This window comes from Pelodiscus sinensis, chromosome 1, assembly GCF_052426305.1.
Source record: "Pelodiscus sinensis isolate ZL-2025 chromosome 1, ASM5242630v1, whole genome shotgun sequence".
In the NCBI taxonomy this organism is placed as follows: Eukaryota; Metazoa; Chordata; order Testudines; family Trionychidae; genus Pelodiscus; species Pelodiscus sinensis.
Window position 1 is genome coordinate 69333671 of NC_143052.1, and position 144179 is coordinate 69477849.

The following is a 144179-nucleotide window of genomic DNA, read 5'->3' on the forward strand; positions in this document are numbered from 1 at the left end:
TAGTAAGCATCTTTGTAAGATGCTAACTACCTTACCCATTCCAAAGATAGCTTCTTTGTAAGACGCTAACTACCTTACTCATTACAAAGATAGCTTCCCCAATTATCACCCCTAATATCATTATCTCATAGACACTAACCTTCCCCCCCACCACCACATCCCCTCCTCTGTTCTAAACTCTGATTTGTCAATTTTATATGTGTTCGCTTTTTTTTTTATTGTATCCCTTTGGCATATATGGTCATGCCAATTTTCATCCACAATTTGATCTGAGGAAGTGGGTCTGGCCCATGAAAGCTCATCACCTAATAAACCATCTTGTTAGTCTTTAAAGTGCTGCATAGTCCTGTTTTTTGTTGCTGAAGAAAGTTGTACATGGATGCTATCAAACTATAGTGACAACAACTAAAGGTTGGAACATTTGGGGAATACTATGGAATACCAGGTAAGCGGCTGTCAGTCTGGGTGTCATGACCCTCAGGAGGGTTTTGAACAGATGTCAGGGAGTTGTGACTACTCAGACCCTCCCATATTGCTAAATTCCAACAAAAGAAGAAATTGCAGTATTTAATAATAGGCATGTCCTTGAATTGAAAGAACATACATACCTGCTTTTCAAGAACAAGTCTGATAACATCGCCCACACCATTACTAGCGTTTTAGTGGTGCAGCCTCATTTGTTTGAGGTAAAAATGATATGTTGTGAGGGTCTCGTCATTTTAATGCAGCTTTACATAGTGTAGCACAAATTCCTTCTCACCGTGAATAACCAATTTCTGTTCTCCCTCTTACATGCACATCTTTCTGAAAATTAGAGAAACCTGCACCATTTTTTCAATACAAAAGACTGAAATGTTCAGTTAATTTCCATATGTATTCCTCAGTTCATTCCTGCTGTAAAGTGTTTTCTGTTTACTGAAATGTCAATATGTGCTGGTCTGAAAGACATGGATATAATCTCCTTTCAGAAGATCACTTGAAGAGCAGGATTAATTCTCCTCAGTGATACCAACCATGGACAATCTTCTAGAGTGCTGATGTTTCCAGTGAAACCATTTAATTAGCAGACTTACGTCTGAAAAATACTGGGGATCTATTAATCCACCCCATCCCTTGAATCTGCTGTTGCTGCTGAGGGTGATGCACATCTATTATAGAATTCATATCTGGCTCATTGATGGCACTTTTCAGATGTAAATCTTTTTTTGGGGGGGGGGGGGGCTGAAATTTGTCCTTGCTCACAAGTCCAGTACAAGGTTGAGGCACCACTTATGTCCTACTCTGAAGACTTACAAAGTTCACAACAGGGTAGGGGTGTCTCTGAGCAGAAGCGAATTTCACACAAAATTCTTTTCAAAAGCAGACAAGTGAGGTGGGTGTCTGTTATTGTTCCCCAAGCTAGGCCCTCTACCTCCTTGGCACCTCATTCCTGAGAATGCAGCTTCAGGGATCATTGTGGGAGCCTGGTGTGGGGAACCAGCAGCAGTCCAGTCCTCTCTCTCTCTCCCCCCATCCCCTTGGTGGAAAGAACTGCAGGTAAACAGAGTGCAGCGTAGAGGCGTCCAACCACCTCTGCCGCACTAGGCCTCCCCTCCACCTGGTAATCCCTGAAGCTGAATCCTTGAGGGATGGGGTGCCATGGTGAGGAGATGGCAGGCTGATGGTGGGGTGGGAAGGGAAGCAGCTTAGCAAAAAAGTAGCAAACAAAACCCACCGCACCCTGGCAGGATTCTTGGACTGGATTGTGCAATTGCTCCAGCCAGGGGTGTTCTGTGGGCTGAGAGTTTGAGACCCGGCCTCTTGTGAATGGTGCCTAACACTAAAAGGCTATGTCTAGACTGGCATGATTTTCCGCAAATGCTTTTAACGGAAAAGTTTTTCCATTAAAAGCATTTGTGGAAAAGAGCGTCTAGATTGGCACGGACGCTTTTGCGCAAAAGCAGTTTTTGTGGAAAAGCGTCTGTGCCAATCTAGACACGGTTTTGCGCAAGAAAGCCCCGATCACCATTTTCGCCATCGGGGCTTTTTCCCGAACGGGAGAGTCATTGTATTTGCGGAAGAACACTGACAATCTTACATTAGATCGTCAGTGTTCTTGCGCAAATTCAAAGCAGTCAGTGTAGACAGCTGGCAAGTTTTTCGACAAAAGCAGCTGCTTTTGCGGAAAACTTGCCAGTCTAGACACAGTAAAAGTGTCTTGTTTTTGCCAAATCACATCCTACTCTGTGGATATATTGTTCTTAAAACAGAAGAAATGCTGAGTCAGCCTCAAATACTGTTTGGGAAAAGAGGCAAACCCATGGCTCACCACTTAAATGTGTGACAAAACAACCCAATAATCCATCCTTTGTCAGTGACTCCCCTTCTCTGAGTTCTATGGCATGGAAAAGATGATGGAATTTAATGCTCAGTTGTTTTCATTTGATTTTGGGGGAGAGATTGATGCATTATTTAAAATGTCCTTATTTTAAACTGAAATGTACATGCCTCTGAAGTAATATAAAATGAATCTGATGGTCTGGATAATTCTTAAACCAACATGCACCACTTAGACTGCATACCAGCACTTGTGCTTTGGCCTTAGCTGCTGCTGCTTTTGATGTCCCTTGGAACAGCGTGCGCTATAGTTGATCTTGAAATTAAACAGTTCTATGTAGAATGGAAAAAAGATGTTTCGATTTGACTGAATAGCAGGGAGTGGGGTAAGAAGGGGACTCCTATCATCTGAAATGTATTTTTCCTCAAGAGTGGCACCTCTGCAAGTACATTCATTCCATAATAACATCAGAGACTCAAGCTGATGCACATGCGACAAAAAGTAATCTAATTTTTCCAGGGTCTAGGACAGGGATGGGGAACCTCTGGTCTGGCGGTTGGATGTGGCCCCTGGCTTGTCTGACTCTGGGCCCCAATGCTTAAGGCTCTGCCCAGCATTGGGAAGGCTGTGCTGGTACTGTAGCTCCCCTCCAACCTCATTACTGCAGGGCTGGAATACAATATCTATCTGGCTGGGCCCCCCTAAGATCTAGTGTGCAAGGGGAATGTGAGGAGTGTCTTTCTCCTTCTGTCAGGGGCCATGTCAGTAAAGGGTGGGAGAGGGAGATTATTGTTATTGTTTGCTTCTCACTTGTGTGTGGCCCCCAATTAATTTTTCTGAGGATCAGCGGTCCCTGACCCAAAAAAGATTCCCCACCCCTGGTTTAGGATGGTCAGGTCTTCTGACCCCATCTAGTTTTTGTATTCATGGTCAATAATCTATTATGTATTGCATTGTTATAAGAGAGGGCCAAAATGTGCTAGGTACTATAAATAGATAGCGTGGCAGTCTATACACTCCGAAGAGCATGCAGTCTAATAAGCGCATGTCAACACTGCAGCTGGTGATGTGACTTACAGCTTGTGTCAATTTACCTGTGCTGGCTTTAACCCAATTGCTGAAAACAGCAGTGAAGACACGACAGCACAGGCTGCACAGGGGAGCATGTTTTCTGGGGAAAGGCAGGCAAGCTTGCATAATCCATGCTGAAGCCCACATTTCTGTGCCCCTTAGAAGCCCCTTAGAATTGCCAGGCCCTGAGGCAATTGCCTTCTCTCCCCTTCCTTTGTCAGGCCTTTTCTACTTTAAAACAAAATGAAATCAATGTTTATAAAACATTGTCTGGGAAAACAGGGCTTGCCCATGTTTCTACAATACCATATGGGCTTATATATGTGAGGGTACGTCTACACTACAACGTTAATTCGAACTAACTTAGTTCAAATTAGTTAATTCGAACTAAGCTAATTCGAACTAACGGATCCAGATTAAAAAACTAGTTCGAATTAGCGTTTTGCTAATTCGAACTAGCATGTCCACATTAAGTGGACCCTGAACCGGGCTTAAGGATGGCCGGAAGCAGTGCCGGCAGGGCATCAGAGGAGGACTTAGAGCGTGGAACTGCTGTCTCAGGCTAGCCGAAGGCTGTGCTTAAAGGGTCCCGACCCCCACCCCGGACAGACAGTTCTCAGGGGTGCCCCGCTTTCAAAGCAGTCCTGGCTTGGAGTGCCCGGAGTACCCACACTGGGCACATCACACCACTCGGCCATCAGACCAGTTGCACTTGCCGCCGGCTGCCATCTGGGGAGAGGGGGCAATTGGGGGGCTGCAGGAGAGCTTCCACCCCCAGAAGCCCGTAGAGCCAGCCCAGTCCTCCCCATTGGGGGCGCGTACCCCATTCCTCCCTCACCTCCTTCCACTTACCCTTCCCTAGCCCCTCTTCTTGATGTACAAAATAAAGGACAATTATGTTCAAAAATGGAATCTGTCTTTATTAAACAAAACTGGGAGAGACTGGGAAAAGGAGGTGGGAGAGGGGAAGAGAGAGGCTGGGAGAGGGGAGGGCAACAAAAATGATCAGGGGTTGGGAACAGGTCCCATATGAAGAGAGGAGTTTTCAGCTTAGAAAAGAGGAGACGGAGGGGGGACAGGATAGAGGTCACTAAAAGCAGGGGTTGGGTGGAGAGGGTACATAAAGAAAAGTTCTTCATTAGTTCCCATAAAGAAGGACTAGAGGACACCAAAGGAAAGGAATGGGTAACAGGCTTCAAACTAGTAAGAGAAAGTTGTTCTTCACAAAGCAAAGAGTCAACCTGTGGAACTCCTTGCTGCAGGAGGCTGTGAAGGCTACAACTAGAACAGAGTTTAAAGGGAAGTGAGAACAAGTCATGGAGGTTGGGTCCATTGAGTGCTATTAGCCAGGGGGTAGGAGTGGTGTCCCTGGCCAAGGTTTGTGGAAGGCTGGAGAGGGATGGCACGAGACAAATGGCTTGGTCACTTTCTTCGGTCCATCCCCTCCAGGGTCCCTAGGGTTGGCCGCTGTCGGCAGACAGGCTACTGGGCTAGATGGACCTTTGGTCTGACCCAGTACGGCCATTGTAAGCTCAGGGCTCAGGGTCGGGGGTCTCAGTGGACCACCTTGATTTTCATGCACACCTGCTCCTGGGTGGCCAGGCTGGCAGCTCTCCTGCCCTAGCCAGCCACTTTCCTGTGCCTAGTGCAGAGGTCGTGGACGAGGTCCACAATGTCCGCACTGGCCCAGGCGGGTGCCCGCCTCTTGCAGTCCCTGGCAAGCTCCCAGGAGCCGCCAGCCTGGTCCCGGGAAGAGGGGAAGGGCTGGGGGGCATCGGGTGGGTGGCTTGATCCGTGCCAGGTGCAGGGTCTGCTGGCTGGGTGCTGGCAGGCTTGCACCTGGCACGGGCACTGTAGCCAGCCTGTGCCCCTTTAAGGGCTCCGGGGCCGGGAAGGGGGCAGACGAGTTTCCCTGGTGTTGGCCAGAGTGGCCACCAGGGAAAGCTGGGGAGGGCTAGCCTCCCACTAGTTCGAATTAAGGGGCTACACACCCCTTAATTCGAACTAGCTAGTTCGAACTAGGCTTAATCCTCGTAAAATGAGGTTTTCCTAGTTCGAACTAAGCGCTCCGCTAGTTCGAATTTAATTCGAACTAGCGGAGCGCTAGTGTAGCGCCTATGAAAGTTAGTTCGAACTAACATCCGTTAGTTCGAACTAACTCTGTAGTGTAGACATACCCTGAGGGAGGAGATCAGCCTCTGTAGCTCTGAACTCTGACAGAAGTGCTCTAATGCTGACCAAGGACCAGAAACATCAAAATGTTGGCTCTATACCACCAAAAAAATGTCAAGACCCTTCCAGACATTTCCTCTTAGATGGAAACTTAATTCTACCATTCTCTTTCTCCAGCCTGAGAGCTGGAGAACCTTTAGATTCTTTCTCCCTTCATCTTCCTTCTCCCCACTCTCCTCTGGGGTTCTCCTTTGAGCCCAGCTCCTCTTCTTTCACAGACCCCTTGCACTCTGGGGGCTCCTTTCTGTGAACACCTCTAAGTAGCCCTTTCCTCTTGTAAAGCCACATTTCTGATCCAAACTCTCCTACTCCCTTCTGTCATGGGCTTTGCCTTTTCACTCCAGAGATCCCTCCCTTACCCAGAATGTCCTTCCTTCTCCAAAGCACCGATGGAGGAGGGATAACACATTTCAAAAAATTCAGACTTACCATTGATAAGCTGCTCTTGTTTCATGCTGTTCTCTCCTCCTCCAGATCTCTCTGGTTTCTCAGGCAGCAGGCAGCAACAGCATGTGAATGTAGGACTCAGTAAGCATTTGTTTGTTGCCTGCTGTTGTTTGCCATCCCTCAGGTCAGCCTGACCATGGTATTTTGTCCCTTCAAGACAACCCTAACCCTTAAAACAGTTGTCTTAGAGTTTTAGCCCACCTCCCACAAGTTCAATAGCGCCAATGAGATGTATGCCAGACCTTCACACACACACAGGGTGCATGCTTTGTGTTGTGCTTTACAGTATACTGTTCACAGCATTCAATGTACTTGTCACTGGAAAAAGAGAGAACCAGTGTAATTTTAAGATGAGTACTTCTGTAAGGCTGTGTCTACACTACATGTCTCTGTCGGCAGAGGCATGTAGATTTGGGTTGTAGGCAAAGGTAAATGAAGCCGCGATTTAAATGATCACGGCTTCATTTACATTTACATGGCTGCTGCGCTGAGCCGACAAACAGCTGATCAGCTGTTTGTCGGCTCGCCGCTAGTCTGGATGTTCCCGCTGTCGACATCAAAGCCCTTTGTCGGCAGCCCCGTTATTCCTCATGGAATGAGGTTTACCGGGGCTGCCGACAAAGGGCTTTGATGTCGACAGGGGGAACATCCAGACTAGCGGCGAGCCGACAAACAGCTGATCAGCTGTTTGTCGGCTCAGCACGGCAGCCATGTAAATGTCAATGAAGCCACGATCATTTAAATCGCGGCTTCATTTACCTTTGCCGAACAAACAAATCTACATGCCTCTGCCGACAGAGGCATGTAGTGTAGACGTACCCTAAAAGTACAACCCATTATGCAAGGCACTGGGAGAGAGAGAGAATATTGATGCATGAAAGTGTAACAAAGGGCTCCATTAAAGTAAAATTCACTGAACAGTAGCAGAATTAATTTAATTTAATTTGAAGGAGAAAACAAATAATTCCCATGGCAGAAATATATTGCTAACTCTGTGATAGATGAGCTTATCGTATAACATTGTTTCTTGTATGGACAAAAGAGTCTTTAGTGAGATCCACCTGGTTTACTGAAACCTATTTTGGGTATCACACAAATCAATATTCAGCTGTGAGTGTTGTCACACTTGTCATGTGCACCAGCTCTGGGCCTCAAAGCAAGTAACAGACAAGTGACATGATCCTAGGGATACGCAAGTATGACTCATGTGTGTCCCAGTACATGACCCAGTCTTTTATGCGATACATTTATTATTTAAATATAAGATAGCCAAATATCACACTGGAGCTTTGAATTAAAGTAAAAAAGTTAATTATATACAATCTATAATCTTCCAATACAATACAGAGTAGAATGTAGTTCAGAAGAACACAGTACCTCCTGCAAGTAACAATATACTAGACTTAACTATTAAAAAACTACTTTTGTCCAAGACCCATATCCCAGAATGTTTCTTAAAATTAAATTGTTATGGTTACCTAGAGGAAATGGTTTTCCTTTCACATTTAATTAATACCCTCATACCTAATTTGCTGTATTTATTTTAGAATTACAAAATTAACTCAGTATTGCAATCTGGTCAAAAATAAATTGGGCAAAACAATAGGTCCCTTTTTCCATATTTGTCTCACACCAGTGTTTTTTGGACTCAAACCTCTCTACCGAGAGGAGGAGTCATGGAGTTGGCATAGAATGGAGGCAGGGGAGAGATGGCATGGAAGATGCATTCTGGGAAATCATCTAATGTGTGTGTGTGTGCATATATGCGCACGCATGCATGCGCGCACAAACCTAGCTTGGATGTGTCTACATTTGCTGTAGTCAAACTCTTATTGCAGTGTAAACATAGTTACAGAGGAAAGCAAAAAAAGACAAACACTTAATATTTTCCATTTGAATAAAGCCACTTCAAGGAGTGTTTTAGAAGCAACTATCAACTGGGAAGCCCTAACCATCTGGCTTCAATAGAATTACACTGCCAGAAAAGCTAGGAAAGCAATAGGAGGCCCAAGAACAAGTACAGAAATATTGTGCTTTCTAGTAACTGACTCTGTCTCCAATGGATTATGGAGCCTCTGAAGGATTTTAAGGGACAGGTTCTCCTTTTTCCACTGGGGTTGAGAAAAGCCTCCTCTTCATTTAAAAATGCAGTGGAAACTCCAAGAGATCGTTTGGCATTTCTGCGGGAGGGAAGAGAGGTGACCAGTGAAATTAAAAATTTAGGAAACAAACATTACTTATCAAAACACACAACAAGCTGGAAATAATGAGGTTTATTTTTATTCATCATATTATCTATACAAATATATATTTATGTATATATTCACATTCACTTCTCCTAAATACATTCTAAAGGCACTATTCTTCTTCTGTGCGCGTTGTGGTTTGCCTTACAAATGCTAAAGAGGGCTGGGGACCGGTCTAAAAAAATAATGCACCGTTCTGTTTCTTGTTCAAGTCAAAAACATCTAAGTTAGAAAACATCTTAACAGCTGAACATTTGCAAAAAATACTCTGCTCACACAGCCTAACCAACTGTTTCATAGCAGCTGATGTAAAGTCTTCTGTACCAGAGGAATTGCCTAATTTCTGTGTACTAAAATTTCTTACTTTTCTTTCATATTTTACAAAACAGATCCATCAAAGTCTCTGACTCATATATTATATAATACAACGCATCCTTCTTTTTAACTGGACAACATTTATATACAAACATTGACAAATCCAGTAAGATTGGGATGCTTTTCTTTGAAATTTAGTATTACATACTATTTCTGGGTCTGTCATGTAATGATGTGGCTCATAGCCACTGTTTATTTGTTAACATTTTTCTTAGCTCTATTAACCTAAAGCTTTAAAATAGAAAAAATGATGTTTCCTTTCTAGTTTTTCTGTACATCCAGCTTCCCTCCAGTTTTAGAGTCTGAGATCAGGCCTGATTCTGTTTGATTTCACTTTGCATTTGTTTGACTGTTTGAGAGCCCAATTAAATATTGGCCTGAGCTAGACAGAGGTTGTTTCCCAAGACTGGGAGGGGAGTAATATTAGTGAAATCCTTTCTTTTATTTAAGCAAATAGAGTTTTGCTTTTGACTTGCGTATGGCCACGGTTTCACCCTGGGACCATAGTTCAGTAACACCCTGGTCTAAAAATGTATAATAGAGATAACTTATATACCTAATGTTAAAGCATATGTTTAAGTGCTTGCGTGAGTTGGGTTTAAAATTGTTAGCATCTGTATCTCTCCAATCCTCATAAATCAAAAGCAAAGATACCAATTGTTAAGTAGAGATTCAAAAGAGCACTTACTAAATTCCTCCTGTTGCCTATCAACTCTGATAAAAATTATTTGGCGTGGTTTGTAAACAGAACAGACTAAGATAATGAAAAGGCTTTGCTTGGAGAAAAGTTGTACAATTTAACCTTTCCATCATTGGAATCACAGGAGTGCTTCTCAGATTATTAAATTTTCCACCTGACTAGATGATCCACAGCTCAAGAGTACATTAGTAAGCTAACAGCAGATTTGCCAAGAGTTAGAGAGCTGTGATTTCCAGTCTTTCCCATCTGTGCTGCCTCCTATTAACAATTCAGTTCATGAGCAGCCCTACCTGATTTCTTCATGCAAGCAGAATATGGAAAAATGTAAGTTGCCAATTCACTAGTTTATGTTCACCTTCAAAATGCCAAATGCTGCATTAACATTATCAGAAAGCCATGTATATCCATGAAAAGAAAGTGTTGAGATCTTCATAAAACCTTTCTACTGTATTTTTCATAAAGAAAAAAACTCTTTATAGGAAACAGAATCCATCTATTTTTAGTATCAGCATAATAGGATAATAGGGCATGTCTATTATTAGTCAGACAGATGGAACTTTGTATTGTTTCATTTTAAAGAGAAGACACTTAACAAAAAAAGTCTGAGCTTGCTGGTTTTTCAGATAAGCTGTCTAAAGGCAAAAGACAACTTCCAAGTTATTATTTTAACAGCTTCTCATACCTGCAGGCCTGGGCCAGCTCTAAATAGGCTGTCAGAAATGCTCCCCTTTTTGTTCTCCAAGGATATGTCTACACTACAGCGTTATTTCAAAATACCGCGTCTAGGCAAAATGCATTTTGAAATAGCATTTTGCTATTTCGAAATAGTGCATCCAAACTGATTGGACGCTGAATCACATTTAAGGCCATCCGGAACCGGTTCTGGCAGGGCATCAGGTCAGGAGTTACCTTGTGTGGCTGCTGCCTGAGGCTGTCTCAGACCTGTGCTTAAAGAGACCCCCATGGACAGCCGATTCTAAGGTTTCCCTGCTTGCTTGTCTACCTCGCTGAGGGACAGCAAAGCATTTTCCCTGGTGTGCTCCACTGGGGGCTTGTGCCTCATTCCTCCCTCACGTCCTTCCACTTACCCTTCCCTAACCCCCCTTCCTGCTGTACAATAAAAGACACATGTGTTCATTACCATAGAGCCTCTTTATTGTACAAAACTGGGGTGGGGGAGGGAATGAAACTGAGGTGAGACTGGGGAAAGAAGGTAGAAGGGGGGAGGACGGAGGGTGGGAGAGGAGAGGGGGGAACCTGGGAGGAGGGAGCTGGCAGGGAGAGGCAAGGGGAGGAGAAACTCAGGTCTCAGGGTTGGGGGTCTCACCAGCCCGTCCTGCCCCCCAGGATGTGGTCCACGGCATCAAAATAGGGGCAGGGATCTGGGTCTGTCCCAGGTTGGGAGCTACCCCCTGTGGCCCTGGCATATTACTGCTGCAGCTCCTTTATTTTCATGCGAAGCTGCTCCTAGGTTCACATGTGTCCTTTGGTGGCCAGGCTGGCAGCCATCCGTCTGTAGACAGTTGCATTCCTCCATTTAGTGCAGAGATCATGGACGTTGGAGTCAACCCCCCAAACTTGAATTAGGCCCCTGATTTCTGCACTGGACCAGGCAGGCACCTGCCTTTTCTGGCCCCTGGCAGGCTCCTGGGAGCTGGCAGACTGGTCCTGGGGATCGTTGGAGGGCTGGCTGGCATTGGCTGCCTGGCTCATGCTGGGGCCACTAGGTCAGGTGCAGCGACTGCTGGATCAGGGCATACAGGCTTGGAGCTGGCACAGGCACTGTGGCCAGAGTCTACCCCTTCAATGGCTCTGGGGGGGGGGGGGGAGGAGTTTTCTTAGTTGTGCCGAGAGTGGCCACCAGGGCACCCTGGGAAGAGCTGGAGGCCCCCTATTTCAAAATAAGTGTATACACTACACTTATTTCGAAATAGTAATTTCAAAATTGGTGCTATTCCTCGTGGAATAAGGTTTACCAATTTTGAAATAAGCCCTCTGCTATTTTGAATTAATTTTGAAATAGCAGTTTGGCTGTGTAGACTCTAGTAAAGTTATTTTGAAATAACGGCTGTTATTTCGAAATAACTTTGCTGTGTAGACATACCCTAAGATACATCTACACTGCATGGCTATTTTGGGATACCAGCTACCCCGTGTCTACACAAGCCACGCGTTATTTCAAAATATTTTTCAAAATAACAGGCGTGCTGTTTCGCCATCCCAGTAAACCTTATTGCATGAAGGTTAAGGGACGGTTCGAAATAGCACATTATTTCAAAATTTGGCACTGTGTAGACTCACCAAATTTCAAAATAAGCTATTTTGAAAAGATTTGAAATAAGATACGCAATTTGCATAGCACAAATTGCATATCTTATTTCAAGTTTAGGGTGCTGTGTAGATGCACTCTAAGAAAGGGTGCCTATGCCATACTGCAGTTTTACCATTGTCTGTCTACTCAAAACATTTCATAGACATTGAGAATTTTTTGCTCAAATTGTGCTAAAGGTTTAGAGAATTCAGGTTTGAGAGAAGACGGAGGCCTTGTGAACTCTTAAAAAATGCAAGTAAGTTATAACCAGGTTGGAATATGTTATAACTGGGTTCCTTCACATAGTAACATATTATAGTGTTTACAGGCCCCGTAAAATTAGATGCAATCTATTCAGGGCCCAGTTTTTAAATTAATTCTCTCTTCTTGCATCAGCCAACAATTGGAGGAGCAACTCTGTGGGTTCAATTAAATCTGAGCACAAGTTATTGTGGATATGTAACAATTTTTGGGAAAGTAGTCTCCATTTTTTCACATGCTGAAATCTCTGCATCTGTGAATCTATCAATTGTGCAACGGTCAATCCTGCACATGGGTGTTTTTGATCAAAAAGTGCAAGCAACAGTGTTTGTTGAAAGTTACACTCTCAAAAATATAGGCAGAGATGTAGCTCCTTTAACAAAAAAATCTCAGCTTTTTTACCTGCTTGAGCAAGGTAATTAGATGGCTACATGCTTAACTATTTGCATAGGCAAAAATATGCCAATTTTTAAACATTTTAAACACTAAAAAGAAAAATTAACAAGGAAGGTATTGTTGATCAGAGGACACAACGGACACAAGTGTCAAGCAGAAGAGCATATACAATAATAAGTTTTCAGTATTAAGACGTATGTCATCTCTGATGCATATGGTAGTTTCAAATAACTAGTTCCTAGGCTAAAAAGTTTTTTTTAAATCATTAGAAAGTCAAAAGAAGGAATTGCCAAATAATGCTAATATTTTGATAACTTTCACTTAATAGTAATCTCTGCTTTTTCAGAATTTCTTCTAGCTCTGTTAGTCTTCAAGATATTTATTATGGATTCACTCATATCACTGGCTTGTAATAAGGCCTATTAATATATTCATTTTCTCCTCTTAGTATTACTTTTTTATTCCCATTTTCTTTATCTGACTTTCTGCATGATGTACTTCGATGATAAATGAATGTCTTTCTTTTTCAGATAGTTTAATTCATTCATGACTTTTTAATTCATATCTTCATATTAAAATATGAGGCTGATTATGTTCATGTCAAATTGATTTCCCTTCCCTACTCGTTTTATAGTAGCCATATAGCATGGTGCCATTACTACAATCTCTGTGCATTTACATTTCTCCTCCTGTGGGTCCTAATACCATCTTTACCAGCAATAACTCTTTTCACTTAGGCTGTGTCTAGTCTGCTTCCTTTACCATAAAAGGGATGCAAATTAGACACATCGCAATTGCAAATGAAGTGGGGATTTAAATCCCCCCGCTTCATTTGCATAAAAATGGGTGCTGCTTTTTTCCGGGTCAGAGCTTTGCCGGAAAAAAGCGCCAGTCTAGACGCAGATATTTCGGAAAATAAAGCCTTTTCCGAAAGATCCCTTATTCCTCTTAAAATAAGGAATAAGGGATTTTTCGGAAAAGGCTTTATTTTCCGAAAGATCTGCGTCTAGATTGGTGCTTTTTTCCGGCAAAGCTCCGAGCCAGAAAAAGCGGCAGCCATGTTTATGCAAATGAAGTGGGGGGATTTAAATCCCCGCTTCATTTGCAATTGCGATGTGTCTAATTTGCATCCCTTTTCCGTAAAAGGGATGCAGTCTAGACACAGCCATAGAGTGTGTCTATGCAGCAAAGTTATTTTGGAATAACAGCTGGGGATCAGGAAGTAACAGGAAGGAAACAAGATTCCAGGAGAAAGATTTCTAGACTGATTCCAACAGTTCTTACAAGTTCATTGAATGAGCTCCTTGTATGTGACCCTGGAGACTGGTCTGGGGAATGATATGACTCGTGAGAATAGCCAAAGGCCATTAATCTAAAGAAAACACATGAGCCACATTGTAAGGTATTTTCCAAGCTCTTCCCCTTATCATTTGCCTTTTATTCTCCATTTCAGTTAGTTACATTTCACAAGGGGCAGTGGAGACAGCTGCTTCTTGTGCAAGAGCCTCTTCCGCAAAAATGGTGGCTCATTAGATATGCAAATGAGGCTCTGCGATATTCCACGCTTAGCCTCATTTGCATAGCTCTAGCACAGTGGAGACATAGCCTTTGAAAATAATTATTCCAGAATAGCTTATTCCGAAATAACTGTGCAGTGTAGACATAGCCCTAGGGTACATTTACACAGCACCCTTAGCTACACAAATTAAGTAGCTTATTTTGAGTGTATTTCAAAATAGTTTATTTTGTAATTTGTCACAGTCTATACGGCAACAAATTTTGAAATAACTTACTATTCCGAAATGCCCCTTAACCATCGTGAAATAAGGGTTACTGAGACTTCGGAATAAGCTGCCCATTATTTTGAAATCTATTTAAAAATAATAGGCTTGTTTAATGGGTGCAGAATAGCTATTTCAAAATATTTCTGGTATCCCGAAATAGCTCCACAGTGTAGATGCACCCATTTAGAAAAAGTCCCATGGCGTATTGCTTGCTATTTAATTTTTTACTCTGTGATCCTTAAGAATTCTAATCACCATTTGCATAGAGCTCTTGTGGTACATGGCTATTACAATCAGACTATTTATAAGTGTTAAATTTACCCAGTTATCCTCGTGCTGAATGTAACCTTATAAAAATATAGGGAAATGTATTTATAATATCATTATGGTCATGTACTCTGACTCCCTGCATAACTCACGTCAAATAACCATTACCAGCCATTTCTGAATCAAAACCATAATTTTTACTTGCTTTTAGAAAGACATCCATTTTAGTTTTAAAGACTTCAAGCAATGCAGAACACACATCCCTACGTAAATTGTTGTGATGATTAGTTATCCTTTCTCTTCGAATTTTGCTCTTTACTTCAGAGCTGAATTTGTGTAGCTTCGGCTTCCAGCTCTTGGACACCATTATGCCTTTTCATGCTAGTTTAAAGAAGCCTCTTCTATCAAAAAATCTCTTTGTGTAGGGACTTGTAGACTATCATCAAGTCATCTCTTAGGCCATGTCTTCACTCTACAGAAAATCGCTGCTGCCATGATCGATCTTCAGAGTTTGATTTAGCAGTCTAGCTAAGACTTACTAAATTGAACTCAGAGGGCATCAGGAGTAAGTGAAGCCCATGGAAGCATTTGCTCTTGTTGGCCTCCCACTGGGGGAATGCCTCCAAACTTGGCTTAAGGTAAGCCGACTCCACCTATGTATTCTAAGTAGCTGGAGTTGCATACCGTAAGCCAACCTTCCAGGTTTAATTTAGATCTGGCCTTAATCTCTGGAAAAACTAAATAGTTTGAGTTTCTTAAGTCTCTTACCATAAGGCAAGTTCCTAGACTTTGAATCATTCTTGAACATCTCTCCTGAAACCTTTCTAATTGTTTCAACATCCCTTTGAAGTGGGGAACCAGATCTGGGCAAAGTATTCCAGGACAGAAATCTCTAATATAGCATAGAGAGACAGTAACACTTCTGTGCTCCTGCTTGATAATCCTCTGATTTTATGACCAAAGATTACATTTGCCTTTATATCTGCTGTATGCCATTGGAAGCTCTTGTTCAGTGGGTTACCTACCATGACCCTTATATTACTTTAGTGTCACTGCACTCCAGGATACAGTGATGTGTTAGTTAATCTAAAATTAACTAGCCCAATGATTATTTCCACGCAAGACCTGGGATCAGGAAGTAACAGGAAGGAAACAAGATTCCTGGAGAAAGATTTCTAGACTGATTCCAACAGTTCTTACAAGTTCATTGAATGAGCTCCTAGTATGTGACCCTGGAGACTGGTCTGGGGAATGATACGACTCCTGAGAATGGCCAAAGGCCATTAATCTAAAGAAAACACATGAGCCACATTGTAAGGTATTTTCCAAGCTCTTCCCCTTATCATTTGCCTTTTATTCTCCATTTCAGTTAGTTACATTTCTACTAGTTTCCATCAGGATTGTGCATGCACCTTGACATGTTCACAAAGTTCCACAATACAAAGTTTCACAACTGGGATAATCCCTACATTCAGGGTACCAGGGTGACAAACAGATTCTGGAGAAATTCTCAATAAATAGGATGGGGAGAACATAATTCACACTCCGTACCAACTACAGTTATTCATATAGACATAGAATAGACTAGATCAATTTACCACAAAACTCACAAAAAATAATTGATCAAAGAATATCTCTCTTATGCAAAATATACATTTTAAGATATAATTTTAATACATATTTTATATTTATTGATGTTGCTTCTGTGATACTTTGAATAAAAAAATCCCCAAATACTCTTGCTGCCAGAATTTTATTTCTTATAATATAGTCTGAGGTAACAATGAAAAAAAACTGTGTACTGTGAACCAAGTCTGTGATGTTTGTTTGCAGTCACATTTCTCTTAGCAAGGTGGAAAGTAAACAAAAATTGGCATGTACACTAGAGTTCATTAAAATATAGATACGGCAAATTGGGAAAGCAAGGACTTGTAGCAAAACCCACACTGTCCATGGTCATGATCTTTGCAAAAAATATTTTTGTTATGAGGGAAGTGAAGACAGTTGTAGTTTACATCACTATCATTACAAGTGTGTCCCTTTGCATGATCCACAGCACGACCATTACTTGCAGGAACCAGAAGAATATACAGAGAGAGGCACATGGGCCTTTGCATGGAGTCTAAGATCTGATGACTTTGAATTCAGCTTCCCTTAACATAGATGGCAAAAGCTGATGTTCCATGCACATACATTGTATTTACAGTGGACTCATCAACAGTGACTAGTCACCTCTTCCACTGGCAGCAGCAATGAAATCAGTCCTTCATCTTCATAACAATCTCTACTTCCCAGGTGGCAGCTCAGTGACCTGTCCAATGCACGAGTTGTTTATCATGGCCCATTCAGCAGCAGTAGCCTCTTTCCAGTACAGTCCTTGGTATGGCTAAATTCCATTGTCCCTTTTTCAGCAGTCAAAAATCCATGATAAATTCTGTACAACACTGTAGTCAATATAACAGCAGCACCAGATATTATATTAATTCCTTTGCTAAAAACCTGTTTGCAATTATCTCTTTCTATTGGCAATGATTTACCAAATCTAAATCAACGTACATCTCTAAATATCAGAAATGTATACTTTGATAAACACATTATAGTACAAGAAGTCTGACATGCAGGTCATGCTGTAGGGCTAGACTATATACAGAAGGACATGTTACATGATCAACAATAAAAATTATTTTTCGTCCTAACAAAAATAAATTAATATATGACAGTCAGGGATTATTCAACACTCTCATGGATCTCTTAAAACTTGGTTTTGGTGGGGGGAGGCTATTCCCTTAAGACTATATTATTAGGTGTTTTTTCCTCACAAGCTCAAAATATCAAATATGATATTGCATTCGTACTGTTGCGTAAATAACTTCTTGCTTTTTAAATTGAAAGAAAAAGTCACCAGAGGAGATACACTTTGAATACAATGCTGGTTGCTAGGTAGCACTATTGATGTAGCTGCAGTAGACAACCAGTCAGAATAGCAAAATCATTGCTACAACCCACATTTCAAAGATCTTCAGAGTTCCCACATTAGATAGGCTAAAGGATATTAGCTTACACTTGTAATACACAGTCTGTACTAAAAAGGGGGAAAGGAGAAACTATACTCAATAGTTTATCTTAAAAGATGGGGACATGTTGAAGGTTCCTCTGTGCTTTATGGAGACAGATGAAGAATACAGCAGACATTAGCAAAACAGACAGACGAAACAACATATAGGACAAAGCACCTCAAAAAAACCACAAAAAACCCACCAACTTAAGACATTTATGAAGCTCGTGAATCATATTTAAGGCTGGTCAAACCCCTTTTGAGAACTACTGCCCTCCTGTATTTGTCCAGAAAAAAAGCAATAATCTTCTCGCTTTTACATGGCACTCTGCCTCTGAAAATGTTGAAGAACCCTGGAGTAGAAAAATGACTACAGTACCAAGCAGCACTTGCTAGATTAAAATTGCAAGCCTGGATGGTGTTTACCTTTCTTTCATGTTTTGTGCCTTCCCCATGCCATTAAGAAAGAGATCTGGCCTCAGCTTGCGTGTAACCAGTAATGACAACCTCTTTGCAGTTATCTGTGTGCAAACAACCGGAGACATTCAGAACTCTGGTACATCAATCTAGTTCCAAAGTAAGTTAATCAAGAAATAAAACCATTTAAAAAACAAATAATTTTTCAAAAAAATTAAAAAAGGTTAAACAACAAAAAACAATCCCACATACAGACCATTTCATCAGTGTTTTCATATCAGCAGGATGGTACAATGCGAGAATACACATCTAGAGCCATCTATGGTCCCAGTAATCGGCAACGTTGCTGTCAGGTGATGGAGACAGGATGATCCATGCAAATGATCAGACCCAAATCACATTGTGTGCAACAAAGACAAGATTCCAGACATCTTCAGAATGGGTTAGAGTCACAAGTAGTGAAGGTCCAATGGAGTGATTATCTTTTGGAAGCACATTGTTTTAAATATATCTCCCTGAAAATACACTTATTTATTGAATATACTGGCCAATGGAGTCTACTAGCTGTCCTTTTATTGCCATAGTAAAGTAGGACAATATAGTAGATTAAAGGAGAAGCACTACTTTAGACAATCTTAAAAGCCAAGATAAGAATCTTCAGCTATCCAAGTGACATTTCTTACTATTGACATTTATATCATGCAGAATTTATACTGTATTTATGGAGCCTACAGTTAATGCTACATTTATTTCCATTATGTGGTAAACAGTATTTGAATGAATGCTATGTAGCCGATTGATGCCATCTGGTTTACAAGATAGATGGGATGGGAGATCGAGAACGTCTCAGAGGACAAGGTGAGCTGTAGGGTGATGTTACTGGAGACAGTCTCAGAGCATTGCCTGCCAAGCCAGCTATGTTGTTTAAGCTTCGGGATTTTTCATATCCTTTTATGAGAAAATGCACAGACATCAGTTGAATTCAGCCAGAAAAAAGACAAAGACAAACAATACAATGCAATGTAATCAAATGTGCTATTTTGGGTTCAAAGGGATCTTGCCTGCAAAAAGCTCACTGCTGAGACAAAAGGGGGGAAAAGGAAAAAAAGGAATCTTAACGTAACTGTCCTTTCCAATGAGATAAAACAAAGCCATCACAAATCACAGGTACTACATACTTTTAGATTCCTTTTTCAGTACAATGCCACTGATTTTAGTAGGGTTCAACTGTGTGTAAATAAAGTAAATATTTAATCATTCATAGAGTGCTATTAATTGATCGCTGTAAATTGTGTCATCTGGGTAATATACTCAAGGTCTTTAAAAACATCAGATTGTAAAAAAGTATTAGAAAGATATAATCTGTGTTACACCCATTTCTTAATATGAGCAGATTTTCCTTAAAAACAGACAACTATATAAAGTTATTTTATAGTTACTCATATAGAGGATGAAATGATGTTATTGTAAAGAAGCTCTGTCTCCAGAAATGTTAAGGCTCGGACTTTGTTTCTAATATAAATGCATAATAAGATGGCTGAGTTTGCACATTTGCAGTTTCAGATTTGCAGAGGTAAATCACAATATTTGCAGTCTTTATTTAACTAATTCTAATGAAAAGCACAACATGACTGCTCAGAAGCCTAAAGTGATGAAAAGTTAATTATGAAATGGGATAGTCACAGCTAAAAGCTCTCACAATTTGGAAGGAACATTGCACTTGCAAACATTTCTGTTCACGAGTATTGTGAGCTGAATCTACCCCCTTTATGCTATGTATAGATTGTTCTGAATTTAGTAGAGGCTTTTAAAGCACCAGAAAAATATTGTCATTGTCTTACTGCCTTAGAACTCAAAGAGAGGGGGGCCACATTACTAATGTTACACAATAAAATCTGAATAATTGTCCCCATAATGAGTTAACCCCATTGGTTTGCACAGAAACGTTCAAAGATCGCATCCAGAAGAGTATCACAAAGTACAAACATTTCAGGATGTTTCCTCCCCCATTCACCTTCAAATGTTTACTTATACTAGAAGATGTGAGCCCTAAGCCTTCAAATACTTATGTGCAAATTAACTGTAAGCACAAATAGTCCTACTGACTCCATGATGCTACTTACTTAAAGCTAAGCATATATCTAAGCAGTTAGCAAGACTGGGGCATTTACATGTAAGGTATTTGGAATGAAATCATAAGATTCTTGCTGAAGAACATTAAACAGGCAGATGAATATACAGATGATCAGTTATTTGATCATCTTCTAGATAGTATAATTTTTGTGATATACTCTCAACTGATCATTTAAATGTATATCATATTAGGAACAGGTGATTAGCAGTTTTAGTAAAATCTGGTCTTATGTGCCGGGGTCTCCCCAAAATTCATGTTCTTTAAGGAAGAAACTTTGTCTTCTTTTGTGTTTGTACAGGAACTAGCACATTTTAAACCATATTGTACCCAAATCATATATAATAAAAATAGTAATATTCTTCCCTTTCTCAAAAATTTTTGACTGCTGTACTGAGAACATTTGCTAAAAGCAAAACTATAATCTAAAGTCTGCTAATACATTGTACAGTGTGATCTACAGATTGTAAAAGCAGGTTGGATTGTGATGCTTCACAAACCTCCAGTTCATTTCAAAATCATTTTCAGAGTTTCTACAGGTATTTGCACAGATTACAAAGAACTAAGCTTGAGAAAAAAGATCTATTTTTATTCATATTTGTCCAAATCACTTGGAAACATGTGTGACAACATGGGAATATGATAGTTCAAAAGAAATTAGGTGATATTTTTACCTCAACTTAGAAAGATAATATTTTGTCATGTTTTCTTTTCCTTTTTTTAAATGACAAAAGCAAAAGAGTTGGCAAGTAGGGAAAGTCAAATATACCGTATATTCCGGCGTACAAGATGACCTCTGAAGTTAAAAAACATCCCCCAAAAATCGGGGGTCGTCTTGTACGCCGGATGCCCCGCCGCCGGAGCCCCTCCGCGGCTTTGAAAGCTTCGGGGGAAGCCGGCGGGGGGGCATCCCAGGCGCGCATGGGCTGCCCCCCCGCCGGAGCCCCTCCGCGGCTTTGAAAGCCCCGGAGGGGCTCCGGCGGGGGGGGGGGCAGCCCAGGCGCTCCTGGCGGCTTTGCTCCCGGTGCCTCTGGTCTGCTGGGGACCATCTCCAGCAGACCAGGGACACTGGGAGCAAAGGAGGCGGAGGGGCGCTGGGGTATAAGATGAAACCCTATCTTTTAATTAAAAAGATGGGGGTCGTCTTATACGCCCAGTCGCCCTATACGCCGGAAAATACGGTACTATGATAAGAAGAATGAGATTTGAAGAACGAGAAAAAAATACACAGAATGGATGGAAGCTGGGAGTAAGGGTTTGATCCAAAACCCAGTAAAGTCAGTGAGAATTTGCAATGAAAGGGCAAAAGCTTGAAACTGAAAATAAAAAATGCATTTGATGTGTGAATTACATTTCAGATATTCAAATTGTTTTGATAATGTCCTGAGAAGGTGTGTCTAGACTACAGGGTTTTGTTGACAAAACTGTACCTGCGTCTATACTACCGCCACATTCTGTCGACAGTAAGTCACCTTTTTTCGATAGTACTCTGTTGAAAAAGGTGCTATTGCATGCAAACTGCTTTTTTGAAAGAGAGCGTCTAGACTCTCTTTTGAAAAAGTGGCTTGCTTTGTCGACAGTACTGGTTGTAGTCTAGATGCTCTTTTTCGACAGAGGCTTTTTCGACAGTATCTTTCGACAAAGCCTCAGTTGAAAAAAGCCTGTAGTCTAGATGTACCCAGAGTGTTTTCAGATTATGAAGTAACAATCTGTGTTGAATAAACTTTAGGGCCAATAATCAATGTACTTTGCTTATAGTTAAGATTATGGTTAGAGACAGTCAAAAATTTTCAGTCAGAAAATATTCCCAACAAATAATATAACTACATTGAAACCAAATATTTTCCATGAGAAAATGTCAATTTCAATAACATAATTCAGATTTCTTGGGGAAATTTTGAAACCTCTTTTTATCAGATATTAAATTTAAAATGTTGTTTTGGACTTTTTGTTTCAATGGATAGAATCTGTGAGCAAAACATATTTTTACAATTGATCAGGTACCCTTGCACATAATATTATTGCAATTGCCCTTGTTATTACCACATATTAATGGATAATCATATTCTTCTGCAGTTAGAGTAGTTATGCACAGATATGCAATGGTGCACACTTACATTCACATTTCTGCATAGAGGGGTTTGATTTTTTTTAAAGTGTACCATTGTGGCTAGAAGAATGACCAACAGAAGTTAGAACTAAACTCTTAGCTTCAGTTGGTTGGACAAATACATTTGTGGGGAAAAGAACTGGTAGAAAACTTGCAGCAAAAAAATGTGCTCGAGTTTCAAAAAATCAATTTTTAACTAGATCCAGTGTCAAACATACAGATGGTGAATTCTGATAGCTGTAGCACATAACGATTCAGAGATCTGCGTCTTTAGTCACATAGATGCAATTCACAAAGGGTCAAAACTACTTCCTACAGAAGTCAATCAAAAGAATCAAATTGACTTCTACGAGCATTGGCAAGATTTTCAGCAGTGATTAACACTGGCCTGGCTCTGCTCCCTTTTAAGTCAGTGGAAGTTGAGATTGGTCAATGCTGAAAACTTTTGAAAAACTCACTGAAGACCCCACAAGATGCTGAGAAATTAGACTGGAGCATGTTCAGTTTCTTATAGGTATTTAGCACCCTGCAGGACGAGACCCTAACTACACCACACCACAATTCTGGCTGGTGGAGACCATTCCATGCAATAACCTTCCAGCATTTAGTGCTATTGCTGTACTGATAAATTCCCTTGGGACATCATAAACTTGGCTTTCAATTCAAATATCTTCCGAATGGCTGGATAGAATGCCATTTAATAGGTTTGGCTGTGCTCAGTAGAAAAACCTTTGGGATCATTTAATTTGTCAGCCCCTTTAAATGGCACTAATGTGGATATCATTTTTTTAAGTATTAAATGCAAACTATTGCTATTATATAATTAATTTGTCTTTTAGGAGGATTTAGTTGCTTTTTAAAGTCCATGAGTGATTTAATGAGAAAGATCCACATTGCGGTCTTTTTAGGGTAAAGAAAAATGAAGGTGCAAGAATAATGATTGTCAGATCACCACAAAGCACTGTTGGAGAAGGGACTGGTGAAAATAAAGAATGTTTTCTAGAACAAAGGGCCAGAAAAGGAAAGGATAAAGCAAGAGAAAGAACAAAAAACCTCATTGAATCTAATACAGTCTTTCCTTACAGAGCAGTTGTTCACATCTTATTTTACTTGAAGTTTGCTTTTCACAAGTACATTGCTGAGTGACCTTTTAGGATCTAATGAAAGAAGTCCATACCTTTCCTGATCCCTCCATCAGTAGCACACGTGTAATCACCTGTTGTCAGTAGGAAACATGTTCCCCCTCTTCTGTTTTTGTCTCTGGTACTAGAACGTCTGATTGGTGGGTGCCTTTCCCCAGGTGAGTGTGGCTGCTCACTTCCTGCACTGTCTTCACCTGATAACACTGGTTAAAGCACCATGCCCATTTACAGACAATAATGAACGCGGAAATGAGACATCACAAAGAGCTTATGTCGAATGCCGGATATTCCCATTGCTCAAGTACAAAAAACAGTAATAATGTCATGATAAGAATAAAGAAAAAGATTGCAATTCATCATTAGTCACTCCAAAATGCAGTAAAAGGGCAAAAGTCCATGTTTTATTCAAGAACAAATCATCTTTTGAATATCCCAGCCCTATTTGAGATATCTCCTGATGTTTGGCTAGCTAATATAAAATAAAATGTCATCAGATAAAAGGCTATTTTACTGAATTACATGCCTTTATAGACTCTAACCTTTCCAACAGAAGTCAGTCTCAACTGTTTTAATATGGCGTTCCTTTCCTTGACTAACTTCTTTATTAAAAATTAAGTCATGTTAATCATTTTGCCATAGAATAGTTTTTAAAAAAAATAACATTTGATATAGGAATTAAATAATAAATGTTTAGAGCCAACGCCTGCCCTGAGATGCTCAATTAACATTAATTGCAATGGGAGTAACATTTAATCACATTTACCTGAGGGCTAAATGTGGTCCATAGTCAGTATGGTTACAATTTAGTACATAACAGAATCTCTGCATTGCCTACTTTTGTTTTCCCAAAAGAATAAGGATATAGTATTTCCGGGTCCAGCTCAAGAAACCATCCCTTTTAAGAAAAGCACTTAACCATGTATATAAATGTTTTCCTGAACTGAACAAATGGCTATATTCTGCCTTGAAATTATGCACAACCGTCCTTCTATCTACCCAAGAAATTAAATTAAAATATGGAGCACAAATGGTGGCACTATCAGAGAGAAAAAAACAGAAGTATATCACCTTAAGATTGCATGTTTTTTTCTCTCTAACTTCAAGGATTATAACACCTTGTAAATAAATCTGCAGACTCACTAGAACTATCTATTTGCTCTGTCACACAGAGCCTCCTCCCTTCTGGAATGTCTTTAGCAGGACTTGATGACATAGAAAATCTGTTGTCATTAACACTTTGAAGATGCTGTCTGAAAATGCATATCAGTCAAGCACCGTAAAACTAACTATATTCCACCCACATCACAACATCATCCAAAAGTTTTTCTCTCTTTCTTGATACCTTTAGAATTTTTAAAAAACTTGTTACCTTTGCTTGAGAACTCTCTTAAAGAGCTCTCTCTTTAATTGATCTTCTTTTCACCTAAGACTAAGCACTGGTATAGTGTCAGAACAGAATTAAGATACTTTTCACAATCACAAATTTTCAAAGATTCTTCCTTCTAAAGAATGAAGTCCAGCTACTGTAGCACTGAAAGGCATGTTTTGTGCTATTACTACTATTGAATTTAAAAAAGGAGCCTAATGGTTTATACGGAAACTTGAAGAGTTAACAGCTTGGGGGGGGGGGGGGGAAGCCTTGTGACTAGAAATGGTCCGAAATTTTCTGAGAATTTTGTTTTTCTGCCAGAAAATGCTGATTCATTGAAAACTTTTTCAGAAACTTGTTTAGAGTGGTACAAAATGGGGCCACAGCCCACTTTGAGAAAAACTGGTTTAGAGTGGTGCTGATGAATGCCATTTTTAGTTTTTCCCAAAAAGTTTTACTTCAACTTAATATCTGACATATCAGAATAACAGGGGGAAAATGTGATGTCCCATATAACACAGATGTGGGAAGTACTTCTAGACAGCAACTTGAAGTACTGAATGGAAAGATATCTGAAATCTAGAAGCCAGATTTCTATATTATTCCTTCTGCTGGCTTTTACAAGGTAATGCACTTGCTTCTTTTAAATTACTTCTTGTATTGCATCTTACATAATATGCCATTATGTGCCATAGGCAAAGCTGACACAAGAGACAAACACCAAGCAGAACAGCATGGAGTTCAACGGTGTGGAACACAGTAGCTGTTCACAGAGTCACAATCATGCAGGAAAACAAAAGAACATCAGTACAATGAAACAAACAACAGGCAAAATAAATGGTCGGTGTCATCAGCAGAAAAGCATTCACAACATAGCAAGCAAACTGTATAGACCAGCTATGCACAGACCTGGGAATGTCATTAGAACTGTTTTGCCCTCTACAAGGCTGAAACACGCAAACACTGGAGGAAAGGGAGAGGGGAAGGAACTACATTTTCTAGTTGTAGATTTAATTCTTTCTGACATCTACCAAACACACTGGTCTATAAAGTATTTAGAGGACATGCATTTGAGAGTCTGTCCTACCTGATCTGTTGTGTTCCATCAGCCGGTTGTCTTTGCCCAGGCAGACATCTCCCTGTGTGCTATTGCAGGCCATATTCAAGTCTGTCTTGCAAAATGTAGGGGAGCTCGCCTGAGGAGCAGGAGGGATGTGCTTCTTCCTCTTTCTTGGAAGTTTCTGTTTTGCCATTGCCAGAGAGTAGTACATTCCAAAATTGTTAACAATGACAGGCACAGGCATAGCTATGGTCAGCACGCCAGCGAGAGCACACAGAGCACCCACCAACATGCCAGACCAAGTCCGAGGATACATGTCCCCATACCCCAGGGTAGTCATGGTGACGACAGCCCACCAAAAGCCAATGGGGATATTTTTGAACTGTGTGTGCTCGCTAGCAGATGGATCATTGGGTTGGGCCCCTACTCGCTCAGCATAATAGATCATGGTGGCAAATATCAATACACCTAGTGCCAGGAATATTATCAGCAGCAAAAACTCATTGGTGCTAGCCCGGAGTGTGTGGCCCAGCACTCTGAGGCCTACAAAGTGCCGGGTGAGCTTGAAGATGCGCAGGATTCTCACAAATCTCACCACCCTGAGGAAACCAAGCACGTCTTTAGCAGCTTTGGAGGAGAGCCCACTAAGGCCAACCTCTAGGTAAAAGGGCAGGATGGCCACAAAGTCAATGATATTCAAGAGGTTTTTGATGAATTCAAGTTTATTAGGTGAAAAAACAACACGGACTAAAAATTCAAATGTAAACCACACCACGCAGACTCCTTCCACATACGTCAGAGCTGGATCTGTCTCAATTTCATACTGTAGAACCATCTCTGTGCTGTTGACAACATGCTCAGTTTTGTTTATAATAGTATTGAAAGCCTCATGGGTTTCCAAGCAAAAGGTAGTGATTGAAACTAGGATGAAGAATAAAGATGCAAATGCAATGAACTGTGAAGAAAAGGAAAGAAAAAGGAAATCAGAACCATAAAATAATTTACATTAATAGAGTAATCAGCATAATCAATCACACATTTTACATTGTACTTTTACATTGTATACCACAATTAACACAAAGGCTCCCAAAGTGATTCCAGACTTATTAAATCTAAACAATACCCAAGGTGAAGAATGACAGCCAACCCTTGCACTGCATGATTAACAAAAATATGGTGATAGGGGAACTGTTCACCAAGGCATCAAGGTAACCATGTTTCATACAAAAAGTGACACTGGATTTTTGATGTCCATACTCAGCAGGCATGACTCTAGTTTTCAAAGTTTAATGTAAAAGATACCTCCAGCCCCATGGTTCTTGGTCTCTGAAAGAGGTATGACAGGTTGAGTTGATCTAATGAGATTTGAGACTGTAGTTCACAAAATTGAGACATGTTTCTAAGAATATTGGCTATATCCTCTGAATAAGTCACCAACATGAAAAAGACAAGAAGCAATGGACTTAAATTGCAGAAATATCACTGGAGATATTTAAGAGCAGGTTAGATATACATCAATCAAGGATGATCTAGATGGTTCTTGGTCCTGCTGTGAGAGCAAGGGACTGGACTGGATGACATCTCGAGGTCCCTTCTAGTTCTAGGATACTATGACATTTGTTGTACAAAAAAATTGGATGTTAACAGCTGGTATTCATTTTGATTTTCATCAATTCATAGATGTAGCTCATCCATTTCAGAAACATTTCTGTTGTGTTACACATGGAACTGATACGGTAACTCTGTATAGTTGAATTTCCCCAAAACTTTCCATAATAGGACTATTTTCAATTGTTAGTAACTTTGCCAGATTTTTACTATCAAAGATGAAATGTCCTGTGCTGATTATCTGCCCTGGGTAGAATTTTTTTTAATGTATCCGCCCTTTGCAAAAGCAGTATTATGGGAAAAATATGTTTTTAGACCCTGTTACAAAAATCCATACAACTTTCTCATTGTAAACTGGTAGTACTCCCAGAAATTTGAAATCGGTGAGAGAATTTTCCTGGTGTCAGGGATGTTCCTTTTGCTATTCCTGAGAAGAACAGTACAAATTTGATCAAGTTATAAGCTTCTAAAAATGTCAATTCTCTCAAACATGGTAAGATTTGTTAATACTTGGCAGATACATTTTCCAAAGATTCCATCTGTACTGAGTATGCTTCAGCCTCAGGCTACAGTGCTTCAGCATGGCTGTTGCTGCAATCTCTCCTCTGGGCTGCTGTGAACCACTATGGTACCAGGCACCAGAAACTGAGAGTAGAGAAGCTGTTTCTCCTGTACTTTCAATAACCCCCTCTTTTGGCTCCCAAAACACTTGGACTTGAATACAGTGAAGATAATAGGGGAAAAGGAGCTGAAGGAGTAGAATGGAACAAGAAAATTGGAGGAGAAAATAGGATTGGAAGCTTGAGTGTGGGGGATATTGGGATTGACTAGGCAAGGAGTCTAGTGGAGTAACTGGGAATGGGGGTTGGAGCATGGGAATGGGGACTGCAGAAAAAACTGACATCAAATGAAGAGCCAGGGGAATTAGGGGGAGCAGACCCATGGAAAAAAAATTCTGAGATAATGTAATAAAGCATGGTATTGTAATGCATATAGGTTGGGGGGAGGGAGGGAAGGAATTAATTGCCCAGACAGGCTGAACTCAGATGTTTCCTAACCTTTAAGTTGTTTGACTTTGGAATCTTAACATTCTTTTAAAGTGGAGGCAGTTCGTGCATTATATTGTAGATTGCACTTTAAAGTGTATCTCTCTGTTCTTTTAAAAATGTTCAACACACAATATTTTCAAAGAGAAATTATGCTTGCTATCCACTTGAAAACAAACAAAAAAGGTGAGTAGATGGGGATTAATCTGTTATGAGTAGTTTATAATGGTCAGAAGAAAAAATTAATTTATATTCAGTTCTGAAACATGCCTATTTTATAGTTATATCTTATTCTCATGAAGGGTTAAATGTCTGCACACTGCATGGAGAATATTTTAAAACAACATAATAGAGGCTCTAACTAGATGTATATCCAAAATTTTAAAAAAATGAATAAGAGGAACAAAAAATGTCACCATGGCTAAATGACAGAGTAAAAGAGGCAGTTAAAGGCAAAAAGTGATCTTCAAAATATCTGAAGTCAAATTCAACTGAGGAAAATAGAAAACAGCATAAACTCTGGAAAATGGAAAATAAAAGTATAATTGGGCAGGCCAAGAAAAAAATTGAGGCGCAACTACCTATAAGACACAAATGAAGATCCATAGCAGAGGACTGATGGGAAGCCAGAGAAGGCTGGGGTAGCCTATGGGCAGGGCCATGCAAGGTTGTTTGTACCCACAACCCATGGTTATCAGGAATAAATAGTATTCACCCAAGAGTTCTGAAGGAATTCAAAGATGCAATTGAAGAACTATTAGCTGTGGTATATGACCTATCACTTAAATCAGACTCTGTAACAGATGACTGGAGGATAGCCAATGTAACAACAATTTTTGTAAAAGACTCCAGAGAAGACCTTGACAATTGTGGACCAGTAATTCTAACTTCAATACTAGGCAAATCAGTTGAAATTATAGCAAAGAACAGAATTATCAGACATAAAGATAAGCATTAGGTTGAGAGAGAAAAATAGCCTGAGACCATCTCAGACTGAGCTCAGGGGATCTGTATGAGCAATCTCCAAAGCCCTCATCTGCAAGGTCCCACTGGCTCAGTCTTCATCATATTTTTCAGTTTCAGGTGAAACCCTTGAGAGAGCTGGAGAGACAACACAAGCAGAAGGAGCAGCAAGCCGTTACTGACACCCAGCTGTTCATCTCCTTTACATGAAATGTAACCAGAATGAAATCCCATATTTCTTAATGCCCAGTTGAAATTATCCCCTCGATGAAGCACAGCTGGTGAAGGATGATCCCAGGCTAGACCAAGAAGATGCTGGTAGACAAAGAAAAACTCTTTGAAGTACTTGGTACCTGTATAACATTCCCCACTGTCAATGGCATTGCCCTCAGTCTTTTGCAAGACTGTTAGTTTAGGCTATGTCTACATAAGAGCATTATTTCAGAATAACTAATGTTATTGCAAAAAAACTTAGTCCATATCTACACACAAGCAGTTATTTCGACATCATGTTGAAAGTCCATCAGAGGACTTCTTACTCTGATTCCTGTAACTCTCATTTTGCGAGGAGTAAGGGACGTCGGTGGAAGAGTGCTCTTTCTCTGACCTCCTGCTGTGTAGACAATGTCAAAAGCTGAAATGAACTATTTTGACTTAAGCTATGCAGTTGATGTATCTTAATTCAACTTTTGCCCTGCTGTGCAGATGTGCCCTTAGGGTCTTTTGATTTCCTCAGTTTTAGAAGATATCACATAGCTATACCAGGAAAAGAGAAACATTTCCAGCTGTGACCAGCCAGACGACTGATCTTTTCCCCATTCTATCAGACACAGAGGTAGTTGTAGCACTCCATCCATTTTGATTTCTAGGCTTGATTATTGCATCTCATCCTATCTAAAACCATAAAACTTTAAAACTATAAAAACATGTTTCTTGCATAAGACACATTTTATTTTAATTATTCCACATGAAGACCTTTAATGATCTTGCTGTTACCACAAAAGGCACAGAGTAATAATCATCAGTATAAAATCCACAATGCTTTTTCAACCATCACACAAACCCCCTCTTTCCAGAAGTACTTCCAGCTTTAACACTCATATTAGCCTGTAATAAAAATTACAAATGCCACAAATGGAAATCAAAATACTAGCAAATAGCTGGAGTCAAAGGCTTTTTGCGATTCCATACCACACATCTGGAATTAATAAAAAACTTAAATGCTTGGTGCCTCTTGATCAGTGATTCTCTCTCACCATGATTCTTATGAAAAAAAAAACAAAAAAAAAAACCAGAACTTCCCTGGATGAGAGTCCATGAAAACTAACTTTGAAGTAAGCAGTCAAGAGGAGAGATAAATGGGTCATCCTCATATCCATTGCAATGGGCAGAATGAAAGGTGGTTTTAGAGATTTCTCTTTCAAATACAACAGTGGTTGGGGTTTCTCTTAATTGTTATATGTCAGTGGTGCATTAGCACTTCAAAAATGACTTTGTGGTAGATGGTGCATTGAATAGGGGATGTGCTTATGTGCTTTTCTGATTCAGGGCTTAACTATGGTGGGAATTTGATTGTTAGACTTAGGTGCAGATACTCAAAGAAAGTCTGTTACTTTAAGACAGACTTAACCTCATTGTAATTCAGTTTTGCACATTGAATAGATCAATTACTTATTTCAAATTGCTCTCTATGTGCAATAAGATCTCTTTTGCAATGGAGCAATAATACATGCTCTTTTTTTGCTAATATTAAAAGCTTTCTTTTTTCCTGCTGAGAAAATACTATATGCATGACTAATAGGGAAAAATCAAATTTATTCTAGAAAACTAGTTTAATTTTGTAATGTGATCTGATAATTATATTTGATTCACTGTATTAATTTGCAGCTTATTTATGATTGTCTTCCTTTTCTTCAATCAGTTGAATTGCATATTTCACCAAATCCTTCGATTACCAAACACTTTGAATCTGAAAATCTGTAACAAGGCTTCACCTTGATGAACCAACATGGATTCTGATCAGCTATTGTGACTTGTGTTTGAAAGTGAAGACACACAACACCATACAGCCTTCTTATCAACCTCTCTATCCTGGTCTTAACTACAGAATTACTACTGTTAGAACTTCCTTGTTCTTGTTAAATCAACTCCCATCCACACACAAGACCCCCTGACTTATATGTGGTGATGATATTTGTAAAATGAACTGGCCAGTATGACTAGAGATATAGGCCACTCTTCAAGTTAACCTACCTCATCAGCTACTGCAACTTTCCTGTAATGTTGATGTGGATTCTATCACTAATTAAGTGAATGGTGGTCAAAAGCTTGATCCACTGAACTCTGCCCGCACTTGGCTATCCTAATCTTTATACTACTGAATTTTATGGGTCTCCAAAATTTGGGATCCCCTATTTTAAGTACTCCACTTCTGTTAGTTATATACACTGCAACAATATGCAGGTTTTTTTTCTTAAAAGACAGGGGGTATGTCTACACTACCCCGCTAGTTCGAACTAGCGGGGTAATGTAGGCATACCGCACTTGCAAATGAAGCCCGGGATTTGAATTTCCCGGGCTTCATTTGCATAAGCGGGGAGCCACCATTTTTAAAACCCCGCTGGTTCGAATCCCGTGCAGCGCGGCTACACGGGGCACGAACTAGGTAGTTCGAACTAGGTTTCCTAGTTCGAACTACCGTTACTCCTCATTTCACGAGGAGTAACGGTAGTTCGAACTAGGAAGCCTAGTTCGAACTACCTAGTTCGTGCCCCGTGTAGCCGCGCTGCACGGGGTTCGAACCAGCGGGGTTTTAAAAATGGCGGCTCCCCGCTTATGCAAATGAAGCCCGGGAAATTCAAATCCCGGGCTTCATTTGCAAGTGCGGTATGCCTACATTACCCTCCTAGTTAGAACTAGGAGGGTAGTGTAGACATACCCAGGAACAGTAAGTTATTTCCAGCCTAGCCCAAAGGGAGCATGTTAAGATCTTAGACAAAATCCCACTGAAAAAATAAGAGTCAAATTACCATTCAACAGTGATCTGCATCTGCTAATAATCAAATTAGCAAATAATTAACACCTACTAAAGTCCCCACTTTCCGTAAGAGTATCTTCTTCAGCTCAAGAATGAAGATTCTTTGTTTTTAAAAAACCAGACAGGAAGGGGGTTTAGTAACAGGCAAGACTGTATTGCACTCTATTTATTGTTGTAATTTGTATTATGTTCACACTGAATGATCCCCCTGTGACTGTCACTGTCAAAATACAGAAAGAGCTTGGAATTTTTCCACAGACTTAAGTTTTTAAGAAGCGCAAACAACTGGTTTATCCCCAAGACTATTTTTCATTAATAAACTTTTGGAAACACCATTGGATGCTAGAGGTCACAGCTAGTATATGTTCAGGGAACTGTGGCTTGGGTCAAGAGGTGATGATGTATGTATGCACTGATTCCTGGGACAGCCTATTTCGGCATGAGCTTTTGTGGGTAAAAACTACTTTTTCCAGTCATGAAAAGCTTATGCCCAAAAAAATGTGTTAGTCTTTAAGGTGCCACAGGACTCCTCATTGTTTTTGAAGATACAGACTAACACAACTACCGCTTTAGGAATATGTGCTATTGTTTGTCTAGACTCTAGAGACTGGGATAGCCTTTCTGGTAGAAATTTCAGTTTTCACAAGGAAGCTACAGTTCCCCCACAGCAGGAAATGCAAGAAGAGGCAATCAGTTCACCTTAATACAAGGCTAAGCATGCTGTTCTGCGAGCTACAGCATGAGCATGACCAAGTGAAGTGGTTTTCAAACTTTTTTTTCTTGCAGCCCAGTTGAAGAAAATTGTTGATGCCCGCAACTCAATACAATTACATCTTTTGACAAGAGTGCAGGCCCGAGGGTGGGGCTGAGGATAAGGAGCATGAGGTGCAGGAGGAGTCTCTAGGTTTGGGAGCAGTTCAGGCTGAAGGCAGGGTATCAGGGGACAGGTTGGGGCTTGGACATCCCTCCAGCAGCTCCTGGTTAACTGCACAGCAGGGGGTATCTAAACTGTGCTGTGCCCTAAATGCAGTCAGCAGCAGATCTGACTCCTAGGTGGAGGCATGCAAGCAGCTCTGCACATTGCTCTCACCCATAGACACCGCCTTTCCCAGCTCCCACTGGCTGGTAATGGCCAGTGGCAGTACAGAGTCAGTGCTCAGGGTGGGACAACAGATGAAACCCCATAGTCCTCCCTTCCCAGAGGGTCTGTGGTGCTAGTACATGCAGGAAGCTTGCCTTAACATCCCCACTGGTCAGCCTACAGTAAGGCAACCCAGTGCCTGATCTTCTGTGACCCACTACTGGGTCATGATTTATACTTCAAAAATCATTGACATAGAGTACACAGCAGAGAAAGGCAGGGCATAGCTGTGATACACCTCTAGCACAGATTCATAGATCACCTTATGACCTCCATTTAGATTAGCATAGATTCAGGAGTAACACACACCATTCTCCATGCAGCTGGGCAAGGGAGAACATGATTTCAGTACTCCACCATCTCCCCCACACCTGATTGTTAGCTTTGCCCATTTGCTGTGCCTTGTAATTAAATTATAAACTTCTGGGGGCAAGGAATAATTAACTCTGTGTTTGTACTGCACCTACCACTCTAGTTAGGATCTGTAGCTGTTATTGGTGCCATCGTAATAATAAAAAAAAATCTCAGATAGCCACTTTACAGAAAAAAAAAATGTTTGTGGCATGAAAGAACATATTCTCCCAGAAAAATTTCCCTATGCATTTTATATTTCACATTTTTTTCCTCTGAAAAATACCATGCAACCTAAGGATACGTACGGAAACTGAGTTTATCAACCTTTTCTCAATATGTGTAATGGAAGGGATTGGTTTAGAAAATATGGGATATTTTCACACACTTATTTCTCTCCTGTTACTTATGAAGTATGATGTTACTGCTCTAATACCATCTGCTTTCATTCTGAAGTCAATGACCCTCTAAAATGAAATACCCATTTCTGTTTGTATGGTTAAATATCAATTTTCAGATGAAGTTAGCATAAGTTTCTAGCCCATTTTTCTGTCATTGAAGAAATTACCAACCCAAACTGTAGCACAGCCTACAAATAAATGATACTTATATAAATGATACCTTGTATCCTGATGGTTAACATAGCTCACCGTTCTAAACAAAGATGGGGCTGATCAAAATCCAAAGAATGCATGTGTGCTGCAGAAAGTGGGAGATATCAATTTGTATCTAAGTTATTATTTAATTATTGCTACATCAGGGTGGTAAGGAGGCAGTATCTTTCAGGAAGGTCTATGCAGCTAAGAGCCTTACTGCCTGTAAGGGAAATGCTCATTTGTTGTAAATCAGCATACCTCCATTGACTTCTTTTTGTTTGTTTTTATATCTTAGGATCTGGTCCCTGGCCATAAAATCTCATGGCTAGAACTTGATGAAAAAAAGATAAATATTTCATGAAAAAGGTGGGGGGGGAGGGGCAGGGGTCAATTTTAAAGTGATTCTAGGCTCCTATTGACTTTAAGTGAATAATCAGGTCTTAAATACCTCATTTGGATGCTTTAAAGCTAGTGGTCACTTTTTTAAAAAGTGGACCTAAGTGATTTGGCCAAGGTTACACAGTAAGTCAGTAACAGTACTGGAAACTGAACCTCAAACTCCTGATTCTCAGTTTCATACTCTAGTCGCAAGACATGTTTCTTCTCTATAACTACTTTGAAACCTTGTTACTACTTCAGACTATGTATTTTCAATGATGGGTTGGACCAAGTCAGTTCAATGGATATTGGATGAAATCCTAGATTACTGTTAACTCTGGTCAGCTTTCATGTTTGTTACATTATTTAATGCTGGGTAAAATCTTTGCCAACTTCTCAGTATCCTTCCAGAAAAACTTGGGCAAAATGCAGAATCATAATTACTCTAAGGCTGGATCCTATCTCTTCCTCTTCCAACTCCCCATGATAACAAGAGGACTCAGTAGACATACCTGAGATTCATTTAGTTCATGTTAGCTCTATTGAAGGTTTTACAAAATTTATCTTTGAAGCACTGACTCCAAAACAACAAAACAAACAAAAAAAACCCCAAGTGTTGAATATTTAATAAATCCTAGGAATACATTTCATATTCTCTAGTGCAACCTCAGCAGTGACTTAAAAGAAAACAAAAGCTTGAATGTAGTTTTATAAGCAGTGCAGCTGCTTTTCATAAAAGCATTTACTAATTTAGAAATTATTTTTTCCAGTCCTAGTCACACCCCTGTTTGTATTTGTTTTAAGTAATCAAGGCTTTACTCCTACAAATGCTTTCTTTGGGGAATAATTGAAATGAGACAGTAAATACATTGGCCAAAAGTTTTCAACCCAGGTGCTTAGAGCCAGGATTCTAAAATAGTGGCATGATTTTCAAATAATCTAAATAATTGCAGCTCCCATTGACTGACCATCCAAACACATTTGTTTAGGTACCTACATATAAATGTAGCTACCTAATTTTACATCTCCTGATTGAGAAATGTTGGCATAAAGGGAGGCTCACGCTGCAGGAACAGCTGTCTATATAACCTCCTTCTGGTAGGCAGAAACCAAATAGCTTACCTGAGCCTCATTCTCTGCCACTATCCTGCCAACCAGGTTAGGTAATATTTTCCACTCTCCCAACATCCAAAACAGAAGGAAACTCTTCATTGTACCACTCCACATTTTCCCCTTCACCAGTTAAAGCCCTCTGCCAATGAAATTGCATTACAGCTCCAAGAATGTCAAACCAGATTTTTTATAGTACTTACCAATTTCTTTATTTTTCATAATGTGAACAATGACTTCCCTTTAGCAATCATTGATAGAGTTCCCTCTCTCACTCTCTGAATTCAACATAATTTAGCACTCAACATCTGTAAAACTTGCTGTTATCATTCTATGCAGAGACACAAATTAAATGAAAAGCATGATACATTCTTCTGTTAATGGTGTTATAGTTGAGAGCTATGTGGGTGCACAGGAATATAGCATGCTAGAATAGAATACAAAGCTAGCAGTTTTAGCTATTCCCTCAATCACAGATCAGCTGCTATTTTATGAGAGACTGGAATCTCTCTCTTTCAAGTGTGGGCTCTTCAACTGTCCATATATGTTTCAATCTCACAAACCATTCTGATTTCAACACCCAGCTGAGGAACATTCACAATTATAAATTATTTATTACAGATTATAAATGTCCCTTCCCTTACTAGCAGTTCCAATTCTATAATGTGTCCCTCCAAATAACTCTTTGCCCTGGGTAATGCAATCATCCAGAACCTCAGAGTTGATTAGGTCAATAGAATGATGCCAGGTTATACCAGAGGAGTTATTGGCCCAATTGATCTATGGCACAGTGATTTATGAAAACTAGGGAATAAATACCAGCAGAAAAATATTATTCAGTAAAGTTGCATTTTATATTGCATGTAAATAGCACCTGCCATGCCAAAAACACTTTACGGCTTGTGTGTTAACTGTATTTCTGACTATAGTTAGAACTTTAACTCAGTTGCACATGTGGGCAAAGTATTTGACCCTACATTGCAGTGATGGGTGAACAACTTGTGTAATGCTGACAGACCTTGAGGAAACACATCCCAAGCTTCAGAGACTTCCTCATTGAAATTCCAGATAAGCCCCCACTTGTAATGCTGGCACATTTTGGTCATCTGTGGATAGAATTCAACCTGGGTTCTCTGGAGCATAGAACATGAGCTAAAGCCAGTTTGCTCTCTGCTAACTTGTAAGTGGTCCCAATTAGTGTTCCCTCTAAGCTGCACACCTGTTTACTAGAAATTTTAGGTGCACCCATGTCATTTTAAGAGCCATGCAGCAGCACTTCACTGCTCATCTTCCTGCTGGAATGGAAAGTGACTGGCGGTGGCGGCGGCCTGATGGGTTCCTGGAGTCAGGCGGCTGCCCTTTTGCTCTGCATAGAGCCAGGATATGTGAGGTGAGGCTGTTCCAGTGGAATGTGCCACGTGCAGCTGCCGCTTTATTCTGCGGTGCTATTTTTAGTACCAAGGTCTCACAGAGACCAGGCCCACGGTATTAAAAATAACACGGTGGGCAGCTTCTGGTCCAGTCCCAGCACACAGCCCCACCCTGGGAACAGCTGAGGCCAGGGCTGTGGGGCTTTGGGGGCTGGGGTCACAGTACTAAATATAGCACTGCGGCCCTGGCTCCAGACCCTGCAAACTACTTTCCACATCTAAGGCAGAAGGTGAGGGAAGGGGCAGGGGGGAGAACTAAGGAGAAGGTGGGTGAGGAGAGGAAGGAGCTTGTGGTGAGGGGGGAGGGCCAGAGAAGGAAAAGAAAGGGTCAGGCACCAAGGGGCAAGGTGGAGGAGAGACAAAGGCCAGGAGGCCAAAAGGAGACAATGAGGGGAAAGGGCAGGAGGAAGGAAAGGAGAGAAGGTATCAGTAAGGGTGGGAGAAGGGAGGGGACAGGGTGATGCTGGGAGAAGAAAGGAGAGGGACAATGGGGGCAAGAGGAAGGAAGAGGAGAGGGGAGGAGTGGGTGCTGGGAGAAGAGGGGTTGAAAGGAAGGGTGGGCATAAGGCAGAGAATGGAGCAAGTTGTGTGAGGGCACAGAAGGGCATGAGGAGAACTGGGACAGTGGGTGGTGAGGGGGTGCACCAGGGAGAAAGTGAGCAAGGAGGGAAGGGCAGTGAGGGAAGGGGAAGGCACCAGGAAAGTGCAGGGGTAAAGGAAAGTGCAGGTGCCAAGGGATAGTGGGGGTGAAGAAGAAGAGCAGGCATGTGGAGGGGAAGGATGGGCACCAGAGGAGAGAGGCAGGGCAGGTCGGTAGAGGGAAGTGTTAGGAGAGGGGATGTGAAGGGGTAGCTACAGATGATTAGAGTGGGGCTCGAGGAGGAATGGGCACAGGGAGAAGAGAAGGGTTGGTGCAGGGATCAAGAAGGATGGGGAGGGGGCAGGTCCCCAAAGGACTGAGGAGAGTGAGAAGGGCACAGCCAGGACAGCAGAGGAGGGTGAAGGGTGAGGGGCAGCAGGCACCAAGGGAACAGATGGGGTGAGAGGGAGGGTGGGAGACATGGCAGCAGAGAGAAAAGGGAGAAGTTTGTAAAATTTTTATTAATAACTTGGGTGCCACAGTGGCACATCCAAACAAGTACACATGAACTCAATACTGGTGCTCATGGGTGGAAAATTTTAGAGGAAACACTGGTCCCAATGCCAGTAGATGGGACAGTACACCACACCCAAAAGGTGTGCGTTGGCTACACTTGCTCATTGGAAAAGTCCATAGGGTACATAACAGAGGGGGCTCACATCCTTTTTCCTAAGCCATGAAGAAGTAATGGAAAACTCCATAGTTATTACAGTAGCAACTGTCCCCTACGTGAGAAAAGGGTTCAACTGTCAGAACTATGAAAATATTTGTTTGCTGCTGTTTTTCACATGTCTCACTCTCTCTCCCCAGACTGCCAGCAAAACACAGTTTCTATCCATCTCTACACTGTAAAATCGCACCAATTGCCTTCAGGGCCTTTCAGAATCATGCAGGAGCAAGCAAGATTTACTTACTGCTGAGACCAGTCTGATACATCTATTGCATTTGATTCCTGTATGGGATTATGATCTATCTTCAAAAGAAATTAGCTTTCCATTGCTCGCAGTGGTTTCTCATTCAGACAAATTGAAATGACCTGACTTTCTTCAATTATGTTGTTAGTTCAGAACCAAATATGCAGCGATCTTCCTAAAACATAAAATTAGAGGCTCATCACAAGTCTCAGGGACTCCCTAATTAAAAAGCTATTTTTTTCAGTGACTTCTATTTTCATTTATTTAAATGCATGGGGCTTATTTTAGTTATAGTTTGGCTGAGCTGTGCCTAACCAAACAACTCATTAGGCTTCGTTTTTTAAGGGGTGGGTTGTTTGTTTGTACTAGACTTAGCATTTTCACTTTAACAGTCACCATTTCAAATGGTATCAGTCAGTAAGGTTCACTTTGACCTCACAGTTTTGAAAATGCATGCATGGCTACATGGATTGATAAGCAAACCATTATCATTCATTTCAGACTGCTGTATAGCTTTCTGCTAAAAAAGAGATACCATTTCTAACAACCACAAAACATTCAGCACACACTGTTTCTGCACTTACAGTAGAAGGGGTGTATGTATGAGAAGGAGCAAAGACAATGTCTCTCTCAGTCTGAATCCTAAGCTCTGACACTAGAGGCTCAAAGGTTTCTTACTCCTGAGGAAGAGTGTGTCACATAATCCAGGATTCGCACTCACTCTCCCCAGCCAGCCAGCCAGCAAAACACTCTCCTGTCTTAGCAGCCAAGAACACTCCATGATGTTGTTCGATGTGGTGTACAGGGACTAAGGGAGAAAGCCATGTTCTCTTTCAACTTAAAGCTACCCAAATCCACATGGTGTGTTGAGTTACCTCTTTTGCAAGCTTAATTTCCTTGTCCTAGACTTCACTCTCTTCTGATCACTAGGGCAGAGTTTATGCTCTGGGACCTGACAAACATGATATCAAACACACTATTGTTCTCCACAGGACAGATTATGGCAATGTTTTACTTGGAACAATGGATCAAAACTGGAGTGACAGTTCAGCATAATATTTATTTCTCATTAACTTTCACAACCAGGCAGATAAATAGTCCAAAGAGAGATATACTTATGGAGAAGAAGGCTTTATGGAAATGCTATTGCATTTCTATTTGCCTATTACCTAAGTCTTATGGATATTAAAGTAACAGTTACCAAATTAATTTGAATCATACCACCTCTGCCTCATTTGAGCTACTTGTCTTCATTGTATCTTCTTTCTCTCTAATGCTCAGCCTGAAAACCTGGTTAGGATCAGACTTAGGTAAATGCAGGGCTTTGTTAAGAAAAACACTTGGGACTTGGGCATTTTCCATCATAAGAATTTTAATGGCACCATCTCTGGTTGCAGAGGAAACTCACTCCTGCCTGTTGACCTCAGGTAATCGTAACACAATAGCATTAGTTATTATATGAGATGAGGTCATAGTATTATACCCATTTTGCAGATGAGAAATTGAGGTACAGAGAGATTAAGGTAATCAGTGTCCAATTTTTGGTGTCCAGTTTGAGATGGGACCCCCACTTTTTGACTTCTTGTTAATGCTTCATATGTTCAAAGCAGATCTCCCATTAACTTCACTTGTGGCTATGAATCCTGAGCATGTCTACAAATCAGATTCAGGTTCTCAAGGCAGATACCCACAAAAGGAGGCACATGTAGTTAGTTGTCTTTCTGTGAAACGCTTGGTTTAAGTGACTTGCTTAGCATCACAGAGGAAACCCCTGGCAGAGATACAATCCAGTTCTCTCAGATATGGTTGAGATATGTGACTGCTAGCCTGAGCCCATCTTTTCTCCTCTGATATCTGCTGTGTCATTTACTAGACCTCTTCCAACTTCTGCCAGAAATGAAGCATGAGTCATACACAAAACAATCTCCTCTACACAGCTCTAATTTATTCTGAGAGCAGATCCATTCTGTATGCTAAGTGAGGTAGAGGTCCCCCCCCCCAAATAATTCAGATCCGTATAATTGCTTCACAACACACATTTGTTAAGATATTCAACCTGTCAAATTGCTAATTTCAGATACTGGACACATTCCACACAGGGGCCATCTGCAGGACACAGAAACACAGTGTTTTCTCTGCTGTTCTATGAAGCATTAGCACCCCCTCTATAAGACTCAGATTTATTCCAATGTACAGAATCTGGCAAATGGGAATGGGGGAGAAAGGGAGAATATGATACCTAACTAAACAAATACACTTCCTAATAAAACTAAAGTATTTTCAGCTGAGGATTTAGGTCTTCCTATGATGAAATAATAGTTGGATCTTTAAAATGAAAATAATACTTCATTTTAAGATTATTTCTTAGGCTGGAGAAGATACAACCTTGAGAATTCTTTTATGAATCAACAAGAGAACCTCAAAAGTCCTTGAAGAGAAGTGTGTTGATATAAATATCTAAATGGATGAACTGATAGGTTCTTCTGGCAACTCTACTGAAGTACTGAAATAGAAAGCTGTTTTTATTTGGTTATTTGCTTGTTTTCTTGTTTTAAAGCTGCCGTACAAGCTCCATGGGAATCTTTCCCAAACTCTCTATACAATTACATAGATCAAAGCTAAATTTAGGTGATCGTAAATAGACAACTAAATTTATATGAACTCTCTGGGGCTGCATAAATCAAATAACTTTATTTGATGCATGAATGTTGATTTCTAGGTATAGGAAATGGATGAAAGCACAAGTACTGTAGGTGCGTGCCTAGGGCCCAGTTCATAAGGGGGGTCCAATTAAATGGCTCTGTGACTCTGCCCATTGGGTTCCTATGCTACTCAAATTACCCCCCTCTCCCATCATGACTGAGGAATTGAAGGGACAAACCCTAGTGAGCAGTGGGGTGGCCACTGCTGCTGCCATGGGGCCAGCTTAGGCATCCGGGTTCTCTCTCTGCAGGTCTGCCTGATCTTGTCCTGCTTCCAGCAGCCCATTCTGCTCTGCCCACGGGACTCACCTCAGGGACAGTTTCAGAGGCCTACTCCAAATACAGGGACCTGAGGGAGAGCCAGACAGAAGAGTGATAGCAGGGAGACTTGGGGATAGACACAAGGGTGTTTTGCCTAGGGCCCAGTGGTGAGTGAGTCCAGTCTAGGTGTATTATATTGTATATTTATTGAGTGACCAGTTGTTCAGAGTAATGCCAAAGCACCTGGCATTGGCCACTGTCGACAGGCAGGACATTGGCCTAGATGGACCTTTGGTCTGAGCCACTATGGCTGTTGTTATGCTTTTCTGTAAAGAGAAGGTTAAAAATGATAATAAGCTACTTTCAAATCCTAATATAGATACTATCCACTAATCCTCACCCTATCCTCAGATAAAATAGTCGTGCTGGTGCTGAACTGGCAATGTAATTACACTGAGAAAGGCAAACAACTCCATACTCCACAGTTCAAAATTCAATTTACACATTGTATTTGCTGTATAAATTATGTTCTATGCTATCACCAATGCAAGTGCTAGCAAAGAAGCCATGAACCGTATCTCTTCAAATATATTCCCATTATGTAAAGGCTTCTGCATTTCAAAACATGGTTTAGCTTAGCCCTTCTCTTAAGGCTTTATCATCAGATTGTCCAAGGTTCTGACACTAATTCTTATACTCAAGATTGGACTAATTAGTGTAATGACTGATACTAGTGCTGTCATGCACAAGATATCAACTTTAATCTTTCTTTGCCCACGGAGAATATTGCTGCTGGGCATGAGCCTGCAAACAATTGAAGTGAATCAATACATTTCCCCAATGGTATTCTCGGGAGAGACAAGGAACGACTTCCTGTTTCAAATCTGTCAGTCCATTACATAATTTATTTGTACAGTCTTTAGTTTTCATGAGTCTCCTGAGACAGACAAGAATGATTTTCCCACTTCAGCATATTTAAGATGAACATTAAAATTACTTGAGCAAGGTATGGTCTCCGAGTACTACCGATGGTTAGCACAGTGTCTACATCTCACTTAAGACCCCTGGCAGTGGGGAAATAAACATCTTCATCCCCTCTCTGGTTTCCTTTTATTTCCCATTTATTTATGTACAGTATTTTGAAAAAATGAAGCTAGTAAATTAAATATGGACATGAATAATGGAATCAGTACAGTAGCTCCTTTCAGGATTTTGCTTGTTTGTTCACTTGCTTTGGGAGGTGGGAGGGAAAGGAAGTATATTTAAGTTCCTCACATGAAAAGGTATGGGAGGTAATTTACAGTTGGTATAAGCATTTGGATTTGCTATACACTTCGGCTACGTCTAGACTGGCATGATTTTCCGCAAATGCTTTTAACAGAAAAGTTTTTCCGTTAAAAGCATTTGCGGAAAAAAGCTTCTAGATTGGCACGGACGCTTTTCCGCAAAAGCACTTTCGCGATCGGGGCTTTTTGCGCAAAACAAATCTGAGCTGTCTACACTGGCCCTTTTGCGCAAAAGCTTTGAGCAAAAGGACTTTTGCCCAAATGGGAGCAGCATAGTTTTTCCGCAAGAAGCACTGATTTCAGACAGTAGGAAGTCAGTGTTCTTGTGGAAATTCAAGAGGCCAGTGTAGACAGTGTAGACAGTTGGTAAGTTTTTCCGCAAAAGCAGCTGCTTTTGCAGAAAAACTTGCAAGTCTAGACACAGCCTTCTTGTCAAAATGAACAGTAGTGATATAGAATTGACATTTAAATTGACAACTTTATGTTTCAGGGTTAACATGTCATTGAGATGTCTGAGACAGTTTGCATCTCTCAGAACTATCATTTCAGGCTGCCTGCAGGCTCAGGAACACAACACTGCATTGTAAAATGCTCAGTTCATATTTTCAAAGTTACCCGCACAGTAATGCAAGCTACCAATATTTATTTTAAATGTAAGTTGAACTCAGATGGGGCACAATTCTTTAGAGGTAGTGCCTGTAGCAAATTACACAAGCATAAAATTGTTCATTAAACGTGTTCCTTGTCATGAATGAAAATCTTGCTACTGTTCATGAAGCCAGAGAACCTGTGGAGAATGAGAGTGCTGCTCTTGTCAGTACCAGGCATACTACACTCATGGCAGTTGCTTTCACATACTCTGCAAAAGGAGCATTACATAATGTGAACAGAGGACTAAACAAAGCACGATCTGTTGTTTCTACTTCAGATATGATGTCTGCATGGTATATTTACTGGCAGTTGGATGTTATTTTCAAGAGTGGCTATACAGGCCTATTTTTACTTGGATAAGGACTAACTACTTGTAAATTTACAAGCATTGTCATACTGAAATGTCATGTGGCAAATCAATAGAGGATAGTGACTGACAGCTGTTATGGAATAGTGAACTAGGCCTTGAGGAATTCTAGATTTCATTTGGTGCTTCGTGATTTCAAATGAATTCCTTCTGTTTATTTACCATTGACCGTAAAACAATTTCCAGTGTCTTAACATCTTGAGAAAGCTACATGTTGGAAAAAATAACAGTATTTAACAACTAAAAAAGTGGCATATCTGCAATAGCCACTATTGCAACTAAAATAGTGGTAGCATCAACATCAGACTAAAATGACTGCACTCAAGATACATGAGTTAGTCCATTGGCAGGCACTCCATAGAGTGGAAATGAGGTGCATAGGAGATTAATGTTCTCCAGATCATGGATATCTTCAAGATTTGCATGTACTGGGTAAGGCTCCAAGAATGGGCTTAAACTGCAGCAAGAGAGGTTTAGGTTGGACATTAGGAAAAAGTTCCTAATTGTCAGGGTGGTTAAACACTGGAATAAATTGCCTAGGGAGGTTGTGGAATCTCCATCTGTGGAGATATTTAGGAGTAGGTTAGATAAATGTCTATCAGGGATGGTCTATAGACAGTATTTGGTCCTGCCATGGGGGCAGGGGTCTGGACTTGATGACCTCTCGAGGTCCCTTCCAGTCCTAGTATTCTGTGATTCTAAGACAGGGAAAAAATAGGGCATCTACAATGTGTTGCTGCTCTTCTGTGACATGCTACTGAGGGAAGAGCAGATTCCTGTGAGTTCCTGCTGAGGTATTTATGGATAGCACAGTCTACATGAATTACGTCATGACTTCCCTATGGAATGCATATCCCTGCTGCCTTCTCAGTGTTCATTCAATCAGAGGTTAAAATCTTCATCCTTATATCTGTCCTGGAGCATCCTGATTTATTCTTCTTTGAAATTCTGTCTCTTCAGCTCCCTTTCATCTGATCTGCCAGTCTATCTTCTGATTTTGCTCTGCAACTCTAGATGACATATACCCTAATTTTTCATTTTCACAATAGATTTGTCCTGTAAGGGTCTGGATCAGAGCTCATTATCCTAGATTGCAATACGATCTGCCCTAGTAATAGTAAAAAGGGAAAAACAAAGGTTTAGCAGAGCTGTTAGTGAACACTGAATTGACTGGCAGGAACATACTTCTTAATAACACCCATCAGATGTTTCTCTCCAAGAATCTTAACTTTCTCATTCTTCTGTCTCAGAGGACAATTAGGAATTGTCCCTGTTTCAAAATGGTAAGTAGCTACATCAAAATAGAACCTCTTAACTAAATGTTCACCTGTTGTTTTTGGAGTTGGGATGATTGGGGGCTGATATTCAATACACATAGTCAGTTATAAAACTCCTTCTTGCAGGATGCAAGGCTCAAAGAAGTGTTCCAGAACTGGTGTCTAAATAAATGGAAAGCGGAGAAAGCAGCATTTCTGCATAATTTAGTTGCCAAGCTAGAGCAATGACTTGCTGCAAGGTTGTTTTAAGTGATCCCTGAAGTCTAGGAAGATTAGGGCTAAAAAACAATTTCACTAGATTCCTGTCCCAATTAGATTAGCTGGAAACGGGGGAATGAACAGAGTCATGCTTTCAATGCCACCACCATCCCTTTGTCTTCGTTGGCTTCAAGGTAGATTCTTACTGTGAATGTCCTTTTCAACTGGCTCAGATGTTTAGTTTGTGGTTGATGTTTTATAAATCAAAATTCCAAATCGAGCTCCTAGTGGACAAGTGACCACATCAATGAAACTAACATAAAAATGGTGCGGAGTACTGCCCTGCTAGTCACAGAAGACAGGCTAAAAATTGAATGAGAATGGAGTCAGAGAGATTCTGTGCAGTGTGGAGAAATGTCCACAGTCACTGAGAGGGATTTAAATCACTTGCATTGTTAGTCCAAAACTTTCACAATCGCTGTCTATATACAAAACATAGGAGAGTTGATAATGTGTCATCGAGTGTGAATATATTCCATTTTGTTCCTTCACTGTTCTTTTACAACAGGTTTATTTTTAGGGATTTGTTAAGGAAATACCCCAATTTCAAGAGGAAATAGCAACACAACAATAATAAATTAATCACTCATTTTCAGATCCCATCCATTGCCAACCAAGTCACAGACTTTGCAGTGACTTAGAGTTAGAGCTGGCCAAAGAGATTCCAACAAACATTTTTTCATTGGAATTCACAGATTCATCAAAATTTAAACTGTTTTGCAGAGTAAGCTTTTGTGGGCAAAGACCCACTTTGTCAGATGCATCTGACAAAGTGGGACTTTGCCCATGAAAGCTTATGCTCCAATAAATCTGTTAGTCTACAAGGTGCCACAGGACTTCTCATTGTTTATGCAGATTCAGACTAACATAGTTACCCCTCTGATACTTGTTTTGCAGAGACAATTCAACTTCAGCAAAGGCTCTCTGCCAGATCACCTTCTTCTATGAAAACACATTACCTTTCTCCACACCCTCTTCGTACACACTTAGTTTCAAGGTTAATGCTTAAAGCAATTGAACCAACACATTATCCCCTTTCTACTACAGGCTGGACCTCTCTGGTCCAGTATCATCAGGACCTGACCGGTCCCAAACAAGAGAATTTGCTGAACCAGGGGAGCTCTCTTGCCACTGGCCCCTAACCCCATCACCTGCTTCTGGCAGGATGCCCCAATTGGCAAACCTGCCTTCCCCCGCTCCCCAGCCTGGCTGGGCTATTTCCCCAGCTACTGCTGGCTCCCTGGATGGCACAGACTCCAGCTCATGCTGTGGGGCTCCATTCCTGTGCAGCCAGGAGCAGCTGTGGGATTGGTGCTCTGACCCCGGACCAGTGCAACCCCAACCCTGGCCCCGCACAGCCGGGAGAAGCCACAGAGCTCCAACCCCAGCCCTGCACTCCTGAGGGCTGCTAGAGAGCTCCAGCTCCCATCCTGTGCTGCCCCCAGCTGCCAACTCTGATGTCTCCTGCCCTTAGATGCAGCTGGACCAGAGAATCCTTGGTTTGGGAGGTACAACCTGTACCAAACAAGATATATAGTTGATCACAATTAACGTAAGCTACCAGGATATAGTCTATTATTTAGCTGTCATGTAATTAATTTTTTTCTTGTATGGTTTCCAGCTGAAATTTCTCAGGCTTCATACCACACAGGATTATTGTGTGTGGTTCCTAGTTTAATACTTCAAATGGCAGAATCTCCTTTGTGCTCTCTCACTCTTCTCCTTTTATCGAGCAACAGCTAAACTGACAGGCAGGCAGTCAATGTATCAGCCTTTTCAAACTCTGCTAGGGACCACACTTAAAATAAAAGTATCAAAACCACCGAAAAATCACACAAAATAGAATGTCGTGTAATTAATTAACATGTTAAGAGAGAAGCAGACAGCATTGTTCTGATGAGCTTTCCAGATTGTGGGTGGTTTCCCCGTGCCAGGTGCAATTGCCCTGATAATAAGAAGGAAAGATTAAGAAATACTTCAGTGCAAACCCAGTACAAAAACTGGTCCAAAGACAAATTAGGTGTCCGTGCATAAAATGAACATGATGATTCCATCTCCCAGAGAAATCAAACATAAAATGAGGATGGAGAATGTTTTTCAGTTTAGAAAAACTAGCACCAATCAGAGCCTAATTTTGGGCAGAGGAATTATGGTGGAATCTTGTGACATTTGAGCACCTCCTGACATGAGAACAGGATATTGGATATGCTGACACAAGTGCTAAGCATGTTAGGGTATGTTTACACTACAAAGGAAGATCAAAATGTTTTTTGATCCGCCGCTGTTGATGTTCCGGGTTCAAATTAGCATTCTAGGTAAGGCCGCTAATTTGAACTGAGGGGGGCACTCTAGTCGATGCCGGTGGTCCTGCTTTCACAAGGAGTGAGGGAAGTCGAAGGAAGAATGTTCTCCCTTCAACTTCCTGCTGTGCAGACAGCACCAAAAGTCAAGTTAAGCTACTTTGAATTCAGCTACGCAATTAATGTAGCTGAAGTTGAATATCTTAATTGGACTTTGTCCCTTAGTGTAGACATACCCTCACAGAATTAAACTCAAAGACCTGGTCTACCCTAGGGAGTAGTACCCCTTCCTGTTGATAACTTCCAAGGCATGGTGGTCGGGCCAGGATGGGAATGTGTGTGCCATCTATGCGCCCCTCCCCCGCAGTTGGGGGAACCCATGGCAGCAAAGCCATTCATGATGGTGTCCACATTCCCCAGCGTGATGACCCTCAGTAGCATCTGCTTGATGGTCTTGGCTACCTGTAGGAACATGGCCCCAACTGTGGATTTCCCTGCACTGAACTCATTTTTGATGGAGCAGTAAATGTCCAGTATGGCCAGCTTCCAGAAGATCATGTCGATACGCTTCTGCACGAGGATGACGGGTCTCACTTGGGTGTCCTGTCAATCTGAAGGCTGGGACAAGCCACTCTCAGAGCTCCAGGAAGGTGGCCTTCTGCAGGCAGAAATTCTGCAGCCACTGCTGGTCGTCCCATCACTTCAGGACAATGTGATCCCACCAGTCCACACTGGTCTCCCACCACCAGAAACGGCGTTCCATGGTGTTCAGGTGATTCAGGGGCATTTCCAGCAGCAGGAGTGCTAGGACCTGGGTGTTCAGGGCCTGTGGTCCAGTCTGGTCCTCATCCTGCTGGAGCAGCATGCGGGCACAAGTACTGTGCCGTGAGGTACAGCATGAGGCCTGTGAGCCTGGCACTGCTTTGCAGCAACTCCAACTCCATGCTTTGAGTGCTGTGGCATCTGCAAGGGCAACCAGAGTACGCTGGGTCCATTTTGTGTCCTGCAAGGGGAGAGGCAATGGAGGAGTGGCCTGTGTGGTGCGGCCATACAGAGGAGCCCCTGAAAGCACGCGTCACAGCTTACCTGACCAAGCAGCCACAGGAAGTTGTCTGCCCTCCTAATGCCTTCTCCAGAGTGCCTCTTGGACTCTAAGTCTGAGGCAGGCTCCAATCAGTGTGGACGCACTATTTTGAAATAATTCGGACTAATTTTGATGTGCTCCCACAAGGTGGGGCCACACTATTTCAATTTTGTTATTTCGGGAATTATGATGTCAATTTAGTAATTTTGAAATAACTTCCTAGTGCAGACATGCCCTGATAGGATTACTGAAGATCTAGGAATAGCAATAATAACCTGGTCAAATGACGTAGCTAAATGCAACGGAAAAAAGTAAATGTATTCATTTTCAAGCCCTTGATGTCCTCATCCTGGAATTAACCAAGTGGATTAACAGATAGTACCAATGCTTCTGAATTAGTGGCATTCATTTCATTAGGCTCCACATTTTGATTTTTGGCTTGAGTTTACTCACAGCCTCTGGCTGTATTCAAGAACAAAATCTCTGTGACATCTCCTTACAGTATGTGCACTGAGTAAATCAGAGCACGGAGGCTGGAGGAATCCCCATGGTTAGAATAGTGTGCGTGACAAAGGCACTTACCTAGTTTCAAAGCACTGAAAAATGGATCGCTCAAAGCCAGTTTACTTGCGCTCTTACTGCAGATTTGATTGGGAAGTCTTTGCACATGTGGATGTTCACAGACTGTCGCTTGGTTTGAATTAATGGTTTTCAGCTCAATGTCTCGCTAAGTCCTGGACTACCCTAGGAAGTTATTTTGAAATAACCCCCCTTATTTTGAAATAAGTGGAGTGTCCACACTACTAAGCCTGTTATTTCAAATGGGCTGGTTATTTTTAAATATGTACTCCTGCTTTCCTCAGAATAATGCTTATTTCATTTCAAAATAGCAGTAGTCAGGACACTGTACTGCTGCTATTTTGAAATAAGTACTTCCCAGAGTCATTCCAAGTAATTACTCCCCAGTGCTTCCTGGGGCTCTAAGTCCAGGTAGCATGTTCACAATAATGGCACCTGCTTCAGACTAATTCTATGGCTCCCCCATAGTGGGGACATGCTATTTTGATTTTGTTATTTTGGGTGTTATTATTTCAGATTTAGTTATTTTGAAATAATTTCCTAGTGTAGATATGCCCTAAATGTTTGAACAAGTCAGTAGGTACGGTGCGCCATTTAGAGATTGTTCAGTCTGGTTCAGCAATCTGCAAGTATTTTACAGAACTTCCAGTGCTGGAGAGATTTAGAGACCCATATCTGAAACATATATTTTGTTATTGCCATTTTCTCTTTTAGATGCCTTGACTAATTTGAACTAGTCTAAATCTGACATGAGATTCAAACCCACCTTTACAAGTAACTTACACAGCTTTGACATTTCAGTTTCCTAAGTTTTGTTCCTTGTGTGTGCTATATTTCCTTATGGTCTTCTGTTCATAGCTCACAGATTTAATGATAAATCTGATAAAAATTACTAGCTACAACCAGTGCTCCTTGTAAATTGTGCATTTGTGGGGCTGCTCAGGAGAAATTCAAATGCCACCCAGCTGATTAGCAGAAGGTCCACAACTGGGTTTTATTTTTCTATCAGTGGTGCATGTGCACATGCCTCAGTGCACATAAAAAATTCATTCCGCACATGGATGGAAAAATTACAGGGAACATTGGCTACAACCAGTTCTCTGGATTACATTAACTCGTGTTTGGTTAGGAAACTTGTTAGACGATAAATCTCAGAACTTGAATGTTTATTTATTCAAACGTTGAGCAAGGAGAGGAGATAGAGGAAGAAGAATAGATTGTGAAGGCACTCCACATGCTACAATATACACCAAGGCTAAATCTAAACTGCACTGTAAAATCGAAAAAAGATATGCAATTTGCAATTTTTTCGATTTAATTTTGAAAGAGACTATTTTGAAATTTGGCGCATGTACATGGCGCCACATTTCAAAATACAGTGCTCTTTCGAGCCATCCCTTAATCCTTGTGGAATGGGGATTACAGGGATGGTGAAAGAGCGCATCTGCTATTTCAAAAATTTTTCCAAAATAGCGCTCTTTGGACGCGGCATTGCTATTTCGGGATACTTCCAGTATGCCAACATAGCAATGCAGTCTAGGCATAGCCTTAGTGCTGAAATAAAGGTATGGAATTTAGTTTATCCCTGGGTGCGCACAGGAATTTAAATTAGACCATTTTTAGAGAGGCACCTTCTGTGCTCCCTTTGAAGCTCTGAGACCAGAGGATTTCTGTGGTCTCACCAAAGCCCCATGGCTGGAGAAGTCTGTGCCACTGCCAGTTATTGATAGGGTGCACCTGCCTGCCCCGATTACCTGAAAATCTCACCAGGTTGGATTCTGTAGCTCACACTCTCAAGCCAAACAAGAGCAGTGCAAGACCAGAGTGTACAAAACTGACTGAGCCACTTTCACAGTCCCTGATCTTGGAGGCAGTTGTCTACATGGGGATTTCCCTGGCAATAGAGAGAATGGTTCCTATGCCATCTCCTCACTCACAGTGAGATACGGGACTTGGACAGAGCCCTACCACACTCAGCAATCCCTATTTCATATAATGAGCCCTGAAACTGCCTTGGTAATCCATGGAGCAAGGATCAAGGCAATGCTTTTCAATGCCTGTCACCACCACCCATTCTAGTCTTTTCTTTGTCAGAAGGACCAGAGCCAAGGAACTGACCTAATATGCACAGTTAAATAAGATGACACTCTCCATAAACATGCTGTTAGAAGCTTTTCACATTGTATAAACACAGTCACTGATGATATCCTAGATAATTGGGATGCCGAAAACACATGAAAGAGGACCCCACAATCAGACCTGCTACAGCCCATCGCCACTGGATGAACCGCAAATTAGTGAATTACTCGCCCTATCAGTGCTATTCCCTCCAACAAAGGAGCAAACAAAAGGAGATAAAAAATGCTGTTTACACAATAGAATCCCTATTGGCTAAACATCTACAATTGCATTTACTCCGCTGTCACTGATTCATCTATTGGCCATGTCAATTCCTCAGTTTAAGATGGTTTGGGACCACCCTCAAAGACCTTTTAACTATTACCTTTAGTTATTACCAGAACACTTAAGAAAGATACGGTTTGTTCAGGATCCTCTGTAATACCATACTTAATTTTTTAGCTTTCCTATACAAAAGGTAAATAATCTTGCATCATAAATGTTTATGTCCTATTTCACTCTTATCAGGTTGACCTGAGTCCTGCTATTGTACACAATGAACTGAATATGCTCCTACTTGCATCAGTCAAAATTTGAAGTAACACCCCTGAAGACAATGATCCAATTGCTCAGGTTTGCACTAACTTCCACCAGCTGGAATAACCCTCAAAGTCTGTTCTGCCAGCCCAGAATAATCAAAAACGGCAGTTTCTGACCAAAATCCCTCGTTTTCTTCATCCCATGAGGGATGAGGAACACATGGAGTAGAACAAATTACGTCAGCTTTATGTTTCTCTGAGATTCAACATCAAATGAGAATTCCCATCTGTCCTGTCACAGTAACTTTTCATCATACAAATGGATAGAGTGGGCGTGGCTTATTCTGGATTTACACTTTTGTACCGGAGACCAAAATTTGACTGAAAATTTTCCCATTATACTATTGTTTAATCCCTGCTAGTCTTTCAACAGACCTTCCTGCATTTTTTCTTCTAGCAATTACTCATTTCAACTTCCTGATTGTATTCTGCAGATGTTTATGCTATTCATCACTGAATCCATTTGCTGCATTTGACTTTTTGCTTAATATCCAGTTGACCTTGGTCAAATTCCAAATTATAGATTCTCCTCTCATCACCAAACTTGTTTACTTATCTGTCACTTTTCTTTTAGTACAGCAACACGTTAGGCAACCTGACATCAAACTGGCCATTAAAACAGGTTTCCCACACTGTGCTGAGATGTTTTTATGCACTTTTTTGATGGGCATCCACTCAGTGCCTGCATCTCTCAGAGCTGAACTCAGAATGCATTAAAGGATCAAAAGCATTAAAATGTTAACAAAACTACAGCAAACTGGAATGCAATTATGTAACCAAATTTTTATTATGGCATATATTGTCACCATCTACAAACCTGGGGGTATTAATATTCAAGTCACTATGCCCTTGAAAGGAATTGTAGGGACCACAGTGAAATATTCCCTCCATTAATATTATGCTAAGAAAGGAAATGTCCGTATAATTCAACTGTAGTACACCACATAGAATGGATTAAATCAACAGACAATCATCACATAAACATTTTATGCTGAATAGTAAGGTACTGTTGTTGCACTCAGGACATTCATCAAGTAAAACTGCAGCATTGTTACCACTCTTTTAGAAGAATATGAAATATGACCCTGTGACCAATCACTACATGTATCAACTCTGCCTTGAACAACTAACTTAATTATTGTTCAAATGGGATGGGGGCTTTGGCTGAATTTAAAACATTTGGATGCACATTATTAAGGAGGTAGGTTAGGGCAGCTGGAACATCACACATAGTGCTATGACAATTTACTGTCAATGTAAATGTCATGCACACATAATATTTTCTGATTGTGTTGAGTTTTGGAATATTTATATAGGATTGAATTTAATTCAAAAAGGTTTCATAAGGAGGAAGTGTCAGTGGATTAAACTGCCCCTTTAAGAAGGAGAAGGGCCAAAGCACGTATGCTGACCTCAATTTGATTTAAAAGAAGGCACTTGGACCTGGAGAAAGAGAGACAAGGTGAGTCAGAACAGGTAGCTCCAAGAACACCCTGGGAGAGGCTGCCAGAGTCCTCTAGGAGGGAGACAATGGAAACCTGGCAGGGGTTAGGAGGAGAGAATGAAAGATTCCTGCAAGAAGCATTGAGAGATTAGAGGGGAAATTCCCAGGGTGTGGGAAGCCCAGGTGTCACGTTACTGAATTTAAGGGAAGCAGCCAGATCACTGCTGCACCCACAGGTGGGGGTGTTGGCCCCAGAAATGGTATAAAAGGGGGCCATGTGGGGTGTTGAATAGAAGCTTACTGTCTGCTAATCCTATGTACGCTAGTCATGTGATTGTATAATGTCTGTGTGTGTAGTTAGGAATCTGTAATCTGTGTAGATACTGAATATTTCTCTGCATGTGGTTGAGCATTGGGCAGAGCCCGGCCTATGGATGTGCTAATTAGCGAGGCCCTGTGGAACAATGGCACTCAATGGGCCAAGGACACACCTAAAGACTGAAGGCTGCCAGCAGGGAGCACAGGGATAGACCGCTGGCCAGGTGACCTGCTGCAGCCAAGAAGAGACCAGGAAGAATGTATAAAGAGGCCATGTGGTGGACTCAATCTTGGTCTTCAGCTAAGCACTTCATCCCAGAGGCAGCAATGCAGGGATCGAAGAGCCAGAAAGAACTGTGGACTCATTCTGATCCTAGGATGCGAAACAAGAACTTTTAAACCAGCAGCTGTAACATCTCTGCTAGAGCCTGCATCGAGAACTGGGAGATTCGATGCATGTAATGTACTATCCTTTAACAACCTTATTCTCATGCTTTTCTTTATTGTAATAATAAACCTTTAGATGTTAGATGCTAAAGGATTGGCTCAGCATGATTTGTGGGTAAGGACCAGAGGGTAAATTGACCAGGGATCTGTGGCTGGTTTCTTGGAACTGGACAGAACTTGTTCAGGGTAGGTGGGATTGGGTGCTAGGACCCCCCACCTGTGTATGAGGCCCAGGGCCATCTGGGGCACAGATATTGCTGGGGTGTCGGAGGGGTTTTGCTCGTGAGGCTTCAGGCAGGTGGCTGAAGCGCTCTGTGGGACTGGTTTATGGCCTGGTTGGAGAGGTCACCAGTCTGGGGGCTGTAAGGAGCCCCGAATTTGAGCAATTCGCCCTGAGCGGACGCCCTCAGCTGTGCCCAGACACGGCCCGGTCCGTCACAGCAGAATAAAGAACTGATTTTTTTTTATTTGAATTATATAGGGAAAAATAATATATCCTGGAGAGAGACTTCAGTATAAGAGTTGGTCCTTTGTGAATTGGGGAGAAAGCCACCTTATCTCAGGACATTTTCTTAACTTCATAACTTCTTACTAAAGAAGGTCCTATAAGTCTCATGGAAATCAATAGGACTTAAGCACATGTTCAAAGTTAAATAGGTGCTTAAATGTTCTCCAAAACTAGGGGTTTTATGTTTTTCTTCCTAAAAACAGACCTTTCTCCTTGGCTGATAAATTATATTATGCCAAAACTTTGTTGGACTCAGACTTGTAAAGCCATGCTTCACAAAAGTTCTTTTCCCATAGTGAGAGAATCATTGGCTGAGAACTCTACAATTCTTGATTTCACAAAAAGCGGGGGAGATTTAAATCCCCGCTTCATTAGCAATTGCGATACATCTAATTTACATCCCTTTTACGAAAAAGGGATGTAGTCTAGACATAGCCCTACACTATAGTAATAACATATTAGTGACCAGCACTTCTCATTTTCATGCTGTTTTACAGACAAATGTTCGAAAAGGTTTCATATAAACAGGGGTTTTTTATGTAATTTGATTTCAAGTTTGTTTTTTACTTCCAGGACAAATAGTTTCTCCCATTGCATCAAGATACATTGATAGAAAAAAGGCTTACTTGTGTATGCATGCTCCTGCTCAGTCCACACATGTGGAAAGAGTTGAAGCCTAGTTTCAAAAGTAACGGATGATTCTGGGTGACTAACTTGGGATACCTTAAAGGAGCCTGATTTTCCAGAAGTGCAGATAAACCTCTCTAAAATCTGAAAGATGTCTCAGGCACTTGCAGATTGAGGTACACTGGAAAATCTTGGTATTGAGGGTGGGATTATCAATTTAAGTGACCTGAGAATAAATGTTAATGCAACTTGTGATCCTAAATTCATTAAGGACTTTTAAAAATTCCACCCAATGATTTTAAATACTATATTTGATTTGCAATCTGTTTTTATCTATTATGTTCTAAATTCTGAGTTATGATAGAGACAGTTTCCTTTTTCCAAAGATACATCTAGACAGTGCGCTATTTCAGGATATCGGACGTATCCCAAAATAACTAACCTGCGTCTTTTAAATGCACCCATTATTTCAAAATATTTTTCAAAGTAATGGGCACACTATTTTGGCATCTCTATGAACTTCTTTTCAAAAAGCTTAAGGGATGTGTTGAAATAGCTTATTATTTCAAAATGTGGTGCCGTGTAAATGCGCCAAATATTGAAATAAATTATTTCTAAAGATAATCGAAATAAGATACGTAATTTGTGTAGCGTAAATTACATATCTTTTCTCAAGTTTAGAGTGCTGTGTAGATGCAACCCAAGTGATTATCTGTTGAAGTTCAGTGTAGAAATGGATGTCATGAAACTCTGAGTGTAAATCCAGCCTTGTCTCTATTCATGAATGAAGACCACTCACTAAATGCAAATTTAAACAATATCTTGTGCTTAGGAAAGAGTCTCGCCAACTTAAATTGGATTGGATTAGATTTTCATATAGCAACTTTCTTCCAAGGGTACCAAAGCACGTTATAAACTTTAGTGAATCCTCACAAAACAAATCTTCATTGTTATACAAGTTTTACAGATGAGTGAAGAAAAACAAAGACAAGTGAAATGGTTTTGCTTCTAGAAGAACACTGTGCCTTGATAGCTGTAAGCATTTTCCTTTTCATAAGCATGTAATCAAGATCAGTATCTTGGCATGTCATTTTTTTATTTTATTTTATTTTTCTTAAAAGCTCTTCTAAAGGCCTGGCTCTGTCACCAAAGAATCTGGATAACATAAAACCAACTAATTTACATTCATTTAGAATTTGGGTGACTTCTTTGTGGCTTGGTTGCTGTCACCACTCAGCCCAATCCTGCAACTTGCATACACGTAAAAAGCCATTAAAAAGTTAGCGAGAAATGCAAATGACAGCATCTACATCGTTTAAGATTTTTAATACATTTATTTGTGTCTCTCTTCCATTATCAATGATTGTGCAGTGATGATGTAAAGTGCTACACTATTATATATCCTATGCTGTTAAAGGAGCACCACTTCAGTAAAGTGCATGAGCACATGTTTACATCCCATCAAAGTCAATGTTTAAAATTAAGTACATGCTTATGTGGTTTGCTGAGCTGGGGCCAGAGAACACACATAAAAACCTACCACACATAGACACATACTGTGGCAGTGCATTCACGTTTTCCCCTTAGTATTGGTTTATAAATTCACCACAATAATCCTATTTTCTAGGAGTGCTGTCATTCATGCCTTCTATGGAGTTCTGTACTTTTGGCTTTGTGGACTCTCTTAGCCTTCCTTGTTTGCACTTAAGTGAGTCTTTATATAGCACTGACAGTAGCAAAGGAATTCTATTAATAGAAAAAAGCTCTATGTATTCAATGTATGTGGAACAGCTGATTGATTATTGTATTAATGGGAAAAAAATGTTCCCTGTAAAGAACAACAGAACAACATATGCTAAAATGTGGAGGTTTTGTTCCTACCTTATGATTAATGCGTTCCTCATGACCTTCTGAATTCATGATTATTAATTTATGTATATGTGATCTGACACTTCCTGCTTTTCATTTGGGTCTTGCATCATTCAGATTTTTTTTTTTCCTGTTCGTTTTGGCAAGAATGAAAATACTTAATAATGAACATTTTTTTTAAAAGTAGGATGTTTATTGTGCTTTGAAGATGTAAAATGTTTCATAAATTGCTACATAATTAAGGACAATCATAGATCCATTGACACAACAAATTATTACTAAAAAAGCATGCATTTTAGACAAAGTCTTTAAAGACACTAGGCAACGTCCTCCTTCAAGAATTTACCAAGTGAACAACTAGGGATGTGTGGCTGAAAAGGATCCTAGTTGCTTTCCTCCTCATTTAAAATTTTCCCTGAACCTTTCTATTGACTTATCAAACAGACAGCAAGACAAAACACAAAGCAAAAAACCTTCCTTGCCTTGAAAAAACAAAACCAAAGCAAAATTCAGCACTTGATGAACTGCTTTACTGATCATTTCAAAAGTCAGATTCCCTGTGGAAGACAGCACTTTGTTTTCTTATTTAATTCAATCAGGGAGCCTCCCAAGGGGAAATGATGTCTGATTTATGAAGTACTGCCCCAGGAATTCTCAGGATTTTTACAGCACTTAGTTACTTTACTTTTCTTGTCTTTCATCTCCAAGCTGCATATAATAAGGTTAGAAAGCAGCTGGAAAGTCGTGACAAGCAGGTTTCTAGGAGAGTTACTCAGACAGACGTTTTGAGGCAGGCTTTCATTCCTTGGATTGCTCGTGGCTAATGGGGATTAATTGTCTGCATCTTTCGTGGTGACAACCTGAGATTAAGAATAATAATTGGAAGATCTGGCAGAAGACAACACCGGCAACAATGGTTCCATGCATTCTCCTGAGAACCTGCAGCCAAAGGAAGCCCAAAATCAGAGATCCCCACACACAGAATGCAAAGCAGGAACTCTCACTGCAATCCCTGGCCTGCTGGACTGCCAGGCAGAGGGCACCTGGCAGTGTTGTCTTCAAGTCGTCATTGTCAAGTCCAAGTTGAGTCTCAAGACACTACAGTTCAAGTCTCAGGTCAAGTCTCGAATCCCTAAAGTCACTTTCGAATCAAGTCCCAAGTCAAGTCTCAAGTCTTAATTTAAAAAGTGTCAAGTCACTTTTGTACAAGCCATCAATATCAGCATTTTTGAACAATTTTTCCACCAAGTCGATTTAACAAAATTAGCAAGTCTCAGGTCACGAACAATGAACCCGAGTTGAGTCTCAAGTCAAGTCACCTAGGCGACTTAAGTCGGACTCGAGTTTGAGTCATGGGACTCCAGTCAACAACTGTGGCACCTGGGGAGGTTGTTGATCATGTGCAGGAGAAAAAAGTTTGGTGACAGGACTAAGGAGAACTGCCTTATTCTGTAGCTACAGAGCAGCAGGCTGGCTGCAATGTGAGCCTATGCACAGCAAATAAAGCATTTGCATGGTTGGCCCAGCACTACAGGCATACAGGGGACTTCCTGGGAATGAGCCTGTGCTGCAGAGGAGCAAGAGACCTCCTCAAGAAGAAACTGACTGATGGATCATCTACTTTCAGACCAAGGAGTGGAATCTAGATATCTTGTGTCCTAAGTGAGTGCTATTGGCTAATCTAATCTAGGATCTACTCTTGGTTTTATACCACCCTAGAATGAAAGAAAAATACAGAAAATTCAAAAACATTTGTGAAAGAAAATTATTGTTTTCCAGCAGACCCAGTTTTACACACACATTTTAATCTTCCTTAGGCATTTGACTAGTGAGTTAGGAAATATTTAATTCTATTAAGGCCTAAAATAAACATTCACAGAAAGAAATTTGCCTGGGCTCTTTCAAATATCATTTTCTAAATGTGAATCAATGAAGTTTGGGAACCTGTGCTACAGCATACATAGGTCCCACATACTGAAAAGTGTTTAGATCCCCCTAGCCACAGGATTAGGAGGTTTATACTTTCCCCTCCTCCAGAAAAGATGAAGCCCTCTGATGCTCCTTGCCATAGTTGCTGCTAACTATTCCTCCCTTTAACCTAGGAAAAATAGGTTTGTTAACCCTCCGATTGTCCATGTCTGGCTAACACATTTATAAATAAACCTCATTTTCTCAGCCTAGTCTTTTCTGGCACCAGTGTGCTTCAGTGTGGCATCCCTTGATTGTTGTCAGAAGGTAGCAAAAGAAATGGAATAACCTCTGGCAGCAAATACCTCTCTCACAAACCATGCATTACTTTAACAGCCTCCTGCATCACCTCTCCTGCCAGCTTACAGCTGATCAGGGGAGCAGAAGGGAATCTATGCTTCACTGTGCAAAGCAACAAAGGGCTCAGAAGAGAGGCCATACTGAACCTCACCTCACCTTTCCTTTTCCTCTCTGAGAAGCAGGGATGCCACTTCAGGTTTTGATGGGGGGAGAGGACAACCTGTGCATTCTGCAATAGTGGGAGGTTGAGCAGGCCAGGCCAGAGTGAGGACTGCAGCTTCAGCAGCGTTGCTAATCATGCTCAGTACAAGCCAAGCAGGAAGCCATCGAGGACTGACCCTGCTTGCCCCCCCTACACACACACACACACACACACACACACACACACACACACACACACACACAACCTCTTTTCTGGGGCCACTAAGGCACTTGAAAATTCTAGGTTTTTGGCAGACAACTTAGCAGTTAGCTGACAGGAGCACTGTATCTAATTGCTGTACAAAAGAAATAAAATTCAATAAACAGGAGATGCATTCAGCTCTAATACTAACATACTCTGACATTTTATGGCAAATCAATGATGGGACATTGGTTAGGCTTAACATTTAAATGTATATTCTTATTTTCTTACTAACTCTGCTGAGAGAGTTAGTCTACACTACAGCGCTAATTCGAACTAACTTAGTTCGAATTAGTTAATTCGAACTAAGGTAATTCGAACTAACGCATCTAGAACTAAAAACTAGTTCGAATTAGCATTTTGCTAATTTGAACTAGCATGTCCACATTAAGTGGACCCTGAACCGGGGTTAAGGCTGGCCGGAAGCAGTGCTGGCAGGGCATCACATGAGGACTTAGAGCGTGGAGTTGCTGCCTCAGGCTAACCGAGGGCTGTGCTTAAAGGGACCCGACCCCCACCCCGGACAGACAGTTCTCAGGGGTGCCCTGCTTGCAAAGCAGTCCTGGCTTGGAGTGCCCTGAGTGCCCACACTGGGCACATCACAGGACTCGGCCATCAGACCGGCTGCACTTGCCGGCTGCCATCTGGGGAGAGGGGGCAATTGGGGGGCTGCAGGAGAGCTTCTACCTCCAGAAGCCCGCAGAGCCAGCCCAGTCCTCCCTATTGGGGGCTTGTACCCCATTCCTCCCTCACCTCCTTCCACTTACCCTTCCCTAGCCCCCTTCCTGATGTACAAAATAAAGAAAACGTGTGGTCAAAAATAGAATCTCGCTTTATTGAACAAAACTCAGGGAGACTGGGAAAAGGAGGTGGGAGAGGGGAAGAGAGAGGGTGGGAGAGGGGAGGGCAACTAAAATGATCAGAGGTTTGGAACAGGTCCCATATGAAGAGAGGCTAAAGAGACTGGGACTTTTCAGTTTAGAAAAGAGGAGACTGAGGGGGGATAGGATAGAGGTCTATAAAAGCATGAGTGGGGTGGAGAGAGTGCATCAAGAAAAGTTCTTCATTAGTTCCCATAAAAGAAGGACTAGAGGACACCAAAGGAAAGGAATGGGTAGCAGGCTTCAAACTAGTAACAGAAAGTTGTTCTTCACAAAGCAAAGAGTCAACCTGTGGAACTCCTTGCTGCAGGAAGCTGTGAAGGCTACAACTAGAACAGAGTTTAAAGAGAAGTGAGATAAAGTCATGGAGGTTGGGTCCATGGAGTGGTATTAGCCAGGGGGTAGGAGTGGTGTCCCTGCCCAAAGTTTGTGGAAGGCTGGAGAGGGATGGCACGAGGCAAATGGCTTGGTCACTGTCTTCGGTCCATCCCCTCCAGGGTCCCTAGTGTTGGCCGCTGTCGGCAGACAGGCTACTGGGTTAGATGGACCTTTGGTCCGACCCAGTACGGCCATTGTAAGCTCAGGGCTCAGGGTCGGGGGTCTCAGTGGACCACCTTGATTTTCATGCACACCTGCTCCTGGGTGGCCAGGCTGGCAGCTCTCCTGCCCTAGACGGCCACTTTCCTGTGCCTAGGGCAGAGGTCTTGGATAAGGTCCACGATGTCCGCACTAGACCAGGCGGGTGCCCTTCTCTTGCGGTCCCGGGCAAGCTCCCGGGAGGAGGGCTGGGGGGCAACAGGTGGGTGGCTCGATCCGTGCCAGGTGCAGGGTCTTCTAGCTGGGTGCTGGCAGGCTTGCACCTTGCACGGGCATCGTAGCCAGCTCGTGCCCCTTTAAGGGGTCCCGGGCTGGGAGGGGGGCATACGAGTTTCCCTGGTGTTGGCCAGAGTGGCCACCAGGGAAAGCTGGGGAGGGCTAGCCTCCCACTAGTTCGAATTAAGGGGCTACACACCCCTTAATTCGAACTAGTAAGTTCGAACTAGGCTTAGTCCTCGTAGAATGAGGTTAACCTAGTTCGAACTAAGCGCTCCGCTAGTTCGAATTAAGTTCGAACTAGCGGAGCACTAGTATGGTGCCTATCAAAGTTAATTCGAACTAACGTCCGTTAGTTCGAATTAACTTTGTAGTGTAGACATACCCAGAGAGAGATTGTCAGGACTCTTGGGCTCTGGAAGGAGAACGAATTCTAATGAGTGACAGTAGAGGGCAGATATATCTAGATTCTATATTAAAACATTAGAACTGCCAAACTGGGTCAGATCAGAGGTCCATCTAACCTAATATCCTTTCTTCCAACCGTGACCAATGCCAAATGCTTCTGAAGGAATGAACAGAAGAAGCAATGATCAAGTGATCAATCTTCAAAAGCTGGAAATGAGCAACAAACAAACAGAGGCTAGGATCATTATCCCTGTCCATCCTGGCAAGTAGCCATTGACAGACTTATCCTCCTTGAACTTATTTCATTCTTATGGGAATCCTGTTATAGTTTGAGTCTTTTCACCATCCCTGGAAAGGAGTTACACAGGTTGATCATGAAGAAGAAATTAATTTTGTTTATTTTAAATCTGCTGCCTATAAATGTAATTTGGTGATCTTCTTATGTTATGTTAGTGAAGGAGTAAATAACATTTCCTTATTCATTTTTCTATACCATTCATGATTTTATGAACTCTATCATATCCCGCCTACCCATTAATCATTTTTTTCCAAGCTGAAAAGGCACAGTCTTTTTCATTTCTCCTCATATGGAAGTTCTTCCTTACCCCAATCATTGTTGTTGCTTCTCTCTGTATGTATCTTTTCCAAATCCAATATTTTTTTTAGATGGGAAGACCAGATCTGTATGTAGTATTCAAGATATGAACATACCATTACTTTATATAGAGGCAATATGATTTATTTATTTTATTATCTATTTCTTTCCTAATTATTGTCAATATTTGGTTAGCTTTTTAAAATTACAACTGTAAACTGAGCTGATGTATTCCGGTAACTATCCACAATGATTCCAAGATCTCTTTCTTGAGTGGTAACAGTTAATTTAGATCCCATCATTTTGTATGTATAGCTGGGATTACATTTTTCAATGTACATTACTTTGCATTTCTCAGCATTGAATTCCATCTGCCATTGTGTTACCCAATCACCCAGTTTGGTGAGATCCCTTTGTATCTCCTTGCGGTAAGCCTCGGACTCAACTAATTGAGTCATTTAGTATCACATTTTGCCACCTTACTGTTTACTCCCTTCTTCCAGGTCATTTATGAATACGTTGAACAGCACTGGTCCCAGAACAGACATCATGATCTTACTCTCTCCAGTCACGTCATTTTTTCTACCCTTTGCTTCCTATCTTTTAAGTGGAGTACTCGACAATGTTTTCATGATCATCCAAAGATATTTCAGTTACTTGAATGACTTAATCACCTGCCTCCCTCTGTTTATAAACAAACTCCCTGCCCTAAAGGCAAAGCTGAGAGCAGCACAAGCTCTGTCACAATTAAGAACTGTGTCTGGAGCTAGGGCATGCACTTTAAGCAGACCTCAATTATGAAATTCAGGAGACTCAAGGGGGACTACAGTCCCCACCACCGACCTGGAAATGATGCAATTGCTAAAAAAGAAGGTCTATCTATTGTTGGCTCTGCTACCTCTCTTACAGTCTTCAGCTTCAGGCAAATCTCCCCTTAAATCCAGGGAGGGGAGGAGAAAAATAGACACTATTCAGTAGTTTACTATATTGCCTTTCTTGGTCCCCAACACCTGCCCTTTCCTAATCACCTTCCTCCTGCCAGTCTTTTCAACTATGCAGCAGTGTTTGTGAAACCAGGGGACTCAGCAGAGCACAGGAAGTCAAAATACAGCAAAGAGCAGAGGGGCTGGGTAGAAGGGACTGAAAAAGAATGCAACCGCCAATATTGTCTTCAAAAAGCAATGGTAAGTGGATTTCAGAAGTCTGAAGAGTAGTGAGGGTACATGGAGAGAGCAGCATGTGAGGGGAATTGAGGTACACAGAGTGAAAAGAAGGGCTGTGAGGGATAGAGCAACATGAGGACAGAAAAAGTGAGGAATGCCTTACATCTTTACGCATAAACAAACAAGGCAGGCTGCAATCTGAACCTAATAAAATATGACAAAGTGAGGTGAATCTAGAAGTTAAGCTTTTCCACTCAGTCTTGCCTCTACTACTTGTAAATAAATACAAATTGGGCTTTCTTGAAGAACTTAATATATAGCCAAGCATGCTAGGCACTACCCCATAATCCTTACTCACACGAGTAGCCCCAGAAGCAGACCATAAGCAAGGTGAAGAGAGTGTGCCATTCTGTAATGTTGTGTGAAAGAGTTTCCATCCAAGTTCCAAATGACAATTTTGGTTTAGACAGCATTAAAATTTTCTGAGTCGTTACAAACATACGTGCCATTTGGATTGTATAATGGGCATGGCGCACAATCAGCTGCAGTGTTGTCAGGGTTTAGAGCTGTAATGGGTTTCAATTGGCTTGAAAGACAGCTGTTCTCTTTTCAAGTGGCATCCAGAAGTATATGAAAAAGCCACAAGCAAACTATTTGCAACACTTACATATATAAAGGAAAACACGAATGAGATAGCATTGAAGGCTGTGAAATATTCGGGGAAATAATTTTTTGAACTACAGAGCAGAGAAAAATCTCTGTGAGGATTTAAAATGTGTACTAATATTAATTAATTCATCTTACTCCTAGTATTTTTAAGTTTTTTGTGCCAAATAAAATTGCAATTTCACATGATTTTATTTGGGGTACCATTGCAGAGGTATTTTTAAATGGGTTCTCAGAGGTCTGTCAGTTAATCTCTTTGGGTCAAAGAAAATACAGGTTGCACTGGTTTGTGTAGATTGTGTCCTAAATGTGAATATGTTTGAAATTCAAGTAAATATCCTGCTAATGTTTTGGTTTTGAGTACAGCTGAGTGTAGAATCATTACTGAAAATAAATGTGTGTGTGAAAATTGTGTGGGTTATTGCTTTTCTAGAAGTTCTACTTCCATTTAAAATATTATCTAGAGAAAGATTGTTTCTTACTGTTTATTTGTATTTGTGACACACAGAGACGCACAAATTAAAGAGTAATAGAGGGGAAAATTCATCTTGTATTGAACCCTAATGATCATTTTGGCTTCAATATTAGAGGGCTATGAAGAGGTGTAACCCACATACCTTCTAGGTGTGGCGGACTGTCCCAGGTAGTGGCACTTGGACCACTTACACAGAGAAAGAATGAGTGTGCTCTGCAGCCCTAGCTGAGACAGCTGGCTTTTAGCTTAAGCAGAAAAGGTTCATTCACGAAGCTCCAGAGAGTCCAGGTTTGGTTCTGCCTGTCAGCATTACAGAAGCATTAGTCAGTTCTTATTTTAACCAAACCAGTTTGTCTGACCCCAGTTATGGCTATTCTTCTACAAGGTTATCTACTAGTTTTGAGTGCATGTATGTGTGAGTAAAAGGGAGTGGGGGGATTTGATAGCAGCCTTCAGCCTCCTGAAGGGAGGTTCCAAAGAGAATGGAGAGAGGCTGTTCTCAGTAGGATAGATGGCAGAACAAAAAGCAATGGTCTCAAGTTACAGTGGGGGTGGGAGGAGCAGAGTCTAGGTTGGATATTAGGAAAAACTATTTCACTAGGAGGGTGGTGAAGCACTGGAATGGGTTACCTTGGAAGGTGATAGAATCTCCATCCCTAGAGGTTTTTAAGTCCCGGCTTGACAAGCCCTGTCTGATTTAGTTGGGGTTGATCCTGCTTGGGCAGGGGGTTGGACTTGATGACCTCCTGAGGTCTGTTCCAGCTCTATGATTCTATCAATCTATGATTCTATTATTTATGTGCTAGGAGCTCTACAAACATAGAACTATTCTTTGCTCAAAAGTTGATAAGCTAAGATGACAAAAATACCACAGATAAGCAGTGGAAGAAAAAGGTTAGGACATACAAGTAAAAGATGGCAAGCACAGATCACATTCGTTCAAAAATCTTGTTCAATTTGTTTAATATATTTAGGTTGAGTTTACTTTGGTGGCACACTTAAGGTCCATCTATACTACAGAGGAAGATCAAAACTGCTGCAGTCGATCTTCCAGTGTTCAAATTAGTAGTCTAGTTATGACAGCCAATTCGAAGTGAGCGGGGCACTTAAGTCAATGCCGGTAGCCCTGCTTTCACAAGGAGTAAGGGAAGTCAAGGAAGAGTGTTCTTCCTTCAACTACCTGCATTGCAGAGTGCCAAAAGCTGAGTTACGCTATTTCAACTTCAGCTATGTAATTAATGTAGCTGATGTTGCATATCTTAATTCAACTTTGTCCTATAGTGAGAACATACCCTTAGGGTTAAAGTGGAGGAGAGGAAGGGATCATTGCAGTGAGAAGGAAATATGCAAAGGGAAAGGGAAATAGGAATGAAAGGGAATGGAAAAAAGCAGGGTAAGGACAGGAAGGCTGTGTCCAGACTCAGGGGTTTTTTCGGGAAAAGTAGCCTTTTCCCGAAAAAACTTCCCCTGCGTCCAGACTCAAGCCGCGTTCTTTCGAAATTATTTCGAAAGAACGCGGCTTTTCTTTCGATGGCGGTAAACCTTGTTTCACGAGGAAGAACGCCTTCTTTCGAAAGTTCCTCTTTCGAAAGAAGGCGTTCTTCAATGTAAATAGGGCTTCCTCGAAAGAGAGCATCCAGACTCGCTGGGTGCTCTCTTTCGAAAAAGCAGATTGCTCTTTCGAAAGATCCGCCTGCAGTCTAGACGCGATCTTTCGAAAGAGGCTCTTTCGAAAGATGCTTTCGAAAGAGCCTCTTTCGAAAGAAGCCTGCAGTCTAGACATAGCCGAAGAGAGGGAAGAGCATCATGAGCAGGGAACTGAAGGTTAGACAGGTAAAGAATTACAGAGGTAAAACTGAGACTGGATGGAGGGGGACCAAAACCCCCATGTAGGATTACTACTACTATCTGCTGCTGATTGTAAAAAATATGTATAACATGACATGGTTAGCTGAGCTTTATTTGTATAGAGTTTTTTTCAAGTATTCAAGACCATCAGACTATATTCTTTCTCTGGAGATCCATCCTTTCTCTGCAATCATCACTGAAAGAATTCTAAAATACAACAAATGGGGCTATGAAATACTTGCACTACAAAATATTGCAAACATTTTTCCAGATATGTCCCTGGGTAATAGTCTGAATCCAAAAATAAAGGGAACAACAACATGTCATTGTGACACTTCGAAAACTTGTCTCTATAATTTATGAATACTGTGTGAGATTATGAACTCTATGTATCTTCTTTGCCAAGTGGCAAGCTCCATTTTGAATGGGCAGCCTTTTCCCTCCTCTGTTGTGTTTGCCTTTTGTTGGGCTGAACCTACAAAGTTTGGTGGCAAAAGAACAATGAAAGAGGGCCACTGATTTAAAATGCTCTGCCACTGAAATATAATAACTCTACACAGAACACAGGCTTATAAGCCGCAGAAATGGTTTAGCAAGGGAGAGGTTGCATTGACACTGAAGTCGCTTGTCAGAGGTTTGTGTTGGTGAAGAGAAGCTGGCAAGGATATCACCTGAGAGAGGGTGTTAAAATCTATAAAGAGGAAGGGTCAGATTTAACTAGGCATTGTGGACATTTTGTCTCTAGCTCAGGAGAAGAGAACAGCCACCAAGTATGCAGGGGCCTCCATGAGACCCTGCCTGCTTTTCTGAGCCCCAAAGACTCCCTATGGTTCAGTGAGCTAGCAACAGTCCTCCCCCACTTCCTCCCTCTCTCTCCTCCACCCACCTACCCCCCGCTTCTCCTCTCCTCTCTTCCCCCTCTCCTTTCCTGCTCCTGGCACCACTTTCTCTCACCCAAGCCCCAGTCTGGAAGACCTGGCCTGACATTAGTGGAGCCTGGGCACCATGGGCCCACAAAACTCAGGCTCCAGGGGCTTAACACACCTGGAGATCCATAAACTTGAACTCCCTCCCACCTTTCACAGAAATCTGATGGATGGCCAGCAGGGGCCACATGACCTGATCTGTCACAGTGAAACTAAAGAAATATTTGAATGGCGAACAATAGCATGTCCTTATGTGACTTCCTTTTCTTGTTAATTAGCTAAGCTGACATTTTATTTTATATCACCTCCTAAAAGAGTGGCAAATAACAAATTACTTTAAAAAATCAGCATTGAATAATTCAAAGGTTGTAATGATTCATTTTATGCACACTTATTCTTGCACACTTGCCAGATACTTTTCACTGTGATGCAATTTAACAGTAAGACCCTTTACAAATGATTCTAGAGGACAGTTTTATCTATGAGACTTTGAGATGACTATTTGACTTACAGCTGGCCAATGGCAGGATTCCATATTTTGTGCCTCAGAAGGTCATATGGAAATTTGTCTGACTTTGACTACACAGGTTACATATGAAATTTCATCTAAAGATATTCTGTCATGATGACAACTATATTTACATATAGTTGTAAACTATATTTACATTGTTTCAACCCTTTCTGACTTTTATGGATATATGACTTATTTAACTTTTGCTCTATTCACAACACAGAGAACAAAAGGACAAGCTTGGAACAACTCCTGGTGATAAATGTTATGTTTGGTGTTGAATTTGTCACTTTGCATAATGTACACAATTGCCTTATTTTAAGAATCTGAATTGGATGAACCATGTACACTCGTGCTACAATAACTCGAGACACTCATCTGAAGTTTAAACAGGATCTCTCTGTGCAGAAAGCTTTATAATGGAAAATTTACATGTTAAAGTACTAGTTTACTTGTTTATTTTAAAACATATGCATGTTTTAAGCATTCAGATCCTTGCAAATATGAGGCAAAGCATGTCAACATGACCAGATTCTAGCCACTGCAGTTGACAGAAGGTCATCACAGAGTATCAGACAATTCCTTCTTTAGATTCCCAGGACGGAGTCTATGCTTACAAGTGCGGAAGCAAAAAAAATAAATAAAAAAAGTGGCCAGTTGAGCTCATTGGGAGTTTTGCCATTGGTTTGAATGTGAATAGAATTACATTCTCCCCCAGTAGTTGTTAGGTAGTGTTGTGTACCATCTGCTATTCCTGCAACTAATCACTTTCTTTCTTCCTCAGAGGTGGGATCATACAATTTTAATGCAGTTAGTTAATACTGATTTTCTTTTGTAGGTTGGGACAGAGGGGACATCAAGAAAATACTAATAGTGCATAAGAATTACAACTCCACATCCTTTCAGAAGACATCGGAAGAGCTTCATTTTCTGGCTCTGAGGCATTGTGCTCTTGCTAAGGAAGTGCCTAGTGACAATCTGCCAACTTAAAGCCACAGCATAGTCCTGAATGTGTTTGATCTGATAATAAAACAGTAAACTGAGCTTCTCTGAACTGTACTCAGTGATTATATCTCAGGATATGTCTACCCTGTATTCCTCTTTCGAGAGAGGAATGCAAATGCAGAGGAACAAAATTGCAAATGGAGTGCTGATTTGAATTTCCCATGCTTCATTTGCATAATCGTGTCTGGGTGCTATTCTGAAATACCCTATTTCGAAAAAAGAAATGCTGTCTAGACGTGGTTATTTCAAAAGAAAACTCTTCTTTCGAAATTACCCTTAAACCTCATTTTATAAGGAGTAAGGGTAATTATGAAAGAACGGTTTTCTTTTGAAAACCGCATCTAGACACTGTTTCTTTTTTTGAAATAGGGTATTTCGAAATAGCACCCAGACACAATTATGCAAATTAAGAGCGGGAAATTCAAATCTGCACTTCATTTGCAATTTCATTCCTCTGCATTTGCATTCCTCTCTTGAAAGAGGAATGCAGTGTAGACATACCCTCACTGACCGACAGCCAAATATACACGTGCAACTTGTTAAAGTCAAGGACATTTTAGATAAACTTGATTAAAACAACACTCAGAGTTGGGAACACCATGAGGGCAACACTCTCCAGCACAGATTAAAATCTTTGTTGGAGGACCCTGAAGGGTGTTCTATCTAATTCCTTGCAATAAAAAGACAATGGTCAGATACCTGATCCGTGACTGCACATTGCATAAATCAGAACCACAACAAAACAAGTCGGGAGGAAGGGAATCTATGAATTCCAGTTCAGGCAGGAATAGGGGCTCCGTGTGCAGTATTCTACATCCAAGGTAAGAGCCCTAACCACATGGCTGTTGATCAGACTCTCTTGCACTCTCTCACACACCTTTTTCACAAAAATGTTTTGAAAGCTTCCAGGTTCATCCTAAAGCAGAACAGGAAATCGTTTGAGAATCTCAAACATTTTCATGGGATAGGAAAACAGTTTCTCTTCCAGCTCTAATTATTACTTCTGTTATTTGTTTTAAACAGTTCAGCATGTGATCACATTATTTATACTGACTGGGATGCTAAACAGTGTGCTTTCGCCTCCCCTACCACCTTTCAAAAAAACACAGTCAGTGCTGAATAATAGGAGTGTCATCAAGAATATGGGGGGGGGGGGGGGGAAGGTGAACAACACACGAGCCTTTTTCCTTTTAGGACCAGTCAGTTGTGACTGGGATCAGGAGTTAGAGGCCTTAGTCCTGATTTACTATGGGGACAAGCAGCATTAGGCAACTAAGTTCACAAATAGGTAAGAGAAAAGTGTACCACAAACAGAATGCCCTTGGAAACACAAGGCAAGGTGCCACATAATTACTGTATAACAAAAATGTACTTGTTAGGGACTAGCCTGCCCATGGACAGAGGAGCAAAATGGGACAGTTTCCCCAGGGCTCCCGGACATCACTACAGGCAGTCCCCGAGTTACGTGGATCCGACTTATATCGGATCCGCAGTTACGAACGGGGCCGTTCCTCTCCCTGGTCTCCAGCAGACCAGGGAGAGGAAGCAAAGCGGCGGAACACGTGGGCAGCGGACAGGGCTGTCAGCTGGCCGGGCGCTCCGAGGCTTGGCTCTGCTTTGCCCCCCCCCCCAACCCCTGGTCTGCAGACCAGGGGGACGGGGAGTGGGAGGGGGCAAAGCAGAGACAAGCCGCGGAGCGCCCGGCCAGCTGACAGCCAGACGCCAGCTGCAGACCAGGGGGATGGGGGGGGGGCAAAGCAGAGCAAAGCCGCAGAGCACGCGGGCAGCGGACAGCCCAGACGCGTCTGGGCTGTCCGCTGCCCGCGTGTTCCACCACTTTGTTCCCCATCCCCCTGGTCTGGGCTGTCCCGCTGCCCCCGTGCTCCATGACTTTGCTCCGGACACCTGTGGTACAGCAGCTGGGGCGCTGCCAGTTGGTCCCATAGCACCGCTCTGGGCGCTACTGGACCAACCGGGCAGCACCCCAGCTGTTCTGCCCCAGGCATCCTGATTCAGCCACTGCTGGTCAGATTCAGCAGCGGCTGAATCAGGACGCCTGGGGCAGAGCAGCTTGGGTGCTGCTGGGTTGGTCCAGTAGTGCCGAGGAACGGCGGCGCTACTGGACCAACCCAGCAGCACCCCAGCTGCTCTGCCCCAGGCGTCCCCAAGTCAGCCGCTGCTGAAACTGACCAGTGGCTGACTACAGGAAGCCCCTGCCCCGGGCTTCCTGGAATCAGCCGCTGATCAGTTTCAGCAGCAGCTGACTTGGGGATGCCTGGGGTTCTTAAGTTGAATCTGTATGTAAGTCAGAACTGGCGTCCAGATTCAGCCGCTGTTGAAACTGATCAGTTTCAGCAGCGGCTGAATCTGGACGCCAGTTCCGACTTACATACAGATTCAACTTAAGAACAAACCTACAGTCCCTATCTTGTACGTAACCCGGGGACTGCCTGTACTGCAGGAGCAGTGGCAATTGGAACCCTGGGCCCTTTATATCACTGCCAAAGCATTGCATAGCACACTCCGGGCAGTTCTGAAGGCTGGCCGCTTCCACCCTTTTTGCCTGAGGCCTTGCCACCATCAGCACGAAACCGAGCCCTCCTCCCCAACCTTACCCATTGCTCCAGTACTCTGTCTCTGATTAGGGCTGCTTCATGTACTACACCTTTCTTTGGGGCTGATCTGGACAGAGGATAAGCAGCCAGAATTGCTCTGGACATCAGAGGTAGCTGTCCACATTCAATTCCTTTCAGAAGCAGGCCCTACATTTGGAAACTAACAGGCATGGAAAGCAGAGCTCCATCTTCTCCACCTTAGTTTTTACTTAACTACCAATACATGTTAGAAACAGCCCTGTTAGAAGCAGCCCACAATGTTATTGGCTCCTCTGATTTTTGGAGTCGGAAATGGGGGGAAGATAGGAGAGAATCATATTTTATTTGCTGACCAAATTCAATAGGGCCTGAAATTGCATAAGAACAAATTTTCATTTAGGAAGAAAAGAAAGAATATTTAACACAAATAATTCAGCTCAAACTGCTTATTCCAGCAATGGAAAGTGACAGCATATGCACACACATCATCACATGGGAAATAATAATAGAACATCTCAATGCACTGAATAACACGAGGAAGCCAAATGCCCAAGGGATATGTCGAGAATGATTTATTTGTATACAGTGCTTTCTCTCAGTGTGTCACTGCCTGGTTTCATCAATGGGAATCGCTACTTTCTCTGCTGAAAATACAACTAGAGTTTATGGCCCCCCCCCCCCCCGTCCCTTACGTTTTCCCTTGGCATTTAAAAATACATTAAATAGGAGAGACTTTTTTTTCCAATAGGTATTTTTGAAAAATGTTAGGGGCAGATGTTTCAAAATTCTCAACACCCAACATCTCACATTAGCACACGTAAACCAGCCAAGTGTTTAGGCATCAAATATGTTCAGTATTTTGATTTGAAATGTGCTTTGCTAATTCAAACTGAGACTGAATGACACACTCGTCATTTTCTAGATCAGTACAACTGTATGCCAGATTTTCTCTTTCTATCTGTTAGCAACAGATCAAGAATCTAGACAATTATATCAATATGAAAGTATCTAGATTTATAGATGTTAAAAGGTCCAAGAGCAGGAACATTCACTCAGAATTTATTGACTGAATACTGCCCACTTTATTGCAATGCAATAATTTCCTTTTTTCCCCTTCAGAATGGATTTAATGAGTGATAGATCTCTTTCTTTATCAAATCCAGGGACATTCAGAAATCTTTTGAACTATAACAGGAACTCTTCTATTGATTTATGACATAATATTGACACTTCCTCCCATTTTGACTTACTGAATTGCACAGAGAAAGAGAGAGAATCACGATAAGTCTGAAAACTAACTAACTATTTATATCTATGTCTAAAGAAAAGCTTTACATCTAAAATTGCATGCCCCAATATAAAGGATTAACACAAGTTGCAAAGATAGTATTTCAAAAACACTGAATATTTTAATGGTGCATTGGCATAAAGCTTATTTAATATTTTCAAAGTAGTAGCCATTCACGGAGAAAAGTATTTAAAATTTTCCTTCAGTTGTTTTCTATTTCACGAATGTTTTTTAATTTCCCAAAGAGGCACATTTTGAATATATTCTGCACTTTTTTGTTATGAATATTCATCTTTGCATAGTTGCAATGTGTGGTATTTAAAAGCACATTACAACTATGCAAAGATGAATATTCATAACAAAAAAGTGGAGGGTGTCTGAAAAATGTGCCTCTTTGGGAAATTAAAAAAACATTTGTGAAATAGAAAACAATTGAAGGAAATTTTTAAATACTTTTCTCTGTGGAAGATGGCTACTACTTTGAAAGTATTTTGTGACAAATTTCAAATTGCTCAAAGGGCAAAATTAGGACTTTTTGAGCTAGAAGTAAATATCACAAACCAATTTGCAAATGTTTTGGGGGCCTTCAAAATATGTGAAAAGCAAAATTCCTGCAGAATTTAAAGTCACATAAAAACAAATTTGCAAATGCTTGAATTTAATGGGGATAAGGTGCTGCATAACCTTTTGCTAGCTATTTGTGGTTAAAGCATCTGCCTTAGTTACTGGATTCCTGGATCCAACTTTGCCAAGAACTTCTCTCACCCCGCAATGGGCTTAAACTGGATGCTCTTTCTCTTTGGCTCTCCAGTCTCTTCCTTGGAAATAAAACAAACACCATTTTCTAACCTGAATCATGTGCATGTGTTTTGTATTCTTTACATTCCTTAATCCCTTTTATCTCTCTGCCTCCCATTTTATTTCCTTGTCTTTTTTCTCATCACTCATTTTACCTTCCTATCTGTTTTTCCCTTTTTATTTTCTGGAGTTGCTCTTGCTCCTTTTTATTTCTCTGTCCCCTTGTTTATTCTCTGCCACACACACTCTTTACCATATCCTCCAATGCAAATTCTATGGAAATCTTAAAAAACAAAATCATTCCACCATTAGAAAAGAACATACCAATTATTTTATTTTATGGTTTACTGTCTCCGTCATTTTTAAATATTGTGATTTAATGGGAATTCTCCTTATGGCATAGATATTCTGGGATATTCAAAGCAATAAATAGCTTTTGATTGATGGCCAAAGTCTGTTTGGCTTCACATCACAAACCAGTTATTGCTTCTTATACTCTAATGCAGTGTTTCTCAGCCTTTTTTCATCTGTGGATCCCTAACAATTTTCAAATGAGGGTGTGGATGCCTTTGGAATTTTCAGATGGAAGTGCTTTTTCTATTGTTTGTATATATAGTTTAATTCTATTCAGTCAATTTTCAATCTAACTCTTTTTCTGGGTCTGTGGACCACAGATTAAGAACCACTGCTCTAATGCTGTAACTGTTATTCCTTCTGTGAGTTTTTGGCACATAGAATAAAATATACGTACTTCATCACACAAATGATAAAAATGTATATTTAAAATATCATTTACTTTTCCAGAACATAGAAAATAGTATTCACAGTTTTTTTCTTTATGTATAGGTACTTATTTGGTCTCCATCACCGGATGGAACTTCTCAAACATTAAAAAAATTGATGTTGGCATACTCTTTGTGAAGTAGTGAAGTATTATCTCCATTGGTCAGATGGGAAACTGAGGCACAAACAATAACTAAGCAACCTGCTCAAGTCCCGCAGTATATCAGTGGTTGGGCTGGGAGTTAAATGCAGATCCTCTGGGTGCTCATGCAGCACCTTAGTTCCAACATATGACAAAATCCTACACAGTTAAAAAAAAATAGTAGCTTTACTATAACACTATAACATTTAACATATGATTGTAGACATAGATATAGAGTTAATTCATGAAATCTATAGAAAATATATTACCAGTAAAACCCATGGTCTACATTTTAAGAAGAATCCATTAATTTGGGTGCCAGATTTGAGGCATCTAGAACCTCAGTATTTTGAAATGCTGAGTATTCACAAGAATTATGGCTGCAATGAATGGGCGGTCTGGAAGCACCTCTGGTAAAAACTCATTATTCATGCTGGGCCAATATGATTTTTAAACTAAATTCTCTGGACTGCTATTAAATTCTTTAAGACTTTTCTATAAGGAGGGTATGAAATTATATTTATATATTAATTATACATATTTTATAATGAATATGAATATGGGTTTAACTACAGGGCTAGATATTTGGTTCATATTTATGTCTATCTGCATATTTATACTGCACTTGGCACTATGATATCTGAGCACAGTACAAGAAAAAAAACCTTCCTCCAATAAAAGGTCTAAAAAAGGGTTTGGCACTGGTTACTCGTGATGTATTATTACTGGAAAGTAAAAGGTGAGGAGATTGGTCTTGAATTTCAGCTTGATGGCAGGAAGATGAAGGGTCATTCAAATATCCTAAAGTAATGAGTTACACAGCCATTGGCTAGGCACTGATAGCATCTTGACTCCAGCTCTCACACAGATAACTCTTGTCATGGATATCCCCATCTTTCCTGAGTGTAGCTGTCATGGCAGTTTCTGGTCATGGAGGTACATCAGATCCAACTCACTGAAAGCTGGATGGTGAGGGGGAGTTATGGTGTTAATACCATAATCTTGAAATGGAACTACAGGCAGTCCCCAGGTTACGTACAAGATAGGAACTGTAGGTTTGTTCTTAAGTTGAATCTGTATGTAAGTTGGAACTGGTGTCAGCCGCTGCTGAAACTGATCAGTTTCAACCACGGCTGAATCTGGATGCCAGTTCTGACTTACATACAGATTCAACTTAAGAACCCCAGGCGTCCCCAAGTCAGCTGCTGCTGAAACTGATCAGCAGCTGATTCCAGGAAGCCTGGGGCAGAGCAACTCTGCCTCGGGCTTCCTGTAGTCAGCGCTGGTCAGTATCAGCAGCGGCTGACTTGGGGACGCCTGGAGCAGAGCAGCTGGGGTGCTGCTGGGTTGCTCCAGTAGCGCGACTCCTCAGCGCTACTGGAGCAACCCAGCAGCACCCCAGCTGCTCTGCCCCAGGCGTCCTGATTCAGCCACTGCTGAAACTGACCAGCAGCGGCTGAATCAGGACGCCTGGGGCAGAGCAGCTGGGGTGCTGCCAGGTTGGTCCGGAGCGGCGCTGCGGGACCAACCCGGCAGCCCCCAGCTGCTCTACCCCAGGGGTAGGCAAGAAAAGCCTGGTCTGCTGGGGGGGGGCACTAACTGCACCTGCCCCCAGCAGACCAGGGAGACGGGGATGGCGGGACCGCCCAAGTCCTCCACGGCTTTGCTCCGTCTCCCTGGTCTGCTGACCTGGGAGACGCGGAGCAAAGCCGCAGAGCACGCGGGCAGCGGGACAGTCCAGGCACGTCACGGCTGTCCCACTGCTGGCGTGCTCCGAGGCTTTGCTCCCCATCTCCCTGGTCTGCTGGTTAGACCAGGGAGACGGGGAGCAAAGCCACGGAGCACGCCTGCAGCGGGACAGCCCAAGCGCGCCTGGGCTGTCCCGCTGCGGGCGTGCTCCAAGGCTTTGCTCCCCGTCTCCCTGCAGACCAGGGAGACAGGGAGCAGCTTTTCTCTCCCCGGAGGACGGGGGCGGCAGATCGCAGTGCATCTGAGCGTCCCGCCGCTCCCGTCCTCCGGGGCGAGAAAAACCCCATTCGTAACTGCGGATCCGACGTAAGTCGGATCTGCGTAACTTGGGGAGTGCCTGTAGTATTCATGTAGCACCATTATTATATAGCTTCATCTACCAGACTTGCTTGTAGCAGACATGTTATTGCATGATAGACTAATTGTAATCTTTCCAAAGGTATAACTAAGGTCATCCCTACCAGTGCTGGTGCCCTACACAACCCAGTACTGGCACCGCCCTCCTCTGCAGGCGGAGCAGCTGCTCTGCGAGAGAGGTGTGCAGGAACAGAAGTTAGGGTTGCCAACTCTCACAGACTAGACTGGGCGCCATTTGCTGCAATGGTATCTGGACTGTCCAGTCAAGGAGAGTTTACAACCCTAGCACAGGCCAGGCAAGGAGGTTCACCTGCAGCCTTTGTGCATCAGGCAGGAGGTAAATGCAGTGGTGAGCAATGCAAGCACAGGCTAGAGGTCTCAGGAAGAGCAGAGGGTGTTCATGCTGTCAGTCAGATAGAAGCGGCACTTGAAGGGGAAACCACTGCTTTTCTCCAGCTGCTGGCTGCACAGCCACACTCCCTGCTCCTCCGGTCCATGCTTTTGTGCCACTTGCCAGTGCCTGGTAATGGGGTCTGGGCACAGCCCACAGGGAGGATGGGAGATGGAGAGAGGGGCAGCTGGAGCCAGAGTGCTGAGCTCACACGGGGGAGGGGCAGGAGGACAGATAGGGGATGGGGATGGGGGCTGCCAGAGCCCTGGTGCTGAGTCCACAGGGGAGCAGTCAGAGGATGAGGATGGGGGCTACCAGAGTCCTAATGCTGAGCCCTGGGGAAGGGAGTGAGGGTGGCTGAAGAATGGGGCTGGGCACTGTTAGAACCCTGGCACTGAGCCTGCACAGGGGAGGGTGGCCACGGGATGGGTCCACCAGCGACTGCTTAATATCCTATTCCTAGGTGTATGCAGCATTGGGCACCGCTAAATTTGGAAACCAGTGTGGTGCCCCAAATTTAGTTGGGTCCTACACAGCTGCAGCTGCTGTGTATGCCTAAGGACAGCTCTGAGAATATAACCCAAAACTGTATTAAGTCTATTGTGATGAATAGTTTGGCAAAATATGAAGAGGCCCTAGATTCTATGCACCAGCTTAGAGCCAGTCTCACAGGTTACCTGCTTTTGTGTTTGAAATCATCAATAGTGTTAATGCCCACAAAAATCACGATTCCAGTGAAAGTGGAAATGTGCAATATTTTTAAAACTCTAGGCAAAATGCATCAGGAACTTTATCACTCTGCTTATTTTGCCTAATATTTAACTCCTCTAGTCCATCTGTCCTTACCTTCACCTTTGGGAGACCTCCCCTATGCTCTCCAAGGCTCCTGAGAATAAAACATTGTCTGTTCTCTCCACTTCTATTTACAGATAGTCCTAAAATACTGTTAAAAATGATGCTGTTATATTTGCTGCCTGATTGGAAACTTAATTAATGTAAACCTTGGCAAATTTCCATATGAATTTGATAGACCAGAGAATTTCAGATAAAGGTTAAGTAAGAAAAACTTAACCCAATCTCCAAATACTTTGAAATTTGCCTAGTTTCAGCTACAATATGAACATAATAAGATGGAAATAAAGAGATACTATCACTACGATCAGTTTATCTGCAGAGGATGGTCTGTCACAAGATGAAGCAGATTCTAAAATATTCAATTCACATGAGGCTTTCTGAAACTTACATCCATCAGAAGAAGCAAGCAGGGAAAGATGCCAGTGACAAATATGAACTAGAAAGCAATTTACTGTTACTGATTTCCCTTTTGCTACCAAGAGAAGAATATACCTGAGAACGGAAGAAGCTAGAAAGGTCTCATAAAAGAATCAAGGTCAGGGCATTATTTGAGTTTTAAACTCTGTCTATAGCAGAGGCCAACACTGATCTTCCATTGGAAGGTAAAACAAAAATACATTTTTATAGCTGTGACACTATACACTGGGGAAGGGAAGAAATAGGATTCTTTCCTGACTCCTGCAGATGATCAACTTACATTCTCTTCTCCTGAAGACAGGGTGCATATTAAAATACAATGTTATTACTCTACTGGAAGGCACTAAAAGCTGCCAGCAAGCAGATCATTGGTCTACAGACAATCACAGATCTGGTTAAAGCTGATAAGTGTGCTAAATACTTTTCTTTCAGACTAACTGCATGAAGCAATTAAGCCTTTTTAAAGTGAAATGGCTGCATGCCAAGGCCTGATCTGGAGCTAAGCAGGTGGACCAACTGCTTACCTGATTGTAAACACCAGGGGACTAGGTGTTAGTTTAGCCAACTATGGGTGTATACAGAACATCGAAAAAGGAGAAAAAAAAAGTCCCTCAGCTGTGTCCAGACTCAGGGGGTTTTTCGAAAAAAGTAGCCTTTTTTCGAAAAAACTTCCCCTGCGTCCAGACTCAAGCCGCGTTCTTTCGAAATTAATTCGAAAGAACGCGGCTTTTCTTTCGATGGCGGTAAACCTCAATTTACGAGGAAGAACGCCTTCTTTCGAAAGTTCCTCTTTCGAAAGAAGGCGTTCTTCAATGTAAATAGGGCTTCTTCGAAAGAGAGCATCCAGACTCACTGGATGCTTTCTTTCGAAAAAGCAAGCCGCTTTTTCGAAATTTCTCCGTGCAGTCTAGACGCTCTCTTTCGAAAGAGGCTCTTTCGAAAGATGCTTTCGAAAGAGCCTCTTTCGAAAGAGGCTTGCAGTCTAGACATAGCCTCAGAGAGGTGGAAGTTTTTTGTTGTTGAAACTGGGTGTTTTTCCTGACAAAAGTCACATTGCAGTGTGCATGGCCTCATTGTTTTGTTGCCAAACAGTAGTTTTTGTTGACAAAACTTAGTAGTGCAGACAAAGCCTGAGAGTTTCCCTTTCTTTACTTCTAGTTGATGAACTCATTTTAGAGAACCCGCCACCAAAAATCAGTATCTTAGTAAGAGAAAATCCTTTATTATTCCTGAAATCTTTGGAAACCTATTTTAACAGGAAATTGTATAATATTTTATAATATGGGAAAATTTCATAAACATGTATTTTGCTATGGAGATCATACAATATAAATAAGCATTCCCTTTTTCTTCAAGCAATGAATATTAATTTGAACACATTTAATCACTTTAATTTAAAATAATGTCTTTGTTTACACATTGTTAAATATGTAGTAGTCTAGAATGATTACTTTAGGAAGGCTTAAGAGTTTATTTAAAATATAAAATCAATTTAGAAATACCAGTTAAGAAAATATGAAATAGAAGAGCTGCATCATGTATTCCATAATATTTAATGTTGTACTCAGCAGAACAGCTGACTTGCCCTTAACTGCAAAGATTTTGCAAATAAATCTCTGACAAACTTCAGGGTATATCAAAAAACCTGTGACTGAAATTTTTGATACCCAAATTAGTGGTTTTAATTAAGTACCTTTTGCATGTCCAGTTTTCACAATCTAGTAATATAAAACATGCTTTATTTTCTTTAGAAAGAAATTTTAGAAGAATGGTTGTTTGCAAATATCATTTATTATATTAGGATTTAGGGATTTGGCTGGCAGGGGTGAGCAGGCATGAGGAGGGAGACAGTGGGAAGGAGACTGAAGTATTGATGGGGTTATAAGCTGAGGGACTTGCCATCCCAAGCGGCAGCTTCACCCACTACTCATGAGCAGCAGGTTGCTGCCTGCTTTCCTATTCAACAGGTGATAAAAGAAAGCAGAATAAATGACTCCAATAAAACTTTGCCAAGAATGTTTCAGAATAAATAAAGCTCATCACAAGAAAAGTCTCTTCAGGTTCTGGAAAGGATTTTTCATTTAAACTATGCATGAGCTCAGAAAATCCAAACTCCACCCAAATGGAATTGGTAATTCTAATATTACTTTAACAATGCCATTGATATAGTGTTATTAGGCAGTGATAGCTTTCTGTCAGCAGCAATAATTGAAGCGTCACTTCTATGCTACTCCACCAAAATCACTCTGAGTCATTAACATTCAATTACCTTTATTGTTAAAGCAGATTAATATGGGCAGGAGGAATAGTGGAAATCCCAGAAGGATTTTAGCTTCCTCACATTCTCCTGAAAACAGAAGCATGCCTTTATATGCATGCCCCAAAATTCTGCCAGCGTGCTGATATGAACCCATTGAAATGTTTGGGTAGTTTGTGCCAAACACACAGCACACTTGGAACCTGAAGAAAAATCACAATGTGCTTATTTCATATCCCTCAGTTTGCATAAAAAAACTACATAAACAATCAAGCAGTTTTCTTATCAAGATTTTGCAGCCACAAGGTTCTCCAAGAGATTTGACAGTCTGGGTGATTCTCCTCCTGTTTTGTAGGAACCAGGCAATGCTGGCAAATCACACATTCTTAGCTTAGTTGTGCTTTTAATCATAGACCAACACAGGATGAATCGCATCACTGTGGGGAACCATCAGGAGAGAGTTGGCCCCGGAGCTCCCCAGTTGTGCAGGGAAGATGGAGGAGCAATTTGCTATAGGCCATTCAAGCAGTGCTGCTTATGCTTGTAGCTATTTCATTTTTATTACTTTCCTGGATCATAGGGAGACCTACAACATCCAATCCTCCTTACACACCTGGCCAAATATAGATCCCCCTGACCAATCTTCCTGAACAAGCATAAACCTGGTGTAAGGATGATATACAATCTTCTGGGGCTCAGATAAATGCCAGACTACCAATATGTGTTCAGGAACAAGCCCCATATATCATGATGGGAATCACTCACGCCCCCAAGAAAAAACTAATCTAATCAAATGCTGACTGCTAGACAGATGTTATACAGCCTTCGTTATAGGGAACAAAGCACCCTTTCTGTAGCTGTTTTAGGGGAACCTCAGAGTGACGTCTACTCAGTTAGTCTCTGGTTGTTTTGGTGCTACTGCTAGGCAATGAGAGATCACAAGACAAGGGCTTATAAATATTGCAGTCCTCAATTCCCTAAAAACAGAATTACATATTACCTTTGATGGAATACTTACAGCTTCAGAAACTATTATTTAGCTCTCTCTCCGCGCTGCTAGTACTCAAGTACAAAGGCATGTACAACAAAATGTTTGTTTAAATAATTTCTCTGTTTTTATTCATTTTAATTTATTTGTTGTCATAACTAAAAGGGCATTTTTTCTACACATCACATTTAAAATATTTTAAATACTGAAAGAAAAGGGCAGCTGTGAGAAAATGACATTTCCACTTCAGTTGCTTTTATTCACAAATATATTGACTCATGATTCGTGAGCATTTGGAATGCTCTTATAAAGTACAGGACCATATAAACAAAGTAATATAATGTAATGGCACATTACTAATACAAGTGTTGCATCAGAGAGATGAAACTATAAGTTTTCATCATTCTGATGAAAAATGGATAATATCCAAGGAAACAAAGTAGTATTAATTTAAAATGCATAATGTACTTCCCAAAATAAATACATATGTGAATTTAATTTATTTATTTGATTCATTTATCCTCTGCTGTTATTAACTATATAGTGGTAGTATCTAAAGGCTTCATAAGTATTGGGGCAGCATTTTGCAAACACTATAAGCCATGTCTACACAAAACATTATTTTGAAATTACTAAAATTGCCTTAACTCCCAATTTTACAAAATCAAAATAGCATGTCCCCACTATGAAGAAGCATAAAAAGTAGTTGGAATTAGTCCAGAATAGCGAATCCACATTGAATGGAGCCTGCTGTGGACTTAGAGCCTCAGAAGCATTTGGGGAGGACACCAGGAGGACGGATACTTCCTGTGGCTGCTTGGTCAGACAAGCTGCAAAATGTGTTTTCAGGGACAGGGGCAGCAGATTTGTATAATTTTTAGTGGTGCCCCATTAGCCACACCCCCTGGCCCCTATTAACCAGGCCTCTGGAGGTAACACACTTGGGGCAAGATGGACACATGACCAGAAGTAAAAGGTGTCATGTCACCCCTCTCGAAGGACTTTTCCCACCATCCTACTACCAACAGGGATTAGTTTGGCCCCATCAAACCCCCCTGATGCAACTATCCTGCAATTGCATTAACCCAATGTGTGTGACATTAACTCGGGAGCAGAGAGGCTGGGGGAAGTGTTCCCTCTAAGGCTATGTCTACACTCGCGGCTACTTTTGCAAGTACAGCCGTTCTTGCGCAAGAACCCAGAACCCACAGAGCAGCCACACTGCCCACCTGTCCTTGCGCAACGAAATTTACAGTACGATGTGGTAAGAGAGGGCATCTTGTGCAAGAGCTACGCTCTTTTCTAACAGGTGTAAGCTCTCTTGCATAAGAGGGCAGTGTGGAAGCTTGGCAGGGATTTCTTGTGCAAGAAACCCCTATGGCTAAAATTGTGCAAAAGCACAGCTTGCACATGGCAGTATGGATGTGTTCTTGCGCAAGACTTCTTGCACAAGAACCCTTGTGCAAGATGTTCTTGCGCAAGAAGATGCCAGTGTAGACATAGCTTAAGAGTTTCCTCCCATGAGCAGAATGAATTTTGTGTTGTGCACCAGTACTGAGTTCATGTGGCTTGTTTGGATGTGCTACTGTGGCACCCAAGTTATTAATAAATATTTTATAAACCTTTACCTTTTCTCTCTGCTGCCATGTATCCTCCCCTTGCTGCATCAGCCCCCCTGGTGCTTGCTGCCCCCCAACTTCTTACCCTCCTGACTCCTGCCCTTCTCACTGCCCTCAGCCCTCCTGCGACCTGCACCCCGCCACCAGCCCTTCTCTGCCCCCTGTGCCCACTCCTCCAGTAGCACCACTGATCATGTGAGCTACCCCTCCTCATCCCCTCTCCTAACACCTCCCTCTACACACCTGCCCTGCCTCTCTCCTCTGGTGCTGGTCCCTCCCCTTCAGGTGTCTGCCCTTCTGCTTCACCCCCAGAATCCCCTGGCACCTGCACCTTTCCTTAGCCCTGCACCCTTCTGGTGTCTCCCCCTTTCCCTTTGCCCTCTTTTTCCCCTGATACCCACCCCCTCACCACTCTGCCCCATTCCCCTCTTGCCCCTCTGAGCCCTCACACATGACTTGCTCCATCCCCACCTTTCTCATGCCCATCCCTTCTTTCAAGCCTTCTCCCAGCACCTCTCCCTCCCCCTCTAGCCTCCAATGCCCTTACTCTCTCCTCTCTCAGCATCACCCTGTCCCCCCTCTCACAGACATCCCCCCTCCTGCCCTTTCCTTCATTGTCTGCACTTGGCCCCCTGGCATTTGTCTCTCCTCCACGCTGTCCCTTGGTGCCTTCCCCTTTCTTCCCTCTCGCCCTCGCCCTCCCCCTCCCTCTCCACACAAGCCCCTTCCTCTCCCACCCCTTCTCCTGCTTTTCCCCTCCCCCTCCACACAAGCCCCTTCCTCCCCCTCCCTTTACCTTTCCCCTTACCTTACCTTCTGCCTTCCACTTTGCGGGGCCGGAATCTGCACTTGGGTCCCAGAAGTCCCCGGATTCTGAACCCGAAGCTAGGCCATGCAGCGCAATGCCACACCGAGCAGTTTTAAAGTCCCAGGCCATGATGTCACATCACGCCCGGGCATCTCCCAGCTCACCTGTAAATGCCGCACATGGCAGCAGCAGCCGGCAGTGCACGCCGGTAAGGGGGAGCCGGACTGAAAGCTGTGCACGACAGGGCTGGGATGGGGCCAGGATGGAAGGACATGTAGGGGGGGGACTGGCAGGTGGGGCCCGGGGCCCACTCCAGGAAAATCTGGGGGAGAGACCTAGCTCCAAATATTGGTGGAGCAGGGCCCCCGGCTCTGAATGTTGCTGGATCATGGGCACCACGAGCCCATATAACTCGCCTCCTATGTTCACTACAGCTGCATCTCACAAGCCACTGCCTCCCCCCTCATGGGACACAAAAGAGACGCAGTGGGCATGTGCCTTCTTGTGCTCTTGTTGCCCTTGCAGACACCACAGCACTCACACCATGGAGCCAGAGCTGCTGCAAAGCAGTGCCAGGCTCACAGGCCTAGTGCTGCACCTCACGGTTCAGTGCTTCCAAACTGCCAGTATGCTGCTCCAGCTGGATGAGGTTGAGGATCTGCAGGACAAACCCCAGCGTGCTCACCCAGGTCCTGGTGCTTCTGCTGCTGTGCAAGCCCCTCAATCCCCTGGACACCGTGGAATGCTGCTTCTGGCAGTGAGAGAGGAGCTCAGACTGGTGGGACAACCAGCAGTGGCTGCAGAACTTCTATATGCAGAAGGCCACCTTATTTGAGCTCTGCTAGTGGCTCGCCCCTTCCCTTAGGCAATAGGACACCCACATGAGGCCCACCATTCCTGTGCAGAAGCACATGGCCATCCCCCTCCCTTCCCCTACCATCCCTCCCCACCTTCCCTCTCCCCGCACAGTGCAAACAAAAAGCCATCTTTTGTGAATAACAGGCTCTTTATTGGGGGACATGCAATAGAGGAGTACTGGGTAAAGAACCTGTAATGGGAGAGGAGAGAGGAGGGCTCAGGGATGGAGCTTGGAGTAGTGCCTGTCTCCGGGTGGTCAAGAGACTTTGGCTGCCCAAGAGGTCCCACTGCCCATGTTCTAGGGCCCCAGTGGCCCATCAGAAGCCTTGGAGTAAAAGCCATAGGGGCGCAGAGAGGTGGCTGGTGGCCTGCTCCATGCACAAAGCCATGCATTCTATCACTGAAGTGAACATGTCTTCTTGCTGGCATGCCAGCTTGTCCCAGGCAGCCTTCCTTAGATTCTGGTCAGCCTGGTGCTTCTCTCAGTGGGTAGCCCACTCCTTGCACTTGTTCTTGACTCCCTGGCCAAGGGACTGCAGAAAGGCAATGTACTCCCACATGAGCTCTTCCTGGCTGCCTGCGGGTCCCACTCAGTCAGGTGGAAGATGTGGCAGGTGCAGGATGTGCCAAGTTTGCAGCTGGCCCAGCTGTGAAGAAAAGTTACAAGGGCAGTCATCCCAGGAGACACTCTGTATGAAGCCTAGCCCTAATCTCTGAGCCAACACTGAAGGTCTGGATTCAGACAATGGTGAGGTGCTTCAAGCAAGGCCATGTTGCCTAGACAGTGAACACTTTCCAGCAGGAGCACAGATGTCCCAGAGGACCATCGCTACAGCCACGACCCAGGGACAAATGGGCATGGGAAGGTGCCAGCCAGGCCAGAAGCCTACAGGTGGGGGGGTAGAGGAGAATGGGGCAACTCAGCTTCCTCCTTTGTCCTGCACATGCCGGGTCCAGCATTGGCAGCGTCCCACAGAGAGAGAACTTCTATCCCTGCCCACTGGAGGAAGGGAAGAGAAGTTGGGGGAGGTGTACGTGTGTGAGTGGCAGATGCCACTTGCTGGAGAGAGTGCTAATGGGTTGTCCTCCTTTTCCTTCCCCTGGCAAGTTCTCATGCATGGGATCAGTCTACTCCGTATCACCATGCTTGATTGGGACCAGATGCTGACTGAATGTGGGCATGACCCTGTGCCATGTGTGGCACTGCTGTGTGGTTCCATGACCCCAGCCTCCTTAATGGTGGCTTGTCATGAGAAGGTGTCCCACCACAGAGGCCGGATAAAGGTGGGTCTCTCCAGGAACCTGGTGAGAAGGACTGAGGGGTTCCTATGTGAGAACGTCATGGTGTTGAGTGTTCCGGACTGGTGCTCCATGTGCACCCAAGTGCACAGGCTGTTGTGTGACCCCCAGGCTGAGTAGGCTGAGAGAAGAGTGTGCAGTCCCTCATTGCCCGTCATCTGTCCCCATGTGGAGATAGGGAAAGTTATAGAACTCACTTGAAGTATCCTCCCCAGGTTCCTCAGAAGCCTGGGAGACGTCCTGGGTGGAGGGACTGGCTCCAGAGTGAGCAGCAGGATCTGGCTGGCAGGCACGGTCACCTGGCTGACTGCCTCCTCCTCATCATCATCATCGTCATCATCTTCCACCACCCCGCCTTCCTGCAGATTGATGCCAGGCATGTCCTGGCCAGAGTCAATTATGACTACAGGTAAAGTGACTGGCTCCCTTCCCAGGATGGAATCCTGCTGCTCATAGTAGAAGCAGGTGTGCGGTGCCACCCTGGAGTATCTGCTCTGTTCCCCGGCCTTGTTGTAGGCCAGCTGCACCTCTTTAATTTTCATGCAGCACTGGTTGAAGGTTCTGGTGTACCCTCTCTCAGCCAGGCTGGTGGCGATGCGGCCGTAAATGTCTGCACTTCTTTTCCTGGTGCAGAGATCCTTGAGGTTGGTCTCCTCCCTGCAGACCTCGATGAGGTCCAGGATCTCTGCACTAGTCCAGGCTGGAGCACTCCTGCATCCTTGGGCAGTGGCTGCTGTAGGAACAGCAGAAATGTTGGCATCCATCAGAGTATCTGAGAGAGCATTCAGGTAGGTCCTCTCTGTATTGGGTTGTGGTCTCTCATACAGGGCTTGCAAAGGTGGCCATGTGCGAGAAGCTCTTCTCCTCTTGTCAGGTCTTTGAGAGCTCTGCAGAAGAAGGGAAGCAGTGGAGATGCCAGGTGTTGCCAGAGCAGTCAGAGCTACAGCTGCGAGAGGCCTCCAGAGACTAATTGTTTTTAAATAATGGCATACACACTACCGCTATTTTGAAATAACTATTTTGAAATTAGCGTTATTCCTGATGAAAAGCAGGAGTACAGATTTTGAATGAAGCAGCCCACTATTTCAAAATAAGAGACTTGGTAGCATGGACGCTCTCCTTATAAATTTTATCTTAGAGGGGTTATTTTGAAATAAAGTCCTAGTGTAGACCAGAGCATATTTACATGGTCCCGACCCCAAAGAATTTACAATCTAATATGAATTCATACAATCAGTAGTGTCTTATTGGATTTGAGGACTAATTCTCACGTGAAACCAGTGAAGACTTTTTGGAGCTGAATTGGGGTGCATTTAATGAAAATATTGTTTAACTGCTTAATGAAAAATTTTAGAGAACCATGCATAAGTGGTGGTTCTACTTCTACTTGAATCAACCTGGATAATTTAAATATGTCAATTTAGTCGTAATTTTGATATGCCTAACCTCGATGGGAGGCAATTGTATTAAGCTAGAATAGTTATTTGCCCAGGTCCTGTCATATATACTTAGTCATTAAACAATGTGGTACAAGTGCAAACAGATTAGATAATATGGATTTATAGATTATATCCATATTACTGTAATGCTGACTGGCACATTTTTTGAAAGCTTTTAGATGAATTATGGAATGGCATTGCTTTATAATTTTTGCAGAAACAGCTAACATTACTGATTTAATTGTGTTTGCTTATTTGCAATGCCTACTGTATAAATAGATTTGTGTCAAAATTATCTTTACTTATCTCAGGCAAAAATGCAACACGTTATATATTTAAAACTACAGTTGCAATTATAATTAACATTTCAGAAGTACTAACATGTATACAAACTCAACTTTGTAGTCAGTTGGAAGATGTTTAACCACAGCATTTCAATGAGGGAATTGTATGAAACAGTCACTTCCTTTTTGCCCTTTAATTTTACTGTTCAAGTGATGGGGGAGTAGTGTATCTGGGGCAAGGAATGCAATTTTCTCTCATCTCTGGGGCTGTTTTTCCTGTTTCACCAAATGATCAGTGTACTTTCTGCACAATTTGGAACCAGATGGAAGAAAGCCAATTTCATGTGTTGCATTATAGAATCAGAGAAATACAGGCTTCAGAGACTCCCAAGAAGTCATCTCCAGACAATTGTGTCAAGGTAGCACCAATTAAACCTAGACCCTCTCTGTCGAGTATGTTCTTAAAAACCTCCAATGATGGACATTCCACAACCTCCCTTGAAAGCCTATTGCAGAGTTGAACTACCTGCATAGTTAGAAAGTTTCCACTAATATTTAACCAAAATCTCCCCTACTGCAAATTAAACCCATTTCTTCTTGCCCTGCCTTCAATGAACATAGAGAACAACTAGTGATGATCTTCTTTATAATAGACCTTAACATATTTCAAGTCAGTTAACAGGTTCTTTCCCTCTCCCCCCAGTTCTTTTCTCAAGACAAACCATGCCCGGGTTCTTTTTAACCTTTCCTCATTGATTACATTTCACAACCTTTGATTACTTACATTGCTCTCCTCTGGACTTTTTTCCATTTATCCACACCTTTGCTAAGGTACAGCACCCAGAACTGGACACAGTACTTCAGTTGAGGCCTCACAAGTCCCAAAGAGATAAGGATAATTTCCACCCATGTCTCACATTGTTGGTTCAGATCTAATTTGTGATCCACAATAACAACCAGATTGTTTTCAGTGGTACTACTGCTTAGCCAGTGATTCCCAGTCTTCTTGTTCATTTGATTTTTATTTTCTCAGTGAAATAGTTTGTGCTTTCTTTACTAATATTCATCTTGATGTCAGACCCAGTCTCCAATTTGTCAAGGTCATTTTGAATTCTAATTCTCTCTTCCAATGTTTTTGCAACTCCTTCCAGCTTGTTGTCATTTTCATTAATAACCTACAGAATTTGAGAATATTTCATCAAAAAGATAGATGGTGATGGGATACCTAACATAGTGAATGCCAATGAAAAGGGGGGAGGTTTAGAAGATAAAATAAAAGAACAAGTTAAAAATTACTTAGAAAAGTTACATGTCTCCAAGTCACCAGGGCCTGATGAAATGCATCCTTGAATACTCAAGGAGCTGATAGAGGAGAAATCTGAGCTGTTAGTTATCATCTTTGAAATATCATGGAAGTTGAGAGAGACTCCAGTTGACTGGAAAGTGGCAAATATAGTGCCCATCTATAAAAAGGGAAATAAGAACCCAGGAAAATACAGATCAGACAGTTTAACTTCTGTTCCAGGGAAGATAATGGAGCAAGTAATTAAGGAATCCATCTGCAAACATCTGGAAGATAATAAGGAGATAGGTAACCACTAGCATGGATTTGTAAAGAACAAATCATGTCAACCCAATCTGATAGTTTTCTTTGATAGGATACCAAGCCATGTAGATAAAGGAGAAGCAGTGGACGTGATATATTTAGATTTTAATAAGGCATTTGACATGGTCTCACATGACTTTCTTATCAATAAACTAGGAAAATGCAACCTAGATGAGGCTACTATAAGGTGGGTGCATAACTGGCTGGACAACCATTCCCAGAGAGTACAGTAAACTTATGATAATCCAGGACTTTTAGGTGCCAGATTATTATATATGCTGGACTATCGGAAGGGGGGACTATGAGGGGTCTGGGGTGGGGTGGGAGAGGATGCCACCCCAGACACCTCATAGCCCCCCCCCTTCTGATAGTCCGTCTCTGCCCAGGTGTGTCTGATTCAGCTGCTGCTGGTCAGTTTCAGCAGCGGCTGAATCGGGGACTCCTGCGGCAGAGCAGCTGGGATGCTGCCGGGTTGGTCCTGCAGCGTCAAGTGGCAGCACTACGGGACCAACCCAGCAGCACCCCAACTGCTCTGCCCCAGGCGTCCCCAAGTCAGCCGCTGCTGAAATTGATCAGCGGCTGACTCCAGGAAGCGTCCCCAAGAGCGTCCCCAAGAGCAGCTGGGGTGCTGCCAGGTTGGTCCTGCAGCCCCAAGAGGCAGCGCTATGGGACCAACCCAGCAGCACCCCAGCTGCCCTGCCCCCGGCTTCCCCGATTCAGCTATTGGTCAGTTTCAGCAGCAGATGAACCGGGGAAGCCGGGCGCAGAGCAGCTCCAATTGTCTGGCTGCCCGGAGCACTTCCAGGTTCCCGATGGTACTGGACTATCAGGAGTGCTGGAGCATTGGATGCCGGACCAATGGAGTTTTACTGTAGTTATTAACAGTTCGCAATCATGCTGGGAGGGCATAAAATGTGGCATTCTGCAGGCATTTGTTTTGAGACCAGTTCTGTTCAATATCTTCATCAATGATTTAGATGATAGCATAGAGAGTGTGTGTATTAAGCTGGAAAGGGTTGCAAGTGATTTGGAGGAGAGGGTCAAAATTCAAAATGATCTGGACAAACTGGAGAAATGGTCTGAGGTTAACAGGATGAAGTTTAATAAAGACAAATGTAAAGTGCTCCCCTTAGGAAAGAACAATCAGTTTCACACATACAGAATGGGAAGTGATTGTCTAGGAAGGAGTATTGCAGAAAGGGATCTAGGGATCATAGTGGACCACAAGTTAAACATGAGTCAACACTGTGACACTGTAGCAAAAAGAAGCAAATACGATTCTGGGATGCTTTAACAGGAATGTTGTGAGCAAGACACAGGAAGCCATTCTTCTACTCTGTACTGATTAGGCCTCAGTTGGAGTATTGTGTCCAATTCGGGGCACCACATTTGAAGAAAGATGTGGAAAAATTGGAGAAGGTCCACAGAAGAGCAACAACACTGATTAAAGGTCTAGAAAACATGACCTATGTGGGAAGACTGAAAGAAATGGGCTTGTTTAGTTTAGAAAAGAGAAGACTAAGAGGGGACACGATAGCAGTTTTCAAGTATCTAAAAGGGTGTTACAAGGAGAAGGGAGAAAAATTGTTCTCCTTGGCCTCTGAGGATAGGACAAGAAGCAATGAGCTTAAATTGAAGCAAGGGAGGTTTAGGTTGGACATAAGAAAAAACTTCCTAATTGTCAGGGTGGTTAACACTGGAATAAATTGCCTATGGGGATTGTGGAATCCCCATCACTGGAGATATTTAAGAGCAGGTTAGATAGACCTCTATCAGGAATGATCCAGACAGTGCTTGGTCCTGCCATGAAGGCAGGGGACAGGACTCAATGATCTCTTGTGATCCCTTTCAGTTCTATGATTGTATAATTCTATGAATAGTATTGGAAGAATTAGTACTGAATCCAAAGTTAGGGTTGTCCTTTAAATTCAATATAAAGCATTTTTAAAAATCTCTCCCTCTTGTATTTTAATTATTAATCTCCAAATTTGGCAGAATAAATCTTCAAAAGACAATTAAACTTGATAATATTTTGTATAAAATATTCAGAAGAGTAAACATTTAAATGTTCCCTTTTGGGAATTTTGATTAATATTTCTTCACCCTTCTTAAAGTATAAATATTTCATAGTCTTCAAATTTCATCCCATCTCATACGTACAATCTCTTGAATAAACAAAATTATTGTAATTGAAAAATATTGCTGTAATTTGTCGTAACGAAACTGAGTTTTACGAAGGAATCCAAGAGAGGTGAGACATTTTGTCAGTGGCACAATCCTCTGTGGAAAAGTGTCGTTGGCCTGAGGGGTAGGAGAAAAATTAGGGAATGAGCTGGATCATTGGGACAGAGTAGTCAGAGTGGAAGCAAGACAGATCCTGAAAGGGACTGAAGATGCCACAAGAAGCAGTGTGTGAACTGGGTAATAGGAAAACACTGAGAATATGCACAGGGAAAAGGTGGTGGCATCATGAACGCCAGCACTGCCCTGTTTTCTTTGCCTGACAGAATTCCTGTAGAGAGAGGATTCTCTATGCTCTGAAAGAAATAGCAACATTTCTCTGTGCTGCAACACTTCTCTTTCTTGGCCTAATAAAGGAGATGTTCTGTGTGGTGAAGAGCAGGAGGTTCAACAAATACACACAGGCCTGTGTGGGAGGCACAGTGGAGAAGTTCAATCTTGGTTTGTTAGTACAATTCAGCAGCAAGTCACCCCTCTTTCTGATATCCCTTGTTTTTAAGGACCAAAGACATGTGGGAAGGAACAAAGAGAGAGTAGGGAAGCAGTCAAATTAGGCTGTCAAAGACAGTTGGCAACTCGACAATGGAAGAGGCACAATCTGCAGACAAGAAGTTTCCTGTGGTTTGTCTGCAGGAGAGCCAACTTCACAAGCCTTAGTACGGTCATCAAGGCAGCTCTCAAGGTCATCAGGGTCTGCTGCTTGCAAAAATTTTGTTAAGGAGCCACCTTGGTGGGGGTGGAAATGCTGGGGAATGAGCAGGAATGAGGGAAGGAGGACTGAGTGGGTCTGTGGAAGGGAAACACAGAGGCTACACGTCTACACTGGCCCCTCTTCCGGAAGGGGCATGTAAATTTCACGAGTCGTCGTAGGGAAATCCGCGGGGGATTTAAATATCCCCCGCGGCATTTAAATAAAAATGTCCGCCGCTTTTTTCCGGCTTTTAAAAAAGCCGGAAAAGAGCGTCTAGACTGGCCCCGATCCTCCGGAAAAAGTGCCCTTTTCCGGAGGCTCTTATTCTTACTTTGAAGTAAGAATAAGAGCCTCCGGAAAAGGGCACTTTTTCCGGAGGATCGGGGCCAGTCTAGACGCTCTTTTCCGGCTTTTTTAAAAGCCGGAAAAAAGCGGCGGACATTTTTATTTAAATGCCGCGGGGGATATTTAAATCCCCCGCGGATTTCCCTACGACGACTCGTGAAATTTACATGCCCCTTCCGGAAGAGGGGCCAGTGTAGACGTAGCCAGAGAGTAGGTGAAGAAGGAGAAACCAGTGATAAGCAGTTTTTTACCTGATGCTATGGTTCACTAGGAAAAGGGATCTCTTTGCTTCAGCCAAGGTCTATTTACTCTCCCAATTCCACTGCAATCTCACTCACTAACCTATTCTCTACCCCTCATCATATCTCTACTCATCCCCAGCCCCTTGCCATCCCTATTGTCCTGCTTGCTTCCCGTGCTATTTCTTGCTTATTGCTATGCCCCACACACACTTCTTCACACCTACATGCCTGCTTATGCCCCCTAGTGCCAAACATTACAGCACCCTACATAGTCACAGACTCTCCACCTGCACAACAAAAATACTTTTCCTTCCAACACACATTCAGTCACAATGCCCATATTCATTCAGTTCCTCCAAACCCCATGCAAATGCACAAGCTTACCCGCAGCCTTGGGGAGCTTAAGGTGTTTTGGCAAGAGACGTGCTTTCTTTGTGCTAACACTGTCACTTTTTTTTTTTCAGAAAAAAATATCCCATTAATCTCATATCTGAGTATGAGAGGAGGAACTGGATATGTGTGAACATGGAAAGTAAAAGCATGTCTGTTGTGAAAGTGAATACTGTGTGAATATGAGTATGGAGATATTTTCATGATTAGACATGTGAACTGAAGTTGCTGTGGAAATTGTTACCATTAACTGCTGATTTCCTTATTTGTATTGATTGTGCTCACAGGAATTGCACTTGTGCAGCTTTTACACTAAGTTAACAACTTTTTTATAGGAAGGAGGAATGTAATTTCTGCATCTTTGAGACAATTTTAATTAGCGATAGACCCTCATTACAAGGTCCAGCTCTAAATCTGAACTTCTCTGAAGTCTACAAAGTGTTTGGTTTTATTTGAGAACATCTCTGATAAGTTCTTTAACAATTTAATACAACCAGATTTTTAAAAGTAATTTAATTTAACTTTTAACTTAATTCAGTATGACACACATTAGACAGCAAGTCTTACAATTCAATATTAGCAATTCATTGTGCAAATGCAGAGTTATTTTCTCATCTATTGTTCCGTAAATAACTAACTACAGGCCAGCTTTTTCTTTTATGTGTGCGTCATGATGCAGAATGAGGGAACGAGAGCAGGGCTAACCATGTGATGCTATACTTTAGAGGTTAGGGGTGAAGGAGAATTAGTGGTCAGACACACTGTAATGCTGTTCCAATCAGGAGTATTGCATACTTATTGCTGACACATGAAGCAGTTAGTAGCATACCTGACGAATAGCTGGGTGGCTTACATTGGCAAATCAATTGAGACTATGGTATTGTAGCACACATGTTAACTAAGACCCCCTTGATGCCTGTTTTGTCACTGTATGGGTGTGCAGGATTAGAACACAACTTTATGCCCACTGCCTTGCTAGCATCCTTGTGCTAAACAGATGGTATTTTGTCTAATGTTAGGAGACACTCCTTCTAAACTCAACAAGAATTAGAATATTTCAGAATTAGTCAAACCACATCTATTCTCATTTATTTAATCATTATTTCGGTAAGTGGTCACAAACTTTTGACACACAGAAATCCTATACCACAGACATTAATGCTTCTTTCCAAAAGCATTGCTTAGCTTAACCTGACACAGAATCTTTGAGTGAAAGTCTGACCTAGCTACCAAAACCCATCATCACATTTTCTTCCCATGCTGGTTGTGTACATTCCAGCATTATCCCAGACCTTGTATGTCAGCATTTACCTTTCTTTTAGCCTTCTACTCCAAATCCATTACAACCTTCCAAAAAATCTTGTATGAACTTCTGTGCAGCTCCAGATATTATTGAATCCCTGATCAAATCAAGTTTAGGAATACAAGTTGGGCCTAAAAGCATCTTACTGGGTTACAGAAACAGCAAAGTAATTAACTATCAAGGTTGATATTCACAGATTTTAACCAGGTCCTTCAAACTTCACAGAAATGTATCAAACATACTAAACACAAACTCATGCCCCCTGATTTTCACCAGTCTGTGGTATTACATTAGATATGCTAGAAGTGGAGGAGTTGTGAAACTGGGAAAGCTGTAGAAGATATTTAGAGAAAGGTTAGAGAATTGATTGATTCAGTGGAAAGAAGAGACATGAGAGAACTGATTAATTTTGAGTGGAAGGAATCTAATTGTCAAGGGTGAATGATGGGTGACTGAATCAAGAGTTGAGCAGTCATTGGATGGGTGAAGGAATAACTGGGGATACGTTGGAGTGTGAACCTCTGAGTGGGGGAGTTGAGTGTCTGGTGAATGAGAAATAGGTGTGGAACGTAAGAGCAGGAAACGGTGTGTGTGAATGAGAGTGAAACTCCTCTTCTTTGCACGTTTTTGTCATTTACACCTGTGCAAAGTTAAGGTAAGGACAGCTTTACACTAGAAACTTGCACTGGTGCAGCTTGTATCTGGGAGAGATGTTCTAAGCTGATGGGAGAGAGGCTTTCCTATCACCTTAAAAAGTCCACCTGTATGAGGTGGTAGCTATATCAGCAGGAGAGCTTCTATATGGAGGAAATTAAGATTGTTATAACTACATCACTCAAGGTAGTGTATCCTTCTGTCAGGGGGTTCACACCCCAGTGCACCTCAGTGCCCCCTGACTGTCTTCATATAGCCCATCTCAGGGCAGAATACAGTCTGTATGGGTTGCTCATCATAGGCATCTGGGCTTATCTCCGTGGCCCCACTTACCTAAGCCAGGCTGTAACTTGTCTCCACGCCCGGGCCTTTCCTCCGGCCCCTCATCAGGGTAGCCTTAGCTGGCCTTCTCCCAGCTCTAGCTAGCTAGCCCCAGCAGGTCTCCCTCCTGGGAGCACCTGCTTCCTCCACAGCCAACCCCTCACTGGCCTCCCTCCTCTGAGCAACCTGGGCTTCTCTATATATACGTGCCAGCTGTGTTCATACTCGCCCTAATGGGTTCAGCTGGCTTCTCCCAGCCACTCGTGCAGTCCTGGATCTTTGCCAGCTGAGCTCTCCCACGCCCTAATAGGTTCAGCTGGCTTCTACCAGCCATTCGTGCAGTCCTGGGTCTTTGCCAGCTGGGCCCTCTCTAGCCCTAACTAGCTCCCGCTGGCCTCCTCTCTGCTAGCCCTGGCTCCGGGCCGGAGTCCTGGTATTAAAGGGCCAGTGCAGGGCAGGCGCCCTGTCACACCTTCATATCCCTGAGAAAAAACAGCTATACCAAAATAAGTGTGCAGTGTACACATGTAAAAAGCAGAATGGTAAATTTACATTAACTTTGCAGATGTGTAACTGACTTCACTTAAGGGTCTGACCCAGTGTATTCTGGCTCAGCTCTGTTCAAAACAGAGAGAGAGAGAGAGAAATGGGAGGAAAATATGCTACCTGTTACTCTAAAGCCAGGTGAGTCATTTTGCTCCTTGGCTTAGGGTTGCCAACTCGGTCATACCAGATGGACCAGACATCATTACTGCAAATGTCATTTGGTCCAGGAAAGTTGGCAACCCTACCTTGGTTGCTCAAGTGTAATTGACTGCACATTTAGCACTACTAGGAAACCTTAATTTTATTAAGATAGTCTGAAGCAGTCGTTCAGATTAACCCACATAACACTGTCATGCTGCATGTTTTCTTGAACATGTCTGACCCCTGGAGAATAACATTGTTTGAAAAGTAAACTGTTTAAGACCTACTCGAAGGCTTCAGTGAGTTAGGAATGACTCTCAAGATTTGTGAGAAAAGTAGAAACATTAACTGTCAAAAAGCCTTAAATATATAGCAATCTCCCAAAAAAATCAGAAAATGTTCCTCTGAAACTTTGAGCGGCCTACACTTGCACTGCCCAACCATTTACAGTAGTTGATAGTTTACAACATTGTGCATATTTTTAAAAAAACAGCAGAGTTTAATTTCAGGGCAATAAGATTTTCAAGATGAAAACCCTTGTCCTGGACACAGAGGATTCCTAGCATACTGTTGTAGTGGATGTCACACTCAGAAATGAGTAAAGGAAGACTTGATGGTTTCAGATGGGGTGATGAAAGGAAGGGAACAGAGGTGAGCATAATGATATATGTCTCTTCAGCCAAGCTTACCTGGCTAGTAGCTCTGTCCAGTTACCATTCTGATGTTTACCACAAGACAAAATACTGTTTTCTATAAAGCCAGCAGGGGTTGGCCATAAACACAGGGACATTCCTGCTTTTCTGGCACATATGATTACTCAGTTTATTTATAAACAAAGAGATTCTGTTGTTCATTCACATTACTGCACAGGGAGGTATAAGCATGGTGGAGAAAAGTAAAATTATTCTTAACTGGGTGGTAGGCATTAGTTATTTTGTTTCTGGGTGGGAAAAAGTGTGACATGGGATCAGTAGCTAAACATTTTGCAGGCCTGGAAAAAAGGCATCCATTAAGGTTACTGCACTCTTCTTTGAATATTTTGCTGTTAGGTTGATTTGCCTCTTTTTTTTTTTTTTTTTTTTTTTTTTTTTTTTGCCTTATAATAGTAAAGTATTTTCTTTACTTTGTGGTAAACCTGAAATTCAATATCTCCTCCCATACCTTTCATCACTATTGGAGTCCCTGCAATGTCTCCAAGTTTTCTAAGGTTCTCTGATTCAAGGCAGTTGTGTATGAGTTTAGCTAATACTCATGTGCATCTTGGTCCTGTTGTAGTCCTGGTCCTGGAAGATAGATACTTTTGATATTTCTAACATTTTTTTTAAACTGATCCACTGATCTAAATGGGGAAAGGCAAACCCAGTGAGATTTTACATAACCTTTAGAACTTCATTTTTAGTTGGGGATTTCATGAAAATTCATTTTTGTGAAACATTTTCCCCATTGTTACTTAGAGGAAAATCAATATAGGAAAACATGTAGTTCTAACTAATAGAAGCCTATACTGTTCACAAAAAGTAATGCTTGCCCTGCTTCTAAGGTGAATGCAATTTAAAATCCCATACAGGAGCTTCAGACTCACATTTAGTCAGAGTCTGTTTGAGTCTCAGCAGTTTTGAGATCTAATCTAAATTTAGAACCCATGATTTTCAAGTTGATTCTAAATTATGGCAAAATTAATTCTCTTAACTTTAAATATGTTAAAATACAGGTTTATCTTTTCCTAAGATAACCTTACAGAGCTGAAAGTAGGAGAAACAGTCGTATAACCCAGTTAGTACATGTCCCTTCACACAACCACAGCAAATAGCCTAGGTCCTAGAAATTGTGTTTATCGCTTGCACGTTTATGAAGCCAGGTGGCTGTCCAATCACCCATTTTTAGACTACTAATTACTCTGTGAATCTTCAAAAGACTATTTTAGTTACAGTTCTGCTTAGCTCTTAAGCTTTAGGCTCCTGATAAGGCAGTTATCGTCACATATTACAAAATCCCTTTTCCGGTTGTTTTACAATGTGGGTCAATATACTAAATGCTTTTGAAAGTCTAAAACACCAACCATAATCTGAATCATCAAGCAACATAATATATTTTATTCATAAAATGTGCTTAGGGAAATGTCCCAGAAATGTTTGGCATGTTTTTAGCTTATTTGTCCTCCAACAACTCACAGATAATACTCAGAGACATAATAATACTTATTTGCATATAATTTGTGGATGATTGATAATAGGAACATTGGTTATACACCCAAAGCATGACATTTGAAATCATGTCTTCATTTAATCCCTAAAGAATAGAATGATTGGCACAGCTTGCCATGCCTATCAATGTGAGGCTGAGTCAGTTATCTGTAAGAATTCATTCCATACCACTTAGAACTTGCAGAGCAGGCTCATCTACCAAATGCATGCAGGGTTTTTTATAGCAGCTGATTATAATAAATGTGTTTACCAGCTCTCCTTGACATCAATAAAATTATTTTGCATTCACAAAGCCTGAACCTCAACAGGTAATTTATCTCTCTTTTTATTTTGACTTATAATATTATGCACACATATCAAATTCCATAGGCACTTGCATAATTTAAAAAGAAATGTTGAATCTCCCTCCTCACCCAAACTATCTTCCTCCTTCCCCTGCCCCTACATTTCCAATTTTGGGGATGCAACAATATTACCAAATACTGTACCAACAATAAGCCATGTGCTAGGAGCAGAAATTTTGAACACACAAAACAATGGTCTAACTCCACTTTCAACTGGAGATTAAAGGAGCTTTATTATTAAATTCAAGGATGCAAAGTCAGACTAAGGCTGATAGTTTTCGGAACTCCCTTCCTAGGTGTAGAAACAGACTTGCCTTCAGATATTTTTTTCTTTATTTCTTTTTCTGCAAGGTAGATTTTCCATAGTCCCCAGGATCATATAATAGCATTCCACCCTTCCTTTCCTAAGGTAATAACCTCCCAGAAGTTTAACAACTAATATGCATTCCATTAATTTATAGTTAACCTAATATTCTGTAGTTGTTTCATTTGCATATACTTACTATTAATCATTTCACTGGGACTTGGGATAATGTAGAAGATACAGCCAACAAATGTTTTAATTCAAAGAGAATTACAGTTACCTGTATATTTAATAATACTATAAGATGGTAGAATATTTTCTTTTGAAATGGTTTTGCAATGGAAAAATGGGTTATCAGGCAAACACTTTTCTGGATGTTTATGTACATGCTCACATGTGAAGAATAATTGCTTTCCCTCAATTTTTTTTCATTGAAAAACCAAATGCACCAAACCCAAACTATCTCATTACAGAAATACCACTATGATATGTCATGAGAAATGTAATTCAGTTTCCTCATGTCCCCATATATCAGCACAGATGAACTATAACTTCCATAACACACCATGGTTAAGGACTCCCATGATGCAACCACTTCTCACCATGAATGGAGATGATGGGGCTTCATGGGAGACATCTACAGAGACCAACCTACAGAAAAGATTGGGAGAATAAGTCATTCAAAAACAACTCCTGTGAAGTGCTATAGTTGGCACTGGTGCAACCACTTCTGGAATACTGTGTCTCCCAGTTCTGGTGCCCACAATGAAAAATAATGTTGATAAATTGGAGAGGGTTCAGAGAAGAGCCATGAGAAAGATTAAAAGATTTAAAGTACCTTTTAGTTTTCAACTCCAGGAGCTCAATCTATTTAGCTTATCAAATGTGACTTGATTACAGGGCTTGATTATAAGCATGTACATGGGAACCAATATTTGATACTGGACTCTTCAGTCTAGCAGAGAAGGGTATGACATGATCCAATGACCAAAATTTGAAGCTAAACAAATTCTAACTGGAAATAATGTTAAAAATAAACAGTGATAGTTCACCCCTGGAACAGTTTATCAAGGTTTGTGGTGGATTCTCCATTAGAGGAAAATGTGTCTCTCACCCCAACTGAACTTGGTACAATAAAAAAACTTACATACCACACCTTGTCTCTCTTACTGTTATTGGGACATTCATAATATAATTGCACAATAGGATTCCACATTAGCATAACACCGCAAACAAAGAGGTTGTCTTTCCTATAAAAATTAGACTCTGCTGGGTTGAGAGTGGATTGAAGATTATTTCTTATTCTTCTCCATTTTATATTAGGGGCCATTATTATGACAGACATAGTGCTGTTGGAAAAACGTTGGTGACTATATTGTGCTAGTCAGACACTCTAGTTTTAATAAGATAGTCTCTTACACAGAGCAAAATTTCAGGTGATGCCCACCCAATACCAACATTCTCAGAGTACTTCACACACATGAAAGAATTCAGCCTCACAACAGCACTCTGTGGTGTTGCCATCGCATTTTTACAGCTGTGGAAATAGATACAAAAAGATTAAGCCTGAGGCTGAGGCTTGTGGCAGAGCTGGGAGTAAAGCCAGATCTGACTCCCATTTCTTTGCTTTAATAACAAGCCATTTCCTTTTTCCTCTAAAATAGGCTTTCAGATGTATCATCATGCATAGCTATTCAAAGAGCATAAGACTTCTCTCTACACTGGAAAAGCCCTAAATGTTTTGCCCTACTTTCCCTCCACTGCTAACATTGATGTTTCTCTGTTTCAGAAGTAAAGTGATTCCAGACTGAAAGATTTTATTTTAATAGTCCAACCTCAAAATGCAATAGTCCCATCAATGCAAGGCAATGCAGAGAAAAAGGAGGATGGGGAAAAAACAGGCTCAGAAAGTGGGCAAAAAGAATAGTTCATGAACTTATATGTCAGCCTTTTCAGACATTTGTGGTCATAGATTTGACATCACAGTATTTCCATACTAATTGTTCAGTCAGCTGTAGCTGACACTGGAGGCAAGCTAGTACTTATGCAAATCTCTCAAATTCCACCTGCCACTTCTAGCTAAAATCCATTCAGACATTATAATACTGTTTAGATCACATAAATCCATTACAATTTCTTTCCCCTTTGCTGCTTTTTTGCTATACTGTATACATTTCACAGGAAATTTACATGCTACAGCTACTCTGAGTATTCATTGTAAGCCATTCTATTTGATTTCATGGGGACAGGCATAAGTCAATATTCCACATTGGGGAAGGGGTCAATTAGAGCTGAATGGACCTTGAAGGGCTTAGCTCACTTAATCCATTAATCTGATCTTGCAGAATTTATTCACAGGGATTGGAAGCAGGCACATTATATTCCAGGTTCAAGTTCTGTTGAAGTATGATCATCAAAGAACTCTCACCCTTTCAGATGTCACATCTGTTGCCCCCAAATTCCCTAAAGCCTGCTCCTTCCCCACTTCCAACATTTCTTTGTGTCTTGGGTGTGACCTGTCTCCATGTACCACTGTGGGTCAGGAAGGATGCTGTTATGTCTCCTGTTTGTGAAGATGAGGATACTGGGAAAATACCTCTGCCCTGTCCCCTTCAATTAATGATCTAAAGGGAGTCAGAAAGTACCTGCCCCTCATATACATCCAGCAGAGTGAAGAGACATTTCATTCCTGCTGCAATTCCTCAAAATCTAAGCAAAGCATACTATCAAAGTAGGCTGCATGTTCAATTGTACCAAGACCTTTTCACACCGCTCTGGCATTGAACTCTGTTACACCCACTTTCAGCTCCCTTTACAATCTAAGTGTTGTGTATGTGGGCCTTATTATACATTAGAATTAAGTCCTTATCGTGGTAACTGTATTAGATTTCTCTAGAGATCAGTATGCGTACGCACTATAATGTAATTTTTCATTGCAAGATCACATGCTACTATTTCCAGGACCCTATACTTCCGTAGACAGGTTGACCATAAAGGGGTTCACATAGGACAACATGTGGCAAGAAGCAGAAATATTGAGATTCTCTGTCATAATCTGGACCAAATTCAGTTCACAGTAAATCCAGAGCAATGACACAACTGTGTTTATAGCCTTGTAACCAAAAGGAAAAATGACTCTTGGCACATCAGTTGGATGATTTGTAGTGAATGAAGCAGTGGATTGTACTCATTGACTAAAGTGAAGAAAATAATTTATTTTAAAAACTAAGGGCTCAGTCAAAGCTTTGGATGAGTCCTAAGTAAAGGATGGTATATTATTGCATAGTCCCAAAAGCAGTTTGGGAGGAAGATTCACAATTCATAGAGCCAGGAAAAAAAAGCTTTTGTGATCATCTAGTTCAGGGGTGGGCAAAAACAGCCAATTGGCTGGACCCAGCCTGCCAAACCCATGGATCTGGCCTACCAAGGTTGCATGGCCCAGCGGGAGCCTCGAGCAGACTCCCTATCTACTGCACCCCAACACACTGATCAAATAAGCCATCTGTGAGTTCCATGTTCTCTGTGCATGCCAGGAGCCCCTGGGTGAGGGGTTTCACATGCTGCCCTTGCCCTCAGCACAATCTCTCAGGGTATGTCTACACTATAGCACTATTTCGAGTTAACTTAATTTGAAATAGTTAATTCAAATTAAGGTAATTCGAAATAACACATCTATACACAAAAACTATTTTGAAATAGCATTTTGCTATTTCGAAATAGTGCATCCACATTGAATGGACCCTGAATCGAAGTTAAGGCTGGCCAGAACCAGTGCTGGCAGGGCATTCGGTTAGGACCTAGTGTCTGGGACTGTTGCCTGAGGCTAACTGAGCTCCCTGCTTAAATGAACCCTACCCGCACCCCGGACAGACAGTTTTCAGGGTTCCCCGCTTACTTGTCTACCTCAATGACGAACACCACAGCACTCAGCCACATGGAGCCAGAGCTGCCCCTGTGCACGCCAATGCATCTCGTGGGGTCGTTGCCATCAGCCCGGCTGCACTTGCTGCAGGCTGCCATCCACGGGGTCCATCGGGGGGCTGTTAGGATCCAGGAGGCCCTGAGGAAGAATATCCACCCTGAGGAGCCCTCAGAGCATTCCCTAGTCCTCCCCACTGGGGGCTTGTGCCCCATTCCTCCCTCACGTCCTTCCACTTACCCCTCGTTAGCCCCCCTTCCTGATGTCAACTAAAATACATGTATGTTCAAAAATACAAACTGGGTTTATTGCACAAAACTGGGAGGGGGGGGATGAACCTCTGGGGAGACTGGGAAAAGGAGGTGGGAGAGGGGAAGAGAGAGGGTGGGAGAGGGGAGGGGGAAACCTGGGAGGAAGGAGCTAGAAGGGGGAAGCAAAGGGAAGAAGGGGGAGGGGAAGCTCAGGGCTCAGGGTTGGGGGTCTTGCCAGACCAACTTGACTTTCATGCCAACCTGCTCCCAGGTTTGCATGTGATTTTTGGTGACCAGGCTGGCAGCTATCCTGCCATAGAAGGCCACAGCCCCTGTCAGGCTCCTGGGAGCTGGCAGACTGCTCCTGGGGAACGGTGGAGGGCTGGCTGCCAGTGGCTTGCTGGCTCATGTTTTGGGACCGCTGGGTCAGGGGCCCCGGTGGCCACTGCTGGCTCTGGGCTGTCAGGCTTGGAGCTGGCACAGGCACTGTGGCCAGGGTCTACCCCTTTAATGGCTCCGGGGCTGGAGGAGAGGAGAGTAAGTTTTCCTGGTTGTGCCCAGAGTGGCCACCAGGGCTCCCTGTGAAGGGCTGGAGGCCCCCTATTTCGAATTAAGTGTCTACACAGCACTTAATTTGAAATAGCTATTTCAAATTTGGTGTTACTCCTCATAGAATGAGGTTTACCAAATTCGAAATAAGGGCTCTACCAGCCATTGTAATATCTCCATCTCCCAGCCTATCAAACCACTGCACTAAGTCCCCCACCACCAGGTTCTCTGTCTGCACAAATAAAGGCAGGATCCCAACAAATATCCATGTATTATGGGGTCCCTCCACTTTCATCCTTTCTACCTAACACAGACTGCTCAGAGACCTTGTAGACACTGCTGTGCAGTTTTACAGTGTTTCACACCACCGCTTTTACATACCAGTGCAGTCATAGTATTTGCAAGGTTATCCAGTTTTTCTCCCCTGCAGAGCAGGGAAAAGTCGGGTTACCAGACAGTAAGTGTGAAAAATCAGGATGGAGTTAGGGGGTAACAGGCTTCTATGTCAGACAAAACCCCAAATATTGGGACTGTCCCTATATAACAGGGACATCTGGTCACTCTAGGAGAGAAGATTTCCCTTTTGTCAAACCTTGCCTGCATTCTCTCTCCCCAACCTTCTCTTGCATCCTATGCCCTTTTATTCAATTTTCTTAATAAATTTATTAGCTCATTACCTTCTCAGCTCAACTGATCTGGTAATCAGGAACTCCTCTCCCTAATTGGGCCCTCCAGGGGTATGGTAGTCTACCTGATTAAACATCAATGAGAGTGCTGGTTCAGACGGTTGATTCCCACACTGCTATCTGTGATCCAGGTACCTGGCCCATGCCCCATGCACCACTATGCTAAATTGACCCCCATTTAACCCTCTATTTGTAAATAAGGAATTTTTCTATGGAAACAAAACACTTATTTTCAAATAATATTTTTAATTATTTTAAAGTGTTGGAAGAGGGAGTAGCTGAGTGTCGTCTCCCTTTCACTTACATTCATGTCTAGAAATCCAACCAAAGACAATGGCACCATTGTGTGAGGCACTGTAACAAAGAAGACAATCACTGCTCCAGAGATCTCACTGCTTGCATGGCAAGCAGAATGCAACAGGTGGACAAAACAGATGGCTCATAGAATGAGGAACAATAAAACATGCTAAATTTAACTAAATAGCTACTTGAAATTAAATGCTGTACAACTTCTTCCTTCCCTCAGAACCATCAAACCCTCACAGTTACTGAGGCATAGCCCTGGGCTTGGCGGATCCCTTTTGCAGGGTCACAGCCTCTCTTTTAGGCTATAACTATATGACAGCTGAAGGGTATGATTGACATACCCATACCCAAACTAGCTCTGCTCAAGCTAGTGGGCTAAACATAGCAGTGTAGCTACAGTATGACAGCAGGCAAGTAGTGGTCCTGAACCGCCCCAAGTACAAATGCACCTGGATATGTAATGTGAGGCAGCTAGTCCAGGCTGCCACCACGGCTGTGCTATTACAGCTACTATTGCTATTCTTAATGTGCAGGTTTGAGCAGAGCTAGGGCAGGTATGTCTAAGCGAGCAGGAAATCACACTTTTAGCTCTAATACAGGTATAGCCCAGCTATACCTTGTGTATGGAGTGATTAACAGTTACTTTGTAGCAATGTCTAATGTTTCTCTTAAACAGAGCATAAGAAATAATTGAGATATCCATTTTCAAATGCTGGCATTTTTATAACAACCAAGTACCTGGAATAAAGCATTTGGATACGTAGTTGATTACCCTTCTCCCAACCCGAACCTTTTAGCAGAGGCATTTCAGTAGGACAACAAAAACAAACTATCCTCTCTTCCCTCCACCCCCATTCCCGCCGAACATAGCACTCACGGGGTGTGTCTAAACTACATGGTTCTGTCGACGGAGACATGTAGATGAGGCAGGACAACAAAGGGAAATGAAGTGGGGATTTAAATAATCGCAGCTTCATTTAAATCAAAATGGCCACCGCGCTGTGCCGATCAGCTGTTTGTCAGCACAGCGTGGCAGTCTAGACAGAGATCTGCCGACCACAGAACCCTTCGTCGGCAGATCCTTTATGCCTCGTGAAACGAGTCTTACAGGATCTGCCAACAAAGGGTTCTGGAGTCAGCAGATCCCTGTCTAGACTGCTGCGCTCTGCCGACAAACAGCTGATCGGCACAGCGCAGCGGACGTTTTGATTTAAATGATGCAGTGATTATTTAAATCGCCGCTTCATTTCCCTTTTTTGAGTAAACTAATCTACATGGCTCCATTGACGGAGCCATGTAGTTTAGATGTACTCACAATGGGAAGAATCTTCTTTGAAAAGATTTGGTAAAAATAGTCCTATAATATGTATCTGAAACATAAGGAAGGAACAAACTTGTTAATAAAATGCCTTCATAACTGCTATTTTGAGCTATTTAAAATTTTAAAGCAATCTCTGCATTTTTTCCTGTTGATTTCAAGCTAAAAATAGTGTCCTAAAAGGAAAAGAAGTCAAATAAAACATTTTAATGAAGAAAACAACATTTAAAATATGCAATAAAGGTAGCTACTAGTAGAAGAAATAAAAGATAAGCAAAATACATCATTCCTCTAGCTCTAGATCAGCAATGAACAAATGCTATCCAGAAAGCTGTTAATTACAACCCAAACCTATTCTTTGTTCGAATCACAACTTTTCATGATCTCATTAAAAGCTTGTGTGATCTGGCAACAATTTTTTCTCTTCTTTTGAGAGATCTTTCTCTCTGCCTTTTTATAACAGTTACTGGGTTCTATTTTGTTTAAAAATAAACAAACAAAAGCAAAGAACACTAATTCGGGGCATATCTACACTAGGAAATGATTTCAAAACAATTTATTTCAGAATAATAACTCCTGAAATAACTATTTTGAAAATAGCGTGTCCACATTACAGAGAAGCCTCATAATTAGTCCAAGGAAGTCTTCTTTAGGGTATGTCTACACTACAGAGAAGATCAAAACTGCCACTGTCAATCTTCCAGGGTTTGAATGAGCAAATCTAGTGAAGACACACAAATTCAAACTGAGGGGGGCACTCTGGTCGATGCTGGTAGTCCTGCTTCCATGAGGGGTAAGGGAAATTGAAGGGAGAGTGTTCTCCCTTTGACTTCCTGCAGTGTGGACAGTGCCAAAAGTCGAGTTAAGCTACTTTGACTTCTGCTATGCAATTAACATAGATGAAGTTGCATACCTTAATTCAACTTTGTCCTGCAGCATAGACATGCCCTTAATATGGATGTGCTATCTCAACTTAGAGCCCCAGAAAGCACTGGGGAGTAATTACTTTGAATGACTCTAGGGAATAGTAAGTTTGAAATAGCAACAGTGGAGCATCCACACTACTGCTATTTTGAAATAACTATTTCAAAATAACAAATGGTCTGGTAGCACTTTACGGACTAACAAAGCATATAGATGGTAGCATGAGCTTTTGTGAGCCTAGCCCACTTCTTCAGATGACCAAAGTTTTGAGTTTAGGATGTGCAGACCCAAAACAAATAGGAGAGAAGTGGGGAAGGGGTGGTGGAAGAGGGAAAAAAAGGAGGGGGGTGGGAGACAGTGAGCTAGAGGGAATTAGTAAGTATCTGAAGATTGGGTAGTTAAAATGAAGCAGATAAGAATCAAAGTCAATTGATAGTATCCTTCCTGACATAGGAGTCTACACAAAGAGCTGTTTGCACCTTCAATGACTATTAAGTTGATAGTGCCCAACCATCCTTCATTACGACTGAGTCCATTAGCATGTGAATTGAATTTGCAGATGAACTCTAATTCCAATGTTTCTCTGTGTATCTGGTTAGTAGAACTGGTTTGTGAAAAGACAGTCACAAAAGCTCATGATACCATCTACATGTTTTGTTAGTCTATAAAGTGCTACCAGACCATTTGTTGTTTTTTTCTGTACAGACTAACTCAGCTTCCCCCTGAAACTATTTCAAAATAAGCATTATTCCTCATGGAAAGCAGGAATTATTATTTCAAAATAACCAGCCTGTTATTTTGAAATAACAGGCTTGGAAATGTGGACATTTTACTTGTTATTTCAAAATAAGGGGAGTTATTTCAAAATAACTCCCTAAAGTAGATCAAGGCTTAGTCACTATGCCACAGACTATTCCAAGAATTGTCAAAGACAATGGCTTACTGCATAACTCTTTTTATGGTTTCAGAAAACTTGGCAAAAATTTTCCCCATATGCTTTTTCTTGCTGTTTATACATTTTGCACCCTTAATAATAATTAATTTTAAGTGTGTGAATCTGCAACAAGTTCATTGTTCCTGTGCAGAACTTTGCTGACTTCAGTTGAGTGCAGGGATATGATGGTACAGAGATCATTTTAGATCTAGGCCTACATAGTTACATCTACACAGCAAAGAAAAATCCATGAGTGGTCCATGCCAGTTGATGTAGGCTACAGGGCTGTTTCGTTGTTGTGTAGATTTCTTGGCCCAGTTTTCATTTGCTGTGTACACAGGGCCGGCCTTAAGCCAATTCGGCCGAATCGGACCCCTCGCGTAAGGGGGTCCCGCGCCCCTGCACCCGGAAATTGGCTCCCTCGGCTTTGCTCGGCTCTCCCCCCTCCCCCGCCCTTACCTGTGCATGCTGCTGGCTGCTCCTGCTGTGCGTGCCGTTCGCAGGTGGGCGGGGAGACACCCGGGCATAATGTGACATCACGCCCGGGATTTTAAAACTGAAAAGTGCCATGCCACCACTGCCGCGGTGCACGTGGTTCACAGACCAGCCCCGCAGAAGGCAGGGGAATGGGAGCGGTGGCGGTGGCAGGGGCAGGGGCAGGGGCTTGGATGGGGTGGGAGAGTAAGGGGCTTGTACGGAGCGGGGGGGGGGGGAGAAGAAAGGGGAAGGCACCAAGAGGCAGGGTGGAGGTGAGACATATGCCAGGGGGCCAAGTTCAGACAATAAGGAAAAGGGCAGGAGGCAAGGTGTCAGTGAGAGGGGGACAGGGTGATGTGGGGAGAAGTGAGAGGAAGGGCATTGGGGGCTAGAGGGAGAGGTGCTGGGAGAAGGCTTGAAAGAAGGGGTGGGCATGAGAAAGGTGAGGATGGAACAAGACGTGTGAGGGCACAGAGGGGCAGGAGAGGAATGGGGCAGAGAGTGGTGAGGGGGTGGGCAGCAGGGAAAAAGAGGGCAAAGGGGGCAGGGACAGTAAGGGAAGGGGGAGGCACCAGGAGGGTGCAGGGCTAAGGAAAGGTGCAGGTGCCAGGGGATTCTGGAGGTGAAGCAGAAGGGCAGACACCTGCAGGGGAGGGACCAGAGGAGAGAGGCAGGGCAGGTGTGTAGAGGGAGGTGTTAGAAGAGGGGATGAGGAGGGGTAGCTCACATGATCAGAGTGGAGCTACTGGAGGAGTGGGCACAGGGGGCAGAGAACGGCTGGTGGCGGGGGGGGGGCAGGTTGCAGAAGGGCTGAGGACAGTGAGAAGGGCAGGAGTCAGGAGGTTAAGGAGTTGGAGGGCAGCAGGAACCAGGGGAGATGATGGAGCAAGAAGAGAAGACATGGCAGCAGAGAGAAAAGGTAAAGGTTTAGAAAATATTTATTAATAACATGATATGCTGCCCACGGCCAGTTTGTTTGCACCCCACGCTATAGTTTGGGTTTATGTGGGGATGAACACGTGGCCGGCGAGTGGAAGCCAAAACAAAAAAGCAGTCAGTGTAATGATCTTCTGTGTTTTAGTAGTTAAATTCTTGGACTGTCATTGTTCATGAAAAGTGCTGTCACTTGAGTAGAAATTGGGTAAATATTGCATTTTATTAATATCAGCAGAACTGACTTAAATGGGGCCTGTGTGTTGTGTAGTCTTGCCTTAATCTTTGTATTCATGACTGTCAGTGTGGGAGAAGCTATTTGTATATATTTGCTTGCATATGCAACCACACTTAAGTTGAGGCCCTCAGCATATTCTGTAAGTATCAGTGTGGCCCCTGGGTCTTCCAAAGTTGAGTTTCCCCAGCTCATCCCTGACAGGTGTCTGTCTAACCTTGTCTTAAATATCTGCAATTTAAGCACATTGCTTCTCATCCTAACCTCAGAGGCCAAGCAGAACAATTTTTCTTCCTCCTCCTTATGATACTCTTTTAGATACTTGAAAGCTGCTCTCATGTCCCTTTTCGGTCTTCTCTTTTCCAAGGTAAACAAGGCCAATTCCTTCAGCCTTGCCTCATATCTCACATTCTCTAGAACTTTCATCATTTGTGTTGATTTTCTCTGGACTTTCTCCAGTTACTGCACATTTCCTGAAATGTGATGCCCAGAACTGGCCACGATACTCCAGCTGGGGCCTAATATAAATGGCTCATTCTCTGCCTAGGGGATGTGAGACTGGGTGGGTTAATTTCCAATCCTCCTATTTATTCTTTTCCTAAGTTAGGAGGGCACGGTGGTTCTGATGGGGGTTGGAGAGGGGATGGAAGCCAGATCCAAGATAAATGAGCCCTGGGAAGTGGGCCCATTGAAAGGAGACTGGACCTGTGGATACCTTGGGGGTCTGCAACAAGGGTCTGCTTTGGGAAGCCCCCTCTTTGGAGGTGAATGTGGCAGCATTGAGGCACCACCGACACTAACTACAGATTCATGGGATGGCTCTCACAGATCTTGCACATGCATAAGATGATAGATCTGGGGGTGAGGGGCAGTGGTGTAGTGAGGGGCCAGAGGGGTCAGTTGCCCTTGGAGAAAAATAATATAAAGTTTAGTTAAAAATAGATGTTATACATTTTTAAGGGGAATACCATATCTCCTGCCTTTTGTCTATTTTTGTCTCTTTAGGCCTCCAGTTAAAATTTTCAAAAGCACTTGAGTGACTAAAGTCATTTTTGAAAATTGGACTTGGAAATCTAAGCTCAGATTTTCAAAGGTAATTAAGCTCCTAAAGAGACAGTTGCCAACTCGGATCTTCAAAGGTATCTATCTGATCTTTACACACCTTTGAAAATCTGGTCATAAGTGTCCTAGTCAGTTCTGAACATGAGATGTAGGAGCCCAGTCCTTGGAGTGGGGAGAGTTGGAGCTGGGAGAATGAAATGTTGTTATCCATACTGTAGGATTAAAAGACCTGAACTTAATATGACCTGGCTTAGGGTCTTCCATAACTTGAACACTAAGCAGAGGATAGTGAATCACATCTAACTGAAAGTCACAGAAGATGAAAACAGGTTTTATTTCTGGTGGTGTAGAATCTATTTGGGAGTCCTCAATTATATCTGACACTTTACATCCAGTGTTTAAAGGCAGAGCTGACTAGAATCAATTGAGTCCTTGTCTCGTCTCAGTGATCGCTTGAGCAAAAATCATTGATAAAATCTTGTGTAGACTGACCTTGGACTTAACATGCAGGCAGTGTGTTGAAGGGCAATGCAAAGGAGGCGATGGTGATGACTTACCATATTACCTAGTGAAATTATTGGTGCTGAAATCACTAAGGACTGGAATTTAATCACAGAACTGACACTTTCTTAACAAAGACTCCATTTTTGCTATTTAAAAAGTAAATCAATGTAACAGAAAACTGCAACGCTCTCTGGTAACTTTTTAAAAATCAAACTTTAAACTTTATTGAAAAAATTAGATAGTTTGCAATTGAAAATATTTGACCTACACTTAAGGCAACGGATTTAATTTTGTGTAAAATTTTGCATAATAAAGGATGGCATTTTTCTTTGAAAATGTTCAATTATATATTTTGATCAGATCTACTTGATGTGATATTTGTGTGTGGTTGTGGGTTTTTTTGTTTTGTTTTTGTTTGTTTTTTTGTTCAACAAAAAATCCTGGGGGGCGGGGGGTCCCTCCAAAATGGTTCGAATTGGGCCCCGCACTTCCTAAAGCCGGCCCTGTGTGTACAAATACTCTTCACCAATGAACTGCAGCCACCACTGGAAATAGTAGCATCCTGGTAAACAACAGCTTTTCATCTGACCAACAAGAGATGAAGTGGGGTGGGGGCATAGAAATTTGTAATAGACACCAGTATTTTATTTTAAAATACATCCAAAAACCCATGTGAAAAAAACTTCAGAATGTTTAACTTTCAACCTTAACATTAAACAACTGCAGAATTAAGATTACCCCAGTTCAATGGGGTGACTCACATGAGTAATCTAAGTGGATCAACATTTGAAGTTTTCTGTTAAATAGTATTTTTTCAAAAGAGCAAAAATAAGCACACACAAAGTCTGCACAGAAATGTTCATTTTTTCCCCCTCACAATTTGATTCAAACTTCCTCCAAAAATATAACCGTTGGATGAGTTCAAATATAAGAAACTGCAGCCCCAAAAAGAATTTCTGAGAAATCATGAACAACCAAAAAACATAGATTTGAGTAGAATGCCTGTCTCACCTTTAACTGTAGTGTCACTACCTCAAAGCTGCACTCGAGTTCATTTCTGCAGAGCAGTTATTCCATTTTTTTACCTACTTATTTTAACTCAACAGCAAAAGCAACATGGGAAATAGCTATGTGCCCAGAGGATTTGTGCACTGAATGCCATAGCTCATCCATGTCAATATACTAAGCTAATTCTAAGTATCTGCATTTGGAGATGAAAACTGTCTGGAAGCATTAAATTAAGCAAAGGGCACATGAATACAAATGTGAAAAATATGAAATCATCACAAAGAAAAATCTTCATATTGTAGATGTATTGTAAGAGAACAAACAACATAATAGTCCATCTTGAATAATGGAGAGGTGCTGCTAGTATAGCTTGTTAGTAACTACTAATGTAATAGAACCACTCGCCATGAAGGGAAATGGGTATTTTGCACATTCTGTAAATGAAGGTGACCAGCAACAATAGTAGTTCACAAATGACTCACATCTCTACCTCAGCCATCCTGTTCTTCCACCTTTTTATTCTAAATCCTCTGTGACCAGTAACTGATGACTTTGAAAGGGCTAGAAACACTGAGTGCTGTATGATTAGCATATTCACTCTATGAGTCATCTTGTTCCTGTTTTGGTTTTAAGGTTCTTCCAGGACACAGTTTTTATCACGTGGCCACCACTAGAACTGTTGGTATCACATTGACAGGATAAAAATGATCTCACAAAGATGTTGCTTTCCATTATTTGTCTAGAAAAAGTATCTTAATCCTGCTTCTTGACTCAGACTGCCAAAGAAAAATAGCAGGCTGCAAGACTGTTGTAACCAAAATGGTCTCCCAGGATACAGTAGTTTTGCTAACTACGCTTGCATACGTAGAATTTGCAGGACATGCTGATCGAACCATAGCGGCATTTTAAATGGATGTAGAGGGAGCGCACATTTCTCACAGTTAATGTCATGTTCCGTCAACATACACCTCACTTCATAGAAAAAAACAATGCAGATGGAAATCAACAGAATTTTGCAACCTTGCAAGTGGGCAACGGTAAACAAAATGTCTCATGGGGCACACATAAAACCTCAATGGCTTGCATGTGGTCCTCAGGCTGAAGGTTGCCCACCACTGCCCTACGTGTTCGTAACTGAGATTTTACTGTAACTCTGTTCTATAAACTGTTCTATAAAGCACTGTAGACTACTAAAAGATGTATCAACTCCTAGGTTGAAAAGAATAAAAGCAATCCCAACAAAAGGATCAGTAAACATATAGAATCCTGTTTAGGGCTCCGTCCGTTAAAAAAAAAAGGAAATACTAGACATGTACAATATCCGGTATTTCCTGTTTTCCTGGGACCGAAGCCCGGTGGGGACAATTTTCCCCTGCCACATCTGGTGGGGGCGGAGGAGTGAGGAGCGCAGCAGATGAAGGGGGCAGAAGGGTACACTTGCCAGGCGCTGCTCTGGCCCACATGACCAGCAGAGACCAGGAGTTGGCTACATGATGCCTCCCTCTATACAATGCAAGCCAAGACAGCTGGGCCAGGTGGCAGAAGCAGCCACTTTAAAAGTAAGATTGTTCCTCCCTGCCTGGCTGTGTGGGCAGGAGGCAGGGAGGGGAGAAATTTGATTGGAGCGGGGGCGCCCAACACTGGGGATGCCTGCCTTAGGGGAAGAGGGGAGTGCACTGGGATGAGGAAGGGCACTGGGGGACCTAGGTCTGAGGCAAGTGTGAGTGTATTGGGATGGGGGAGCGCTAGGGGGTCCTGGCTCTGAGGCAGGGGGGAGTGCATTGGGATGGGGTTGACACTAGAGGGGCCTAGTTCTAAGGCAAGGGTGAGTGCATTGGGATGGGGGGGACACTAGAGGGGCCTGGTTCTGAGGCAGAGGTGAGTGCATTGGGATGGGGGATACTAGGGGATCCTGGCTCTGAGGCAGGGGTAAGTGCATTGAGATTGGGGGGCACTAGGGAGGCCTGGCTCAGGGGGAGGGGTGGATGCATTGGCAGTTAGTGTGTGGTCCCAAACTAGACAGAGTGGTGCAACTTTTGCTTAACAACTTTGGCTCCCCCTTTTTTTTTCCTTGACAGAATTTTTTCCCCAGTGTATTGTTTTGTTTTTGTTTTTATTTGGCGGGGGAATGGGGGGGGTTGGTATTTTTTGTTAAACCATCTGGCAACCCTAGTCCTGTTGCCAATGAATGGAGCTGTATGCAGCCTTAACCCTTTCTCTGTCATTCAGGAAACAGATTACTAAACGTGTTAGTCTTGTTACTGAAGGCTAAAGATGGGTGAAACAGAGCAATCAGCCAGCCTCTGAAGAATCAAGGAAAAATTAAGATGTCAACAATGTGTCCTCTGGAGACAGTGGGGTGGGAGGGGAGCAAGTCACTGCATCAATGGCAAAAGATTAAGAATGAATACAGAACTGTAGATGATATCTGTTGATGTAAGAAAAGGGAAAATGAAATGTGACCCAGGTTTACAAATCTCCAAGTGCTAACTATTAACAAAATCTGGTATTACCAAGTTATGTGTTCCATTAAGAAATGTTTGTGAGCTCAGTTACAGGGGAAATACTTTGAAAGGACACAACAGTGCCACAATGTTCCATTGCTCAAAATCTGTAGCACTTCAGCAACTTAGACAAACCTCCACACTGTGTCTGGTGCTGGAAGAAAGTGTGTTAAAAAACCCAGCCCCGTTTATTGCTCATTTTGACATGCTGAATATTTGATGAGATAAAATTAAAGAACACATTAAAACTAGCATTACTGCTCCCTGGACCTGCCATCTGGGACAAATGGACATAAATTGTTCAGATGCAATTTTTATTGCTTCTTAAAATTTCCCGGAGTCAATTTTTTTTTAACTGACACATTAGCTACCATATAGTAAGCAAATGTGAATGTTTCTTACAGGGTAATTTAGTAATCCCAGGGGGAAATTTACACAAAAATAATTCCAGAATATGTGATTATTTTCCTTTAATATATTTTACTTTAAAACTTTAACTAAATTAATTATGTTTAGAATGGCTGTTTGCATATTGAACTATTAGGCTATGTCTACACTGCGGCTTTGTCTACACTGCAGGGTTTTTGCGCAAGAAGCCTTTTGCAGAAGAGGTCTCATGTCCAGACCTCAAAGCTCATTTGAAAAGCTGCATGAACACTCTTGTGCAAGAAATATCTGATGGCCATTCACAAAATTGCTATCAGAGCACCTGTGCTTTTTCGGATAGGGGTTTCTTGCGTAAAAACCCCTCTGGCGCATCCACACCTGCCTTTTTGCACAAGAGCTGTAGCGCAAAAAGGAGTTATTCCTCATGGGGAGAGGAATAACTCTACCAGCAAAAGACCTCAAATGCGCTTGAGGTATAGACATCCCACTGGTTTTTGTACAAAAACAGATGTTTTTGTGCAAAAACCTTGTAGTGTAGACATAGCCCGAGTGTTTTGTCAGAAGAAGCAATGCAAATGAAGCACTAATATTTTCTCGTGCTTCATTTGCATAATCTATTCCAATTCGTTTTTGCACAAGAAGTCTTTACACAAAAAGATGTAGTGTGAACGTGTCTGTTTTGTGCAAAACCCCCTTTTTGAGCAAGATCCTTATGCCTCTCCAGAAGAGGGTTTTTTGCGCAAAATGGACATGCCCACACTGCATGTTTTTGTGCAAAAATCTCTTGCGCAAAAACTGATAGGAATAGATTATGCAAATTAAGCATGAGAAAATGCTAATCAGCGCTTCATTTGCATTGCCTCTTCCAACAAAACACGTAGCATAGACATAGCCTTTGTGGTACTATATATATGCAGATGTATGTCCCAGACAATATAGCCTAAAATATTATATTTCTATCACATAGCTGAAAGGATACTTTTTCTAGGTGTGTATAGCACTTCTTATAGACATACATAGTTATATTTAGGCATGAGAAAGATATTCAATTATGCAGTATTTATTTTTTAGTTATTATACTATAGTTCTTAGTAACACTTTAGTTTGGGATTATCTAAATTATATGATCATACCCAAGAATGCATAATTTGAGCTATTTCACATAATTTCATATCAAGAATTGTGCAGACTTTCAGAATTTAGTATTATAGCAAACCTTACAACTAATGAATAGAATGAACCCCTTTCTACTTTACATTTCCTACAACCACTGTTGTCATGATTTTTTACTTCATCTTATCAAGTTTCAGCATGAACAATATTTTTTTGTGTCCATTAAAGGTCTTTGCAAAAACTTTGTATGTTGGCACATATGGAATTCCAACCTGGATCAAGACTGGTATTCAAATACCTATTACAAATTTGTCTTAAGGTTTGTTTATTGTTACATATAAACTGATGAGATTGTATCACTGCATTTCATTTTCTCCATGTATTTTATTTCACCATAAAATTTTCTCCAAATTAATCTCTCAGGGTATGTCTACACTACCCTCCTAGTTCGAACTAGGAGAGTAATGTAGGCATACTGCACTTGCATGAGGAGTAACGGTAGTTCGGACTAGGAAGCCTAGTCCGAACTACCTAGTCCGTGCCGCGTGTAGCCGCGCGGCACGGGGTTCGAACGAGCTGGGATTTAAAAAATGGCGGCGCCCGGTTTATGCAAATGAAGCCCGGGAAATTCAAATCCCGGGCTTCATTTGCAAGGGAAAAAAATTATAGGCAGGTGTGTTAGACCAAGCTGGATGAGCAAGCATCTCAGAGAGGTGATTAAGAAAAAGCAGAAAGCATATAAGGAGTGGAAAATGGGAGGGATCAGTAAAGAAAGCTACCTTATTGAGGTTAGAGCATGTAGGGATAAAGTAAGAAAGGCTAAAAGTCAGGTAGAGTTGGACCTTGCAAAGGAAATTAAAACCAATAGTAAAAGGTTTTATAGCCATATAAATAGGAAAAAAACAATAAAAGAAGAAGTAGGACCACTAATTACTAAGGATGGAGTGGAGGTTAAGGATAATCTAGGAATGGCCCAATATTTGAACAAATACTTTGCTTCAGTCTTTAATGAGGCTAATGAAGAGCTTAGGGATAATGGTAAGTTAACAAATGGGACTGAGGATAAGGAGGTAGATATTACCATATCCGAGGTGAAAGCCAAACTTGAACAGCTTAATGGGAGTAAATCAGGGGGTCCAGATGGTCTTCATCCAAGAATATTAAAGAAACTGGCACATGAACTTGCAAGTCCATTAGCAAACATTTTTAATAAATCTCTAAACTCAGGGGTTGTACCATTTGACTGGAGAATTGCTAATATAGTTCCGATTTTTAAGAAAGGGAAAAAAAGCGACCCAGGTAACTATAGGCCTGTTAGTTTGACATCTGTAGTATGTAAGATCCTGGAAAAAATGTTGAAGGAGAAAGTAGTTAGAGACATTGAGGCTAATAGCGATTGAGACAAATTACAACATGGTTTTACAAAAGGTAGATCGTGCCAAACCAACCTGATCTCCTTTTTTGAGAAAGTAACAGATTTTTTAGATAAAGGAAATGCAGTGGATCTAATCTACCTCGACTTTAGTAAGGCATTTGATACAGTACCACATGGGGAATTATTGGTTAAATTGGAAAAGATAGGGATTAATATGAAAGTTGAGAGGTGGATAAGCAACTGGTTAAAGGGGAGACTACAGCGGGTCATATTGAAAGGTGAACTGTCAGGTTGGAGGAAGGTTACTAGCGGAGTTCCTCAGGGATCTGTTTTGGGGCCAATTTTATTTAATCTTTTTATTGCTGATCTTGGCACCAAAAGTGGATGTGTCCTAATAAAATTTGCAGATGACACAAAGTTGGGAGCTATTGCCAATTCAGAAAAGGATCGGGATATCATACAGGAAGATCTGGATGATCTTGTAAATTGGAGTGATAGCAATAGGATGAAATTTAATAGTGAGAAGTGTAAGGTTATGCATTTAGGGATTAATAACGAGCATTTTAGTTATAAGCTGGGGACACATCAGTTGGAAGTAACAGAGGAGGAGAAGGACCTCGGAGTCCTGGTTGATTATAGAATGACTATGAGCCGCCATTGTGACATGGCCGTGAAAAAGGCTAATACGATCTTGGGATGTATTAGGCGAGGTATTTCCAGTAGGGATAAGGAGGTGTTAGTGCCATTATACAAGGCATTGGTGAGACCCCCATTTGGAATACTGTGTGCAGTTCTGGTCTCCCATGTTTAAGAAGGATGAATTCAAACTGGAACAGGTACAAAGAAGGGCCACTAGGATGATCCGAGGAATGGAAAACCTGTCTTATGAATAGTGATAGAGATGTAGCCGTGTTAGTCTGGGGTAGCTGAAGCAAAATGCAGGACAATGTAGCACTTTAAAGACTAACACGATGGTTTATTAGATGATGAGCTTTCGTGGGCCGACCCACTTCCTCAGATCAAATAGTGGAAGAAAGTAGTCACAACCATATATACCAAAGGATACAATTAAAAAAAAAAAAAACCTTATGAAAGGAGACTCAAGGAGCTTGGCTTGTTTACTTTAACCAAAAGAAGGCTGAGGGGGGACATGATTGCACTTTTTAAATATATTAGAGGGATAAATACCAGGGAGGGAGAGGAATTATTTAAGTTTAATACCAATGTGGACACAAGAACAAATGGATATAAGATGGCTAGTAGGAAGTTTAGACTTGAGATTAGACAAAGGTTTCTAACCATTAGAGGAGTGAAGTTCTGGAACGGCCTTCCAAGGGAAGTAGTGGGGGCAAAAGATCTATCTGGTTTCAAGATTAAACTAGATGGGTTTATGAAGGGGATGGTTTGATGAGATAACAGGATCTTGGTATCTAATTGACCATTCATTATCAGTGGGAATAGGTCAATGGAGGGATGATAGGAGTTACTATAGAGAACTTTCTGGGTGTCTGGCTGATGAGTCTTGCCCACATGCTCAGGGTTTAGCTGATTGCCATATTTGGGGTCGGGAAGGAATTTTCCTCCAGGGTAGATTGGCAGAGGCCCTGGAGGTTTTTCGCCTTCCTCTGTAGCATGGGGTACAGATCACAGCTAGAGGATCTCTGCATCTTGGGGTCTTCAAAGTATTTGAAGGCTTCAATATCTGAGATATAGGTGAGAGGATTATTCTAGGAGGGGTGGGTGAGATTTTGTGGCCTGCACTGTGCAGGGGGTCAGACTAGATGATCATAATGGTCCCTTCTGACCTTGGAGTCTATGAGTCTATGAGTCTATAAGTGCGGTATGCCTACATTACCCTCCTAGTTCGAACTAGGAGGGTAGTGTAGACATACCCTCAGATTCTGGCCAAAGATACTTACATTGTATTCCTTAGTAGAAATATTTCCACATTATATACCAATGATAAAGTCTTAAGCAGTATAATTATTCTATTTTTAATAAACCATTACCTTTTTTTTTATTCTGACCTTCTTAATCTTTTATTATTTACTTTCAGAGCTTCTTGATTCCAAAATGATGGAAGTGAATAATTTCAGCCTGAATTCTTCGGTATCTTCACTCTGTTTCTAGAAACTGGACAATAACTCAAAAGGAACATAATCCTAAACCTATCAGAATTAATGAGAGCATGTCTGCACAGCATTTTTGAGCTTGTGGGAGTAAGCCTCATGCTTAGTTTAGTAGAGCTCATGCTAAACTTCTAAAACTAGCTGTGTGGACAGCACTTTGAACTTGCTTATGATTCTGCAGCTCAGGCTCTGAAACCTAAGAAAGGAAGAGGACTTCAGAGCCCAAGTTCCAGCCCAGGTCAACTCTTCAAAGCACTGACTACACAGCCATTTTTAGAGGGCTAACACAAGCCCTACTAGCCTGAGTTGATCAACTTGGGCTGGAAGGCTCACTCCCATAGACTCCAAAATGCTGTGTAGACACTCCCCTCACATATTTCCACTGACTTGGATCACTAGTCTAGTACTTTGATACTGAATGTTCATCTAAGGGCTTGTCTACACTGTGAGTAGATGTGTGGCAAGACAGGATGCGACGCTACAGTGTACTAGTTTGCTGAACAGTTATGTCCAGCATGGTCACTGCTACTGCTCAGCGAAAGGCCCAAAGTGCAGCAAGAGTTTCACTGCATGCAATAGTGACTATATGGGACATTAGCATGACAAGCTGGTACTCCAGAGAGTCACACCTCAGCTTGTCACATACTAGCTTGCTGCATAGACAGAACCTGAGTGTTTAGATCCGAGAAGCAATAGATATACTTTGCTAAATTGGTGCCATACCAGATTTCATATGAAAGCAGTCAGCTGAAGTAAACACAGTTGGTAGATGCTAATGCTTTTTTAATTTCAAATCAGTGGGAATCCCAAGTGTTTTCTATTTGTTGTTGTTTGTTGTTTCTATCACCAGATAATCTTTTCACTTTATTCATAGCTTAGGTCCAGTGGTTGACACTCAGCAAAACCTTTCTACTCTAAGTTGGACAATGTTCATCGCTGACAGACGGTGCTTTACATAATGAAGACAAATGTGAATGAGCAGCTGTCAGCAGGGCTCATCACTTATGCATGATTCCATATTGGCAGTAACACACTCCCCCTTGAAGACACTTTGTTCCCTTTCAAACCATTGCAATCAACTACTAAATAACACCATCCAGGAAAATAAAAGAATGACATGAAATATTGACCACAGCTGAACAGTGAATGAAGCATTAACACACAGGAACACATTTTTATCACACAGTCTGCTTGTTAAGTGTTAAATCATGGGCCAGATTTCAGTATCAGTTATACACTTACAATCCCACTAAAAACAATGGGTTGTACAAGTGTAAACATAGGCAAAATTTAGCTCAGGTCTTCATGTTTACATGCTTACACCTCTGAGTTTGGAAGAGCAAAGAGTCATTCATTTTCCTAATATTGGATATTCATATTTCTCTGTACCAGTGCTGATTGCTTCCAATAAATCATATTTAGAACCAGGAACAATTTGTGCTCACAAAAGGAGTAAAACAAGATAAGAGATTATTCTTCTAGCTATATAGTGTCCAATTACTTATACTATTCCAACTTACATAAATCAGACTACTACAATTTCTCATATTTGTTCTGCTACTGTACTGAATTGTGGAGGAATTAAATCTGAGACTGTATCCTTCCAAATCAAGAGGAAGACAATTTCTTTAAGTCAGAAGAGGCCTTCCGCAACCGCTCTCAGGCTACATAATAAACCAAGTTAAGCTGTAAATGTGTGAGCAAAGTTAGGTAATGATCTGGTGGAATGCCCTGTTATCTACAGGTTCATATAATCCCCTATAAATTTCCATATTTTCTTTGCATCAAATACACTTAATAACATAAAACTTTCTTATAGGCATTCTGTTGGAAGAAAGCAGGACCTTAATTACCATAACAGTAATTTTGAGCCAAACTATGTGTTTTGATTAGATGCAATCTGCAAAATTTAAAGCAGTTTGTTGACACACTTTGCATACTTCTATTATTTTCAGCTTCTATGGTCCATTAGCATTTAATATGAAATTATTTACTTTATCTCTGTAACTTGTCTGTCTACACAAATTTAATAGTTACTAAGTTCCATACAGAAAAAAAGAATTTGCTTTTTTTTTAATTGGCTGAGAAAATTGTTCTGACCTAAATTATACCCATTCATTTTTGGTTCAAAAAACTGAGCTCAATCCAGATGGCATATTTTCCAGATGAAAATCACAATGGGGAACAGGTGTACTTGAAAGCAGAGATACTGAAGCAAAGCAATCAGAGTCAATGAAATTTGCCAATGAAAATGCAAGAATTACAATTTTGCATAATTCGTGAGCAAATAAATCCATCTGTTTACCTTCCAGTTCAGTGTTGATTGGGGGCATGAATGTAATAATGTGACAAATACTCCAGGATATTCTATTGGCATAAACATATGTTGAGAGAAAAGCCTAAAAGGTTGTGATCATTTGAAATAGTCTAAGGTTTATGCACCAAGAGAAATGGGATTGTTTTTTGTAAATTCTGAATGAGGTATGAAGAAATGATTCTGTGCAATACTATGTTGGAGAACTTCCTCTTCAAATCTGTTCCTTTCAAAAGAGGGATTCAATATAAATGAAAAGTAAAAAAAGAATGTGTAAACAATAGTATTCATTTTTATTTCTTTTATGTTTAAAACTTTGAAAGTGGCCTGTTTATTTCCTTTGGTACCTCTTCAGGATGATCTATTCCCTTTAAGGGGAGTTCAAGCTGAGCTCTATGTAAGCCTGATTTTTCTTATAAATCATGTGATTTGGGGGACAGAGAATATGTGACTGATAGCCTGCTGAGATATGAATCACAATTAATGATCTAGAATGGACTTCCTTATAGTCGGGTTGAGACATAGCACCTTAGTCTTCTCCCTCATAAATATGATCAACATTTTGAACTGTCTTGTGTGTACCAAAAGTGCTGCAATTTGCTCAGAAATGAGAAACTATCCTGGATGTTTTAAGCGCATGGCAGTGTGTGGGGGGAGGGAGGGAGGATAATATGAGTTTCAAAATTTCAAATGAGAAGTTGTGGACGTGGTTTGAAGTTCTACAGCTCATCCTGCATTGACAGGTAGGAAAGATATACTGTATTTAGAACAAGAATGTAACTGTGGTCTTTAGTGGGCACCCTCGAATCATAGAAAACAAGAGCTAGGGGGAATCCTCAGCTGATTAAACCTATCATGGAAGTCAATGGAATCACAACAATTTGGGGTCTCTCAAGAATCTGTACTGGGACCTGTTCTGTTCAACACATTCATAGATGATCTGGAAAAGGGAGTGAATTTTGAAGTGACAGAGTTGGCAGATTAAACAGCATTATTCAAGGCAGTTAAGTCCAAAGATGACTGCAAAGACTTACACAAAATGGGTGATTGCACAACAAAATGGCAGATGAAATTCAACATTCATCAAAGTAATTCACACTGAAAAAAATAATATCAACTACAGTTCTATAATGGTAGGTTCTTAATTAGCTGTTATCAGTCAAGAAAGAGATCTTGGAGTTACTGGATAGTTCTCTGAAAACTCTTGCTCAATACACAACAACAGACAAAAAAGTTGCCGGAATGTTAGGCCCTATTATGCTAGGGATAAAAAATAAGACAGAAAATGTCATGCCACTGTATAAATCCATAGTGTGCCCACAAGTGAATCCTGGTGATAGTGGAACTAGAAAAGGGCAACAAAGATGACTAAGGTGATGATAGAGCATCTATACACAGAGGGAATAAAAAGATTAGGTATGTTCAGCTTTTTCTTTAGAGATAAATAAGGAAGGATATGATGGATGTGGAAAAAGTAAATGGATATGTATTATGTACCCTTTATCACAATACTAAAACCAGGGTGTCAAATGCTAAATGAATAGCCAGCAGGTTTAATACAAAGAAGAAAAATAACTTTTTTTCACATAATGCATTACCTGCAGAAATCATTATCATGGGATGTTGTGATATCCAGAGGTTTAACTGTCTTAAAAGATTAACTATATAAGATGGAGGAGAGATCAATCAATGGTTATTAGCTAAGGTGGTCAGAGATGGAATCCTATGCTTGAAGCGATCTTACCTCTCACTTCCAGAAACCTGGTCTAGAAGTCAGAGTGGATCACTCCAAAATTGCCCTGTCTTGCACACTCTCCTTGAAGAACTGATACTGGCCACTGTTGGATACAGTATACTGAACTAGATGAACTATTGATCTGACCTGTTATGGTAGCTGATATGTCCTTCTGTTCTTAATTTACACCAGCTGGAGATTAGCCCCCTAGAAAATGGAATACCAATTATGACAACATCCAGGTTCTCTCCTCTATCTTGAGACATTAAAACAGTACTTTGTTTGAAGGAACCATTTTTCAAGTTTAATTACTAATGTTTCAATATGCTAAAATATATTCATCCACTCTACCCTCAGAAGGCAGATGGCCTCCTAAGAACTACAACTGCAGCATGATTGTGTGATTTCAGAATCCATAATGAAAAAATATTGTCACCTGCTGACTACTATCCTCACCACTGCTTCCAGCTACAAAATGCAGAGATCATTTCTTTATTCTTATAGTAGTAATTATGTTTGAAAAATAATGTCTTGGGTACTGTGCTGGCATGCTGAGTTAACTTTTCTGACATCTAGCCCCAAAGAGAGAACTCTTTGATTAACAGGAAAAGTAAGAGTAGGCTATAAATTAAACAGACTTACAAAGTGAAAAACAGACAAAACAAACCTTATTTAAAAAAAAAAACAGAAAAACAGTGGTCAAAATCCTCAAGTGTCCTTGGGAAAAGCCACATAATATTGTGTTTTTTAAAATTAAGTTAAATAATATAAGCAGAAGCAACAAAATTATCTTTGTCTGTAGATCAGCTGTGTAAGAAACTCTAGTTTGGCACTGAAATCATTCTTCAGATAAAATAATGATTTATGAGGGTAAGCTGCCTCATAATCTACCTGCTGAATCAAGCCCACCATAGTACTAGAAAGGCCATCTTCCATGGCCTGTCAAAGACCTTTGCAATCACAATGGACACCACTACCATCCTGGTTGGCATTCAGACTCATTATTTGGTTGTCATCTTTGACTCATAATGAATATGAGGACTTAAAAAGAGGCCTGTGTCTAAGTCTTGCAGATTCTCTCTGCATTATATCTCTAAAATTTACGATCCATCCACATAGCAAAAATTTTCATCCAGGCTTTCATTACCTTGAGTCTCAATTACTGAAAAATCCTTTTCTCTGACCTTCTTACAGACTATCTTGCCCTGCTCATATCCATTCAGAATGCTGCTGCAAAGATCATTCTCTGAGCTTTGACCAGTCAGCCCTCTCTTCCTATGCTTTCACTGACTCCCCCTTCTATACTGTATCAAACTTAAGTTACTTATCTTCCCTTTCAACATTTATTTCTGTGCTACCTATCATCTCTCATTCAGCACCGAAAAGTCAGTTCCTGCTTCATCATACCAACCTCCATCACTGCTTAATATATTTTCAAAGAACACCTTCATGCTTTCTCCCATGTTGCCTTTCACACTTGGAAGGCATCTCTCATACATTTCTGCAAAGTCACTGCCCTATTCTTCTTCACATCTGTTCCTAAAACTCCCCTTTCCCTTAATACCTACCAAAAACTTGACAGGTTACTAACAGGTTCAGTTCACTATAGTGTTGACCAATATTGTCTCATTGTTTCTTTGTATTTCCCACATGTCTCTCAAGCCACCTGTTGTCACTTGTCTTAGACTGTAAACTCATGGGCCAGAGACTATCTTTTTATTCTGCACCTAGTACAATGGTGTCCCAATCCATCACTGGCATTAGTACACACCATGATAATACAAAATAATAAATAACAAGAAGCCAAGATTTTGGCCTTCTCTTGTACCTGTCATTCTGCCCAACTCACAAGGTTGCAAATCATCAACACAACTAAAGAAAGCACTAGGGACTTAGATAATATTGTATTTCTGGCCTTCAGTATCACATTTTCAGGCCTTCCTCTCCCTGGCACTTTTTTCACAGAATCCCTGCCCACTGAAGAAACAAACATCTGCTAGGGAAAATCATGAGCTCAGCTCATCACTGAGGAACCTGCTGCAGATGAGCTCTGTCCTCAGCCATAAATGTCTCCATCTAAAATTATCCCCATTGAGTTAGTTTGGGGAAGATAAAAGGCTGATTCATCCAAGCAAAAAACAAAAACAAAAAAGGAAATAAACAAAATAAAAAATGCAGAAGGTCCTCTGTTTGCGACATGGTTACTTTTGATCTCCCACGATAAAATATTCATGATTGTTCCAGCTCTAGCTGCTTACTGCTCAGGGAAAACTATTAAATGTGTAACTGGATGATGTACAGTGTGAGTTTTATACATTTAGAGATTCAATTTTTTATATGATGCTTTTAAGTTTTTCATGTATTTCACAGTTTTATGCATCTAATGCTTCATTGCTGAAGACTCACAAAATGTACAATTTCACATGGAAACAGACTAAAGGGATTTGGGGAATATTCTCCTTTTTCAATCCATATAGCACTCAGAGTAGACTAAGATATAATTAAGGAGATACTATATTAACAAAGGTAAAACTCCTACAGCAAGAACACCCATAATGTGAAATCTAAAGTTCAGAAGAAAAAGCTGTCAGTACTTTTTTCATGCAATGCTTACAATTATAAAATCTTGATTTGTCTTCAATGGGGGTTTTGAGAGTACAGGGAATGTAGGATTAAGTCCAATATATTTTTCTCAGTTTACTTTCTTTATCTTAAGAAACCGATAAATACATATAATTGACCGTAATTTGATCACTGTAATGGTATTCAAATTGATCCCCATGCCAAATGCATAATAGCCTCAAGCCACCTTCCAGGACATTCCTGTACACAACACAAAAAGCTTTCAATTTCCATAAGCCTCCAGTTAAGCACTTGACACAAACTCTTTCCTGACTACCCAAGCTCCTTTGCTCTCCTCAAGGTAAGGCTATACCTATGAGGCACAAAACAAACAAACAAAAAATGAAAAAAACCTTCCAGAACATCCATGATGATCCTGAGCTCATAAAACTGAATAGTGTGTACTGCGGCAGTGTGCACTGAAGAGGGTTCTTAGTCATCTTTGCAACTATTTTCCACGGGTCAGAGGGTTTATTCTGAGATATTTTCCTTATAAAACCAGTTCTTTCCAATACCATTTTGCACAGAATATTTTATATTCTAAACAAGAAATACATAAAGGATCGTTATTTAGATTGCAAAATCAAGCCCTCACAAGTTAGGAATTAACATATTTGCAGCTCAACATGCAACCTTAATTCCACCCCTTTTGTGCATTCATCTCATGCACTGAATGAGGCCTGGATATTATGAATAATGTGTTATATATCATGTAATTAAAGATTGTCTCATAATATATAAGCACAAAGAGAATGAATAAAGGAAGCACAGGCTACATCTCAAAAAAAGAGAGAGAGATTTTGCAACCTCTCATCAGCATTCTGCTGCTTTTTTTTTTTTTTTTTTTTCCTGCAGGCAGAATGCCTTTAGGAACTGCGAGCAACCAGGTGCCACTATGCCCTTTCCTTACTATTCATTTACTATAACCCTATGCCCCTAATCCCTACAAATGGAGCTATGGTCTTTCTACAATTACATTACAGTTACCTAACATCAAACCACCCTGAAATAAACATCCAAAACTGACATAATATCCTCATATCATGGATATCAACTCTTCAGTGTCTAAGTCATAAGCTTTTCTGGATTCAGTGACGGCCAAGCTATTCAGGAGCAACACTGTCCTGCCACCAGAGTCCACAAAAATCTACAAGCTACAGACCCATCACACATGGTCTCATCTTTTGGGATCCACGACTCCTGAGTATCCTTTGTTTCCTTCAGCATCCTTCTTTGTTTCCTTTAGCATATGGCTCTAGAATAAATGGAACATATTCCAACAAATGGTCTAACTTATTATTTAGTTTGGTTTAATTCATTTTTTTGTAAAATATAGGTTCTCTTCCTTACTCCACCATACAGAGATGCACATACACAGAGGTGATCTGTATTGGCCACAGGAGGGTTTATTGTAAAAATTTTGAGCTACTTTTGACCTATTTTCTGCTTACAGCTCTGCTCTTGAAAGCCATCTGCCTCCATGTCTATTCCTGACAAAGAGGCATAATTCAATAGCAGGCACTTTAAAAACCTGATTGTCAGTCCTGGGAACTTGACTGGTTGGAAGCTGAGACTCTGCTCAGTAAAATCTAATCATATATTCATAGCTGCTGAATAAGCGGATTTCCCTCTCCCCTCCAGAAAAATTATAATCATCCTCCACAGTGGAAGCCTGCAGACTTTTTGTCAGTCTGCAGCCAAGGAAGTTAATTTCTTACAGTTGGAATTCAGACAGTAATGGCTCCAATCATCACAATCTGATTGAAATGTGTACTATTCCGTGGTCATCTCAAGGCACATATATCACTTTCTCCAAATCCCATTAGATTCATTCATAGATTCAAAGGCTAAAAGGGACCATTATTATAATGTAGTCTGACCTTCCATGGAACACAGGCCATAGAACTTGCCCCAAAATAATTTCTAAAACTCATCTTTCAGAAGAGCATCCAGCATTTAAACATAAAGATTGGTAGTAATGGAGAATCCACTATTACCCATGGTAAATTGTTCCAAAGTTTTAGGATTAGTAGAAGTTGTCAAAATAAATCCTTATACTCCCAAGTGAATTTGGATACATCTAGTGATTGAAACATGTTTGTTGAAAATTCTGCTAATATCTTATTTTCATTTTCCTCTCAAAATAATACTCAAGACACCAATCTGCCTGATTTTTTCAACAAAAAATTTGCAAGACTTATTGTCTATAATTTGGTTTTGAACTAGATGAGTGTAGGAAGGACCTTAACTCATGAATATTGTGATGTACACAAAGTAAATATATAATAGTCAATTGAACAGGCCTAAATTGGTTCAGTGGCTTTATAAGTTCTTCTTTTATAGACTTGAGCTACATCTATACTATAGCTAGGATCAATGGAGTGGAGATAGACATACCAGATGTTGATTTAGTGCATCTAGTTAAGACCTGCCAAATCAATCACAGAATGCTTTCCAGTTGACCCTGATATTCTATCCCAGATGAGAAGAATAAAGTAAGATGATATGAGAGAGTGTCTCCTATTGACCCCACATATTGTGCCCACCACAGTTAGCTGATCCAAGATACATTGACTCCAGCTATTTTATTCACATAGCTGAAGTTGTGTACCTTAGGTTGACTGACTGTGGTAGTATAGATTTAGCCTCACATTCAAATTTGGCTTATGCTGTAAGTGAAATTAGGATTGTTATTCTCATATTAACAGTCAAAAGAATTTTATCTGTAATTTCTTTCAGCAAAATAGATAATTTTGTTCAGGAGAAAGCCATCAATGGAAAAGGGCAGTGGATTGAGGTACAGTGACACAGCCACACATGGGGAGCATGCATATGTTGTGCCAAAGCCATCATCTCTCATGTTCATGAGTGACTGATTTAAATAAATCCATTAAACCAAATTAATACACTCATATACCAGCATCTTGTCTATCATATGACCCTATCCTCCCAAGCACTTGCAACCCCTCCCAGCTTGGTATAATCTGCAAATTTAATAAGCGTATTCTAAATCATTGATGAAGCTATTGAACAGAACCGGTCCCAAAACAGACTCCTGAGGAACCCCACTTGTTATGCGCTTCTGGCAGGACTGTGAACCATTAATAACTACTCTCAGAGAAAGATTATATAGACAGTTATGCACCCACCCTATAGTATCCCATCTAAGCTGTATTTGCCTAGTTTATTGATAAGAATATCATGTGAGACCATATCAAATGCCTTACTAAAGTCTAGGTATACTGCATCTACCGCTTCTACCTTATTCACAAGACTCATTATTCTAACAAAGAAAGCTATCAAATTGGTTTGACATGATCTGTTCTTTACAAATTCATGCTGGTTGTTAACTATCACCCTATTATCTTCCAAGTGTTTGCAGATGAATTCCTCAATTACTTGCTCAATTATCTTTCCTGGCACAGAAGTTAAACTGTCTGTTTTCTCACTATACATTTTTGAATGCTGTTTACATTTTCTGTATGTTAAGAAAAATTCCTTAGGACTCAAAGAACTGCACACACAAATATTCCTAATTTATCCAAGCTGCATTTCTATTGCCTGTGTAATATGAACTACAATTCAAATAAATTTATTCCAATATCTGCTTTTGTCACAAAGAACAGAGATTTCATGTTCACTTTTCAGAAAGAAATAATGTAATTATGAATCAGAGAAGGCTACGCAAATATTAACCAAGAAAAATGAAACTTTGCTATTTGGCACTGTTAGTTAGTGTAATATGATTCTTTCTTATAATATGAAGCAAACATCTGGATGTTTTACATGCTGGCATTTCCTTCTTCCTGAAAATAATACTAATAAAAACCCCTGAACAAAAATAACCTCCCACTGACTGAAAACTAGAACCATCTGCTAGTCTTAGAAGGCCCAAAAATGAAATTCATTAGCACATGAGCATACAACTGTTCAGACCCTCATTATTAAGGGGACATATTGTGCACCCATTTCACTGCCAACAGAGGTATATCTTTTAAAGTTCATTGTGGGGTTCCATGCTAATTTTAGTCACTGAAACATGCAGCTATGATGCTCAGGAAGACAGGGAGAGTATCTCTATAATAAGATGACATGCCATTTTCAACATGCCGTTCTACTCTGAAAAACAGAACAGAGCCTTAAGCAAACCCTCCCTGTAATAGAAGGGAGTTTCTGTGCTTGTTTTAAAAAAATGATAGCCTACTATGACCCCATGTATGTATTGTAGTTTATTTTAGTTTCAGAAAGCTGTTCTAACACCAATATAAATCACCAGGGTGAACGCACCCCTCACAAGAAAATTTTATAAATAGATTGTTACGCTTTTTCTGCATTGTCTTGAGGGAAAATATAAAAGGATCTTAATTGTAAAACAAGGTGATGCAGGCAAGTCAATGAGGGCTCAAGCTGCATTTAGGCCTGATCTGGCTCAGCTATGTGCCCATGAAAATGGAAACGCCATGCCAGCAAGACTTTCAATAATTCCTGGAGGCAGTAATGACCTAATATATCGTGTTATTTATTTTCAGTATGTGTATCATCAGTTTGAACAGCTCAGCTCCTCTTCTAGCGTGAATAACTAAATCAGACCCTTTGGCTTCACTCTGGCTTAGTTAGAAATACCTTCAAGCTTTTTGACTAGTCCTGATCTAAAAATAGGGCTGTAGCTCATGGAGGGACTGAAATGAAACATGGCTTGAATTCTTAACTGCTCCTTGGGAAAAAAGAACAAATAATATGACCACAATAAACATGAAAAATGACTTATTTGACTACCAGAACTGTAAAAGGAAGTGTCAAGTTAAGAGGCAAGCTCATGTAATTGGCAACCTAATCAGGCCTAGGAAATGCCTTCATGAGTTATGACAAAGACTTTAATGGGAGTCTGACACTAAACATACTGTTATTCACAGTCACATTAAACATGATTAGAGATCAGCTTCCATCCCAGATTAAATTAATTCAGAATTTTTTACTGATCTATTAATACACACCAATTGTCAACATCTTAAGCACCTGCTTATAACTGAAAATGATAGACTTCTGTTGATAGAGTGAAAAATAGCCTAAAAAAGACACATCCAGAGTTCTCCAGGAAGTACACAACTTGTTTCCAAGGAATTAAAAGGTTCTTCATATCCAAGTAAGACTACGGTAGGCAGGAATGGAAATTTTCTACAGAAAAGCTGAAGGAAGCAATTACTTGTAACTGACAGATACTTTCTTAGTTTCCTTGAGTGGGAGAGGGATAGCTCAGTGGTTTGAGCATTTCTTAGGAGAAATGGAGAGCTCAGTGGTTTGAGCAGTGGCCTGCTAAACCCAGGCTTGTGAGCTCAACCTTTGAGGAGGCCATTTGGGGCAAGACTCGGTCAGGGTCCTGCTATGAAGGCAGGGGACTGGACTCCATGACCTTGCAAGGTCCCGTCCGGTTCTAGGAGATAGGCAATCTCCATTCATATTTGAGTGTATAAGGTATCCAGTTTTGACGTAGACAGTCCAGTATTTGAGCTTTCTGTTCAGGAAATAAATTGAGAAAATATAAATGTCCAGTATTTTCTAAATAAGATGTAATGTAGATTGTGATGTAATGTCAAGTGTTTCCGGTATTTTTGTTGAAACCATCTGGCAACCCTATGAGTGTATGGGGGCATATAATACAAATAAAAGACAAGATGTTTTATATTCACAAAATGGAGGTTCTCCTTACTTAATATATGCTACTGATACTGAGAAAAATAGTTAAAACAAGAAATATTGATTATAGTATTTCTGATACAGCTATTATAAACTAAAGGTCAGGTTCTCAGCAATTGTAAATCAGTGTAGCACCATTAATGTCAAAAGAGTGGTGTCAAATTACACCACAACCCATACATTTAATTAAATTTAGATTTAGCAGTTGGGATTTCCAAAAAAGTTTAAGAGAGGTGTTTGGTATTTAAATCCCATGGACGTTCAATATGATTTTGACACTTGACTCCTTCAGGCTGCTGTGAAAATCACAGCTATAAATTTAACAGAACATTGGCTCCAGGGAGATGGATTTTCCTTAGTGCATTTGCAGTTTTCTTTTTCTCAAGAACAGATGACCTCTAGTGCTAATATAAAGAAAGTCTCATATACAGGTAGCTTTATTCAGTAGAGACAGGTTTGTAAAGACAGTCAGTGTCACTGCTGACTTGATGGCATACCTACACAGTCAGATCCACATATAATTTCACCTCAACTGCAAGTGTTCAAAAAAGATATATTATGTCCATTTCTAATTCAGTCCTAATAGAGTTAATTCCTTTGAGAAATTAAACACAAATCTAACAGAAAAATCATGTTTAATTCAAAGAGCAAAACAATAAACACCCCCAACCTTTACCCCCGAATTGTTCGTTAAAAAAACTGCAATCTAGCAACAAAAACAAAAACAAAAACAAAAACAAAACAAAAAGACACGGGGTCTAGAGATGGTGAGCTTCGGGTCTGGGACAGTAACTTTAGAATGTACATCAAGAGGATCTACACTTAATCTCTACCCAAATTCTAGATAATCAAATTTCCCTACTAGCGCAGGGGAAGCCTTCAGGCTAAAGTCTCAACTAAAACTACAATTATGAACTTCATATAGAGCTTCTTCCATTCCTACAGATATCACTCACCCAATATTCCTACTTTAACACATCTAGTTCCATGGCATCCCTGCTAATCAGGGTCATATTATTAATGAGCAATCTTGGCCTGAGCTGCAACTTGGTATTTAGCATTTCAGCAGGGAAGAAAGATTCAGTCTGAACATAAAGATATAAGAACAGCCATACTGGGTCAGACCAAAGGTCCATCTAGCGCAGTATCCAACAGTGGTCAATGCCACAGAGAGAGTGAACAAAACAGGTAATCATCAAGTGATCCCTCTCCTGTCATCCATTTCCCTGACAATCAGAGGCTAGGGACACAATTCCTACCCATTCTGGTTAATAAAAATTGATGGATCTCACCTTCATGAATTTATGTAGCTCTTTTTTAAACCTTGTTAAAGTCCTGGTCTTCACAATATCCTTTGGCAAGGAGTTCCATGGATTGACTGTCCGGCATGAAGAAAAACTTCCTTTTGTTTATTTTAAACTTACTACCCATTAATTTTATTTGGTTCTGATGTTATGGGAACAAGTAAAAATTTTCCTTATGCACTTTTTCCAAACCAGTCATGATTTTAAAGACCTTTATCATATCCCCAATTAGTCTCCTCTTTTCTAAGTTGAAAAGTCCCAGTCTTTAAATATTTCTTCTTATGGGACCTGTTTCAAACCTCTAATCATTTTTGCTGCCCTTTTCTGGATCTTTTCCAATGCCAAAATACCTTTTTTGAGATGAAGTGACCACATCTGTAAACAGTTTACAAGATATGGGTGTACCATAGATTTATATAGAGGCATTAACATATTCTCTGTCTTATTCTCTATCCTTTTTTTTTAATGATTCCTAACATTCTATTTGCTTTTTTGACTGCCTCTGGACTTTGAATGGATGTTTTCAGAGAACTATCTACACTGACTCCAAGATCTCTCTCTGGAGTCAGACCCATATGCGGGGATGGGAAGGGGGGTATGAAGGATGTGAACACACATCCCCACGTGGCGACCCAGGGGCCCCTGTAATAGCTAAGCTGGGTCTGGGACTGCCCAAGTCAGAGGGAAGAAATCAGCATTTTAAGGCAGGGTGGGAAGGTGTCTTCCACATACAGAGACAGCCATCACACTTGGACTCCCAAACCCACCAGCATCTCCTGGACGCAAGCTTGGAGTTACCCCATGGGGATCCAAGGTGCGATGGCTGAGCATGAGAAAGGAGAAAGGAGATTCAGGCAGCGGGCATTTGCACTGCGCTGCAAGGCGAGCAGCCTATTCCCTTGCCCTAAACTACTGAAGCAGCCTTGTAGATCGGCCAAGGGAAGAGCAAAGCCCCTGCCAGCCAGTCCCTGCGATATCACCCTCCTCCTCTCCAGCTGCCCCTTGGAATGCACATGGCCAGGCACTGAAGTCTGGCTCCCCTGGGAAGGCAGAACCCAGCTCTGAGTGCACTGATAGGCATCTGTGTGTGAGCTCTCTGGCCTCACATTCCCATAGACGTTGTTCAGGGGAAAACACATTACTGCCTGCCCATCCCAGTGCGCTCGGTCCTTTGGACTGAGCGGTGAGCCCGTTGGGCCAGGGTTAGCCAAGAGGCAATTTCCCTTCAAACCACAGTGCTAGTTAAAGGCACTTTGCGGGGTTGGGGGCACCCTGCACAGTGTTGCAAAGTGAGCAGGGCTGGAGCAGCAGAAGCAACAGTTTGGGCACAGCAAAGGCAGACACCTGGCAGGAGAAGATGGGATTTTCCTAGGGTGGGAGTGAGCTTGGGCTCAGCACTCTCTGGGCTGAAGCTGCTTCCCTGGAGCAGGCAGCTACATAGCTTCGTGGGGCCACTGAGGGTATGTCTGCATTGCGTTCCTCTTTCAAGAGAGGAATGCAAATGCAGACGAATGAAATTGCAAATGAAGCATGAATTTCAATTTCCCATGCTTCATTTGCATAATCATGTCTGGCTGCTTTTTCGAAGTACCCTATTTCGAAAAAAGAAAATGTTGTCTAGACGTGGTTATTTCGAAAGAAAACCCTTCTTTCGAAATAATCCTTATTACTAAAAAAAAATGAGATTTAACGATTATTTCGAAAGAAGGGTTTTCTTTCTAAATAACCACATCTAGACTGCGGGGGAGGGGGGGTTCAAAATAGGGTATTTCGAAAAAGCAGCCAGACACGATTATGCAAATGAAGCATGGGAAATTCAAATCTGTGCTTCATTTGCAATTTTGTTTGTCTGCATTTGCATTCCTCTCTAGAAAGGTGAATACAACGTAGACATATCCTGAGAGGCAGCAACATGCGCAGCTGCTGAACCTTTGCTTGGCTTTGCATATCACCGTAAACCTCATACGCACCTCCCTCAGGGTATGTCTACACTACCCCGCTAGTTCGAACTAGGAGGGTAATGTAGGCATACCGCACTTGCAAATGAAGCCCGGGATTTGAATTTCCCGGGCTTCATTTGCATAAGCCGGGCGCTGCCATTTTTAAATCCTGGCTAGTTCGAACCCTGTGCCGCATGTAGCCGCGCTGCACGGGGTTCGAACTAGCCGGGATTTAAAAATGGCAGCGCCCGCTTATGCAAATGAAGCCCGGGAAATTCAAATCCCGGGCTTCATTTGCAAGTGCGGTATGCCTACATTACCCTCCTAGTTCGAATTGGGAGGGTAGTGTAGACATACCCCCAGTGAGCTACAGCCAGGAGGACAGGTGTGTATGTGTGTGTGAGTGTGTGTGTGTGTGTATGTGTCAATAGCAAAATAATTTTATCAGTCAGTTTCCACTCACATTTTTCATTAACCTCTTTTAATGAAACCTCATTGAGTAACTATTTTGAACACCATTATATTTAAAAAAATTGTGGTCCACATTTACAAAAAAAGCAGCAACTCTCAGAAATTCCTGCATACAGACCTGTGAGTGGTCACTGCTAAATTAGTCCCCTTCATTTTGTGTGTGTATTTGGGATTATTTTTTCCAATGTGTAGTACATTGCATTTTCCAACACTGAAATTCATTTGCCATTTTGTTGCCCAATAACATAGCTTTGTGAGATTGTTTTGAAGCTCATCATAGTCTGCTTTGTTCTTAACTATTTTGAGCAGTTTAGTATCAAGTGGAAATGTTACCACTTCATTGTCTCCCCTTTCTCCAGATTATTTATAAATAGGTTAAAAAGGACTGGTCCCAATACAGACCCTTGGGGGACATCCCTGGTTACCTCCCTCCATTCTGAAAACTGACCATTTGTTTCCTGTCTTTTAACCAGTTTCAATACATGAGAGGATCTTCCTTCTTATCCCATGATAACTAATTCTATGTAAGAGCCTTTGGTGAGGGACCTTGTCAGTCTTTCTGAAAATCTAAGTACACTATATCCACTGGATCCCCCTTGTTCACATACTTGTTTACTCCTTGCCCCTTCCCCCCAAAAAAACAACGTCTAGCAGATTAGTAAGGCATGATTTCCCCATTACAGAATCCATGTTATATTCATTATGTGTCTGACAATTCTATTCTTAACTAGAGTTTCAACTAACTTGCCTAGTACTGACATTAGATTTACCAGTCTGTAATTGCCAGGATCAGCTATACAGCTCTTTATATATACTGGTGTCACATTAGCTATCTTCCAGTCATTAGGTACAGAAGCTGATTTAAAGGATAGGTTATAAACCACAGTTAATAGTTCTGCAATTTCACACTTGAGTTCTTTCAGAACTCTTGGGTGAATGGGACATGGTCCCAGTGACTTGTTACTGTAAAGTTTATCAGTTTGTTCCAAAACCTTCTCTAAAGGAACAATTCCTCTGATTGAATTTGATACATTAAACATATATTGATGAATCATAGAATACTATAAGTGGAAGAGACCTTGAGAAGTCATCAAATCCAATCCCCTGCCCTCACAGCAGAACTAAGCACCATCTAGATCAGGGCTACTCAACATGCAGCCCACGGCCCAGTTGTTTGTGTCCCACGGTGCAATTTGGGTTTATGTGGGGCTCAACAAGCAGCCCACAGGTGGGACCCTTTGAACATGGCCTCCAATGAGAACACGGTCCACAACGGTTAGTCAGTATAATGGTCTTCTGTTGATATGCATTTTAGTAGTTAAATTTCTGGACTGTCATTGATCATTACAAGTGCTGTCATATGGGTGGAAATTGGGTAAATATTGCATTTTATTAAGATGAGCAAAATTGACTTAAATAGGGCCTGCATGTTGTTTAGTCTTGCATTAATCTTTGTATTCATGCCCATCGGTGTGAATGATGCTATTTGCATATAAATGTGCTTGTATATGCAAACATACTTAAGTTGCGGCTCTCGGCATGTGCTGTGAGTATCATTGTGGCCCCTGGGGCTTCCAAAGATAAGTATCCCTGGTCTAGATCATCCCTGATAGCTGTCTATCCAACCTGCTCTTAAATATCTCCAGTGATGGAGATTCCACAACCGCCCTGGGCAATTTATTACAGTGTTTAACCACCATGACAATTAGGAATTTTTTTCTAATGTCCAACCTAAACATCCATTGCTTCAATTTAAGCCCATTGCAGCTTGTCCTATCCTCAGAGGCCAAGGAGAACAACTTTTCTCCCCCCTCGTAATACCCTTTTAGATTCTTGAAAACTGCTACCATGTCCCCTCTCAGTCTTATCTATCCTAAACAAGCCCAATTTTTTCAGTCTTCCCTCATAGCTCATGTTCTCTAGACCTTTAATAATTCTTGTAGCACTTCTTTGGACCTTCTCAATATTCCAAATTTTTCTTGAAATGAGGTGCCCAGAACTGGACACAATACTCCAATTGAGGCCTAATCACTGCAGAGTAGAGTGGAAGGATGACTTAGTGTCTTCCTCACAAAACTCCTCACAAAATGCATCCCAGAATCATGTTTGCTTTTTTTGCAATAGTGTCACACTGTTGACTCATATTTAGCTTGTGATACACTATGACCCCTAGGTCCCTTTATGCGGTCCTCCTTCCTAGAAAGTCACTTCCCATTCTGTAAGTGTGAAATGGATTGTGGAGTACTTTGCATTTGTTCTTATTAAACTTCATCCTATTTACCTCAGACCATTTCTCTAGTTTGTCCAGATCATTTTGAATTATTACTTAATCCTCCAAAGCGCTTGCAACCCCTCCCACCTTGGTATCATCTGCTAACTTAATAAGCAAACTCTCTATGCCAAAATCTAAATAATTGATGATGATATTAAACAGAACAGGTCCCAAAACAGACGCCTGCGGAACCCCACTTGTTATGCCCTTCCAGCATGACTGTGAACCATTAATAACTACTCTCTGAGAATGGTTATCTGATCAATTATACACCCATCTTATCATAGCCCCATCTAGATTTTATTTCCCTCATTTATTAATAAGAAGGTTATGCAAGACCATATCAAATTATTTACTAAAGTCTAGGTATACTACATCCACCTCTTCTTCCTTATCCCCAAGACTTGTTGTCCTAGCAAAGAAAACTATCAGATTGGGTTGACATGATGTTCTTTACAAATCCATGCAGACTGTTGCCTATTAACTTATCCTCCAGATGTTTGCAGATGGATTCCTTAATTACTTGCTCCATTATCTTCTCTGCACAGAAGTTAAACTGACTGGCCTGTAGTTTCCTGAGTTGTTCTTATTTCCCTTTTTATAGATGGGCACTATATTTGCCCTTTTCCAGTCTTCTGGAATCTCTCCTTACTTCCATGACTATTCGAAGATGATAGCTAAAGGCTCAGATACCTCCGCTATCAGTGCCTTGAGTATTCTAGGATGTATTTCATCAGTTCCTGGTGACATGCAAACATCTAACTTTTCTAATTTTTAACTTGTTCTTTTTTTATTTTAACCTCTAAACCTACCCCATTTCCACTAGCATTCACTATGTTTAACATCCCATCCCCATCCATCTTCTTGGTGAAAACTGAAACAAAGAAGACATTATGCACCTCTACTATTTCCAAGTTTCCTGTTACTTTTTCTCCCTTTTCACTGAGCAATGGGCCTACCCTGTCTTTGGTCTTCCTCTGGCTTCTAATATATTTGTAGAACTTTTTTTGTTACCCTTTATGTCTCTAGCTAGATTGAGCTTGTTTTGTGCCTTTCCTTTTTTAATCTTGTCCCTGCATACTTGCATTATTTGCTTATATTCATCCCTTGTAATTTGATCTAGCTTTCACTTTTTATGACTCCTTTTTGATTTTTAGATCTCATAAGATCTGCTGGTTAAGCCAAGGTGGTCTCTTGCCATACTTTCTATCTTTCCTATGCAGTGGAATAGTGTGCTTTTGGGCCCTTAATATATGTCCCTTTGAAAAACTGTCAACTCTCTTCAGGTGTTTTTCCTCTTAGTCTTGCTTCCCATGGAACTTTACCTATCAGCTCTCTGAGTTTACTAAAATCTGCATTCCTGAAATCCATTATCTCTATTTTGCTGTTCTGCCTTCTGCCATCCCTTAGTATCATGAACTCTATGATTTAATGATCACTTTTGCAATAATTTGCTTTATAATGTCTCTCTTCTCCACTGGCCATTTACTTGCTCTTTAAGACACATTGCAATAATTGGGCCCCCCCCCCCAAATTTCCATAATTGTGAAATCAGTTGTAAAAAAGTATGTCAAATTTTTTAAAAGATATGATAATCTATAATAAATGTTGATGAAAAATAACTCAGCTTGCTTCCTATAATAAATGTTATACTTGTGCAAGAGAACCAGACAGAGATATTAAATTAGTCCAATCCAAAAAGGCCACATTGATGTAATTCAGGACTATGCTGAAATCATAGATGATAAAAACAGAAAAAGTGGAACTTGAAATTAAGTAACCAAAAATCAGTGTTTTAAATATTGGTCTCATTGGTGGACAAAATAATTATGGGCTAATCCAAGCATCACTCTCTTTGGGTATGTCTACACTACAGCGCTAATTCGAACTAAGTTAGTTCGAATTAGTTAATTCGAACTAAGCTAATTCGAACTAACACATCCAGACTAAAAAACTAGTTCGAATTAGCGTTCTGCTAATTCGAACTAGCTTGTCCACACAGAGTGGACCCAAACCGGGGTTAAGGATGGCCGGAAGCAGTGCCGGCAGGGCATCAGAGGAGGACTTAGAGCGTGAAGCTGCTGTCTCAGGCTAGCCGAGGGCTGTGCTTAAAGGATCCCGACGCCCACCCCGGACAGACAGTTCTCAGGGGTGCCCCGCTTGCAAAGCAGTCCTGGCTTGGATTGCCCGGAGTACCCACACTGGGCACATCACAGTACTCGGACATCAGACCAGCTGCACTTGCCGCAGGCTGCCATCTGGGGAGAGGGAGCAATCGGGGGGCTGCAGGAGAGCTTCCACCCCCAGAAGCCCGCAGAGCCAGCCCAGTCCTCCCCATTGGGAGCTCGTACCCCATTCCTCCCTCACCTCCTTCCACTTACCCCTCCCTAGCCCCCCTTCCTGATGTACAAAATAAAGGACAATTGTGTTCAAAAATAGAATCTCTCTTTATTGAACAAAACTGGGGGAGACAGGGAAAAGGAGGAGGGAGAGGGAAAGAGAGAGGCTGGGACAGGGGAGGGCAACTACAATGATGAGGGGTTCGGAACAGGTCCCATATGAAGAGAGGCTAAAGAGACTGGGACTTTTCAGCTTAGAAAAGAGGAGATGGAGGGGGGATATGATAGAGGTCTATAAAAGCACGAGTGGGGTGGAGAGGGTGCATACAGAAAAGTTCTTCATTAGTTCCCATAATAGAAGGACTAGAGGACACCAAAGGAAAGGAATGGGTAGCAGGCTTCAAACTAGTAACAGAAAGTTGTTCTTCAGAAAGCAAAGAGTCAACCTGTGGAACTCCTTGCTGCAGGAGGCTGTGAAGGCTAGAACTAGAAGAGAGTTTAAAGAGAAGTGAGATAAAGTCATGGAGGTTGGGTCCATGGAGTGGTATTAGCCAGGGGGTAGGAGTGGTGTCCCTGCCCAAAGTTTGTGGAAGGCTGGAGAGGGATGGCATGAGACAAATGGCTTGGTTACTGTTTTCGGTCCATCCCCTCCAGGGTCCCTAGGGTTGGCCGCTGTCGGCAGACAGGCTACTGGGCTAGATAGACCTTTGGTCTGACCCAGGACGGCCATTGTAAGCTCAGGTCTCAGGGTTGGGGGTCTCAGTGGACCACCTTGATTTTCAAGCACACCTGCTCCTGGGTGGCCAGGCTGGCAGCTCTCCTGCCCTAGACGGCCACTTTCCTGTGCCTAGTGTGGAGGTCGGGGACGAGGTCCACGATGTCCGCACTAGCCCAGGCGGGTGCCCGCCTCTTGCGGTCCCGGGCAAGCTCCCGGGAGCCGCCAGCCTGGTCCCGGGAAGAGGGGAAGGGCTGGGGGGCATCGGGTAGCTGGCTCGAGCTGTGCCAGGTGCAGGGTCTGCTGGCTGGGTGCTGGCAGGCTTGCACCTGGCACGGGCACCATAGCCAGCCCGTGCCCCTTTAAGGAGTCCGGGGCCAGGAGGGGGGCATACGAATTTCCCTGGTGTTGGCTAGAGTGACCACCAGGGAAAGCTGGGGAGGGCTAGCCTCCCACTAGTTCGAATTAAGGGGCTACACACCCCTTAATTCGAACTTGTAAGTTCGAACTAGGCTTAGTCCTCGTAGAATGAGGTTTACCTAGTTCGAACTAAGTGCTCCGCTAGTTCGAATTAAGTTCGAACTAGCGGAGCGCTTGTGTAGCGCCTATCAAAGTTAATTTGAACTAACGTCCATTAGTTCGAATTAACTTTGTAGTGTATACATACCCTTTTTGTGTTCTTAAAAGAAGGAGATTTCAGGGAGAAAATACAGAAAAAACAGAACTGATGGAGACTGCTGACACAAGCTTCATCATCACAGCTGCCTCTCCTACCATTTTCTGAGATGCTAGGACTTCATCACCTTGATCTCATGAAAAATGTCCTGATAAGGCTGGGCCAGAGGGAAAGCCTTAGGGTATGTCTACACTACCCTCCTAGTTCGAACTAGGAGGGTAATGTAGGCATACCGCACTTGCAAATGAAGCCTGGGATTTGAATTTCCCGGGCTTCATTTGCATAAGCGGGGAGCCGCCATTTTTAAAACCCCGCTGGTTCGAACCCCGTGCAGCGCGGCTACACGGGGCATGAACTCCTCATTTCACGAGGAGTAACGGTAGTTCGAACTAGGAAGCCTAGTTCGAACTACCTAGTTCGTGCCCCGTGTAGCCGCGCTGCACGGGGTTCGAACCAGCGGGGTTTTAAAAATGGCGGCTCCCCGCTTATGCAAATGAAGCCCGGGAAATTCAAATCCCGGGCTTCATTTGCTTGCCTACATTACCCCGCTAGTTCGAACTAGGAGGGTAGTGTAGACATACCCTTAGATACAAGTCACCATGTATATCCGCTCTAGCTAAGTCTCCCTTGAAATGATACAGGACTGGACTTTATCAGCAACAGCAGCAGCTACAAAAGCATGAACTCACCTCAGCTAACTTCTTTTCTTTCCCTAATATTATTGCCATCTTTGATATAATCTATTTCCAGACCCTGCTTAAATCTGTTTATTGTTGGACAGTGTGTTATGTTAACACCTCTGGCCCATATATTCCATCTTAATTAATACAACAGACAAACCCAATTGGACCTCCCACATGCCTGATCTGTTATGATAGATGTTTAATTAGACAGACAACTAATTTGAAAGTGTGAGCGGTATTTTTTCTAAAGTGCATTTAGGCATGACTTCATGTCATGTTGTTATTAAAAGAAATTATCACTGTGGGAGTGAAAATTGTTTTAGAAGAAAGACTACTATTCAGATTGAATGCTCCATCTTTAAGTGACTGGCACTATATTCATAATTATAATAGTTATCACATTATATTGAATGGAAAATATATTCAGATTACTAGCTTTATTGTATTATAGCATAAGAAAAAATATGATGGATTTAACTAATGCTGTTGCCTGATTAGAATAGTCATTTGCCAATTCTTATTTCCTTTAAAGTCACCAATTTATATTTAAAGAAATTGAATACCTGGGTAACAAAATTGTTATATATACTCACACACATTATAGATAGGAAGTCTGCCAGAAATAAATACACAGAGAGAAATAAAATCAGAGAATATAGAATAAATGTATGTTTGCTTTGCTTTCTTCTCTCCCCCACTTCTCCTACACCCACCATTACACCACACAAACATGTTACTAAACCATACAAAATGAAAAGTTTACATTGTGGCTGTACACATAGCAAGAGACAGTCCTTACTCCAGAATGCTTACAATTTAAATAAAGTATATAATTTAAATTGATTCTGGCTATACCCCTGCTATTATTCCCTGGAACATGACCAGATTTTTTTTTTTTTTTTACAAAGAAAACAACCACACTGTACTTAGGCGGGAGTGGGGAATTGCATGAGAACACTCATTAGATGCTGTGAGGGCAT

The 144179-nt window shown here is 41.6% G+C and overlaps 1 protein-coding gene across 4 annotated transcripts; it reads right to left on the reverse strand.

The window, feature by feature from the left end:
• Positions 1 to 15734: 15734 nt before the first annotated feature.
• On the reverse strand, positions 15735 to 96451 carry KCNC2 (potassium voltage-gated channel subfamily C member 2). 4 transcript variants are annotated; one of them, XM_089779938.1, is made up of 5 exons: positions 96294 to 96451; positions 25719 to 26646; positions 23298 to 23465; positions 17889 to 17983; positions 15735 to 16851 (listed from the first exon to the last, which is right to left on the reverse strand). In XM_089779938.1, the coding sequence occupies exons 2-4, from the start codon at positions 26524 to 26526 to the stop codon at positions 17922 to 17924; spliced, it is 1038 nt and encodes a 345-aa protein (XP_089636064.1). In that variant the 5' UTR covers positions 26527 to 26646; positions 96294 to 96451; the 3' UTR covers positions 15735 to 16851; positions 17889 to 17921. The 4 variants fall into 4 exon arrangements, 3 of the variants coding, with proteins under 3 accessions (XP_089636064.1, XP_089636075.1, XP_089636086.1); XM_089779949.1 differs by lacking the exon at positions 96294 to 96451 and adding an exon at positions 36125 to 36354; XM_089779960.1 differs by lacking the exon at positions 23298 to 23465.
• Between the last annotated feature and the right edge of the window lie 47728 nt (positions 96452 to 144179).

Coding starts and splice junctions, on each gene's coding strand:
- KCNC2 (XM_089779938.1), bottom strand. CDS start 26,526: ATGGTTCTACAGTATGAAATTGAGACAGATCCAGCTCTGACGTATGTG. Junction 23,466..25,718: donor GATGGAACACAACAGATCAG/GTAGGACAGACT, acceptor TGCTTTAACCAG/TGTTATCAGGTGAAGACAGT. Junction 17,984..23,297: donor TGATGGAGGGATCAGGAAAG/GTATGGACTTCT, acceptor GTTTGCACACAG/ATAACTGCAAAGAGGTTGTC.